Source organism: Vipera berus, assembly GCF_964194415.1.
Source record: "Vipera berus genome assembly, chromosome: 2".
NCBI lineage: Eukaryota > Metazoa > Chordata > Lepidosauria > Squamata > Viperidae > Vipera > Vipera berus.
In genome coordinates, this window is record NC_138203.1 from 215,986,412 (window position 1) to 216,129,085 (window position 142,674).

General features: G+C 42.2%; 7 protein-coding genes across 12 annotated transcripts; 5 read left to right on the plus strand and 2 right to left on the minus strand.

Annotated features, from left to right (window-relative positions):
- Positions 1-7,573: 7,573 nt before the first annotated feature.
- On the plus strand, positions 7,574-37,664 carry N4BP3 (NEDD4 binding protein 3). The gene is made up of 5 exons (XM_081321172.1): positions 7,574-7,730; positions 28,539-28,964; positions 31,269-31,805; positions 33,822-34,079; positions 35,199-37,664. Exons 2-5 carry the CDS (start codon positions 28,563-28,565, stop codon positions 35,769-35,771), a joined length of 1,770 nt encoding a protein of 589 aa, XP_081177298.1. The 5' UTR covers positions 7,574-7,730; positions 28,539-28,562; the 3' UTR covers positions 35,772-37,664.
- Positions 37,665-40,405: 2,741 nt separating this feature from the next.
- RMND5B (required for meiotic nuclear division 5 homolog B) lies at positions 40,406-52,492 on the plus strand. 2 transcript variants are annotated; one of them, XM_081318034.1, is made up of 10 exons: positions 40,406-42,364; positions 42,464-42,625; positions 46,433-46,578; positions 47,983-48,117; positions 49,212-49,312; positions 50,000-50,148; positions 50,946-51,111; positions 51,177-51,279; positions 51,393-51,547; positions 52,302-52,492. In XM_081318034.1, exons 2-10 carry the CDS (start codon positions 42,487-42,489, stop codon positions 52,363-52,365), a joined length of 1,158 nt encoding a protein of 385 aa, XP_081174160.1. In that variant the 5' UTR covers positions 40,406-42,364; positions 42,464-42,486; the 3' UTR covers positions 52,366-52,492. The 2 variants fall into 2 exon arrangements, with proteins under 2 accessions (XP_081174160.1, XP_081174159.1); XM_081318033.1 differs by having other exon boundaries at positions 40,409-42,364; positions 49,982-50,148.
- NHP2 (NHP2 ribonucleoprotein) lies at positions 52,400-56,627 on the minus strand. Its single transcript, XM_081318044.1, has 4 exons — positions 56,397-56,627; positions 56,215-56,284; positions 55,796-55,901; positions 52,400-54,616 (listed from the first exon to the last, which is right to left on the minus strand). Exons 1-4 carry the CDS (start codon positions 56,551-56,553, stop codon positions 54,491-54,493), a joined length of 459 nt encoding a protein of 152 aa, XP_081174170.1. The 5' UTR covers positions 56,554-56,627; the 3' UTR covers positions 52,400-54,490.
- A 124-nt stretch (positions 56,628-56,751) lies between these two features.
- BRD8 (bromodomain containing 8) lies at positions 56,752-82,858 on the plus strand. 5 transcript variants are annotated; one of them, XM_081315886.1, is made up of 22 exons: positions 56,752-56,856; positions 61,207-61,303; positions 64,602-64,671; positions 65,118-65,167; positions 66,372-66,494; positions 66,577-66,657; positions 67,394-67,458; positions 67,943-68,079; positions 68,347-68,562; positions 71,874-72,018; positions 72,932-73,141; positions 73,584-73,882; positions 74,330-74,794; positions 75,375-75,468; positions 75,606-75,652; positions 76,536-76,741; positions 77,086-77,178; positions 78,128-78,196; positions 78,438-78,615; positions 78,914-79,018; positions 79,288-79,332; positions 82,491-82,858. In XM_081315886.1, exons 1-22 carry the CDS (start codon positions 56,838-56,840, stop codon positions 82,548-82,550), a joined length of 2,874 nt encoding a protein of 957 aa, XP_081172012.1. In that variant the 5' UTR covers positions 56,752-56,837; the 3' UTR covers positions 82,551-82,858. The 5 variants fall into 5 exon arrangements, with proteins under 5 accessions (XP_081172012.1, XP_081172014.1, XP_081172015.1 ...); XM_081315887.1 differs by lacking the exon at positions 56,752-56,856 and adding an exon at positions 56,940-56,957; XM_081315888.1 differs by lacking the exon at positions 72,932-73,141 and having other exon boundaries at positions 71,857-72,018; positions 73,547-73,882.
- Positions 82,859-89,729: 6,871 nt separating this feature from the next.
- LOC308660893 (bromodomain-containing protein 8-like) lies at positions 89,730-97,285 on the plus strand. Its single transcript, XM_081315522.1, has 6 exons — positions 89,730-89,949; positions 91,967-92,109; positions 92,625-92,714; positions 93,344-93,412; positions 95,930-96,160; positions 97,051-97,285. The coding sequence occupies exons 1-6, from the start codon at positions 89,740-89,742 to the stop codon at positions 97,055-97,057; spliced, it is 750 nt and encodes a 249-aa protein (XP_081171648.1). The 5' UTR covers positions 89,730-89,739; the 3' UTR covers positions 97,058-97,285.
- A 3,187-nt stretch (positions 97,286-100,472) lies between these two features.
- Positions 100,473-114,703, plus strand: KIF20A (kinesin family member 20A). Its single transcript, XM_081319688.1, has 19 exons — positions 100,473-100,528; positions 101,059-101,223; positions 102,714-102,800; positions 104,241-104,360; positions 104,590-104,728; positions 104,821-105,008; positions 105,093-105,237; positions 106,170-106,370; positions 106,595-106,706; positions 106,887-106,958; positions 107,367-107,507; positions 107,712-107,877; positions 110,047-110,208; positions 110,432-110,571; positions 110,693-110,795; positions 111,683-111,878; positions 112,329-112,420; positions 113,416-113,553; positions 114,350-114,703. The coding sequence occupies exons 2-19, from the start codon at positions 101,077-101,079 to the stop codon at positions 114,692-114,694; spliced, it is 2,694 nt and encodes an 897-aa protein (XP_081175814.1). The 5' UTR covers positions 100,473-100,528; positions 101,059-101,076; the 3' UTR covers positions 114,695-114,703.
- A 4,567-nt stretch (positions 114,704-119,270) lies between these two features.
- Positions 119,271-135,393, minus strand: CDC23 (cell division cycle 23). The gene is made up of 16 exons (XM_081318630.1): positions 134,176-135,393; positions 132,907-132,979; positions 131,368-131,505; positions 131,211-131,253; positions 130,646-130,751; positions 130,316-130,448; positions 129,862-130,039; positions 128,816-128,913; positions 127,913-127,994; positions 127,666-127,819; positions 126,318-126,437; positions 125,741-125,816; positions 124,117-124,178; positions 123,720-123,798; positions 123,112-123,231; positions 119,271-122,230 (listed from the first exon to the last, which is right to left on the minus strand). Exons 1-16 carry the CDS (start codon positions 134,313-134,315, stop codon positions 122,060-122,062), a joined length of 1,773 nt encoding a protein of 590 aa, XP_081174756.1. The 5' UTR covers positions 134,316-135,393; the 3' UTR covers positions 119,271-122,059.
- Positions 135,394-142,674: the final 7,281 nt, after the last annotated feature.

Sequence of the window (142,674 nt, forward strand, 5' to 3'; positions counted from 1 at the left end):
TCTCCTGAGGCAATCTCTTCCATTGTTGAACAATTCTTACTGTGAGGATTTTTTTTTCCTAATGTTCATCCAGATCTATGCCCTTGTAATTTAAAGCTGCATTTTTGTGTCCTGTTTTCTAGTAAATTCTGCCCTTCAGACATCTGTTATATCCCCCAAAAGCCATTCTTCCCATTAATCATACCCAATGTCTTCCACCATTCCTCATAATTTCTTTCCTTCCGGGCTCCTTTGTATGGTGTCTGTTCTCCTCTGGACATATTCTACTTTATCAGTATCCATCCCAGAATGGCATGCAGTGTTCTAAGGGCAGTCTGATCAAAGCAGAATAGAAGTACAATGATGTGAACCTGGCAATTACAAAGACCTTATGTATCTTGGGTGCAAAAACAAGAGAAATTAAGGCTGGAAGCAGTTGCAAATTTCCTAGGAAAAGCTCACATCAAGCTTGGAAGCAGGATTTTCTTCTGAATGTGTAAGGTCATGTTGCAGGATAATAATCCTAAACATATTTATCTGAAATCACCAGAATTGCGATCTTTTACATTTCTGTGTAAAGGATAGAGCGGTACACTTTATTAGTACATTGTCACTTAGTTTATTTATTAAAGTTATATGCCACCAATCTCTCCCTGAAAAAAAAGAGCTTTATAATGTTTGTCTACTTATTTTTAACTCTTCCATTAATATTTAAAAGATCTAACTGATACGACATTGTTAAAATTAGAGGGTGCTCATTTTAGACAACTGCTCTAAACACTGTTCCTTTTGCCAGGGGATTAGTTAAATTAAGTTTTTGTGAAAAACCTTCAAACATCCTGTTTGCATCCTGAACCACACATTTTATTATTTAATAATTTCAGAGCATCGTGAGCCATCTCTGCAGCATAGCTCTCTGAGGGATTGAGTTTTGAAGAAACTCTTGACGCCATTCAGGAAATCCAGATTCTGATGCCATTATAGACCTGTTAGCAACTCGCCCACTGATAGCCAAGACTTCCATGAAGAACTAAGATGAGACTGGGGAGGGGTAAAGCAGTCAGCTTTGTCCTGAATGATAGTCTTTGGAAGTGAAGAAGACTCCTAAGAATGTCCCACCCCAACTGCTGCATTATTTGAAGCTGCTAAATTGCTCCCAATGCTTCAGCTCAAGCCACACTAGAGTGATTACATCAGAGAGTCAAAGCTGGAATCCTAGGCAGTCTTTCAGACTCTGACCTGCAAGTGGCTGGGAATTTGGGATGCTTCATCATGCAGTCAAATTGTTTCATCTGTAGCCAATTCTGTTTCCTGTTATTGGTTTTTGTAGGCTTCACAAGCTGACTCCCAGCGATTTATATCAAGGGTTTGTTCTGTCAGCTGTAGAGTCGAGTGCTTGACAAGTCACGGCAAATCCAAGCTTCTGCAGAACAACAATTCCTACAACGATTAATCATAGTGAAACAAACTGTTGCTCTCGCAGCGATTTGATCTGTCCTCTGACAAGGCCATTCATAACTGAGTATCACATTCCAGAGCCTGGGACAATTCCGGATGAGGATTTTGCTGCAGTCTAGATTGTCAGTGCATTGTTATATGACCACCCCAGTGAAATAAGTTTGATCTTCCAAATGAATGCTTAGAAGCAGCATCTGGATATAGTTGATAATTTGTATGGAAGCAGAAATTCTGGTGGGTTGCACATCAGAGCTGAATAAGACCAATTTGTTATTCAGAGATCTGTTTTGGAATTACAGTATCCTTGCAATGCAGTTGAGTATCAGCCAGATGAAATGCTCACAACAGCCTTTCCCAGTGACCAGATAAGTGGGGGGGGGGGGGAAGGAAGCAAGCACTGGCCCATTCCCAAGAATAATTATATCTCGGTTCCTTGGGAGGATCCTCTACATTTTCTTTGAGCAACAATAATAATAACAACATTTTTTTCAGCAAAAGTACAGTATTACAGACCAGGTTAGGAGATCAGGCCATGTAGTCTAATATAATAATGTTAATATTACTTAGCTAAAGCTAAGCTAAAGGCTGAGGAAGGGGTTTTTAAATCTCTCATTCATGCATTGATTATCATTTAAACATTTTTCATATCTTCCCCTCCAGTCAGAACTCCTGTTGCAAAGAATTAGCTCTTAGGGGGGAAGAATTAAGCACAGAGAACTTTCCCTATAAACAAAGGCTCTTTCACATGCAAATTCCATTATTTTGACAAATGTGGAGCTATATGAATACTGAAATCAGGTCTAACTTTTATCCTTTGAACAGCAGAGGTAAAAAAACCTGTCCTTATATTGTGCAATCCCTCAGCACTGACTCAGCCTGCTGACAGTCTGTTCCCTGTGGCTGTCAGCCAATTATGACAACCCACCCAATTTTCACAATGTCAGGAAAACCGATTCTAAGAATTTAATGTTAGGACCATCCAACTGAATTGCAGGCTTGCATACTTTTATCAACTACAAAATATGTCTGTATATATTTACAAATAATCTCTTAACTGGCATCTAAACTGTCTCATTTGAAAAATAAACAAATGCTGCTTATGTTTCATTGTGTATTGCACAGGTGTTTTCCATGCTATTCCTCTTATATTTTCATGTGACATTTGGATAATCATAACATATGCTGGGCTGTCTGTTATATGCACCAAAAATATTCTTGAGTGAATATCTAAGGACAATCACCCACTACCACAAATGTTTGTATATCAATCTGGATTATCTTCTGGGTGGATTTATTGTTGAGCAATTGCATGATGAGGACCATCAACAAACAAGGGCGAAAACAAAAATAGCTACATTCCTTAATAGCTGGAAATCTCTAAGCATCCTTGGGAATATAATAGATATCAAAATTTGGGGCTCAAGGACAGTTAGCTAGTGAGAGAGAAGAAATAATTGTGGAGCTGATTTGGAAGTTTAGATAAAAAAAATAGAATCATCTAAATAGTTAGGATTTCATGAAATAAAGGTAATTTTTCCAATAGGTATAAAGTTAGTGATATACAGTGATATAGTGATCCAATCACTGTTGAGCCAAAATAAAACAATTGAGGACAGGCTTTATATCAGTTCAATGATGGCTGGGTGAAATAATGAAAATGCTACAAATAATGACTATGGAAATGGCCATTTTGAATCTAAATGCACTTGGATGATCTGAAATAGTGGCGAATATCTGTAGCTCAGGTGTAGGATGAGGCTGAAGGTTCATTCTCCGAGCTTGTGGGTGGGTTTCAGAATGTTTCGTTACCACGCTTGGTCACATCTCCAGTGGCGTCCTTCCCTCCCCCCTCCCCGCAGCTCACCTTCCAATGATGCTGACCTGATGTAATCTCCCCATCACAAGACCCATCACAAGACTCACAATGATTCACACCTGACCCATCACAAGACCCTCGCTTGAAACACTCACACCTGAAGCCCTTATAAACAGGAGAGCACTGGCACAGACATCCCCTAACTAAACGCTGCTGAAGATGTTACCTAGTCTGGTAACAAAATGTTTGGAAACCAATCCACAAGCTCAGAGAATGAATGTTCACCTGCATTTGGATGAACTTCTGTCCTGGCAGTATTTCTCTTAACCATTCCTCAGAAATTAGCTGCTGTCAGGAAAGGCAAAGAAACAGGAGAAAGGAAGGGGCTAAGCATGGATCTTCCTAGAGAGGTGGTTAGTAGCTGCTGCTTCTGCTATGTTTCTTACAAAGTGGTCTTTTCCCAACCCTATAGAGCAAGGGGTCCCCAACCCCTGGTCCGTGGACCAGCACTGGTCCACAGCATGCCAGCAACTGGTCCACACATACAAGTGAAGCCCCATCTGCAGGATGCAGGCAGCACGTGAAACAACATCCCCTCTGGTCCATGGAAAAACCTTTCTCCACAGCACCGGTCCTTGGTGCTCAAAAGATCGGTGGCCTCTGCTATAGAGCTCACACCGAAGCCTCAGCAGCAGCATTGGTAATAAGGCTGGCAGTAGAAACTCATTTTCTTCTGCTTGCTAGTGCAATGACCGGTAGCCTTTTTCTCTGTGTAACCCTAATCTTAATCCTTGTCTTTGGTACTGGATAATTTAGGAACCATTCTAATACTGTTATTCTCCCCCCAGTGGAATTTACTAATGAGAATATTGACCTTTGGATCAAACCAAGAAAAGAAAAAGGTGATATAACAGCCTGACAACTGAAGCGGTCATGGCCATGGCCAGAGCTCTGTGGCCAAAAGGAAGAAGAAAGTCTCTCAGCAGGCTTATTGGAGCCCAAGAGGTCTCTGAACTTTCACAGGTGGCTCCTTCATATGATGTAGAACAGGCGTGTCAAACTGCCAGCCCATGGGCTGGATGCATCATACTGAAACCACACCCACCCCATTGCCGGCAATGGGGAAAAAGTCACGATACGTCGCGCAACATCATGTGATGTCACGAGTTTGACATGCCTGATGTAGAATGTCTGCATTTGTTTCCTTCCATTTTCCAATGGAAAACACCACTTTGGGCCTAGTCCTTTTCAACTGTCCTCAGGGGAGGGATTGCCCTCAGATGTGGAAGTGTACTAAGAAACAATAAGTAGACCATTTTGGAGCAAAGAGCTTATATGAGGGAACTCTTACATTGGCTTTCTGTATCCTTATTACCATGCCTCTCTTAACCTTCCATTTGGATTACAGAGTTGATTACAAGTTATATGGCTCAAATATGAAGATGTACTTCCTTTTATATATCTGGACAATAATCTGTTTTATTTAAAATAAGATGCTCACAAGTTCTGATACATATAATTCATTTCTTCCCATTTTGAATTTGCTTCCAGGGCATGGTTCTCTGGTTGCCAGGATCTAGTTCTTCTCCTCCAACTCATGATCACATGCCTTCCTTGTGGCAATTATTTTGCCATGTAAAACAACACTGTCACATCAGGGGAGTATTTAGTATATTTTTAGCTTTTTTAAATGTGATTTAGCAGCTGGAAATGAGAGAATTATAGTCAAAAGGTAACAACTGTGGAAACTCATAGCTAGGGAGGAGGGGCAGCTGGGTTTCAGCTGTGCAGATTGAAATGGCAACATGCTTTTTGGACAAAGTGAGGAGGCTGGAAAATGCAGATTAAAAAAGTGAAATAAGCTTGATTAGAAGAATTTAACTGAATTTGACTTTGGCCAAGATGAGGAATGGAGAAGCCTCTAGAGTCCCAGTTTGTGAATTGGAGGGCTATATATTGTACATTGACAAAAATTAAATAAACACATTTCTCTATTCTGGGACTCATCTGGAGATGAAGGTCCCACTTTGTGTGTAAAAAAGTTTAATTCAGGGGTCTTTGGTACTCTCTGAGCTTGAATGTTTTCTTGCAGACATTTCATTACCCTAACTAGGTAACATCATCAGTGCTAGTCTAAATCTGTTAGCACTATCACTGATGATGTTATATAGCTTGGGTACTGAAATGTTTGCAAGAAAATCACCAAGCTCAGAGAACACCAGGGACCCCTCATTTCAACCCGGAGCTACAAATATTCTCTTTTAAAGTTTAATTCCAGGAGGATATGTTTACTGCTTTGACATCTTGTCTCATGAGGCAAACAACGATTTTAAATAGTAATTTTAATTGGGAGCCACAAAGGATGCAGGGGGGTAAAAAAAAAAGGTCCTTCCCAGTTCATTGTGCATCCAGACTTGACAAGGTTGCTTTTTCAGCAGTGACTACCTGAACAATACTACTCTGTTAAATGAGAATACACAACTAACTTGGCACATGGTTTTGGCCCTTTGCTTCAAGGAGTCACGTCAGAGCAAACTATAGCTCCCATTTTCTCATAGTGTTAGATTTTGCTACTCTGAAGGGTACTATTGACAATTAAGACTTTGAGGTTCAGTTTTAGGATTGGGTTTTGCCTCAAGTGTGCAGTACACCTGCTTTGGATTACTAATATTAACTTGCCAACTGTTTTTGAAGCTAATAATTGAATGTTGTGTTTAGTTCCCAGTGGCCTTCGACACAACTGTGCTGATCCTCAAAGAGCTAGGCTAAATATGATAGTTTATAGAAGCATATTTAGGATTCAGTTACAGCAGCTTTTTTATATAGTTTATCAGATGATCTAGTAATGGCATACCTCAGTAGTATTATCAGATCTAAAGTGACTATTGTACATTTGTTTGAATATAAATACTCTTTGATAAGGAAGTATTCCCAGGGTTGATTTTGAAAAGAGCACAGTACAGATTTTAATATCTAAAGATAGCACGATTTCGGGTTGACGTGACAGTTTGATTGATATAACTTGAAGTGTTTAATTGCATATCTTGCCTTTTCTTAAAAATGGTTTTCTTTATACATTTAACACATTTTACCTTAGTTTTTATGTATGATAAAAATCAGTAATACTTGTCTGTTATATATAGGTTGGTAATACATTTGGACAATTATATTTTCTCATGTATATACCGTAATTTTAAAAGTGTTAACCCTACTAAAGTTTAGCCTTGAGTTCTTCAAGATTGGCCAGATTAGACATCACTAGACCTCTACCAACATAGGCAATAATAACAGAATATTGAACACTTGATAATGTTTCTTCTCCCATCCCTCTTATACCGGTACCAAGGATTGTCCAAATGGGACAATCTTTAGTTTCTTTCCCATACTTTCTCATTCTTCTGGACCAAGCTCATGTTTTACTAATGGTTATTACAAGTGCAAGTTCAGGTTCTAAACAAAATGAACTGCACTGAGTATTTCAGTGCAATATTTTTTATGACTTTTGGGTCAAACGTATAGTTTAATATACTCATGTTCCCATTCTAAAGATAGTGAAGGTATTGAATAGCAGCACAGAGCGCTTGATATGCAATGAACTACAGTTTGAAGTTTCCTGACAACCATCCTACTGACTCAAATCATCCTACTGACTCAACTCTGTTGATGCTATTTTCTTTTCCAAACACCATACAACTACTGTCTGGCTCTTGTCCTTAGGAAGTTCCATAACATATTAACACTGTAACCCCTGGAATAAAAAAAAGTTTCTCTTAAGTATCAATCTCCTCAATGAACCAGTCATGAACTAAACTTGCAAAGAAACCCTACAGCGAAGGTGATAGTTGCAATTACAGGAACAATGATTTCCAATGTTTAATTACATTTTTTTTCCTGTTCAGAAGAACTTTAGTGGAGATAATGGTTCACCTCCATTTATTCAGGACTATATGTTTCCAGTACATATTTTCAATAGTTTTTTTCATTCCTAAGAAACTGTAATTTTTCTTTTTCTCAGGGGGGTGGTTTAATTGACCTTATATTGCTGGTCAATTATACTGCTGCACTCTTTTACCTGAATCAGTGGGGCAACATCCAGAATAAATGATCACTGAATTACCGCAGCAAAGTTAAATCTGTGACTTCCCTCTTTTCCCCTTTGTTGGCCAGGCCAAGGTCAGGGGAAAAAGGCAAAATCCAGGCCGTACTTTACCGTTCCCCTTGCCGCAGTCTATTAGCGTTAGCTTTAGCCTTTTCACTTCTCAAATCTGAGTAGGCGTAGCCGTAGATGCTAAAGAACTCCAGCCCGGGTTTTGCTGCCTCCCCAGCGACGCAGCCAAAAACTCTCGGATTCCTTGCCTACTATACTGTGCGGCGTTCAAATCTCAGCGAGGGAAGGCGGATCTAAGTTTAAGGGGCTGCGGAGCAATGGAGGCGAATCCCACCTAGCAGAGGATCGGCTTTTCGAGCAGCAACGATGGTGAGTCGCTCTTGGCCAACTGTGCTTATGCGGGAAGCTTTCTCGAGAGCCCTTTTCTATTCGGGATGGGTTCAGTTGCCTTTGCCTTTGGCTTTCTTCGGACACCAGTACTTACTTGGTCTGCCCTTCTGAAACCCGCGTCGATTTATTCCATTGATTCCTTGACACGTGGTTTCTTGCCCTAAAACCAAAGAGAAGGGGAGTCGCTTCCCTTGGGAGTTTGCAACCGGCTGGACCCGATTCCTTGAGACGGGGTGCGGGTGGAGGGGTCGGCGGATAGCATATGGGGCCGGTTAATGGTTGTTTTAGGGGATATAAGGATGCTGGCGGGGACGGCTGTTAAGGTTGCCTCGGACATCAATTGGAGCGAAGGAGTTTGGTTTCTTTAGTGCCAGACTCAGCATCATGAAGCGATGGGGGGGAAAGGATGACCGGCCAGCAGAGCCAGTTGCTGATTTGCCCGAAGCCGAGTTGGGGAAAAAGTGACACCTTTTTATTTGTGAGGACGATCCTCCATGGCAGAGGCTCGGCGCAGTCAAATATTCCGTTTGGCTGGACAAAGGCTTGGATAATCGTGGTAGCGATATAATTAGTTTGTGTAGAGAACTTCTCTCAGTGAATGCCTCCTGGGTAACTAACTTCACACTGTGACATTAGTGCCGGGATAGTTTTCTACCGAGCGAGCCGTAGATCTGGCTAAACCGGAACGCATGATAGCTATAGGTCGGGTTCTGTGCGCGCCTTTTATCCAGTAGGGCAGAATAGCAACCAGAATATGGTCCGGCAGGAAAGCCGAGCAGCGCCTGTTTTTTTTGCCAGCAGGCAGCCTAATCATAGTTCATGCGAAGGTGAGTTGGAGCTGCTGCTTTCCAAAGGTTAAACTATTTCACCTGCACTAACAGCCCCCCCCCCCCAAAAAAATGAAATGAAATAAAATGCGGGGAGCTGCTTGTAATAAATAAGCGCCAGATCGGTGCCGAAGATGCGATCTCTTTACAGTTCTCCCAACGCTTTGCCTTCGCAACAGAAAAAAAAAGATAAAGACATGGGTTTAAATCATGTATACAGGCGGAATCCTTAAGAATGTTTGGTGGCTTGAGTTCAAAATGTAACAGACATCGTGCATAAATCAGCTGAGAAGTCAGTAGGAGATTCTCGAGTAGGTTGTGTGTCTATGTAGTTCTGATGTAAATGAACCTTTTTCTTTAGTCTTCTGTGCACCTTTTGGTGGTTATCTGCTTGAAACTATGAAAACCATAATCCTATTCCTTTGAGACTGTTAACCCAGGATGAATAGAGCAAAGTTGCCTCACGAGGCTGAGCCTCTTCTGCTACGGGCCTTATTCTTTTGTTGGAAGAGACCACCCTGAAGTTCCACCCTCTGTCTGTAAAGGAGGCAGATTCTTGAATATACAGTACAAATGTTTGAATATAAAACAAGGAAACTCTCCTATGTGAACAAAATTATGGAAGTGGCAAGATCTCAGACTTGAAAACTGTTTTGATGTTTTTAAATTAAATCAGTTAAATTACCTAGCATTCAAAAGAGCGATTGCAATAGCATTCCTTGTAGATAGTAGTACAAATCTATCTTTAAATCTCACTGTAAAAGTTTGGAAGAGGTGGAAATGAATTCTGACTCTCTGAGCCTTCTTTCGCTCCTGACTAGCCACATTAAATCCATGGATAAACAGCATCGGTTCAAGGACGACTAGTGGATTTTATATAACTTGTTATTTATTGATAGGAAACCTATTTATGAGAAGCTGCTTTTGCAGAAGAATTGTTCACAAGTTACAACTTGTTTTAAATGGGAATAAATGCATTATTTCTTCTCAGTTCACCAGACAATTCTTAATATCAAGAACAATAAGAAGGCTTGGAAAGCATATATTGGCCTAGGCAACACTTCAGGGGCCAGTGGTTGTGTAGGGGAACCTGCCAAAGGACAGCAGGAGGCCATCCGCTGATTTGGATGTGTATTTGTGTGTACGGATTTAAGAGTGAAAATGGGAGGTCTTGGGAGACAAACTGATTCCATTGCCATCATTAAATTTTCCCCAAAACATTTGAAAAATGCCCCCAAATTGCCTAACAATTAATTCCCAACGGATTCACCCTTGCAAATGGTGCTTGGATAAAAATAGTCAATAAGGATGTTTAAATCTAGTCTCTATGAATACCAGTGTTTATAGATACATCTAATGTACCGTATATGGTATCTTGTTTACAATGATATAATTTTTGTTTGGATCTGCGTGTGTATGTGCTTAAGTTTTGATTATATGATTTAATAACTTCACATTTTTGTGGCCCTTTCTGAGTTAGGAACGTATAAGCTAATATCAATAACAGATATCATGGTCTTGTTTTTTGGGCTAAGCAATATTATATAAATCCTAAAAGGGGTAAAAATAGCAAAAAAAATTAAAAATTAAAGACATGAGACCAGAAAAGGAAATTGTAACTATACCATTCACTCTATGTTTTCCTACTTACTATCTTTGCAAATCATTGATACTTTATCATATCCATACATTGCTTCATACACTAACTTTATTCTCTAAACTACTTCTTTCCATTTAGTCCTAACTCCATCCCATCACCATTTTCTCAGATTTCCCCTTCTTTTCAGTCCATTCCAAACCCTTTCAACATATTTCTTTTGCATTAGTATTTATTTTCTATATTGGTCTAAGACTCTTAATAAACTCACACTTTATTCCACATTATACGGGTACTCCTCAACTTACAACAGGTCATTTAGTGACCATTCAAAGTTACAATGATACTGAAAAAAATAACTTACGACCATTTTTCACACTTATGACCATTGCAGAGTCCCCTTGGTAATGTGATCAAAAATCAGACGCTTGGCAACTGATTCATATTCATGATGGTTACAGTGTCCAGGATCATGTGCAATCTCTTGACAAGCCAAGTCAATAGGGAAGCCAGATTCACTTAACAACCATGCTACTAAGTTAACAACTGCAACGATTCACTTAACTGTGCCAAGAAAGGTAACATGGGGCAAAACTCATTTAAAAACTATTTCACTTAGCAACAGAGATGTTGGGCTCAATTGTGATTGTAAATTGAGGACTACCTCTATTCAGCCTACATTCATTCATTACTCCTATCTCTTCATATTTTATCGCACACATTTTTCAAATGTTCTCTTCCTATAATATTCAACTTAATTTTATGTTTCTCCTGGCATATCCTATCCCACATAACAAAAGGGGCAGGTGCATGCTTTTAATCATAGCCATATAAGTATGTTCATGTTCAGATAAATGTTTCTCATCATGTAACCAGTCTAATATTGACTGTAAATAGTTCAGTCCTTGGCTAGCAAAATGGCATCATTTGCATAAAAGGTACACATAGGAGGGCAATTTGGAAATAAATCTCCATTTGATTATCAAAGACAGACACTTGCAGATACAGAACTTGTATTATGCACATTAGCAAACTAAAACATTACATTACTTTTTGACATAATCACCATTCAAATTGAGGCACTTGTCATAACATCTTACAAGGTTTGAAATTCCTTAGTAGTAGTCGCTCAGTGCCAAATCTGGGCTATGTGGGGGGGGTGATAAAAAACATCCCAACGGAACTTCTTCAAAAGTTCTTGGATGCATCTAGTGGTGTGCAGGTGAGCATTATCGTGAACCAACACCACTCTGGAAGTCAGCATGCCCCAAAGCTTGTTATGGATAGCTCATCTGAGTTTTCATAACGTTTCACAGTAGACTGCTAAATTGATGGTCGAACCATGCTCCATGAATCTCACTAGCCGTACTTTGGCATCTTCATATTTGGCAGGATTTTCTATGGTACCACTTCCGGTGTGGTGTTGGGTCACAATAATGCTTGCCTGCACACTGCTAGATGCACCCAAGAACTTTTGAAGCAGTTCCATTGGGATATTTTTGATTCCCCCCCCCCTGCATAGCCCAGATTTGATGCTGAGTGTCTACTACTAAGGAATTTCAGACCTTGTAAGACGTTATGACAAGTGCCTCAATTTGAATGGCGATTATGTCAAAAAATAATGTAATGTAGTTTTCTAATGTGTATAATAAAAATTTTGTATCTGAGTGTCTGTCATTGGTAACCAAAAAGTGGTTTATTTCCGAATTGCTCTCGTACATTCACATCCCCAACCAACATAGCTCTATTATCACTGTAAGTATTTAGAGATTTATCTGTTTTTAAATTAATCAAACATTTTTGCCTTAGTTCCTGCTCCCTACCGAAGCATTTTAAAACATTTTATTTATTCTGCCACATCCTTTCCTTCCATATCACCCTATTCACATATAGACAACTTCAAACTTGTTCAGCCACTCCATAAGCAAGCCTCATCAATATTGTAATAGCTTCAGTTGCATCACCTACACCTTTACCATTTTTCAATACAGTATTCTCATTGCATTTATGATAGCCTTTTTAAAAATTTTGCTTAACCATTATAGCATTGGTTTCCATTTCACTTTTGGATATATTACTATCATTCCCATAAAAGACTCTACAATTATTCCTTCCTATATTCCTTTCCTTCAGTTTCATCCCAAAGCATTTCATCACATTTATCTTTAGTTTTTTCCCCCTCTCTATTGGAAATGAAGCCTTAATGTTCTTAAACTAGATAAGGAGTGATAAAACTTTTTTTTATTTCCATCAAAATTGCTTGCATTTTCTCTCCTTCCTTTATTCTTAACCAGTTCCTTGTTCTGACTAAGTGCATTTTTTGCAACTATGTTTTTTCCTGTATATTGTTTTACTGATTATGTGCCATCACATCCGTATTGACTCTTAATGATCACATAGATTTTCTCAATGACATCCTGTCCCTAACCTGTTTTCCAATGGTGTAACCTGCCATGGGACAAGAGTTACACTAATATCAAAGAAACGGTGGCACAGAATCATTTAAGAAAGAAAGGATGCCAAAGGAGGGACAAAATGAAATATGAATGACAAAAATTAAAATAATGTTTTAATTATTTTAGATAATTAAATTAAATTGTTGAATTGTCCTTGTGGCAAGTTGTCCCGTGGTGAGTTGGCTGTGGCGAATTGACCATGGCAAGATGGCCGTGGCAAGGTGTCCCGTTCCATTTGAGTCTTAGTGAAATGGGATCTTCATTCTAACCCACTTGGAGAGGTTGTTATAAGGAATCTCCAAGACTGATTATAAAGTTTTATCTCCATACGTAAGACTTGTTTGTTGTGATAGTGACATTCATTAATTTATAGTTACAAATATAACATTTGATTATCCGTAGATTCAAGACTTTGGGCAGAAATCGGACATTAAGACAGGATCATTTATCTATCAATGGTAGCAATATCATTCTTTCCACCTACTGCAGATCGAGTTACACATTCTAACTACAGAACAGAGTTTACTAAATGGAAACAGTGGGTTGTGTTGCAAAAATAGCTTGTTGTCTCCTGCTGTAAGCCAAGTGATATACTGCAATTTAGGGAATATAAAAGCCTCCAGGCTCACTGATCGTTGAGGGAAATTCCCAACTCTAAAAAGGTAAATAAGCTAAACATTGTGCAAGTTCTCCTTATGATTTCTATGCATTCATAGTCAGGGTCACGAGCAAACTATAATCCAGATCAAAAACAAGATAGCACTAATGCCCTTTTGATTTCATAGGGAGAGTGTTCAGTCACAGTACTTTGTTTTCCAATTCTTAGACATAATGTGCAGAGATAGCTGCAGAAAATTCGCTAAAAGTTTGGAACAAATTCTTTTGTTAGATATGAAATCAAAGTGGGATTATATCAGGTAACAGCTTTAATACTTGGCTTTGCATTTTATTTTGGTCTCATCTTCTCACTTTTGATAATCAGAAGTATTCTCTCCTTAAAGAGAGGGTGATTTCATTATTCATATGCAAAGGAGTTAGAAACAAAAATCTTGTGCATTTCTTTGGAGTTCTTTGTAGGAGATTGATGATGATGTGCTATTGCCTGTATCTCTTGCCATATGATGATTTGAGTTGGGGTGTCTGCAAATGCTTTTCTGTGGCAAAGCAGTTCTGTAGACATATTTATTTTGTTCCTGAAAGAGCACTCTCAGTGCAGAGCCAAGACTGAAAATACTCATACTCAAAGGAATGTCTGGATATTGCTTTCCAGCTCTGAATGCTCCAAACACAGTTAGCTTTACCTGCCTGGGGGTTTCACAAGCTGCTTCCTGTGACATGGCTATTCTTAGAGTTTGGAGGATACAGGAAATACCGGCTATTTCCTTGTTCTCAATTGCTGCCTCACCTTGTTTAGAGAAGAAATTATAGTTTACATGGGCCACCCAGAGATTAAGGCTGTCTTTCTTCCTCTCAGGATACTGGTCTTGCCTGAAAGTATGTGGTTAGTAGAGTGAGGTGCTCCGCTATTCTGTACTGTCAGCAGTATGGATAGCCTACTAAGAATCTGCAATGGGTGTGGTCACTCAGAACAGCTATATCTATACTTCACACATTTTACTAAGTCACATTTTGTTTACCTATTATCTTTGAATAAACTATAGTCAGTTGGTTTATTCAACAGGGTAGGTTATGCTAAATCAAAACCAAACAAATTACTTTATGGCTTATTGCAATATGTGAACAGTACCTGTTATCTGTAGGTACTAAATACCATGGCATAGTGCAGGGCTTTTCAACTAGTGGTACGGGTACCACCTGTGGTACATTGGCACCTGGCAGGTGGTACGCGACCATCCTAGAAAAGTGGTAGTGGGGGAGGGGAATGAGCTGAACCGGTGGCATCACCACACAAGCCTGAGTGAGAGATGGCTGGAGCTGCAGGGCTGTCAGGGCTCAGCGGAAGCGCCAGGATCAGTGCCAGACTCCAGCTGGAAGAAGCACCGATCAGCTGGAATGTTGCAGCATCTCCAGGGTCTTGTGATTTACATTCAGATGCTTGGCAACTGATTCATATTTATGACGGTCAAAGTGTCCCAGGGTCATGTGAAGTGACCAAACCCTGCTGCAACCACTCAGCAGATGGGGGGAATAAAAACCAAACACCCCACCCCACCCCCACTGCCAATCCTCAACAGAAATGCTCACGACAATGAAAACCTTGGACAGGAGGAAGAGCACCGCTAGGCACGCAGGCAGGTGTCTTGCTTGGCTGTGGCTTGGGGGGGCACTTTTTTCAGTGCCTTTGTAACTTCGAACAGTCACTAAGCAAACTGTTGTAAGTCGAGGACTACCTGTACTTCATTACTTTTTTCCTTTTTTTTTGGTCATCAAGTTTTTGACACCTTGCTAGGTGACTCGTGGTACTTGGATGTTGCCATATCCTAAAAGTGGTACAATGGGTGAAAAGGTTGAAAAGCCTTGGTATAGTGTAATGAAATCTGGATTTCACTTCCCGTCTTGTCCATTGTATCCAAAGCCCATTATATTAGAGATTCACTGTACTTTTCCATGAGTTTTCCTTTCACCAGTGGAAAATATGTCTTGCAAAATAGCTCTTGCCACATGTTTACAACAGCAAATAGCCCACAGATTCCCTTGGGGTATTTTGAAGGATGTGATGTTCCGGAAATGAAACATAATGGATTCCTTGAAAAGGTATTACTGAATTAAATAGCTGGCTGATGAAGACTTAACTTGGGAGTGAAGTTTCCACTGGCTATTCTATTGACTGAAATGTATCATTATGATTCCCCGGTCTGAGAAAGGTCATTGCATAACTAGAAGAAATTATGGCATGGAAACATTTTCCTCCAAGGAAAATTTTAAGCATATGAACTGTTTGCAGGAAATCATAACCAAGGTTTAGAAAAATTATGCACTGTGCAGAAAGAGTAAAATTCTTACTGGAATTCATAGACATTTAGTAAATTTGTTTGGCAGCTGATTCAGAAGAAAACTAAGGAAATTACTTTAAATAAGAATTATTATTACTACTGTATCATTATTAATGAGTGGAATGCACTATCACAGTTTCAGATGAGTTTAAATGGAATTTGAGAATATACACCTAATAATATTAGCCACAATAGGTTGTTTTTTTTAAAAAAAACCTTCAGAAATAATGACAACCAAATAATTCCGCTCTGAGGAATGGTTCTTACACTTGAAAAATCAAGAGTAAGGGGAGATGCAACAAATGTCTGTTAAGTAATGCATGGCTCGTATAATATGAATAGAGAGGGGTTTTTTTTCCTCATTTTTCATGTGTTAGAATTTAAATCATCCAATTCAGGTCTGATAGAAAGAAATAATTTTAATGTAGTACACTTGGTAATATTGATTTGTATTTACTGTTTCTAATTACTGCTCGATTGAAAATGATCTGAAAGGAGACACTGATTCCAGTCCAGCTTTTCACATATGTCAAGTTGACTATAGTGTGGCACAGAATGATGGACTAGATAGGGCTCTAATCAGTGAAAAAAATATAGAAAACAAACATCCATAGAGAGTATGTCAAAAATATTATCCCCACCCCAACATTGAAATCTACCAGCATTTATAGAATGTGTCTACTCAGACCTCTCAGTTCTAATCTTCAGATATCAATAAATCATGGTATAAATTTTAATAGTCAATTAGAAATTATGTAAAAGAGGATCTGTGTATTCTGCAACAGGAGCATTTGGTCTCTAGTTTTGGAGGATCGTAAATATTTATAAAGAGAGGAGAAATACAGCAATGTCTTCGTTTGCTTCTAAGACTAAGGTTACTCTCCTGCTTTCACAGACATGCAGTGGAGTTCTTTAACCAGTATCTGCAAACAATGTGATATTGAATGGGACAAAGAAAAGAGAGTTGTTACAATATAGAATGGGTGTTCATGCAGAATAACTTGACAGTTTTAGGGTCCTTTTTCTGGCTTTGGTGGGGATCACATTCCTCACATAGGAGAAAGTCTGTGATTTAGAGGTTCAGTGGATTCACAATTCCAGTTGGATCATAATCTCCTCATCCTCTTTTTTTAGGTACATACTATAGATCAGACATGTCAAACACAACGCCTGGGGGCCAGATCTGGCCCGTGAAGTGGTTTCATGTGGCCCGTGAAGCCATCCTGGAAACAGTGAGGGAACAGCCCCCATTGCCTTGGCCCTGGCCCAGAGACCCTCCTTCTGCCAGAGACCCTCAGCTCTGTCCCACTCCTGCCCAGGCCCCCATAGGCACCCTTGATACGAACGATGTAGAGCTGGCCACGCCCACCCAGTAGGCCATATGCACTCTAGCCACGCCCACGCAGTAGGCCACGCCCACCCTGGCCATACCCACCTGGCCCCCTGAGGGCAACCGCAATGCTGATGCGGCCCTCAATGAAATTGAGTTTGACACCCCTGCTATAGATGCGCCTCTGGCAGTAAAGGGGGTGGGAGGGGGGTGTCCAGAAACAGGCTTTCTCAGACAAGCTTCTTTTCTAGATTCAGGTGGTCCTACACTGGTCACTTTCAAGCACTGAAGATGTAGTTCAGCTCCAGTTCCAGTCTTTTGGGTAAAGCTACCAATAAGACATTGGAGCTGGAAGACTACTCATTCAGTGGTATTACTGAACTGAGTTATCTTAACTTTAATTCTGTTGAATTTTGTTGATTTTAATTCTCTTTTAATGCCTTGATCTATTGATAGTGTTACTCTGTTTATTATTGTTGTGAAATAACTGGGCTTTGGCAACTAAGTGGTATATAAGTGTTGGGAAATAAATAAATTCACTGTAATCAGATTAAGCATATTGTACAAATAGTCATTATATATACTAGCTTTTTCCTGATGCTGTATGGAAACAAAAGGGCTCAACAGACAATGATTGGAGTGCCCCATCTTGCCATAAGGTAGAGTTTTTCTCCTAAATGGCAGGCACTGGTCCTCCCTATTGTGACCGGGCAAGAATCATAAAATACGGTTCAAATAAGATGCAATAATAATTGCAATTGTAATTGAGAAACAAACATGAGACTCTCATAATTGCATTTTACAACAAATGTTCTCTGCTTCCTTTGCTAATTACCGTCTTTTAATTGGGGTATAGTTTCATATTGAACAGATTCATAATACTCTCCAGTCTGTTGGTCTGATCTCTAAAGATTCCGTTTCCTATTACTAGGCTACTAATACTAGACTGCAAAGAACCAAACAACCATTAGGTGGCAGCAAAGAGTTAGAAAACTCTCTTGCCATCTAGTGTTTTTAAAAAGTTTTCAGCATATTTAATAATAATGATGATAATAAATGTATTTCTACTAATCTAAACATGCTGAGGGTAAAACATATTTGGTCACATTTCCAGCATATTGCTTCATGTATACCACAAGTAATCGAAGCCTGTCTTTACGGTCGGCAGGCAGTGCTATATGTAGCAAGACTGGGAACTTAGCTTATGCCTTTCCTACTTTACTAAAAAGCATTAGGTGAAAATGTCAGTTGACCAAAGCCATTATGGGTAGCAGAGGTCAATCTTATGGGCTCATCTAGTGACAGCCAGGCAATATGGAAGATTGTGACTTGGAATGCAAGAGGAATAAATAATAAAGAGCATGAAATATGTTGGGTGTTTGTGCAAATAAGAGAATGTAAGAAATGTGAATGAAAGTGGTTTGATCTTGTAGTTGATGAATACAGATAGGAAGCGGGGGAACAAGTTTCATTATAAATAAAAGAGTTTAAAATGTATGTTAGAGAGTAGAACTTGTCATGCTGTTTGTTGTGGCATTCCTGTTGTGGTAGGAATCCAAAGGTTGCTGATAGTTTAATGTTTGGCTACAGTGAGGTGTGATATTAAAGAACCAGATGGTATTTAAGATGATATTAAATGACATAAATAGATATGGGTGGGAAACAAACAAAGGTTAGGTTTTGATTTCTTGGTTATAACCATCTTGATTTTTTTTACATTGGATCTCCCTGCAGAAACCCCCAAGAGAGGCATCTCCAAAAGAAGTTCAGAGATTGCAGTTTATGAAAGGAGCATCATATTGATGTGATCCAAGCATTGTCCCTTTTGTGTGCATGTTGTAGCATCATACAGACCTTTTTATACATACAGACCTTTTTATATATAAAAAGGACAGAGATTGCATTGCTTTCAATGAAAGCATTGGTTTCTGTGGATGCCTCTGCTTCATGAAATGATGAGGTAGATGAGATAAAATGCATAAAAATTAAACTGCAAAATGAGAATGAGAAGAACGCTATTTATACAGACAGAGAACAAGGAACAATGCAGATTAAGAGGCAGAGAACTTGCAGAATATTTTAATGGAAATAAAAATTATTGAAAGTGGGTGAAGGGAGCTGTCAGTTCCATGAGGAATATCAGACCAAGAAATAAATTCCACAGAAGACTAAAACAACTTTTATTAAGATATACTATAATAACAAAATCTTGCAAGTCTGATTCTGCTACACCTCCTCCCCTTCTTATATGAATTAGGGTATTCTCAATCTGAGACATTTACACAAAACCTCTATATTATTTGGTCTTAGGCCGTGCTTCCGTCCTCATTGCTTTAATGGATCCCTCCTCTTTCCATCAAGGTCATCCTATTTTATTCTCTACAAGAATAAAGAAAGAGCTTTTAGCAGAATGATTTCACTTAAAAATGAAAGGGATGTTTTGTGATGAAACTAAAGTGAAGGAATCCGGCTAGTGTATCTTAGATATATGGGAATGATAGTGATATACTGAACAATGGAATTGAAACAAATTCTGTAATTGTTAATGTTCGAGAAAAAAATGATGGAAAGTGGGCCTACTTACAAATCCAATCGAGATTTAGGAAGGATAAAAATGAATGGGGGATATATACCTCTGAAACAGCATTGGACAAAATATTATTGGGACCGGACTCTAAACAAATAAGGAATTTTTATAAATTACTTTTGGGATATAAGCTGTTTGAAGAGCAAGTGAAAGACCCCATGCTGACCTGGGCTAACAATTTAGGACATAACATCGACCTAGATACTTGGCAAACAATTTGGGATAGAAATAAAAGGATAACACTGGCCTCATCGTATAAAGAAAATTTATTTAAAATGTTTTACCGATGGCATCTTCCCCCAGCTCGCTTAGCAAAAATGTACACAACAGCATCTCCCAAATGTTGGAAGTGTTCTGAAGAGATAGGAACATACTTCCACACGTGGTGGTCTTGCAGTAAAACACAAAAATTTTGGAGAATGATTTGGATTTGGCTGAAAGAAATATTGAATCAAGATCTGGAGTTTAGTCCAGAACTTTTCTTGTTGGGAATCACGAAAGAGAAATATCCTAAAGATGTGCTATACTTAACGATCCATATTATCACAGCAGCTAGATTATCATTTGCGCAAAAATGGAAAAAGAATGAGATCCCAGGACAAAAAGAGGTTATTAGGAAAATTTGGGATTGCGCTGAAATGGACAAATTAACTTTGGAATTAAAGAATAAAGATCAATCAGACTATTATAGAATTTGGAACAAATTGTATCTTTGGATAGATAAAAAGAAAGGTCTCTATTAGGGTTTACAGACTAGCTCACTGTTTTAAATATTGTGGTATTTTATCGATTTGTAATCTAAGTGTATTTAAGTGTATTTTTGATGTACATATATACATGTATATATATATATTTAAACATTGTAGACAAAAAGGTTTGTCAGCTCGCTGGTACTGTGTCCAATGTTTTTAAATAATAAAATTAATAAAAATAAAAATAAAAAATGATGGAAAGGAAGTAATAAATGCTTTGAATAGAAGAATAAGGCTGCAGGTATAGATGGCGTAACTCAGTGATGGCAAACCTTTTAGAGACCGAGTGCCCCAAACCCACCCTGTCACCCACCCTGCCTGCCCACCGGGCCACCCACAGGGAGGCGGGGCTGGAGCAACAGCGCATATGCCCACAGAGAGGGCTCTGAGAGCTGCCTCTGGCATGCGTGCCATAGGTTCACCACCACTGGTGTAACTTATGATGCTAATGCTATCTGTTCAATCATATCTGATTCTCAGCCATTCTATGGACCAGGTCTCTCCACATTTTCCAGTCTTGTATGGCTTCTTTCACTTGGCTTATGTTCAGTTTGGTGTTGGCTTTGATGATGTCCAGCCATCATGGGATGATGGGGTTTTTTGGCAGCCACATTTCCTTAATTGAAACTGTTAACTATAACTGAAGAAATGTTAAATTACAGAGTGGAGGTTTAGTGACATATTATAGCTATGGCTGAAGCATGAGAAAATCATGAGAGGAAACAACAGGTAGCTGGAATTTTGACCCTGGAAAAGGGACAGATAACAAAAACCAAACTTGTCTTTTCATGGTGTGAAGAGGAGGCAGTAAATGGCTACAATCAATTGTTTATGGTATATGTGTGTTAGTGTATGTAGTTAGAGGACTAACTACATTATCAGTTGCTACATTATAGTTGTAAAGGTTATGACATGATATTCAATATTTATTTTATCATTCCTGTCAACCAGATCAAAGATATACGACCCGTACCATAGTTTTGTTAAGGCTGTTCTGCATTCCTTTGGGAAAGAGCCCAGCGATGACTGTAGTTGTGCATGCCAATAAAAATATTTCTGTTTCAACAATCTCCAAATGCTGCGCTTCCTTATTAAAGTAGGCATTTTCTCCACAACAGCAGCTATGCTTGCTTATGGATGTCCATACAACTTGTTTAATGTGTTTGTGCATATTGCATTTGTGCTTGACAATTAGCTACATTGCCTTTTCTTTTTCTTATTCTTGCCTTCAGTTTCCTTGAGTTACCATTTCTTACTCTTTCTGCACTCTACATAATGTTGTTTATCCTAAGAAGAAATAGTGTAATGGAAATGTAAGTATGTATGTACTGTAGGTCCTAGTAAATATTGTATTTAACAAACTAAGGCACATTCTTTAAGATGCCCATAAAGAGAAATTCAAAGATCTCAGAACAAGTGGCAGATTCCGAAATGATTAGATACAGGAAACTAAAGAAGAGAAAAGGCTGCATCCTCTACACAATGTTCAATGCCCAATGATATGTAGAGTCTGAATTATAGCTGCTTATTCCATTTCATTGCCAGCTTCCTCCTCTTAGGGTTATGCACACAGTACTTGGCTGCTAGAAAATAATGCTTTGAAAGACTTGACAATTTGCTTGAACTGTTAGATAGGATGCACATGTATGTGCAAATGCTTATGTGTTAGGACGCTGAGCTTGTCGATCAGATGGTCGGCAGGTTGGCGGGTCGAATCCCGAGTGCCGCATAACAGAGTGAGCGCCTGTTACTCGTCCCAGCTTCTGCCAACCTAGCAGTTCGAAAGCACGTAAAAATGCAAGTAGAAAAATAGGGACCACCATGGTGGGAAGGTAACAGCGTTCCGTGCGCCTTTGGCGTCTAGTCATGCCGGCCACATGACCACGGAGACATCCTTGGACAAGCGCTGGCTCTTCGGCTTTGAAACGGAGATGAGCACCGGCCCCTAGAGTCGGAAACGACTAGCACGCATGTGCGGGGGAACCTTTACCTTTACCTTTTTATGAGCAATTAAGAATCATGATTATTATGATTTTTATTTACATTATACACAGGGTGTTGGAAGTCAACAGGTATGGCCTTCTGGAACAGAGAAGTTCCAAGAATCAATGGGTTTGCCATTCCATGGGGATCTGGGTCACAATTGCCTCTGGGACCTACCCTCCATCTCTCTTCCAGTGATGTTGAGAAAAGAACATTTTGATGCAAGACCTCTGCTTCCGCCCTCTTGTTTATTGAAGTTGAGGACCCAGTTGCATACTTTAAAATGGGTTGCTCTGCTGAAAGAACAGTGCCAATATCTGCTATAGCTGGTCTGGCTTTCTTGGAACAGATTATATTTTTAACACGTGGGAACTCACCACTTGAATTGACTGGAGTTGGCTTAGTGGAAAGGGAAAACTGGAAATCATAGGATCTGTTGCCCATTCAGCTGTGGATGTTTTTGTATCTGTTGGCAAACATTTTCTTTCCAGATGATTTTTAAAATTATTTCAGTTACCAGTATGCTGATTTAATTAATTGTCTAAGGAGATTCTCCAAAAGGCAACTGGACTTTCCTGGTTTTTCCTTGAAAACATTTTGCTTCTCATCCAAGACACTTCTTCAGTTCTGGCTTTAATTAATTAATTATATAATGATTACGAAGCTTATGTAGTGCTTAGGGACATTGTCACCTGAGGTCAGAGCATTGGTGTTTGTCAACAAGCTCACTTAAATTGCCACTGATGAGATGCCAGCCTTGCTACAATTCCAGAAATCAAGTTCTCAGTTGATAATGAGCGAGCTCTTCTGGGCCAGCCACTGGCTGGTTATCTTGTTACCTGACTGGGTTACTGCTTCAAATGTGTTCTAAATATGTCTCACTTTAGAAGGATTTAAGAGTAGTGTGGAGCTGGTTCCTGTGGAACTGTGGATCCTTTTGATCTGCTGCTTTGTGGGGATGGTGGACTGGAGTGCAGTATTTCAGATGGTTGGAAGCAAATACTATCAATTTTGGTGTATTCTGCCACATTAACAACAGTCATTCATATTTGGACAAGTAGAATGTGATATGCCATTTCACTGTGTTAGCTTGTACTTGCAGTGTATATTCTTTATTATTTTACTTGGTGGAACATTCGGAATAGTGGTCCTTCACCTGCACACATAACTGACATATCCATGAATCCTCAATTTTTGTTGGATACATAGGTTTAATGATTTACCACTGTGTGTGTAAAGCTTAAGTGTGTAGAAAAGAGAAGAGGATGGATTGTGTATGTATGCATGAATGCTGTATATGTGCAGGTAACCGTTCCAAGCTGCTAATGAAGATAAACATATGTGGCCCACCTGTGCCTGATAGTCCATGTTTAGCGACCACAATTGGGACCAGCAACCTGGTCATTAAACAAAGTGGTTGCTAAGTAAAACATGGTTTTTCCCCATTTTTTATCCCACCTTTATTACATTTATAAATAACTCAAGGCAGTGAATGTATCTAATAATCTAATAATTCCTCCTCCTATTTTTCCCCCAGCAACAGTCCTGTAAAGTGGGTCATCTAGCTGTTTTCATACCTAGGCAGGACTAGAATTCACAGTCTCCTAGTATATAGCCTGGTGTCTTAAACTGGCTCTTACTTAAGCTTTTCTTTGTTTTACAATCCCACAAAAGGTCACAAAGTTATTTTTGTGGTTACTGAATAAAGACTACTTATATTCTGTAATGTTTAAGGTGCAAACTGCTCCGTCCTGGTTAAACAAGGAAATATGGCTCTGTTTTACTTATTGTACTAAATTGAGTTCAAACTCTCTCCTAGAAAAGGGTAGAGTTTGACTCTGTTGCCTAATAGCCTTTCCGCATTTCTTTTGGTTTAGCTGTTTGCATTCTTTTTCTTTCTCTTTGTATCTAATTCCAGTGTGGATATTGTACTTAAAACTACTGAAAGAAAATTCTGCATCATTTGAGCACAAACTTTTTAAGACAATTACTTTAATCCTTGTTCAGAGAAACTAGAGACAAGTAGTCTTCATTTAGTGACCACAATTGGCACCAGCAACTTTGTTAAGCAAAGTGGTCACTGAATGAAATCACAACTCTTCTTACAGTCTTATTTTAGCTTTTTTTTTTTTTTGCTTTCAAACCTGTGAAAGTGATATATGCAAGGATGGATTGGAAAGTTACTTTTTCACCATCATTGTAACTGTGAACAGTTGTTGTCTGAGGCAGTTGCTAAATATGAACTATAAGTAATCCTCCTTTGAACTATGGTGCTGGAGAAGACTCCTGCGAGTCCCTTGGACTGCAAGGCGATCAAACCAGTCAGTCCTAGAGGAAATCAACCCTGATTGCTCTTTAGAAGGCCAGATCCTGAAGCTGAAACTCAAATACTTTGGCCACCTAATGAGAAGGAAGGACTCACTGGAAAAGAGCCTAATGCTGGGAAAGATTACTAGGACCTACAGTACATACAAAGAATTGAGGCCTTTGAACTATGGTGCTGGAGAAGACTCCTGCGAGTCCCTTGGACTGCAAGGCAATCAAACCGGTCAGTCCTAGAGGAGATCAATCCTGACTGCTCTTTAGAAGGCCAGATCCTGAAGCTAAAACTCAAATACTTTGGCCACCTAATGAGAAGGAAGGACTCACTGGAGAAGAGCCTAATGCTGGGAAAGGTTGAGGGCAAGAGAAGAAGGGGATGACAGAGAATGAGGTGGCTGGATGGAGTCACTGAAGCAGTAGGCGTGAGCTTAAATGGACTCCAGAAAGTGGTAGAGGACAGGAAGGCCTGGAGGAACGTTGTCCATGGGGTCGCGATGGGTCGGACACGACTTCGCAACTAACAACAACAAAGTAGTCCTCAACTTACGACCATATTTGAGCTCAAAATTTGCTACGTAAGACAGTTATTAAGCAACTTTTGACTCATTTTACGACCTTCTTGCCACAGTTGTGAAGTGAATCCCTGCAGTTGTTAAGTTAGTAACATGGTTAAGTGAATCTGGCTTCCCCCTTGCCTTTGCTTGTCAGAAGGTTGCAAAAAATGATCACATGACACTGGGACACTGCAACCATCATAAATATATGCCAGTTGCCAAGCAGCTGAATTTTGATCATGTGACCATTTGGGATGTTCAACCATTGTAAGGGTAAAAAATGTCATAAGTCACTTTTTTCAGTGCTGTTGTAATTTCGAAGGGTCGTTAAATAAATGGTTGTAAGTCAAGAACTACCTGTAGCTTAATGTCTTCAGTTAAAGACATGATCTGCTTTTAGCAAGGAATGCAGAAGACTTTTGTTCCTTATGGAAAAGTGTAGTGGCAATGGGCCTTAGCATTTAGTATCTAACCAGAACTAAAGATTGTTGGTGAACTTCTACATTGGAATCTAGTGATATTCAGTCTATCAGTGTCATAAGATTCTCCTTTTTCATTCATTTCCTTGGTATTTTGTTGTATCAACAAAGATAGACAAAGTATTCAATCACAAATTACAGGGAAAAGGGAAACTAATTACATAGGTACCCAGTGGTTATATCCTTGATGCTCTTGGCCAGAAACTCCTGGTAGTAATCATGGGTTTGTTTGTATTGCTGAGGCCTGGTTGGGCAAAGGAAGGGATATTACCATCTCAGAGATTTGCCGTCCTGGATTTTGAGTCCTTGAGAAGTCAAGGCTGGGGAGGGGGATAGTACTGATCTTTGAAGACATCTTGCCTATGACTAAGGAGTCTGCTGCTGAGATCACAGAGTGTCAATGCCAGCAAATTAAATTAACTTATAGGGAAAGCTGGGGATCAAATTGGTATACCAACTACCTCGCTGCCTGATGAGACTCTTACCTGAGTTACTTGTCTGGGCTAAAGAAACAGTAGACACCATCCATCAGCTACAGTTTATCCATCAATGTATCAATCCATCATCAACTGATGATATCCAGTTGTACATCATTGCCCCAGGCCATGATCAAGATGATGTCTGTGTCTTGATTTAGTATCTGGAAACTGTCAAAGTCCAAATAGGACAAAACTGTGTGAAGCTTAACCCTGAGAAAATGGAGTTATAGTTACAGCTCAAGTGTTGTGTCTTGATAAGTTGGTACTTCTCATTTGATTTGATCATTCATTTGTGGTTCCCCACTTTTGCAAGCCAAGGGGACTTGAATCATTCAATTGTCAGTTCTGAATGGAAATACTTGTAGCATGGGATGCTTTCTCAGCAGAAATTGAATGGGCACTCAACATTATTGGCTTCTTGTAAAGGTTAAAAATAGAATGGGAGAGCCTGTGAAGGATGAAATTACATCATTGGTTTATTATTGTGGTTATTATTTATTATTGTTATGGTTGTTTTATATTTTAAAATAGTTTTCAATTTTATATTTTTTTCTACTTTTATTGTACTGTAATTTTATTGTGGCTATTGTTAACTATTGAGTGTCAACTTTAAAAATGAGCATGGTTGTGGCCATCTTCCTTATTCATTTTCGGTTGACACATTGAAAGGAGGGAGGGGGGGTTGCCAGGTGCTTCGCTAGTCTAAATAAACTTTTGTCCTGTGGGAACCAAGGTCATTGGCTGCTCCCAAGACTGCAGGCTGGCATTTCGTGAAAAGCCCGCCAAGATGTATTGGGGAACGTAGTTGCTTGCATAGCCTTAGGGCTGGGATTTTTCAACTTTGTATTGGGGAACTGCTACATGTGTCTTCAGACTTGGTTTCACTTTCGACGTGCTGATATATTGTAACTAATAAACATGTTCTTTGAGGAATTTCCTAGCCTCGGGAATTCTGCTTTATTTCTCTCTGTCTATCGGAACCATGACACTGAGAATCTGTGAATAGCAATGGGTATTTATACCCATTTAATATTAAAATTAATAAATAATGTTGACTGCAGTTCCACTGTTATACAAAATGCCCATTTTCTTACATCTGTCTCCATGCCCTGAAGTCAAGCTAACGTGTTCTTGAAAGGATCCCTGGTGACAGTTCTGGAAACTCCAGGTGCAGCAAGGAGTTTAGTGGTTAGAACAGTGGAGAAGAAACCACTACAACCTTATATATCTCATCTTTTTTTCTACTACAAACTACTCAATATGTTAAACTGGACTGTGGAAAGAATTAAAACCACTTATGAAGGGGGAGATTCCAGTTGTACCACCGATACCACTTTGACAAGACCTTATAAAATCAATTCAGACTTCTGTGTAGCACAGTGTAAGGGGCAGCTTGTCTGATGTTCTGACTCTAAGTTACTTAGGTTACTTAGAGGTAGTTCTCTTATAACCATTACTGGAACCAGGATTTCTGTTGCTAAGCAGGGCGAATGTTAAGTTAGTCTTACCTTATTTTACAATCTTTTTTGCTACAGTTGTTAAGAGAATCACATGGTGAGTAATCAAATCAAACCATCATTAAATGAATCCGATTTCCCCCATTGACTTTGCTGGTTGGAAGTTGGTGGGAAGGTCAGTAATGGTGATCACATGATTCTGGGATGCCGCAACAGTTGTAAATATGTACCAAGCACCTAAATTTTGATCATGTGATAATATATATGATGCAACTGTCATAAGTGCAAGGACAAGTTGTAAGTCACTTTTTTCAGTGCCATTGTAACTTCAAATGGTCACTAAATTCCTGGTCAAGGATTACCTCTGCTTTGCTGCTGGCAGAGCTCAGTCTATGAAGCCAAGTAAGCAGGGAAGATGATCAGTGATTATCATTTGCTTTTGGTGTTCTTAGGAAAACCTTATATGCTGATCAGCCCAACATTGATCATTCTGATCAATAAAGAGTTGGTGGCTGTACAAGTAATGCCAATATTGCCTACAGTAAGGGGAGGAGCTTGATTTAGGAAACAGCATCATGGAAAGGGCGCAACAAACACTTAGGCCTGAACTGGGTGGAACTTAGTGGGGTTTTTTTAGAAATGTTTCTTCCTGGTAAGGCACCATTTCGACATAATTAACAGGAGGTGAGTAAAGCACAACAGAGATGCAGAAACCAGGAGTCAAAAGTTAGCAGTGGTGTTTGAAGAAGGTAATGGGAAATCATTTTGGAACTTTTGTTGAGAAAATCACATAGTTGTGTTCATGCGGTCTTTGACGATTGAGTTTTTTAAGTTTGAAAAACTTGGGATTCTGTTTGGCATTGAAGTTATTGAGCCTAAAAGACCACCACTTTTTTATCTTTGTGATTTGATTAATTTGACTGTCGGGAATAGATTGGGATCGATGTGCCCAGGGGTTGGTGGGATCCAAGTTATCACTAAATTTTTGTGTATATGATTTCATTTGGCAGTGCTGGAATCATCTCTAAATCTCCATGGCAACAGCACAGGCCTCTCATGTGACCTGTGACCTCAGCCATTGTCTGTTTGTTCCTCATTCTCTGGATTCTGAGCCTGACAACAACTGTGATATGGGCAGCGTGGGCAGTCTAGTAGAGAAACAAGAGTTCTCGCCCTCTGCATCGGGAGGTCTGCGACGGATGCGCCAGCCAGATGGGTTGCTCCGGAAAGGAATACCACAACGTGAAGTCTCTGGCTACCCATATGGGGGCAAACGGGATGCTCGGGCTGAGAAGAAGCATCAGTCATCTGGTGGTGGCTTTAAACGGGATTATGAGAGTGACCGGGAGAACCAGTCCCCTGAGCGGTACTTCCAGGACAATCGAGGAGCAGATTTTTCCAAGAGTTCTTTGCCTGAACGTGGACGCTTTGACAAGGTATGGAGTTCAAGAATGTGGTAACTGTTTTTAAAAAATACTTTTCTGGCATACACTTGCTCTTTGTTCAGTAGTCTAGAGCAGGGGTAGGCAACCTTGGCTCTTTTATGACTCGTGGACTTCAAATCCCAGAATTCCTGAGCAGGGGTAGGCAACCTTGGCTCTTTTATGACTCGTGGACTTCAAATCCCAGAATTCCTGAGCTGGCTCAGGAATTCTGGGATTTGAAGTCCACGAGTCATAAAAGAGCCAAGGTTGCCTACCCCTGGTCTAGAGTATTTCTGAGTTTTGTAATATTAAAATATACAGATTCATACTTTGTAGGTGCTTTGGAAAGTCTGTGTGATGATGTGTGAAACTAAGAAACTAATGGATCAGAGGAACTGAGCTAATTGTAATCTCCCCCGAACACAACTGAATCATCTACTGAATCTTTAGAGTGGGAATGGCCATGTGGTGGATATTCACCCCAAGCCAGTTCTTTACAAATTTCAAGACTTGTTAGTTCAGAGATGTTATTTAGCATGCTGCTCTGTTGGCTTGAAAAATAACTGTGGATCTATACACAGCTCTTATTCCTCCCCTTCCAGGTCAGTTTAGTGTCATGGTACCTAAAGAAGTGATGACTCAAAGGCCCTGTCATTAAGTGCAGAGGCCCTTGCAACGTGATCTGTTTATCTCTGAAAAGTGTGAAAGTGATTGCTGAGAACTGGTGCCAAACTATCAGATATGCTGAACTTAATTTAGTTTTTGTCATTTCTAAAACAGCAGAAAAGCCAAGCTAAGGAAAGCTATTCTTTCTGAGATAAGATAATCACAATTATCCATATTGGAATTGGAGCAGAGGAATCTTTTCCTTCAACTCTGAAGGATTAATCTAGCTCTGAAACAGGATCCTAAATGCTAGTGCCAATCTACACACTAAGGAACAGTGCTAATAGTGCTATAAGTAATGTCACAATACTGCTTAATTCTCAACGGTATCCTCATTTAATGTCAGCCAGATGGGTTGCTTCCAAGTTTTGTGGTTAAAAACAGCTTAATCTCTAGAAAGCTGCTACAAAGGACATATCTCCCCCCCTCCCCACATCCTGACCAGAAAAAAAATTATTGGTTACCACTTTAGATCTTACTGATACAGTGGCGTAGCATGGGTTGTCAGCACCCGGGGCAAGGCAAGTAATTTGCACCCCCCCCTCCACAGTGGGCGGCGACCCGGCGGCTCGGATCGGATTTGCACTGCCAGCACTGCAGTGAGAGAGAGTGAGTGAGCCAGGCAGGGGCAGAGAGCTGCGAGTGCGAGCGCGCCCGCCCAGATGTTGCGCCCGGTGCGGCCGGCCCCCCCTGCACCCCCCACGCTACGCCACTGTACTGATAGAATATTTGTAGCTCAGAACTGAACTTGTGGGGTCTTTGGTGCACTCCCTTCTGATTAGCACTGAAGATGTTACCTAGTTTGGTAATGAAACATCTACAAAAAAACTACCAAGCTCAAAGACCACCAAGGACTCCACACTTTAGATCTTATTTCTTTCAGCAGCTGAAAGAAACTGAAAGGCTGAACATGGGCAGGAGAAAAGTGAGTTGTTCTAAATGACTAATTCTACCAGAATGATAATAGTATGCTTTTATTGTATTCCTGCTATGCTTAGCTGTCTTGCTAAACTAATTCACCCAAAATGCAGCCGTGCGAGTTGTGATGGGGGTTTCCCATTACTCCCATGTAACACCTCTGCTCCGCGAGCTGCATTGGCTTCCGGTTGCCCTCCGGGTGAGATTCAAGGTGCTGGTGATGACCTATAAAGCCCTAAATAGCTTGGATCCAGGATATCTGAGGGAACACCTGCTGCCGGCATCAAGTTCCCTTCGTCCTGTGCGCTCCCACAGGGAGGGCCTTCTCAGGCTGCCGCCGGTAAAAGAATGCCGGCGGATAACACCCAGGGGGAGGGCCTTCTCTGTGGGGGCGCCTGCCCTTTGGAACCAGCTGCCCGTGGAGCTTAGGACTGCCCCCAACCTTCGATCATTTCGCCGAGACCTGAAGACCTGGCTCTTCGAGCTTTCCGGCCCAGGCTGAGTTTTAATTGGGGTTTTAACTGGGGTTTTATTTTATTTTTTTCAGGGATTTAGTTTAATCTTTTTTAATTGCTCTTAATTTTTGTATTGATGTTTTATATACCCTGTAAACCGCCCTGAGTCCTACGGGAAACGGCGGTATATAAATTCAATAAAATTCAAATTCAAATTCAAATTCACCCAGAGTGCAAAAGCCAATTTAACTGCTAATGGCCATTGTGTTGTTTTCAGTGTCGGATCAGGCCCTCAGCTTTCAAGGTGGTGCCCGGGAGAAGCTTATTGTCTATGCAGGGATTGTCATCCAGCAAAGGACAGAAGATGTCAAAGAGCAATGGGAGTCTGCATACGCTCTTAACCCAGAGCAGTACTGGCAGCTCCTCACAACGTGGACCTCTGCGTAGCCATCTGTTGCACACCATCAGTCTTGATGAGGGCACAAACTCCACTCAAAGCTTTCCCACATACAATCCCCGCTTCAAGCCTAGTCCAAATCAGCTGAGTGCTTCCATAGGACACATCAACCACATCGGTGGTTCCTTAGATAGGACTTCCCGGGGACCACGAGATCCTTTGGCAGTAGAGAAGGCACCACTGTCTTGCAAGAGCCTGAGCCGACTACAGAGCTCAGGGGAGCCACCCCCTCCATATGAGCCCACATATTCTTTGGAAGATGTAGTGAAGCAGCTTGAGGACCGACTGTGTGAGAAAGGCATGGAGCTCCGTCAGTTTAAGAGAAATCTGAGTGAGACTGATGACCCCTTCACACAGGTGGGTACATTTTCTTAGTAGGAATTTTTGGGCTCTATGGATATCACAAACTCAATTAGCCTGCTGGACTTGGCTCCATCCCCAGTTTGTAAAATTCTCCATGTGACTCTACAATTGTGTTGTCCATTCTTTAACCTTTCTATAAGCATTCTAAAAGCCACTTGCACGGATACCTCTGATGAATAAAAATTGCCTCAGAGCAATGAAGCTAGGAAGCTTTTATAGAGAAGCAGTTGGTTGCTTCCCTTCTTCATGCTTTCAGCATGCCACCAATGGATAACAGGTATATTTGGGCAAGTAAACAAGTAATTCCGATTTGTTTGCAAGAATCTTATTTTGAAGCTCTTCATGTCTGCTTTCCACACCCAAGCTGTGGCAAATCCTGTCGCTGATCTACTCCTCAACCTGCTTTTTTAATTTCACAGATACATCTCATTATGTTTGTAATTTATAATAGAGTCAGAAAAGAAAGTTTATGTAGGAAGAAGTTGTGTGACTCGCCTGAGTTGTTTGCAGTATGTATTGTGTCAGTGGGAGGTGATGTTTTTTTTTAATTAAGAAACGGACTCTCTTGAAAGATGTCCTGGTGACAAATTTCTTGTGCGAAGGAGCCTAGAGCAGGGGTCAGCAACCTGAAACAGTGAAAGAGCCACTCGGAACCGGTTCCCTCACAAAAGGAAAAACTGGGAGCCGCAAAAAATGTGTGCGCATGCACGTACATGCACGCATGTGCAGAACAGGGTTTGACTGAAGAGTGGAGCCAAGGCGAGATATGCACCTACCCTGCATATTTGAATTGATTGGTTGAACTTTTTTAGTCCCACTTTTTTTTTTTTGGACTGCACATGGCAGAGGACTAGGAGCCGCCGGAGCCGCGGGTTGCAGACCTGTGGCCTAGAGAGTTGGGAACTGATGCTTCATTTCTTGCTGCTGTTCAGAGTAACAGACTTGGAAGGGACCTTGGAGATCTTATATCTAGTTCAACCCCCTGCCCAAGCAGGGAATTCGATCACATTTGAAACAAATGGTTGTCCAGTCTCTTCTTAAAAACCTCCAGTGATGGTTCACCCAGTTTCTGGAGGCAGGTCATTCCACTGATTAATTGTTCCAACTGTCAGGAAATTTCTCCTTAGTTCTAGATTGGTTCTCACCTTGATTAGTTGCCATCCATTGCTTCTTGTCCAGTACTCAGGTGCTTTGGAGAATAGGTTGACACCCTCTTCTTTGTGGCAGCCCCTGAGATATTGGAACACTATCAAGTCACCCCTAGTCCTTCTTTTCATTAAACTAGGCATACCCTATCTTAATATTTAAGATTCAGATTAATGATTCTTATTGTTTTTGTTTTTACGTATTAATATTAATGATCTTAATATTTACTTGTATTATTTATTAAGGGAATTTATATGGCTGCCCAACTTACTCACACTGACTCCAGGAATGAAACCCCTAAATACAAAACCCATTACACCCCACCCTAGCAACAACATTCAAACAAGCCATCTGATGGGCTCCATATCAATCTGGGATCTCCGGGCCCACTGCCAAAAGGACATCTTCAGGGCCTTTTGGCAGAATATGAAGGTGGGAGCCAGCCTTATCTTGGCGGGGATGGTGTTTCACAGGGAGGGAACCACCATGGAAAAGGTGGACCTCTTTAATAGGAGGAACCTATTCTGCTGAGTTGAGTCGATCTAATTGGGAAAAGATGGTCCTTCAAATAAGGTGGGCCCAAACCATATAGGGCTTCTTTACAGGTAATAACCAGCAGCTTGAATTAGACCCACGAAGCAAATTGGCAACTAATGCAGCTCCCCCAAAGAGGAGACATTTGCAGTTTGGTTATGAGATACTGGCTAATTCCAATGGGGAGCAAAATCTTAGGCGGAGGACTTATTCAGCTACTGCAGTGTGTGCGTAGATGTGGTTTTTATGCCATCTCTTGAGAGAAATGGGTGTGGTGTTCCATAGGAATCATCTTTGTGAGCCCACCATAATCTTCTCTTACTCTGGTAGGTGTTTGAAGATAAACAGCGTCTTTGGATGGAAGAGCTAGATGAGCTAAAGCAGATGTATGTGGCCAAGCTGCAACAGGTAATGCACCAGGCCCAGCGCAGCCAGAGGGCACTTCAGCTGCAACTCTACAAAGTACAGCAGGAAAAGAAGAGGCTGCAAGAAGAACTGGACCTTCAACAGAGCCACTGTGAAGAGCTGAGGTTGCAGCAGCAGCAAGCAGAACGCCTCAGCCCGAAACTGGAGGAGACCAAATGGGAGGTGAGAAATATGCACAAAGGACTATCTTCATTTAGTCTAATGTCCACGCTGAGTGCAAACAGTCAATTATACTGACCTTTTGGACTTCTTTATGAAGCAGGTAGGCTCTTGTTAGATAATAATAATAATAATAATAATAATAATAATAATAATAATAATAATTAATAATAATAATAATAATAATAATAAGAAGAAGAAGAAGAAGAAGAAGAAGAAGAAGAAGAAGAAGAAGAAGAAGAAGAAGAAGAAGAAGAAGAAGAAGAAGAAGAAGAAGAAGTTGGAAGGGACCTTGGAGGTCATCTAGTCCAACCCCCTGCTCAGGCAGGAAACCCTATACCATTTCGGGCAAATGGCTGTCCAGTCTCTTCTTAAAAACTTCCAGTGTTGGAGCATTCACCACCTCTGGAGGCAGGTTGTTCCACTAGTTAATTGTTCTAAGTGTCAGGAAGTTTCTCCTTAGTTCTAGGTTGCTTCTCTCCTTGACTAGATTCCATCCGTTGCTTCTTGTCCTGCTTTCAGGTGCTTTGGAGAATAGCTTGACTCCCTCTTCTTTGTGGCAGCCCGAGATATTGGAACACTGCTATCATGTCACCCCTCACCCTTCTCTTCGTTAAACTACACATACCCAATTCCAGCAACCGTTCCTTATATGTTTTAGCCTCCAGTCCCCCAATCATCTTTGTTGCTCTTCTCTGTACCCTTTCTAGAGTCTCAACATCTTTTTTACATCGTGGTGACCAAAACTGGATGCAGTATTCCAGGTGTGGCCTTACCAAAGCATTGTAAAATGGTATTAGTACTTCACGTGATCTTGATTCTATCCCTCTGTTAATGCAGCCTAGCAATGTGTTGGCTTTTTTGGCAGCTGCAGCACACTGCTGGCTTATATTGAAGTGATTGTCTAACTGACAAGGTTACTGCCATACTAAAGATTTGTCCAACCATGAAACTAGATGGCACAACAAAATCTTCAGTGTGAGCTGTCCTATCATCTCCTTTAATATCTGGGCTTGTCATTGTTGCCTTTGCTGGAAATATCCCACCATCTCATAGACTCCCATATCTCACTAGGTTTTCTTTGTTAATTTCTTTTTTTCATCCTAGTATATTTTTTCATAGGTGTGTCAAAAAACTGCAGAGATTTCATTGCTGAAGCAGCAGCTCCGAGATGCCCAAGAAGAGATGGCCCAGAAAGTGGGTGAAATCTTCAGCTTGAAAACACAGCTGCGGGAGGCTCGAACAGAGTTGCAAGCTAAGGACTCACAACTGGCACAGTTGGGGGACTCCTTCCAACCCTTATCAGATCATGGTTCCCCTATTCCTTCTTCCAGGGATTCTCCCATGCAAGCATGCCAGGACTTTTTGGGTTGTGAAACAGATGATTCTAAATGCCGGGGAATGCAAGGTGAGAGTGCAGAAGGAACTGACTGGCTGTGGGCAGAATTGCTGCAGGAAAGGCGTCAGGCCCAACTGCAAGCTGTAAACTTTGAGCAGGAGCGAAAAACATGGCGAGAGGAAAAAGAAAAAGTCTTGCGTTACCAGCGTGAGATTCAGGCCAGCTACATGGAGATGTACCATCGAAATCAGGCTCTGGAAAGGCAGCTGAGTGAATTTCGGCAGTTCCCAGATGAATCCAGAAATAGCAATTCAGAATCGCCTTGGATTGAGAGAGCTGAATCTTCTAAAATCTGAGCTATGTTTGAGAAAGATCTGCTGGGACTGCAAATGGGCAGAAGCTCCATACTGCAACATGCGACTATGAGATTTGGTAGAAGAAATGTCTAAGCTAAACAGCCTGTTAACCCAGCCCAGAAATTTGTTCCTGTAGTAACATCCAGGATTTCACGGATTGCTGTTTGTAGAATGGAATCACAGCAATATATTTGGATTTTTTTTGCCAATCCAGGCAGGCTGTTGCCTCTGTACCATTTCTATGTTGGAGAGCAAAAGGCTTTCCTTTTGTATCCTGCATGGGGACAATGCTGGCACTGCCTGTCAATACAGAAGTTTCTTTTTAAATTACGAAATGTGAATTAGCTGTAATTGGGAACTATGGCCAACCTTCCTGATATGGCTCAGTGGGAAAAACAAATGGAGAATATAAAGGTCATTCCTTACTGAGGTTTAGCCTTCCCAATAATTGTTTGAAATTTGGCTTGCTGTGCTTGAAGGCATAAAATATCTACTCTTATCAGGAATCCCACTATATAGCATTCGTTTTCTATCTATCTGGCTAGGCCTCATGCTGTTAAGGTCAAAGCTCCAGGTATAATGTTACTGTGTGATCTTGTATTGTAAGAAAGATCCTTCTTTGGCTCTGGAAAACGAAGCAGCAACTCCAGTTCCATTGGCCTATGAAACAAAAGCACAAGCCAAGCCATTTGGGCTCAGCCATCAAAATAACCATAGGACAATGTTCTCTGGCTTATGGTCAGTTTCTCCATAATAATGAGAATGAAGCTCTGAACATATTTGTTCTGTTGCTGCTTGGTGTCAGTTCTAGGTTTGAAGGTTCTTGCTAACATAATGAATTCCGAAACGGAAGTACAACCTGGCAATGTATTGAATAAATCTTTGCCTAAATTTTCTGGCTCCTTGACTGCAATTTTCTTTTCTCACTGTAATGTTTTCTGTTTCTAGTATTTTTGCCATTTGTACTCTGATAGATGTTTTCAACAGATAATACGCATGTTGTTTTAGAAACTCTAAATGTTGATAAGCTAATAGAAGAAGAAATTAGGACATGCATTTTTAATTAGGAGACAATGTTTAATCTCTTGGGGTTTTTTCTCCTTTGGGGAGGAAGATTGGGCTAGGAAATAATAAATTATCTTAAGATACTTTGGGGAATCTATGGATATAAAATGAAAATAATCCTATACCTAGAATATCCTTTAAGCAAGCAAAAAAAAAAGAGGATGAACAATATTTTCAACCATTTTGCAGCTTCTCTTTCTTTTAAAACAGACCTTTACATATCCTTCTTGTAAGGAAAGCCTGCAGTGATGAGGGAAAACCTCCTTGCATGTAGATTTGGGCTTGCCCAAGCCAAATGGTATCAGGTTATATGCTGTATGGACTATATACAGATGTGAAGTTAAAGAAAAAAATGTGTTCTTAAGAATATAAGCTTTATATATGCTATAAGAGAAATATCACTATATAATGGATCAATGCAGAATACTGTCTTGCTATGTTCCAAATGCAAACATTTTATCAGTTTACTCAAATCTTACTACTTTTGGACTGCCATTATCCAATATGGTACATGAAATCCTGTATTAAAACATGTTTGATGCTGACTAGCTCGGGGACATCTTAATATGTCTCAGATTGCATTTTTGTTTTAATCCACGTTCACTGGAACTACACAACTTGTTGTCATTAGTGTGCTATCTGGAGACATCATTGCCTATCATATTTCATTTTAACTATAAGACATCACTGCCCACCATATTTCATTTTCCAGAGCAGAAAAGCTACTGGTTATTAAGTGATTTGATGGGACCTAGATGAAAATATATCATACTATTTATTTATTTTATTTTTATTACATTTATATCCCGCCCTTCTCCGAAGACTCAGGGCGGCTTACAAGCTTAGCAGTAGCCTTCATTCTATGTATATGCTTGCTTGTTAGGGCTTTCACACACACCCCCAAGCGGCATTATTACAAAGTCAGCTTATTGCCCCCAACAATCTGGGTCCTCATACTAGATATGAAACAATCCAGTTGTGTGCCAGAGTTCTTTGCTGCACCACCATCTTTGAATTAACCTGTGTAAACTGTAAGCACTTAATACTCTTACTATAGTCTCACTCTTACTATATAAGCTTAATCCCTTATCAGGGAGCCACTTATATGGATGTGGTTAATTTTCAACATACCAACCTGGGTTAGCAAATTATAAAAGAGGGCTGAAAAAAAAGAAATTGTAAATTAGACTAGTGAGCTGGACCAGGAACATACTTCCTACTATGCTCTCTACATGGGGCTGCCCTTGAGGTCCACCCGGAGACTCCAGCTGGTGCAGAATGCAGCCGCGCGAGTTGTCTTGGGAGTTTCCCGATACTCCCATGTTACACCTCTGCTCCGCGAGCTGCATTGGCTACCGGTTGCTCTCCGGGTGAGGTTCAAGGTGTTAGTTATGACGTACAAAGCCGTTCATGGCATGGGTCCGGATTACCTACGGCAACACCTGCGACCGGCGTCAACGTCCCTCCGTCCAGTGCGCTCCCACAGAGAGGGCCTCCTCAGGGTGCCGCCGATCAAAGAATGCCGATTGGCGACCCCCAGGGGGAGAGCGTTCTCTGTGGGCGCGCCAGACCTTTGGAACAGCTTACCGGTTGAGCTCCGGACGGCCCCCGACCTTCGCTCCTTCCGGCGCGATCTTAAAACATTTTTTTTCGAACAAGCTGGCCTGGTCTGACGGGGTGGGGTTGGGTTTTTTTAAAATTAGTTTTTAACTTAATATGTATTGATTTTATGGGCATGATGTTTAATTGGTTTTTAATGGTTTTTTAATTTTTGTATCTGATTTTTATTGTGTATTGCCCTGTTCACCGCCCTGAGTCCTTCGGGAGAAGGGCGGTATAGAAATCAAATTATTAAATTAAATTAAATTACTATATCAGATGGGTGTTTTTTTCTTTGCTGGTCCCCAAAAACCACAAATGCTTGTTTTTCTTGCAAGACAGCTGGTTGTTGAAATTTCTCGTTTGGTTCCCTGTGCCCACGCCAGTCCAAAACTCTGTTGGTTGGTGCCTCACTCCAAAATCCCCAGAGCAGGTTTCCACCCATCAATTAGAACTGCAGAGAGTTGAGAAGCAACCCAGGGAGGGCGGCACCAAAACTTGGCAGCTAAGCCAGAAACCAAGTTGCTTGCTCAGATGCCACAGGGAAGAGTCAAGGCGTCACAAAAAGTAACAAGGGTATTTGCCTCTTAGAACTGCTGGATAAACCAGTTTCCTGAATTCCATAGGACTGGTTCATTTCATCCAAGAAAGAAAGCCCAGGCATCTGCTGGAGAGATGAGGAGGGCCACAGTATTACAGTTCTAATCTAAAAACACTTGGTGAACTCATACCCTTCTAGCCATCTAGATCTGAACCACATTTCTCTCAGAGAACTGCAAGAGCAACTTGTCTGATACATCTCCTTAGAACATGCTTTTCAATTTTTTTTGTGCATTTCATTTATACCACTAAGGTAAAGGTAAAGGTTCCCCCGCACATGCGTGCTAGTCGTTTCCGACTCTAGGGGCCGGTGCTCATCTCCGTTTCAAAGCCGAAGAGCCAGCGCTTGTCCGAGGACATCTCCGTGGTCATGTGGCCGGCATGACTAGACGCCAAAGGCGCACGGAACGCTGTTACCTTCCCACCGTGGTGGTCCCTATTTTTCTACTTGCATTTTTACGTGCTTTCGAACTGCTAGGTTGGCAGAAGCTGGGACGAGTAACAGGCGCTCACTCTGTTACGCGGCACTCGGGATTCGACCCGCCAAACTGCCGACCATCTGATCGACAAGCTCAGCGTCCTATTCTTAAAAACTATCGGTGTTACCTTATTTTCCAGCTCTATAGCTGGGCTTCACATAGCAAGAGTCTTTTGTATTTTTGCTATTCATATCCACCAAAGATTTAGATTCTGTGTAATTGTAGATACTGCAGGTAGATAAATACAGATCAATACCAAATTAGCTTCAACTAGTAATAGTTGGAAATTACTATACTTTTTGCATTAATTGATCTAATGTGCTCTGTATTCATGACCGAAGGTAATAAATCAGCCACTATATTTGTTCTAAAACAGGGGTGTCAAACTGCCGGCCCACGGGCCGGACGCATCATCAGGAAACTGCACCCACCCCATTGCCAGCAATGGAGAAAAAGCTCCGATACGTCGTGTGACATCAAGTGACGTCGCAAGTTTGAAATGTCTGTTCTAAAATGACTTCATGGGCACACAATGTAAATATATTATAGCAGTCAAGCTGAATGTTTATTAAGATATGTAATTAAAATAGAAATATTTAAGATTCACACAATCTGGTAATTTTCTAAGAAAGAATTATCAGTTGTATTCCAGAAAAGATGCATTACAAAACAACAATCTAAAAATGTTTCCATTCTATATGTTGGTACAAAATGAAATAATAGAATAGAATAGAATAGAATAGAATAGAATAGAATAGAATAGAATAGAATAGAATAGAATAGAATAGAATAGAATAGAATAGAATCTGGAAGGGACCTTGGAGGTCTTCTAGTCCAGCCTCCTGCTCAAGCAGGAGAACCTATATCATCTCAGACAAGTGACTGTCTAGCCTCTTCTTAAAAATCTCCAGTGATAGAGCACTCATGATTTCTGGAGGCAAGCTGTTCCAATGGTTAATTGCCATCATAAAATTGCTCTTCTGTTGCAACTGCCTGCTAAACTGCATAGTCCAGATTTTTAACTATACCAATTGTTATATGTATGCCAATTTGTCTTTTCCTATAACTTTGCTATTATCCAGCTTCACATATTTATCAAGCAGGAAAACATCCCTCAACTGGAACAGTGTAGCATAAAAGAAATTATAATTCTACAATTTAGGGACAACTCCTTACATTGGTTTATCTTCCAACTTGGGCAAATTCCAAGAAGGCTCCCAATTGTCTCCAAAAATGCTTGAATTAATTGAGCAGTTCCAGCATATTTTAATTCAGATAAAAATAAACACTTTTAGGGGAGACATCAGATTAAAAATAGTTGCAAGTACGGAGAGAGAGACAATGATATAATTACATGGTTAATCAAGACCTAGAGAATTGTATAACTATATCCCGGGTACACAATTATTTCCAGAAAAGTAAGAAATTAGTACAGAGAAACTGGCAAATAATGCCCAGTTTGACAACCTTGATTTTCCAGATGCTGCACTGAGGAAAAATGTGAAACTGATTGTTTCCTGAAAACATTTTGGAATTATGCAAATATAGAATTGCATAAACATGGTGCACCTCTCTCAATAAAATAATGAACCTGTCTTTTTTGTATATCTGGTTAGAATACTGAAGAAATATTAATTCCAAAATAGGGTGCGGGAATATTATTGGGATGAAAGGAACACAGGATATTTAGTGGTAAGTGAGAAGGTAACTGCTGGGAGCGATTACTCCTATGAAGACTTGACCACAAAGGAGGAATCTCTGTATCTCCAGACACATACTCCAAACCATAGTTTGAGCACACCTGTAACAGGTCAATCGTTCCTCTAGATGGCAGTGTCACACCCAAAGCACATGGTTATTTGCACACAACAGGTAATCTGAATTTAGGTCCAGCATAATAGATGACTGTTAATTTTATAGAATATGATCTTTTGATGGGATATTATGAGACTGAGAGGAAAAAATAAACTTTCTTCCAGGACAGGAAGTGATGATACAAGACTATTTAAATAATGGGCTGGGGATAAGACCAGCATTGGATACCAAGGGAGAAGAGAAATTATTAGGAATGTTGTGGTGCTCCCAAACCTCATGTGGGAACCAGGCCTCTATCACCAGTGATGGGGGGGGGGGAGAACTGAAAGACTTGATCCATTTTAACTAATAATACCAAGTCTAAGACAGATTGAGGTCACAGTCCATCAAACTTTTGCCTGATGTTACTGATATCTCATCTTACCTGTATTAGACTCTTACCGTACGAGTAACTCCAACTGTCTACAAAATGGTTCACTCCAAACCTACACGTCACTAACAATTTACCTAAGCCAAAAATGGTTTGCCCCAATCAGCTGTTGCATCCTAGTATAGTTCATTCCAGGCACACCCTTCCCAATAAAAATGGTTTGCTCCATCATTAAGAGAACTTTAGCAATTAGGTACGCATAGGACGTCAGCATAATACAAGAAGGAGGCTAATTAACATTAATTCTATTTTCTCAGATTGAAGAAAACTGACGCCTCTTTCCACGGTTTTCAGGTCAGCATTATTTAAGTTTCCCTCCCCCCCCTTTTTTCCCCAAAGTGGCTCCACCCAACCTTCATACTGAATAGCAAAGGAACGTGCCATTCAGCGTACGGAGGGTGTCTTTCTAACCTATCGCTCGTCTGCGATAGGAACCACCATCGTGTCAATTTGTGGCGACCGCATCCACACGGTGAGCCGTGACACAGACAAGAATCCTGTCGGCGAACTATTCTCTCTACTCCTTAAAGCGGGGGTCGGGGTGGATGCCTGGCTGGTTGGCCTCGTCTCGAGTTCTTCTCGTCAGCGCTGCCGGCGTTCAACCGGTAAGGACCTTTCCGCCTCACCCCAGCCCCCGCGCCCGGGCTCGCGCCTGAAAGGTCATCGGCTGTACTGACTGGAAGCTTTTTCTCCTTCCGCTTCAGAGCGTGTCAGGCAGGCCGGGCTAATGGAGCGGTGCGCCTGCGTAGAGAGGGAGGTGGACAAAGTGCTGCAGAAGTTCCTGTGCTACGGCCAGCATTGTGAGCGAGGCCTGGAAGAGCTGCTGCGCTACGTCAGCCAGCTAAGGGAGGAGCTGGGCGCTGCAGGTACGGATGCCTCTGCCTGGAGGCAGGGCGGCAGGTTCGCATTGCCTGAAAGGCGCGGAAGGGGAAAGGGCTTTGGATTGCGGTCTCGGCTTTGAAAAATAAGCCCCTTTCCATCTGGTCATCAATTATAGCCAGGCAGATCCGGATCTGGCTAATCCTTGGATGGGAGACCACACGGAAATCCTACACTAGAAAGTCACGTTGTAAAAGCATCCTGGAAGAACACGATGGAAAAACCACGTTTGACAGAAAACATTGCACATAATTTATCAGGAAACTGTAGGAAGCTGAGCTTTACTCGGGAGATTTGATGTTACATGCTTAATTGAATTGAGTGGGCTTGCAAAGGACACTTAATACAATTAGTGAAAATTTTAAAAAAAACCTTCCGTAACTTTATCCTTGGTTAGATGTACAGGTTGTGAAGCTTGTTATGTGAAGCCTGCCCATTTAATTAGGTTATGAGTCAAGTGTATTTGGATGAACCCAGAAAATGGGTTAATTTAATAAAGTATATTCTTTGAGTTTAGCCAAAACTTCCTTTGTTTGAATGAATGAATGAATGAATCTAATTATTGGCTGTTGCTATGATATACTTACTAATGGTTAACTGGTTTTGGATTCATATAAGTGCATTCAGAAAGTCTTCAGACCCCCTTTTGTCAATTTTGTTATGCTGCAGCCTGATTCTACAGTTTTTGAAATTCATTGTCTCATTAATCTACACCCAGTATCCCATAATGACAAACTGAAAACAGAATTTTAGAAATGTCTGTAAATTTATTAAAAAGAAAAAGCTGAAATATCACTGGCACAAGTATTCAGGCCCTTTACTCAGTTCTTTGTTGAAGCACGGTTGGCAGGAATTACAGCCTCGATTTGCGTATGACATGACGAGCCTTGCACACCTGAATTAGGAGATTTTCTGCCATTCTTCATTGCAAATCCTCTCAAACTCAGGTTGGATGGCGACCTTTGGTAGACAGTCATTTTTAGGTCACTACAGAGATGTACATAGGGTTCAAGTCAGGGTTCTGGCTGGGCCACTCTAGCACGTTCACAGAGTTGTCCCTAAGCTACTCCTGTGTTATCTTGGCTGTGTGCTTAGGTTCGTTGTCATGATGGAAAGTGAACCTTGGGCCCAGTCTGAGGTCCTGGGTTCCGTAGGTTTTCATTGAGGATATCCCTGTACTTTGCTCCATTCAGCTTTCCCTCAACCCTGACTAGTCTCCCAGTCTCTGCTGCTGAAGAACACCTGCACAGCATGATGCTGGCACCCCCATGCCTCTGTTGGGATGGTATTGAGCAGGCGATGAGCGGTGCCTGGTTTCCTCCAGATATAATGTTTAGAATTGAGGCCAAACAGTTTAATCTTGGTTTCATCAGACAAGAGAATCTTGTTCATCACAATCTGAGGGTCCTTTAGGTGCATTTTTGCAAACTCCAAGCAGGTTTTGCACTGAGGCTTCTGTCTAGCCACTCTGCCGTAAAACCCAGATTGGTGGAGGGCTGCAGTGATGGTTGTCCCTCTGGAACTCTGTTCCATCTCCACACAGGATCTCTGAAGCTCAATCAGAGTGACCATCAGGTTCTTGGTCACTCTCTTACCAAGGCCCTTCTACCCCGATTGTTCAGTTTGATCGGGTGACCAGCTCTTGGAAGAGTCCTGGTTATGCAAAACATTTTTCATTTGAGAACTATGGAGGCCACTGTACTCTTAGAAACCTTCAGTGCAGTGGGAATTTTATTGTAGCCTTCCCCAGATCTGTGCCTTGCAAAAATTCTGTCTCTGAGTTCTGCAGGCAGTTCCTTTGACCTCAGGGCTTTTGCTTTGCTACAGTATACATTGTCAGCTGTGAGGCCTTCTATAGAGAGGTGTGTGCCTTTCCAAATTGTATCTAATCAATTCAATTTATCACAGGTGGACTCCAAGAAAGGTGTCGAAACATGTCAGCAATGATCAAGAGAATGGGAGGCATCACAGCTAAATTTCATGTGTTGTTGTAAAGGGTCTGAATGCTTATACCAAAATGTGATATTTTAGTTTTTTTTAAATAAATTTACAGACATTTCTAAAATTCTGTTTTCACATTATCATTATTGGGTACTGAATGTAGATTAATGAGAAAATGAATTTCAACAACTGTAGAATGCTATGCTGCAGCATAACATTGACAAAAGTGAAGGGGGTCTGAATACTTTCTGAATGCACTGTAACTGCACGTGTGGACTTTGCACAATTTGGTAAACTATATTATTATCTAACCATATACATGAAACCTCAGAGAAGGCTTATCTATTGGTACAAGTGCAATATGATATACAGATAATATTCAATAGTGCTTCTTTCCTCCTTCAAATTCAAGTGAAGCTATTGAGTCTCTGTTTCTGTGTCTGGGGGTTATAAGGGTTTAGATGGGGAGGAACTGAATTTAGCTTTACCCTATCAAAACTAGGTGACTGTAAGTTTTAGGTTCCATGGGTCCCAAAACTGGAAAGGATTGATCTTTGGCACTGAGCAAAATCAGTGCAAGTGTCACGACCCACCCCAATCCACGTCTTAGGAAAACAAAAACTCTTGGAGTCAGTTCTAGTCCAAAAGGAATTTTTACTAGGACATGCTTGGTTGTGGAAATACAAGACAGGACTTGGTATTGTTTTACAAACTGAAACTTTATAAAGAGTTCCCAGTTCAACCCCCCTTCCCTCAACCCCATTTGGTCAGTCCCCCATCATTTTACTTCATGTCATCCCTTTCGTGGGAAAAAAGGAACTTCGAATCTTTATGGTTATTGCCTTCTTCCTCTACAGATTCAAATGGAGACACAGGCCAGATGCCTTCTTCTCTAACCCTCCCTTTTGTTCCCCCAGTTCAAAAGGTTTCCCTTGGTCTTTGAAATAACCTAAGGCAGGCTGAATCCACATGCGCTCCTCCTTCCTCGGGAGATGGCAGAATCCATGGGGGGGGGATAATATTTTAAACATACATTTATGAATGTGATAAAAATGGATTCTGACAGCAAGATTGGAATCGGTGCAAGCTTTGGGGTCATCCAGGACTCACAGATTCAGCTTGAAGAACAGTTGGCAGTTGTGGCCAGGGGTGTCTTTGCATAACTTTATTTGGTGTGCTGTTTGCACCTATTTCTGGATTGTGGGGCTCTGCTCACGATCACTAACATCTTACTCACTTCCCATCTGAACTATTGCAGTGTGCTGCCTTTGAACACCCAAAAGATGCAATTGGTCCAGTATGCGGTGATGCAAGTAATTGTTTGTTATGCCCATGTGACATTTCCATACTGCAAGCTGCACTGGCTATCAGTAGCGTTCTGGGTGCAATTCAACATGCTGGTTGACACCTGTAAAGTCCTTCATGACATAGGACAGGATTATTTGAGAACTGTTTGCTCCCAAGGGTATCTCCTTGTCCACATAGCCTGATAGGCCACAGTCCCCAGCCCTTCTTTGAAATAGTGCCATCTATTGGGACCCAGGAGGTGTGCTTTCTCTGTGCCATTGTACAACAACTGGTTTACTTTCATTGCTGTCTTCCCTTAATTTCCACACTTGAATTCCAAGATATTTGTGAACAGATGCTGAAGAAATGTTGTGTATGAAAATATTAGTATTGTATGGAGCTAAATTGTACCTAGTGGTGCCTTTCCCCAAATGTGAAAGACCTGCAGGTGAGGATACCTTAACATATCTTCACCTATTTATGTCAAATGAAAGTTGCAAGTAAGCACAGAGTGAGCACTTGAGCTGATATGTAAAACTAAAATGACATTGCTTTTCCTATTATAGCCTTGCAGCAAGCACCTCTTTCTGCCACACTCTCCCTTGTTATGTCGCAGTGCTGTAAGAAGATCAAGGACACTGTTCAAAATTTAGCTTCAGATCACAAAGATATTCACAGCAGTATCTCCCGCGTGGGCAAAGCCATAGATAGAGTGAGTAACTTCCATTAACTTAGCCGGGGGTTTGGGACCAAGAAGGAAATTTCTTTGGATTTTAAATTGGGAGCTATGAGAGTAGATGTTATGCCAATGATTATATATTTTATGCTGTCAATTTTGGAACGCTTATGAACTAGTGAAATATGCATGTTCTAATATTTTGTGCTTTGCTAGCATAAACATTCATTTGGTGCAGTACAAGAAAGCCCTTGCTCTATTTTCTCAGCCTTCATAAGCATTGTATTTTCTTCATATTATGCTCAATCTAGAATATTGCATGAAAAATGGTCCAAGAAATATATGCAAACAAACGGTTCTCCAAAATGTGATTACAGATAGTCCTCATTTAGAGACTGCCTCATTTAGAGACTGCCTTGTTTAGTGACTATTTGCAATTATAAAGTGATGAAAAAGTAACTTTTTGACCAATCCTTGCATTTACGACCTTTGCAGGTCTGTAAAGCAAAGGAAAGCTGAAGTATGATCATCAACACTGTTGTGGTTTCACTTAGCAATGGCTTCACATGATGATCAAGTTGCCAGTTGCCAGCTAAGAATGCTAAATTATATTATATAAATATATTCATTTATATGCCAAATAATTGTGATGTGTGTGCTTCTCTTAACAGAAATTATTTAATAAAGAAGCAATTTAAGAATAAAAATATTAAGAGCATTAAGTAGAGGTATATAAGGTGGGGCCTGTGGATGAGAATCTCCTACATTTTTGTACGGTAGAGAAACATGTTTAGCTTTTCGTGTTGAACATCAACTTATACTGTTCATAAGAGAGAATAACTTTAATCTCATTTGAGGACTATCTAGTTTTTATTATTGATAGTATGGGATCCTTCTTTAAATTGCTAGAACGTTAATTTGATTTATCTTTATGCCACATTTACATGCTTAAAGATAAGGCAAATTATCATTCTAGCAAGTTACTTTGCTTCCTTTCTTAAATACAGATTGAAGAATCATCTGCTTCTCTTTCATTTTTTTTTAAACTGAATTTTTAAGGACATTTAACTGACAAAACTGTATTGCATTAGCAATATAGCCAACATTTATTCTACTGGACTGTATAATATACCTATCATGTGACTATTGTATAATTTATTTATTTTATTTATTTATTAGTTTTTATAAACCGCCCTTCTCCCGAGGGACTCGGGGCGGTGTACAGAGGAAGGAATGTATACAGACCGAACAATAAAATAATAAGAAACACTAATGAACACAAACTGGGACCCCAATTAATGTTATCATGCCAGGCCAGCCTACATAATGCATTTGGTGCTGAGAAGTAGGCCTTTTTTACATCCTTTTAGAATGTGCAACATAGGTCGATGGAAGTATTTCCCTTAGTATTTGTGAACGGTTCACAAATTTTTGTTCCAGAATTTTGATGCTGATTTGTGTGGCATTGTCCCTGCTCTGGTTTGGGAAACCCAAGAGAAACAGATCCTGGTATTGGCAATTATAGAACATCTCTATCAACAAGGAATGTTGGGAGTGGCTGAAGAACTGTGTCAGGTACTAATCTCTGACAGAAATCTTTGCAGGAAGTCCTAACTTAACAACTCCAATTGGGACTGTCAACTCTGTCCGTCTGTGGTTGTAAAGCAAATCACCACAGATCATTAAGCCGACATCATGTGAATGCAATTTGGGACTTCCTGCTGGCTTCCAAATTGACATTGCTTATCAGAAGCCAGCCATGAAGGTCACAAATGGTGATTATAGGATTATGGGAGCCTGCAACCATCATAAATGTGCGCTGGTTGCCAAGAACCCGAATAGTGATCATGTGACAATGACTGCAACCTTGAAAACCAGCTTAAATCTCCTTGTTCAACTGCACTGTAACTTTCAAGAATCATAACTTTGAACTAGTGGTCAGTAAGTGAGGACTATTCTGTATAGTACATAATGGTTGTAATCCTCCATTGTGTTACACTTTTTGGCTTATGCTTCAGTTAGGCTATACAATTCTGCTTGCCACAAACTTACTTTCTCGCCTACAGTACCAGAAGAAGCACCTGACCCAATTAGTCTCTTCTGTTGTATATCTTTTTTGTCCATTCTGAAATGGATATAGGTAGCCCTTGACATATGACTGTAGTTGGGCCCAAAATTATGGTCATAAGTTACTGCAGTCATAAGTTGAGGCATCATGTGACTGTACCTGGGGTGTTTTTACATATTTTGTAGCGCTTGTTAGGAAAATGCCATGCTCATTAAGCAAATTGATTTTCCCCAGATGCATTTTTTTTCCAGAAACCAGACGTAAACACTGGAAAACAGCAGAATTCATAGCAAATTGTAGTGAAGTGATCATGAGATGCTGCAAATGGCTGTAAGGGTGAGCCACTTGCCAAGCAATCATGTCACGGGGGGGGGGGAGGGTTGTGACCATTGTAACTTCAAAACTGGTTTGTAAGTAGATTTTGGGGAAGTCTATCATAACTTTGAATAGTCATTAAGCATCCTGTCATAAGTCGAAGATTAATCATAATTTTTTATTGAACCTCCATCTGCATACATTTCCATTTCTTGCCTGCTCCTTTATTTTCAGGAGAGGACAAGACAATTTGTTTTTCAATCAATTTCTGGTTTCTCCTTGGCAGGAATCAACTGTGAATGTAGATGTAGACTACAAAAAACCATTTCTGGAACTGAACAGCATTTTGGAAGCCCTGCATAAACAAGACCTGGGACCTGCTCTAAGGTAAGTCTTTAGAACAGTGCACTGTTTTCCTTTGGGGGAATCCTGTTTCTTTTCTTCCTGTAATTTCTAATCCGATTATTTTAGTTTAGGTTTTTAATTTATTTTGATTAGTTTTTAATTACTTTTTAAGAAGCTCTGTTTCTCATCTGTGAAATCTAGTACATTTCTGAGATTTCATTTACAACCAGCTGCCACCATTCATAATCTCCTATAGCCAATATGTAAGTGGGCTTGGAACGTTGCCATGTCTTTTGTTCATCATAATTACTCTGAGGACAGTTCCTTTATAGACTCAGGTGCTGAGGCAGGGGTGTCAAACTCAATTTCATTGAGGGCCGCATCAGCGTTGAGGTTGCCCTCAAGGAGCCGGGTGGGCGTGGCCTACTGGGTGGGCGTGGCTAGAGTGCGTATGGCCTGCTGGGTGGGCATGGCCAGCTCTACATCGTTCGCATCAAGGGTGCCTATGGGGGCCTGGGCAGGAGTGGGAGAGATCTGAGGGTCTCTGGCAGAAGGAGGGTCTCTGGGCCGGGGCCAAGGCAGAGGGGGCCGTTCCCTCACTGTTTCCAGGATGGCTTTGTGGGCCACATGAAAACGTTTTGCGGGCTGGATCCGGCCCCCGGGCCTTGTGTTTGACATGTCTGTGCTGAGGGAATAATGTACCTTGCCCAGCTGGGCAGTCTTCCACAGGCAGCAGCTGGCTGATCTGAACAGTACTCTGGAGTTTCAGCTGCATAGGCTCCATTTCATCAGGCTTCTTTCTGGCGGCCCCGGCAAGGAGTTGGAGGCTTTGAGCTATGCACGTCACTTTCAACCCTTTGCCCACCTACACAAGCAAGGTGGGGTACTTTTTCCTTGGATCTGCTTTCTTGCCATGAATCGATACTTCTTTCCTAACTCTGTTGGGCTAATGCTCTACTCAGCATCCTTAAAAAAAGATAAAATAGCAAATTTTATTTGTATTAAGATGCTTTTTTGTAATGTTTCTTTATAGTTGCCAGAACTGATAGGATTCCATTTCTGACCTTCTTGCTTCAAACAACTCTTAAAGCTAAAGAATGTTGAAGTCTCATTCTTCCCCTTTCCTTTCCAACCAAATGGGATACTGGAAAGAGTGTGTGTAAAGGAACGGAGCCTGTTCATCTCTCAGCAGGGTAGCTGTCTGAGAACTCTGGGGCGGGGGGAGAGAAACAGGACCAAATTTGGTGTGGTGGGAAAAGCTGACATAAGATCAAGTTTGAGAATGCCTGATCCAGCTTGGGCCTTTGAAGAAAGGCATTCCAGAAAATGTCCCCCTCATTCATTCATTCATATGGAAGAAGCAGCTGGACAGCCCTTGGAATGCTACCAGCTGCTTCATTCTTAAGCCTCGCTTTCCTCCCTTCTGGTCACGTGACTGATATGGTATGGTATGATGTGGTAGAAAAGAATTCCAGAAACCATGCTCTGTGTGCTTTATCTCCCCAATTTTAATACGAGAGATGGTGAATTCCTTGCTTTGAAACAAAGGAACGGTCTCCTCAGCCTGTTCATTTGCGTTGTCACCGGTTTCCTACAACTCGCTTTGAAATAGGCCTAGGTGGCCTTAGAGAAAGTTTGTTCACTGAAGTGGCACTTCCTGTATCTTGCTGAACAGAGATCCAAGTGATGATGGGCAGTCTGGTATACCTACGCTTAGGCCTTCAGAATTCTCCATATAGGCATCTACTGGATGAAAGTCACTGGACAGAGATTTGTGAGTCTTTCACTCGTGATGCATGTGCCTTGCTGGGTCTCTCAGTGGAGTCACCTCTCAGTGTCAGGTAAAGCTTCATACAGGTGGGACTGGGGGCTGTGCTGGGCAGCGCTGAGCGCTCTGTCTCTGCAGTTTTGCTGCAGGGTGTGTAGCATTGCCAGTCCTGATGAACATCAAGGCTGTGATTGAGCAGAGACAATGCACAGGTGTCTGGAGCCACAAGGATGAGCTGCCCGTGAGTTACTTACCCATTCTGGGGAAGGAACTATAGGATGGGTTAGGATTTTTGCTGAAGAAAATAAAAGAACTACCGGTACATGCTAAAGTTAACTTTTCTTTCCCCAACAGATTGAAGTTGAGCTAGGGATGAAATGCTGGTATCATTCAGTCTTTGCATGTCCCATCCTGCGCCAACAGACCACAGATTCCAATCCACCCATCAAGTTGATTTGTGGACATGTTATTTCTCGAGATGCTCTCAACAAGCTCATCAATGGAGGGAAGTGAGTGATTTTTATCCAATCTTGCTATCTCAATGAAAGTTATGGGATTAGTGGATGATAATTGCCTGAATTATTTCAATTTCCACACTGCAGTTAGATCATATACTTTATTCATCCCATACTTATACATGCAATACCATGTAGATTTAGTAAAACTTTTCTCCCAAATTATTTTTTAAAATTTCTATGTACCAGGTCTACATTGCATCTGCTGCCTTCAGTCCAATTGTTGAACAAGGCTTATTTTAAAAAGTCTAAATCAATGTTTTTCAAACTTGCCAACTTTAAGATGTATAGACTTCAACTCCCAGAATTCCCCAGCCACATAACTGGCTAGGGAATTCTGGCAGTTGAGGTCCACACATCTTAAAAGGAATGACTAACTGACTTTACTGGAACTAAATCCAGATTTCATTTAATTACTGTGAAGTCAAAAATAGAAACAAAAGTTGGTGAAAATTAAGATTTCTATTCTGCTTTTCCTTCAGAAATTCAAGACATGTAGGTGACATGTAGTGCTTCCATTTTTCATAACAAACATTGAAGCTGGGCTGAGAACTAGTCGCCCAGCAAGCTTCTGTAACAGATGATAGACTTGACCTGGATATCTGTGGTGCCAGTCCAATCAGTTTCATACAATAGAACTTGCTGCCAGCTTTCTAGGAGTGTGGAGCAGATCATCTTCATATTGTTACAAAAGTAGTTTCTGATAAGGATTCCAAAGTCCTGATTTGATTCTTGTCATGTTTTGCAGACTGAAGTGTCCATATTGCCCCATGGAACAAAACCCAGCGGATGGAAAACGCCTCATCTTTTGATAATGGCAAGATTTGTTATGAAATAGGCTCTTTAAATACAGTTGTGTGCAAGCAGAACTCTGTAATATCCTGCTTAATATAACAACTGCTATACTGGGGTAGCCAACCTTGGCTTTTATGACTCGTGGAATTCAACTCCCAGAATTCCTGAGCCAGCATGGCTTAGCTTGGAAACCTCTCCCTTTTCCCTCAGCGTGGCTGGCTCAGGAATTCTGGGAGTTGAAGTCCACGAGTCGTGAGCCAAGGTTGCCTACCCCTGTGCTATACAATGGAAGCCGATTAGTTTAGTGGACTAGACAAAAACTTCCCCGGATGAGGCAATGCAATATCTGTTCATATGCTCCATGTCTGCCTGTTTTAGGCTTCATCCTGGCAGCTTCAACAGGCACTGCTCCCGTTGTAGAGTTTATCTTGTCCCTATTCATAATTTTGTTTCTTGTTGGATTATATCACAAGCGCTCTATGTGGAGCTGCTATCCCCACTTTTAATGCTTACGGATTACCAAACTCTTGAAAACAGAAATGTTTCAATAAAATGCAGCATATCGGAGGTAAGAAAAGCAGGTGCAGAACCCAGCTTACTCCTGTTTTGAAGAAAACTTTCAAGTAAATTAGAATGGAAATGAGGACAAGTGTAGGCTTACTGGTGTTTCCTAACGTTTTATGTCATCCTCTGTATACAATATTGTTCTTCAAAGACTAAGAGATGAGTAATTGTACAATGGAATATTTCCTTGGAATATGAATACAAATCGACGATGACTTATTTTAGTAGAGAAATAAAAGCTCAAAGGACAGGATCAATTTTCTTCCTTATATAATGTATAGCATCAGAGCATGTACTATTTAAATATTTAAAAATCTAAAACCTGTAATGAATAACAGTTTGGTGCTTAACAGCTTGTAATAAAATGTTGCAGTTGTGTATGTAAAAGGGATTTAAAATCTGCCTTACAGAGATACTAATTTAGAGACATCTTTAGGCGTAGATTATTCCTAATATCCAGGCTTGGTGTTCTCATGGACTAATCTTAAAGATTTCCTCAAAGAAGCTACAGCTCTTTAGGAATAATTTTGGAGAGTGACATTATTTTAACTTGGAGGTTTCAAGTTAGTGCTTACAATTTACACTTTACAAAATTTGGTTGCCTTTTTCTGAAACAAAAACCTGTACTGACCTAGAGAAAGGATAATTGGGGGAAAAAACAGTTGCCACTATAGCCTTTAGGAGTAACCAGAGGTTTTATGCATGTGTTCTCAATTCCATCCAATCATGTCTATATCAAACATCTAAAGGGGGAAGCGGGTGACATAGAAACAAATTGAAATAAATTACTTTGCATGTTGCCATACAATGCAATATCTACAAAACCATATTTAAATCTTCACTGTAAGACTAATTTGTATAAAGCATCTTAGTCTAGCTGGCCTGGGGTTGGGTATTTTTTGAGAATGCTTCATATTTGCTTTTATAGTACAGTATAATCTAGTTAATAAGGATTGAAATAACACTGCCGTTAGGCTATAGATGACTTGTATTTTTTAATTTTCAATATCTGTATGCATAAGAGAGCATGCAGTGAGGCAAGAAATGTTCTCCAGTCCAAGCAGAGAGGAACAAAACTGGAAGGTACTTTGGAGTAAGCAAGTGAGATCATGTGATATTAAAGTCTATAGTATATCTTTCTATTACTTAATGGTTCCTCTATCCTAGGGGTAGGCAACCTTGACTCTTATGACTTGCAGACTTCAATACCCAGAATTCCTGAACCAGCCATGCTGACTCAGGAACTCTGGGAGTTGAAATCCACAAGTCATAAAAGCTTGCCTACCCCTGGTCTATCCTAATGGTCTAGAATTCTTTTAGAAACTAACATCTGGCAACATTTTAACACAAATTTCCATCAAGTCTTGCTACCAAAACTCTTCAAAAATAGACAATTACATCATAGCTGCCATGGTTCCTGGACTCTCAGCAGGTCATTTGATATATTCCTCAGCTCAACAATCAAGGCCAACTGTCACACCAAACTGGCATGAAACTGATATTTAACCACATAAAGTCTATAGAATCTAGTATACTATATCATATTCAAGTCTTAATGGCATCTGTTATTAATGTTCTTCATAAAGGAAGGGGAAGAGCCTCCACTTCTTCCAAGCACTCATTGTAAGCTTCTTGATATTCCTCATGAGCCTTTATCATGATAACGCAGGTTGGGCGTTTTGAGCCTGCTGCTGCTCCCAAATCCTGAATGCAAAAGAAGAAATAGGATTCAGTTCCTTGGATCACACACAGAGGTCTCCCTTTTTTCAGCACAGACTATTCATGCATATTTCAAGATGCAAACTAAACAAATCCAGTATTTTAGAAATTTGATTTTAGCCTCTTCGGGGTGAAGATCTACCTTCTATAAAGCTTCATTCGGCAACCGCACTGCAAACATCTTAACAAATGGAAACCAAATTTCAACAACTTGAGAATAAGGCTTACTTAATACTAAAGAATTCACACTTTTGATGTGAGACAAAATGATCTCGCTAAGGCATTAAAATTTACCATAAATATTTTAAAGGAAAGAAATCTTAGGGATTCCTACATTTTTATATGACCATATTTACAAGCCTTATATAAAAAAAACAGCTTAAAAATTTAACATGGCACCTGCAGGACAGAATAGATAGGAATCATTAGCATTAAATTCTTAAATTACCACTTCCCTGTAATTTCAACTTCTGAGCTCACATTAGCAAGGAATTCCCAGGGACTTCAGTATTAACTGGCCTCTCATAACCTCAAGGTATTAACAAAATATGGTACTCAAATCTTTAAACATGTGTACCACTTTTAGCTATTTTATTAAAATTCATGTATTAGTATCATATTCAACAGTTGGACATGATTATGCTGAAACTATATTTGACATTGTAAGGATCCATAGCCTGAAAATCCTAATGTTCATTTGTTGGCTAGATTCAAACACTGTACCAAGCAATAATTTATTTAATCTTGTGTATGACAGTCTACCATTTTATGAATGCAGATGTCATATATTATTCAGCAAGCCATCTATAAAATGAATGCAGTTTAGAGTTCCAGATTCTGAATGCTAATATATTATTGCATCCAGTTCTGTTACATATTTAAGTCACAACTGAAAAGATAAAAAATAACATATAAAAGTTTGTTCATAAACTGGGACATTATAATAATGACATCCGTGTCATGAAATTTAAAGAGTAGAGATTAGTAGCTTTTGAGAAAAACAAGTATCCGTATCTAGATATCTTGAGACTTTCTGTTTACATAGGAAAATAAAGTTACCATGCGAGACAATATTCTATTGGATTCTTTTGTCACATCTCATATATTTATTCCTTTCTCAAGGACCAGCAAGAAGAAAATATTTTTCCTTTAACCAAATATTACCGTTTTAGATGGAATATATACATAGGGAAGACTCCTGTCTTCACACATAATGGGGATGTGGCAATAAACATCAATAGGCAATGTGTCTCCTGCAAGAACTGTGATTCTATGAGAAATGAAACAAAGCAATTTTAGCACTTGGTTAGAAGTTAAGGACTAATAAAACAAATTGCAAAATAATAGCAAATTTTGAATAAGTTTATCACAATCACAGAAAAATATGTCTCTAATTTGCTTAGAACTACACTAGTTTCTGTGAACTTTGTATAGAAAAAGCTAATTTAAGCATGTATATTTTCATAGACTTAAAAGAGTTTGTTTAGTCCAAAACACGCTATTAGCAGTTACTTTAAGCGGAAATACGGAAATTACTTTCACAAAAAGTAGATTCCATCGCCCGGAGCATCACGGGTTCTTACCCTTTTTCGCCTTTGTTGATGAATTTCTGGACTTCTTTCACCCCTCGCCGGATTTGTTTAAACTTCGATGCTATAAAATAAACGCGAGAGCTTTCAGGAAGATTCCCCAAGAGACACTAAAGCTCGAAATAGAGTCCATCACAGTCACCTGGGAGAGGCTTCCCCCATCAACTAGCACGCACCTTTTTTGATGCACTTGTAGAGTTTGCGAGTGAGCTTCCGAGAAGCTAGCGGCCGCGCAATAGCATTTACGTTTGCGACCAGTTCGTGGTACGACCGTTCTGGGGTTGCCTCGATCTCCGGCGCTTCCTCTGATTCCTGATGCTTGACTCGACCCATAGCCGCAATTCGAAGAACCTAGGAGACCCACGCGCCACTTCTATTCCCCCCACACTAGCCTATTTCCGCTTCCGTTCTCAGAGCACTGACCCCTGGGAAACCAACCATAGAGTTGTTTTTTTAAAAAAACCGTTGTTTCCGGCCACCATTTTTTCTTCTCAATCAACCAATAGGAAGAGGTGTCCAATAGAACGGACCGCCTACCGTTCTGAACGGAGAGGCCCGACCTAACCTTTCGGACTCGATGTCTGGGGAGCTTCGAAATCTCTCGTCCTTTCGCGAAAATGGCGGCGGGAGCGGGCAGTGAGTAATGGTCTTTTTCCTTGCTAAGGGCAAATGTCTCAGGGCCTCCTTTTTTGGGGGCCTCAGGATGCCCGTGGCCTTGCATTTCTGAGAAGACCACAGTCATCTGGCGCAGCTGTGTACAGCCAAGCTTCATGCTGTATCTGCCTGTAGCACGCATTTTAGGGGCGCGAGGAGTTGGCTTTTATTTTATTTATTTTATTTATTTTAATTTTAATTCCATTTATATCCCGCCCTTCTCCGAAGACTCAGGGCGGTTTACAAGCTTAGCAGTAGCCTTCATTCTATGTATATGCCTGTTTATTAGGGCTTTCACACACGCCCCCAAGCGGCATTATTACAAAGTCAGCTTAATTGCCCCCAACAATCTGGGTCCTCATTTTACCTACTTCGGAAGGATGGAAGGCTGAGTCAACCTTGAGCCTGGTGGGATGCGAACCTGCACTAATTGCAGGCAGCTGGTGTTACTTAAGGAGGCATCAGCCCACTGCTCCACCAAGGCTCTTTTTGCCACCCACCCTCTTCTAAGAACCATTTGTTTGCAAAAAAGTTTTTTTTTAAAAAAAATTCGCCTTTACCATTTTTAGATGTTACCAGATTTTTCCAGATAATTGTATCTGTTTTTTCTTCAGGTAGATCAGAGTGGGTTCTGGACCACCCCCGGAAACAGAGTCACAACCCATCGTGAGAGGATGGGGAGTGGCCTGCTTCTGGGGTTCACCCAGCCAAGTGGCAGTGGCTGGGTGACGGTCCAGATACCCACCTACCCAACTCGACCCTCCTGCCAATTCTCCATCCAGGGGACTGCCTTCCCAAAAACCCTTGTGAATCTATGCTACTCCAATATTCCAGCACAGACCTACACGCCCTCAGGGGTTCCCCCCTCTCCTGGGTGTGACCCGCCTACGCTACATCCAATCTCGATGACGGGCCCGACCATTGGGCCTCTGAGAGATGGCCGGGCAGGGTCAGGGGCCTCCAGCATAAGTCCAACAAGAGGCCCCTGGTTAAGTTCCTAGTTAAGTTCTTTGTCGGGTTAGGGAGGGGGGCGGGAAAAGACTATGGTTGTTCGGCGAAGGGGGGCCTTCCAACTACCATAGCGCAGGCCAGGCCTACGACCGTTCACGAAGGTGAGGAACGAGGGCCAGTCGCCGACAAAGCCCAGTGGCGAGCTGACGGACAACCAATTCCCAGGATGGTGGGGAACGGCAGAAGGTGCACAAGCAGAGGGCCGTATCGACACCGGGAGGGTCATCTCCGCTCTCTACAAGCGGTGAGACGCTCCGACCCTCTGTACTTCCCCCGAGGACCCGGGAGCGAAGATGTGCAGCCTCCTAAGCTCAGGCTGGTCTACCTAAATGCCAGGTCTGTTGCTAACAAGGCTCCCCTTGTTCGAGACCTAGTGGAGAGTGAGCACGCGGACCTGGCTTGCATCACGGAAACCTGGCTGGGCCCAGAGGGTGGTGTCCCTCTGGTTGACCTCTGCCCGCCTGGTTTCCAGGTGCTGCACCAGCCTCGGGCCCATGGTAGGGGCGGAGGAGTGGCAGTAATCATCAGGGAAACCCTTAGCCCGCGGGAGACCACCGTCCCTCAGATAGTCGGGTGTGAGTCTCTCTTTCTGAGATACGGTCCGGGGGCGCAGTTGGGCCTGCTGCTGGCGTACCTTCCACCTAATCGTGCAGCGGCAGCCCTGCCTAAGCTACTCGATGTCCTCTCAGGGTTGGTGGTTGAATTCCCCAAACTCATGGTCTTGGGCGACTTCAACCTACCGTCCCTGGGAGGATCGTCCGAACTAGCTCGGGAGTTCATGGCTTCCATGACGGCCATGGACCTGTCGCAAATAATTTCTGGACCGACTCATGAGGGAGGCCACGCCCCCGACTTGGTGTTCTTATCTGGACGGTGGCGTGATGATATTGGTGGGGGCTCCACAACCGTTACGCCCCTGTCATGGACCGATCATCACCTACGGCTAGACTTCCCCTTTGCCACCCCCCGCCATGGGTGCACGGTGCCAACCAGATGGTACCGCCCCAGGCGCCTAATGGACCCTGATAGGTTCCAGGCAGCGCTTGGGAACCCACCTGCACTCCCTGCTCACAGCTCGGTGGACGCCTTAGTGGAAGCCTGGGAAAGGGCAGCCACGGAGGCTCTGGACCGAGTTGTACCCCTGCGGCCCCTGACCCGGCGCAGATCCCAGCGAGCCCCATGGTTCACTGCGGAGCTCCGGGAGATGAAGCGTCGGAGACGGGGCCTAGAGAGCCGTTGGAGATCCAGTCGATCCGAATCCGACCGATTGCGACTAAGAATCCTCACCAGGTCTTATCTCGCAGCGATAAGGGTGGCGAAATCCAATTACTTTTCCACCCTCATCGCGTCCGCAGATAATCGCCCGGCTGCCCTGTTCAGAGTGACTCGCTCCCTTCTGAACCAAGAGGTGAGGGAGGAACCCTTACAGGGTCGAGCCGAGGAGTTCGGTCAATATCTGTTGGATAAAATCGCTCGGATTCGAACCGGCCTGGACTCCAACTGGGCAGAGTCGGAGGAACAGGACATGGGCAGTCTTGTCGACGTCATCTGGGAGGAATTTGATCCTGTGACTCCAAAGGAAGTGGACAGGATTATGAGGAGGTTGAGCTCCTCCACATGCTTACTGGACCCGTGCCCTTCCTGGCTGGCTTATGCAGCTCGAGAGGGGACACGAGGCTGGTTTCAGGCGGTCATCTCTGCTTCTCTGAGTGAGGGTCACTTCCCCACCTCCTTGAAGGAGGCGGTGGTGAGACCTCTCCTCAAGAAGCCCACCTTGGACCCAACCTCATTGAATAACTTTCGTCCAGTCTCCAACCTTCGCTTCCTTGCGAAGGTTGTTGAGAGTGTGGTGGCGCATCAACTTCCTCAGGTCCTGGAGGAAGCGGTTTATCTAGACCCGTGCCAATCGGGCTTCAGGCTGGGCTACAGCACGGAGACGGCATTGGTCGCTCTGATGAATGATCTCTGGAGGGCCCGGGACAGGGGCCATTCCTCTGTCCTAGTCTTATTAGACCTTTCGGCGGCTTTCGATACCATCAACCATGGTATCTTGCTGCGGCGCCTCAGGGGACTGGGAGTGGGAGGCACGGTTCTGCGGTGGTTCTCCTCCTTTCTCCTGGGTCGCTCGCAGTCGGTGCTGGCAGGAGGACAGAGGTCGACTCCGAGGCCTCTCGTTTGCGGAGTCCCTCGGGTCGGTTCTCTCGCCTCTCCTGTTCAACATCTACATGAAACCGCTGGGTGAGATCATTCGTGGTTTTGGAGTAGGGTACCATCAGTATGCTGATGACACCCAGCTTTTCATCTCAACTCCAAACAGCATCAGTGATGCCCTCAACGTGATGTCCCGTTGCCTGAAAGCGGTCCGGGAATGGATGGGGAGGAACAGGCTTCAACTCAACCCGGACAAGACTGAATGGCTGTACATACCGGCAAGCCAGGATACTCAGAACATTCCATCCCTTAACATCGGGGATGAGTTATTACCCCCTGTTGATAGGGCCCGCAACCTGGGTGTCCTCCTAGACTCACAGCTATCCTTGGAAGATCACATAGGAGCTGTGACCAAGGGGGCCTTCTCCCGGGTTCGACTGGTGCGCCAACTACGACCTTATCTGGACCTGGATGCCTTACGTACAGTCACCCATGCACTTGTGACCTCTCGCCTTGACTACTGTAACGCTCTCTACATGGGGCTGCCCTTGAGAGCCACTCGGAAGCTTCAACTGGTGCAGAGTGCAGCTGCACGAACACTTTTGGGGGCCTCCCGATACTCCCATATCACACCTCTCCTCTGTGAGCTGCACTGGCTTCCGGTTGCCTTCCGAGTGAAATTCAAGGTGCTAACAATGACATACAAAGCCCTTCATGGCATGGGTCCGGACTACCTACGGGAGCACCTTCTGCCAATGTCAACACCCCTCCGTCCTGTGCGCTCCCACAGAGAGGGCCTCCTCAGGGTGCCACCGCTCAAAGAATGTCGGCTGGTGGCCCCCAGGGGGAGGGCATTCTCAGTGGGTGCGCCAACCCTCTGGAACTGCTTGCCTACCGAAATCTGGATGGCCCCCGACCTTCGCACCTTCCGGCGCGACTTAAAAACTTACGTGTTCCAGCAGTCCGGCCTGGCCTGATAGCTCTTGGGGTCTCAGTTGTTTTTTACTATTGTTTTTTACTATTGTTCAACTGTATACCTACCTTACTCTGTACACCGCCCCGAGTCCCTCGGGAGAAGGGTGGTATATAAAAACAAACAAATAAATAAATAAATAATTTGCCTCATATCTCATCCTACAGCAATATTATGATTTTTTTCCCCCCTGTTAGAACACAAGTTGATGAATGCTGGGCCCACGGAACCGTGGTCTATTCGAGAGAAGCTGTGCTTGGCTTCTTCTGTCATGCGAAGTGGGGACCAGAACTGGTGAGATAAATACCGTTAATGGACTTGAACATTTGCTGCCAAGTTGTATTCAACAAAATGGCTTAGAATATTAGAATCACGCCAGTTATTAAGTGAATCATGCAGTCGTTAGGTGAATCTAGGTTCCCCGTTGACTTTGCTTGTCGGAAACCGATTGAGAACGTTATCACATGACCCTGGAACAGTTGCCAAGTGCCTGAATTTTGGTGACGAGATCATGGGGATGCTGCAACAGTTGTGAAAAATGGTCATAGATCACTTTTTTCACTCCTGTTGTGACTTTGGTCACTGAACAGTTGTAAGTAGCATCACTGAATTAAAAATAATTTAATGTGAACCGCCACATACCAGTTTACAGTATCCCTAATATTAACCATGGACCATAAGAAAGGCTGAGCGCCAAAGAATTGAGGCCTTTGAACTCTGGTGCTGGAGAAGACTCCTGCGAGTCCCTTGGACTGCAAGGCGATCAAACTGGTCAGTCCTAGAGGAGATCAATCCTGACTGCTCTTTAGAAGGCCAGATCCTGAAGCTAAAACTCAAATACTTTGGCCACCTAATGAGGAGGAAGGACTCACTGGAGAAGAGCCTAATGCTGGGAAAGATTGAGGGCAATAGAAGAAGGGGACGACAGAGAATGAGGTGGCTGGATGGAGTCACTGAAGCAGTAGGCGTGAGCTTAAATGGACTCCAGAAGATGGCAGAGGACAAGAAAGCCTGGAGGAACATTGTCCATAGGGTCGCGATGGGTCGGACACGACTTCGCAACTAACAACAACAACAACAAATATTAACCAAAGAACCAAATATAGTTACTTTATACTAAGCCATGTTACAACACCCTTTTAAATATTCAATAAAATAATTTATTAAATTATTTTAAGATGTAACTCAATATTAGTGATAGGTATTTTGATGAAAACAAATTGAGAAATATCTTGTTATTCCCAGCTTTCATGTTCCAGAAGTTCCTAAAATGATTTGCAATAAATATTTCCCTTTTTTCTGCAAACTCCCAAGATGGGAATTATTGGCTTGTTTTGATGTGATGTACCTTTGGGTAAAACCTACAGTCCCCAGTCCCCCGCCCTGTACTGTTAACGACAATGAAAAGTGAGGTTATTTATTAGTGCAAATAGCCAAATCAATGGATTGTATACTACTTTCCATCCTTAAATTTTAGTTGAAAAGTGATTAAGCACTTGTTCTGATTAAATTCAGAAGCACAGATTGAAGTCATCAAAAAGAAAAGGAGCATAACTACAGTTTTTGAATTGATTGTTGAAACTCACTAGAGATTGTAGAACTCTATACTCTAACCTTATTCATACTGAATTTCTACTTCTGGAATGAGACAAAAGCTTGGAGAGGAATAAACTAAAATTCATGCAGTTAACATTTGAAAACAGTATGGTGTATTTTTATCCAATTTAGATTTGTGCAATAGAAAAAGGCAGTAGGAAATAATGATGATTTACATTTCCAGCCCCTTTTATTCCCAAAGAATCAAATTGCTTACAGTAGTTTTCTTCTCTAATTATCCAGGTGTCCAACACTGAGATAGGTTAGACCACAGGTCGGCAACCTGCGGCTCCGGAGCCGCATGCGGCTCTTTGAGCCGTCTCTTGCGGCTCCCAGCCGCCCGGTGCGCGCGCACCTCTTCCAACGGGCAGTGGTGCGCGCGCACCTCTCCAAATGGAGAGTGGCACCGCCCGTTTGGAGAGGTGCACGCGCACCTCTCCGAACGACCGGAGTTGCGCGCGCACCTCCCCAAACCTTTGGGGAGGTGCGCGCGTACCTCCGCGCGAAGGGGCAGCGGTGCCGCTCTTTGAGGAAGCTGCCGCGGCCCGTCTCTGAAGCTGCCGAAAGCGGCAGCTTAGCAGACGGGCCGCGGCAGCTTCCTCAAAGAGCGGCGCCCCTGCCCATTCCGAGAGGTGCGCGCGCACCTCTCCGAACGACCGGAGTTGCGCGCGCACCTCCCCAAACCTTTGGGGAGGTGCGCGCGTACCTCCGCGCGAAGGGGCAGCGGTGCCGCTCTTTGAGGAAGCTGCCGCGGCCCGTCTCTGAAGCTGCTGAAAGCGGCAGCTTAGCAGACGGGCCGCGGCAGCTTCCTCAAAGAGCGGCGCCCCTGCCCATTCCGAGAGGTGCGCGCGCACCTCTCCGAACGACCGGAGTTGCGCGCGCACCTCCCCAAACCTTTGGGGAGGTGCGCGCGTACCTCCGCGCGAAGGGGCAGCGGTGCCGCTCTTTGAGGAAGCTGCCGCGGCCCGTCTCTGAAGCTGCTGAAAGCGGCAGCTTAGCAGACGGGCCGCGGCAGCTTCCTCAAAGAGCGGCGCCCCTGCCCATTCCGAGAGGTGCGCGCGCACCTCTCCGAACGACCGGAGTTGCGCGCGCACCTCCCCAAACCTTTGGGGAGGTGCGCGCGTACCTCCGCGCGAAGGGGCAGCGGTGCCGCTCTTTGAGGAAGCTGCCGCGGCCCGTCTGCTAAGCTGCCGCTTTCAGCAGCTTCAGAGACGGGCCGCGGCAGCTTCCTCAAAGAGCGGCACCGCTGCCCCTTCGCGCGGAGGTACGCGCGCACCTCCCCAAAGGTTTGGGGAGGTGCGCGCGCAACTCCGGTCGTTCGGAGAGGTGCGCGCGCACCTCTCGGAATGGGCAGGGGCGCCTCTCTTTTTGAGGAAGCTGAGACGGGCCACGGCAGCTTCCTCAAAGAGCGGCACCGCTGCCCATTCGCGCGGAGGTACGCGCGCACCTCCGGTCGTTCGGAGAGGTGCACGCGCACCTCTCGGAATGGGCAGGGGCGCCGCTCTTTGAGGAAGCTGCCACGGCCCGTCTGCAAAGCTGCCGAAAGCGGCAGCTTTGCAGACGGGTCGTCGCCGTCGGGCAACCGGGAACCGGTTCCATCTCATTTTTTAAAAAATGGCAGCCGCGTGCGTCCGCGCATGCGCAAAAAACCTTTTTGCGCATGCGCGTGCATGGACACACGCACGCGGCTCCCTCTTTTTTTAATTTGTGATGGAACCGGTTCCCAGTGGCTCTTTTTCTTTTTTAGGTTGCCGACCCCTGGGTTAGACTGACGGAGTATAATTAACCAATGAATTTCAGATATGAATAGATATTTGACCCTAGATCTCTATGAATGGAATAGAAATCAAAATGAACTTCAAAGTGTATTTTATCAAGATACTGTATTTTTATACAGTATTTTTTTTCTCAGTCTAGTAAATGTTGTATCATCCCTGGTATACTCTATATTTCGTATAAAGAGAAAGAAAATCTTAAATCCTCCTTATTTGTATAGGGTATCTGTCAGCAGAGCTATTAAACCCTTTGCAGAACCCGGCCGTCCACCAGATTGGTTTTCTCAGAAGGTAAGAAGATTAAATAATATATTTAAGCATAATAATGTCCTTTTGTTTTTCTATTGGGAAGATGTACTTTGAACATCTAGGAAATAAAGATCATGGATTAAACTGTTTGGAGCTTTGCTTCACAGCACACATATTTTTTTAAAAAAAATGGGGGAAATTTGGCATTGCATTAGTTATCGTTAATAGAGCATTGTTTTAGAGGGTCTCTGGAGATAACTCTTAATGGTGCCAGTGTTGCGGTGAGCATCTCTTCCTGGTTGCTGCACACAAGGAAAGTTCCATATAGTTTTATCAGAAAATATATCGTCTCCTCCAGTTTTTAGGGAATATCTTTACAGTGTGGAAAATGTGTTATATGCCGCACACAAGTTTTTGTTGGAATACTATTTTTTGTGTTGTTTATGTTGACTGTTTTCTAAAAAATGTATGTATGTACTTTTTTCTAGCACTGTGCATCACAATATTCTGAGCTGCTGGAGACAACAGAGACTCCAAAGTGAGTTTAAAGATTGAACCATTTCTTACCAGAGGAAGATTAGAAGTTGAACACAGTATGTCCTTGTTAATTGTTAAAGCAGCCTGACTGCTGGCAGGCTTCCAAGGAAACCTGAGAAATGTTGGGTACAAAGCACTTCTAAATCATTTTTGAAGCATGTTCATCTCTACTAAACAAGTTGTTCAGCCTTTGAACTGAAGAGCATAACAGCAGAGTGAGCTTACCAGAGCAGTTGAAACTCTGCTCCCAGACAGTGATTATTCAGGATTACTAAAACTGTGATAGTTTGGGTACATTCAGATCGAAGATATTGCTGGTATGCAAATGATTTGAATTCGAGCTTCCCATTCACTTTGTAGATTTGGTGGCTAAAAGTAAGAACAGAGTAAATAATCCCAACTCAGGAATGCATTCTGCTTTTTATTTAATTATTGATCTTTTCGGAAGATTTTCTCTCATACTTTTTCCAGTAGTGTTCAATAAAAATACAACAAAATGTACTATATTGTTTGATGTTTGTTTAACCAGAATCTAATTAATATAGAAGAGACGTGGTGGCTGAGTAGGTTAGGACGCTGAGCTTGTCGATCAGAAGGTCGGCAGTTTGGTGGGTCGAATCCCGAGTGCCGCGTAACAGAATGAGCGCCTGTTACTCGTCCCAGCTTCTGCCAACCTAGCAGTTCGAAAGCACGTAAAAATGCAAGTAGAAAAATAGGGACCACTCCGGTGGGAAGGTAACAGCGCTCCGTGCGCCTTTGGCGTCTAGTCATGCCGGCCACATGACCATGGAGACGTCCTCGAACAAGCGCTGGCTCTTCGGCTTTGAAACAGAGATGAGCACCGGTCCCTAGAGTCGGAAACGACTAGCACGCATGTGCGGGGGAACCTTAACCATTTACTAATTAATATAGATTTGAAGTGAAGTTCTCATTAAATTGTATGCATAGTACTGCACGATTAGCTAATTCTGCAGGGATCCCAAACTTTCACCCCAATAGGTACTTGACTGAGACTACTTTAGTGTATTCTACAATAGTTTTTGTAGTGAATTACAAAAGACCAAAAGCAGTAAGTAATAAGTAATTGAGATGAGGAGGAGATACCGAAAGATTAGAAGTATGAACGCTGGGTGCTTCATCTGCAGGGGTGGGATTTCTACTACTAGTCCCTAGAATCTTCTTCCCTCCTGTCTTTGTGTGTGTAGAAGAAAGCGCGGTGAGAAAGGAGAAGTTGTAGAAACTGTGGAAGATGTTATTGTGAGAAAACTGACTGCAGAACGAGTGGAGGAGCTTAAGAAGTTTATTAAGGAGACGCAGGAAAAGTACAGGTAGGTCTCAGATTGGGTGAGATAGGAACAATTGCTAATAATTAAATTAAATTAAACTCTACACCCTGTATTTTCTTTATAGGCAGTTGAAGAGAGATGCGGAACTGATCCAGGCAGGACATATGGATCACAGGCTGGAAGAAATTTACAATGACATTGTGATGTGGGTTATCTTATTTCCCTGTTCTGTCACACTCTCCCCAACTCTTCCACTCACACATTCCATGTCTTGAATCCTTGGGATCAGGTGAATTTTTAAACGAACCTCAAAAATGGAAGTTTATTTAAGTATGCCTTAAAATTACTGAGATAAGCGATGTATTCATATGCTTCTATCTCAGTATTCATGTCATTCCTTGCCAGCCTATCTGCCCTTTGTAGTAAGAATTTTGACAAATCACCTATGGGTTCTGTTACCTGTACCTGACATTTTTTTTAGGTTTTGGTTAAAAATTGTTTTCAAGGATAAAAAAAAATGGGTTTCTCACTATTTTTTATCCCACACACCTTGTTTAATGACCGTTCGTTCAGCAGCTGTCAAAGTTACAGTGGTGCTGAGCGACTGATAACTGGTTCTTGTAGTTGCAACTGGCTCACAATTACGACGTTGCAGCATCCGATCACATTATTGCCATTTATGACCGTCACTGCCGGTTTCTGATAAGTAAAGTCAATGGGAAAGCTGCCACGAGGTCACAAATGGCATCCATGTGGGATTCACTTAATGACAGCAATCAGAAGTGCTAAACAGCACAGTCACTTGACATTGTGTTTTACAGCCAGGTTGCTTGGTGACAGAAATTCTGTTCCCAATTACTGTGGTTAAATGAGGACTAGCTATATGAGTGGGAAATATCCATTTTGTTTTGCTCCCATAACTGTGATCTGCATTTTTTCAGGAAAAAAAGAATAGAAGAAGAGGAGGCTGAAGTGAAGAGAAAAGCTACTGATGCTGCTTATCAAGGTTAGTTGGAATTTGGATTTTTAGTTGAACAAAGGTCCTCAGAATTAAACCTCTTCGACAGAAATTAAAAGTAGTAAAATGCAGTTTAAAAAAGTAAGATCTACAAAATTATTTGGCCATCCCAACTTCCTCTTCAAATTTCCTGTGGAAAGACTGAGCATAAAATACTGTCCTTAAGGCTGGACATAGGAGTCTAAGGCATAATGGATTGTCGTAATGATCTTGTACCCAAAAAGAAGCATAGAAGAAATGAAAAGTAAACGCGTCCAATATGGTCGTAAGCAAGAAGTTATTAACTAGTAATGAACATTTTTCCTGTTCTGTATTCATAAATATCACGTGGGATGGAATTAAAGTTATTTAGGGGATTACCCATTGGACTGATTTGGGAGTGGAAAAATTGAGGATCACCATATTTTGTGCTGAGAATTCTTAATCTGAATAGCCTGAACTAGAATGTAATTCTCTGCCTTTGTTTCTTTAGCTCGTCAAGCAATTAAAAATCCATCGCGAAGGATGCCAGGAATGATGGTCCGTTCTCCAGCAGGGTCAACATCACCAGGAGCAGAGTATGCTCTGGGAGACTTGTCTCAACCCAGTGTGGAAGAGACAAGTCCAGGGGTAAGATCTGGCAGGAACATGAAGCCATTGGGCTGTACAGAGCTTTCCACCGCTCTCACAGACTTCCTGCTCTACAGGCACATTTTGCTGACAGTGGCTAACGTAGGGAAAAACCGGTGGAGAGAGACATGAATTACAAGGGAAGCTAGTGTGATGGAGGAGCTGCTTGGGATAGGCTGTGTCATTGGCCCTGTTGGGAGGAGTCACAGGGACATGTCAAGATGGTGAGGATGTGGCTTTGAACAGTGTGGTTTTTCTCTTCCTCAGGTAACTCCAGGGACATTGCCCAGCACCCCAGTTGCCTCCTTCATTGGGATCCCTGACACCCCTATGGGCTCCACCTCCCTGGATGCCCCCTTGACCCCAGTCACAGACGATTCAACCCAGAAAAAGATGCTAGGACAGAAAGCAACTCCGCCTCCTTCTCCTCTGCTTTCAGAGCTGCTGAAGAAAGGCAGCCTCCTGCCCACAAGCCCCAGGCTGGTATGGAGTCCCCTCCTTACATGTTCAGAAATCTGGGGGAATCTCTGTGACTGACTTTCACCAGAAAAGGCACAAGGCTTTTCAAATGGGATAGTTCAGATAGATTTTAGCAGTGAAAGTGATGCATGGCATCCACAGTACTTTTTCCACAGTGCAACGAAGCATGCTTAAACAACCCTGGCAAAAAGGTCAGATAGTCCTTGAGTTATGACCACAGTGGAGCCCAAAATTTCAGCCGTAGGTTGAGGCACCAGGTGACGACTTGGATTTTATGACCATTTTTATAACGGTGGTGAAGTGAGTCACTATGGTTGTTACATGAATTGCGGCTGTTAAGCGAATCCATTCTTTAAAAAAACTGACAAAACCCACCAGAAACTGGCCCAAAGCGTCACAAATCGTGGTCACGTAGCCATGGGATGCTGCAACTAGTCATGGATGTAAGCCAGCTGCCAAGTGCCAGAAATGCGATCACGAGACCATGGTGTGCAGCAATCAACTTTGAGGATGGATCATAAATAGTTTTTTTTTTTTGAAGTCCAAGTGGTCATTAAGCAACCAGTCCTAAGTCGAGGACTACCTGTACAGATGGTTCTTGACTTAGGACAGCAATTAGGCCTGAAATTTCTGTCACTAAGCAATGAAATTATATACCATGACCATATCATTTAGTAATAGCAATCCCTGCTGTACCGATTGCCATTGTTAACCAAATCCCATAGTTGTTAGGCAAGGCAACTTCCTGCTGACTTCCCACAAGCAAGTTAGTGGGAAAGCCCGCAGGAGGTTAAGTCCCAGGCAGCTCATAAGCAGGCTGGCGGGCAGGTCGGGTGAGGGAGGGCACAGTGTGGTCCATGAGGATGTGGGGGGGGCACCACGATTCAGGGAGAGAGGTGGTGTGGGAGGTGTGTTGAGGCTCAGGGAAGATACATGGGGTGGATGAGTGGCCAAATACGGAGCGGCTAAGGGTGGGTGCATGGGTATGGCAGACTTATCCCAGTGACTTTCCCTGCTGGCTTCCGCATTCACTTTCTGAGGAAACCAGGAAGGAAGGTTGCAAATGGCAATTACACGATCATGGGGTACTGCAACCAGTCGTAAGTGCAAACCAGTGCCAAGCGCCTACCTAGCAATCACTGGACTGCATAGGTCCCGGGATGGCTGGAAATCTGAGCACTGGTCACAACCATTCATTCAGCACCGTCATAACTTCAAGTGGTTACTGAATGAATGCTCGTAGATCGAGGACTTTCCGCATGTTATAAATGTTTTCAATCTAGGTCAAACAAAAACAAATGAATTCTGCAAATATTAAAATTATGAAAGAGATGGAATGGCTAACCAAAATACGTAAGAGTGAAAGAAAATTTCCATACTACGTGTGACTTGAAAACCCATGATCCATTAGGCCATCTTTTCAGAGATATTTCCTTACCAGATTCCTCAATGCCTTGAACAATGGCAGAGCTTCTAATGTACTGCCTTCGCTGGAAAAATTCAGCGAGATACTCAGAGATGAAAATAGACCACGCTGAACTCTATAGTACGGTTAAGAATCAGGAGTTGACCATAGTTGATCATAAAATATTTCATAATATAATGCAAACTTTCATAACATTTTTATAGTTTATATTATGTCATCAAATATTTTATGAAATATGCCAGATTCAATTCCATGGGAGTCCTGAATTATGGATTTTAGACACGTTCTGTAAATTAGCCCATTTGAGATACCATGGTTCAAAGATTGTTGGCTTACGATGCAACATTTTGTACAGTTAAAGGTTACACACAGTTTTAATAGTTTATAGATTCCTTAAAATGGTGTCTCTTGAACCTATTATAGGGCAAATGTAAAGCGCAGTAATTACATGAAACCTTACTTCATTTTTACTCTTAAAAATTACATTAGATGGAATGATATTTAGATTGGATGATATTTAGAACATGTCCTTGAATGTGGAAACATATCCATGGACCTCAAAAGACCTGTGTTTTCTTGGGTTTTTTGATGAAACTATGAATCACAAATCCATGAGATGGGCAGTTATAAATACCTGTGTTTCCCTGGAAATAAGACTGGGTCTTATATTAATTTTTGCTCCAAAAGATGCATTAGGGCTAATTTTCTGGTTAGGTCTTATTTGGGGGGAAATATGGTACTAAATGCATCCATCTGGCTGACTATCTTAACTGGGGCTTATATTACGAGTGTCCTGGAAAATCATGCTAGGGCTTGTCTTCTGGTTGGGTCTTATTTTAGGGAAAACACGGTACATACATATATACATACACTCATATATATATATATATATATACGGGAAGTCATAGTATAGCTGCAACAGCAACTTCTAGTGTGAGAGATTATGCAAGAAAAAGATGTGTGTGTGTACATACATACACATACACACATATATTTACATATACATACACACATATATATGTGTGTGTGTGTTTTGATTTTGGTGGGGTTTTTTTGTTTTTTGAGGAAACTTGTTCCTTGTCTCTGAGTGTGTCTTCCTAAAAGTATTGGAAAGGTTCTGCCTCTGGTTTCCAAAAAGATGTTCTCAGCTTTTTCCCTTTTATACAAACAAAGAAAATTTATGTAGCCAAATTTTGTTGCCTGGAATTTTATCAAAAATTTGAATCCAACATAAGTCTGTTTAGAGCTGGTTTTCATGACATGTTTTTCTAGTTTATTGGTAAGCAAGGAATGCATCCTCCTGCATATTCTGGTTCCTATCCTCCCAGTTGATGCAGTTATGAAATAGCCGTTGCTGATTATTTTTCAGGTACAGGATTCTATCAGAAATGTAGTAACTAACAAATCGTGACTTCTTTTTTTTTTGCTGATGCCAGAAATAACTTTTGAAAGGCATAGTAAGCCTTAAACTGATAAGCTAGGTAGGGACAGGAGCCGTTGTAGTATACTACATTAAATGTTCAGTTTAGGTTAGAGCGCCAGGCAAATGGAGACTTAGTGCAATCTCCCCGAATTTAACATCATCAGAATTTAAGATTATGTTGTTCTGGTGTTCACTCTAAAGAACAAGTGTGTTTAACTCAAACCCAACATAGAAACATTGTTTAGATAGGGATAGATTTTGCATTTTTAAAAAAATTTCCCCTACCTTTCTCCTTGGTGAACTTTTTTTTGCAAAGAAATCATTTACCTTTCTTTATTCCTACAAAGGCCAGAAAGCTTCAGCCTTAAGAAAGTTTATTGCAGTGCAACATAGTGCAGCTGAGTGAGACTTTTGTTACTTGACGGAAAGTTATGTTGATCTTTAGAAGGTGGTATGTTTCGGCAGGTGGCAGAGGGTGACCTTTCTGTTGTTGCTGGTCATCCAAGCAGCTCTGGTCTCCTCCTGGAAGTGGGAGGTGTTCTTCCAGTATTACACGGTGGGGAAATGGCGTCGGCTTCTGCCACTATTCCTGCAACCCCCGCTGCTTCAGGTAGGACCCGTTGTTTTACAGTGTTTTACCTACTGTTTTAAACCTGTGAATGTAACACTGCAAAAGTTGGGTTCTTGGAAGGCATGATAATTTGTACAAAGTGCAGTATTTTTAATCTAGGCTTTATGGACGTTATGTAATATTTGATCTTTCTGCTACGCCTTGCTCTGTAGATTTGAATGCTTTCAGCATGATGCAGAATTTGCTTTGCTTTCGCAAGTATCAGAAAGTAATTAGTTTTACAGTCAAATGCTCTATGGATGCAAAGGGAGGATTTTATGCCTCTTGGGTACCAAGAGAAAATTTGGAGGATGGCCTTCTGAGGTGCATCCCAGGGTTATCTTGAACTCACAACTTCTACTCAAGGAGCAGGCGATAGTTGTGACCAACATGGCATTTGCCCAGTTGCATCTAATGGGCTAGATTAGGAAGTCCTCTGGATGGTCAGTCATGCCCCAGTCACCTCACTGGGATTATTGTATTATGTTGTACATTGGGCTGCCCTGGAAAGTTCCTCGGAAGTTACAGCTGGTCCCGGATGCATCACAGAGAGAGAGAGAGAGAGATCTTGTAAATTCTGCATATCTTCATAAATTAAATACTATTTTTTTTATCATTTGATATACGAAAATGAAGTAGAACCCTTTGGTGCAGAAGATGGATTGCATTTTTTCCAGTGATGTGTAAATTGTATTATCGTCCACTTGAAAGCATGCTACATCCTTGTTTGCATATGTTTTGAGATTCTAATAGGTGACTTCCAGCAGAGCTGCCCTTTTATAAAAGGTGTTGTTACATGTTAGTGCTGTGGCACGAGCTATTGTGGGATAAGTACAGGGACTGCTTGCTTTGTAGTCTTCTATAGCTGTTGCTTGTGGCTTAATGTGGCTTTCCTGTCTTCCTACTTTGTTAGGTGCTCCTACTCTTTCCCGCCTTTTAGAAGCTGGTCCAGCACAATTCACCTCATCGCTTGCTTCCTTTTCTGCTGTTGCCAGTGAGCCTCCAGCCAAACTCCTGCCTCCCCCTATAGAGTCCGTGTCTCAGGCCACCATAGTCATGGTGCCCACACTACAAGCGCCACCCGCTGTGCCACCGGCTGCAACTCCAGAAAGTGTAGCGACAGGTGCGTCCTTGCACTCATATGCTACTCAGTACCTAACAGAAGACTGTTTTCCCTTGATTTAGAGGAAGGGCTGTGTGAATGTGGGCTGTGGGCATCTACATTTGATAGCAGAGCGATAAGATTGCTGGACTTCAACAGCATCGTGCTAATTATAGAGCAGATGATTGGCTCAAGGCTGGCTAGAAAAAGTTCTTCAGTCAGGGCAGATTAAAGAAAGGGTTATGGTAAAAGTACTGGAGTGGGACTAGAACTAGGCTTTGATGCTAAGGAATAGCTCTTCTTTTGATTTCAGAACTTGGTGGGGGAGGGGACAGAAAGTGGTACCAGCCCGCATGTGCCTTTATGCCGGGCTGTGGAATGCTTTTTTTTATGCCTTGATCTGACCCACATTGCTGGTTGCTGCAGCTGCCAGGCTTTCACTTGACTTGTCACTCTTGTCCAGTGAATCAGCCCAACGCCTGTGTTTCCATGGAGGCAGTGCCTGATCCTCACACTGTGACAGTATCAATGGATAGCAGTGAAATTTCCATGATCATTGATTCCATCAAGAAAGACTGCCTAGGCTCTGGGGCACCTGGTGCTGTAGGGACTTCCAAAGACCACATGGATAGCAAAGAAGACCTGGATTTGGCTGAGAAGATGGATATTGCCGTTTCGTACGCAGGGGAAGAGCCTTCCTACACTGGGGAAGAACTTGATTTTGAAACTGTTGGGGACATCATAGCTATCATTGAGGACAAGGTAATTATCCAGAGGCCTGGCTTTTAGTCGTACTTTCTAACAAGAGTTGAAATTTCTTTCGTCAAAAAGGCATCGGCCTGGTTTACTTTTCCCTCGTTGTTTTAACGATCTCAACAGATAGTTTCAGCTCAAAATACATTAGTTTCTTTGACTGATGAAGAATGGAGGCCCACAGAATAGTTCCCTTTAGAAAGAAGCTTTGCATTTGCTATAATCTCTCACAATCCAAAGCCACTGTTTTATATAGTTTTCCATGTATTATCCCTCTGTAATAGTATGCCTGATTTATGCAAAAGTGGCCAAAAAAAATATGTTTCCGTCATACCTTCACTTCATTCTGGCGTGTAGAACACTTGGGAGGTCACCACCCCCCCCCCCTATCGCCCCGGTTGCCTCTCTTATTATATGAACAGTCTGTCTCTACTTCTTATGTTCTTGTCTGGAAAGGTGGACGATCATCCTGAAGTCTTGGATGTAGCAGCAGTCGAGGCGGCCTTGTCCTTCTGTGAAGAGATTGAGGATCCTCAGTCTCTAACAAGCCCTTGGGAGCACCCCCTCCAGCGAGAGCATCCAATCCAACAGGAGCACGACAAGCAGAGCCAGATGCCCCAAGTGACGGTAACAATAAAGCAAGAAAGGCCGGACTGTGAGGAATTGGAAGCCAAGGGGATCCGAGATCTGATGAGCCTGAGCGATTTGGGAGCCGATATCAAAACTGAGCCTGCCGAACAAGGGCAGGTGCGCTTGGGCTCTGAAGAAGCTGCTGCGCTAGCAGCTAGAACAAGCGAAGCTTCCGAATTGAGGGGCCGTATCTCTGAAGATGAAGAGACGACAGCGGTTGGTTTGACAGGCTCTGACATGGATGTGGAATCGACAAAAGATGACATGGATCATGGCACGGTGAAAGCAGAGGTAATTTAGAATTTGTATGTAAGAAATGGAAAGGGTAGCTCTCGTATTGCGTTTGGTTCCATTTAGTATTTTGGCTAAATTTGGCACTGTATTTATTGTCCTGGTGCCGAGACGTTGAAAATCAGTCTTGAATGTTAGTTAAATCCGATGTAAAACGTTTGCGATCATTTATTGTTTTACATAATTTACTACCGTTTGTTAACCAGAAGTATCTTAAGAATCACAATGTCCCAGCTTCGATATTTTTAAAATTGTACTCAGCCGTCTCCTCTCGCTGAAGACTGCTGCAAATGTGGCTTGTCCCTGTGCAGTCGCTAGTCTAGAATTGTCCCTCGCCGTTTCTTAAATGAAACTCAAGATTCTCAGCAACTGGAAGGCAATTCCCCATATCATATACTACCGGTTTTCCCCTTGTGAGATTACAGCCGACCCCGGAGCTCTGCTGGTCGTTGGTTAGGAGATCTTCAAGGAGCTCCCTGTCCGGATGTTCATACGTGCGGCTGTCCAGCTGGGGTTCTGTCACTTCAGCCTCCCAGCCTGCTTTCGTTGTCCTGCACAATAAAAATTATTTTCTTTCCAGCTCCCTCCTGATGAGGAGACTTCCTCTCCACATGCTCCAAGTGCAAGTGAAGATTCCTCCCAGGCAGATGCCCACCACAAATATGAGCTGTCAGGTAACTGCGTTGGATAGAATGGGAAGCAGGGAGGTTTCCGTAGGTTTCCAGGAAGGACAAACCTACGTGAATCTGATGGAGAAGGTCCTTTAAAATGACAAGCTTTGTGCAAGTAACTCTTGTCGTTTTCTTCTCAGAATCGATGAAAGATGAAGCTCAAGCCCTTTTTGAAAACCAGCTGAAGGTATTTTATTTACTCTTTGGATATGTACAGGATGTAAGCAGCTATTCTTTGTTTTGCAACTGATCTATAGTCAAAAGAAAGCCAGATCTACTGCAAAATCCCATCCCAACTCATCCTGATGCCCAGAAATCAGTTGTTAACTTTTCTGGAAGCAATGGGAAAGGGTGGGTGGGGGGGTTTTGGTGGTGGGTTAGGGTTTCAGTTAACAGCTGTGTTCATTTTAGGAGTTTATTTTTGTGCTTTTTTTTTAGCCAAGGTCGTCCTGAGTAATGATTTATATTAGATAGAGTAATTACAATCAGACAAGTTAAAAACAAAAATGCAGCAGTATCGTCTATAATGTAAAATAATGAAAAATAATGTAGCGAAAACCAAGGAGAAACAAAACCTCAGTAGCTGCGAATGACTTGTGGGAGAAGTGCTGTTTACTATTGATCGAAAGCAGGGGTCTTCAAACGTGGCCCTTTTATGACTTGTGGACTTCAACTCCCAGAATTCCTCAGCCAGGAGTTGATGTCCACAAGTCATTAAAAGGGCCACGTTTGAAGACCCCTGATCTAAAGGAACGGTTGAATTTTGCTCGACGGCGGTGGTGTCACCGGTGAGAAGGTCCTGGCTTTAAAAAGGCCCTCAGTCCATATTCAGATACGTGAGACAGAGCTCTGTCTGAACGTCTAATCAGGCAGTGCAGATTAGATGGGGAAGCTGTTGGCCTGGGCCTCTCCCTGAGCATGTTCTGCCATGCATGGGGGTGTTTCTGCATGTAGTTTTGCTTTTCCTGCAACCATCACATTTGGAGGCTGGTGCCAGTGCTGTTGTTGGCAGCTGCATCTTGGCTGGGCTGACTTGCTAGTCTTTTAATCCTGTATTTCGGGATGCTCAGGGTGAAGAGGATGAGGAGGATGGTGCCAGCGAGGCTGCCAGTTTGGAGGAGCCCAAAGAGGAAGATCAGGGTGAGGGATATCTCTCAGAAATGGACAATGAGCCCCCTGTGAGTGAGAGTGATGATGGCTTCAGTATCCATAATGCACCTTTGCAGTCTCACACGCTGGCTGATTCCATTCCCAGCAGCCCTGCTTCCTCACAGTTGTGAGTATCGGTCAACCTCCAGCTACTCAGTAGATACCCCAGAGCAAACTCCAGCTGGCTGAAGGCTAGATATAGCGTTGTCCCTTTATACCATATTCTCTAGTGTTGGGGCTGGCCTAATTTAGAACACTTGTCTAATGAGTCGTTGATTTCTGGTGGAGCCTCATGGTAAGACTCCAGCTTCGAGGAGAACAGCCATCCTTTTTTTTGCAGGGAAACGTAAAAGATGGGGATTCCCACCGAGAGTTAGAGTTCATTACTAGATCCTCCTTTATGTGCTTTACTTTGGGAAGTAAAGTACTTGTATGCTTTCCTGAAGAATGGCTTTTCCTGTCTTTCTCTAGCTCTGTTTGCAGTGAGGATCAGGAGGCTATTCAGGCACAAAAAATCTGGAAGAAGGCTATTATGCTGGTTTGGAGAGCAGCTGCTAATCACAGGTAAATCAACAACCTTAGGACTTGCCGTGTTTCTCCTGGAAAATAGAAATAGGAAATGTGTGTGTCGCAATAAGCATCGTCTTAAAAGAAAGCTTACCTTGTGCAGGATAATGGGGTGAAAAGAACCTCTTAATTGTGTGCTTGCCGTTTGCAACTCTTTGTTAAATATTTTATATAGAGAGAGAGAATTTATTTTTATTATTCAAAAATAATTTGCAATTGTTATCAAATATTTTATATATATAGAGAGAGAATTTATTTTTACTATTAAAAATATTTTTTTAAACAAACTTTGCAGTTTAGACTTACTCATAGGAGCTTTTAGCACGTAGTCTAGCAGCCTCTGAAGTCCTACATTTTTTACTTTAACAATTTCTTCACCAAAAAGTCCTTGCCAGACATGTAGCGCTGCATTAGAAAATGTGTGAAATGAATTAATTTTGGCAGAACTTTCTAAACCAGGGTGTATCTGGTGATCTGAGGTTAGCCTCTTTTTTTCTTGGTGCTGCATCTACTTGCCTTTTGCATGCTTGCTACTGTATATTACAGCTTTGCCGTACTCTTACACACTTTGTTGTTGTTTTTTCCTGGAATTCATGTCACAGAGGACAGGCTTTCAGACGGCAAGTTTTTTTCCCCTTGTACAGCATATTGAGCAAATAAATGGGTAGTAGATTAGAAGAGGTTTCCAAGCTTCTTCAAGTGACCATGAAAGCCAGCTGGGTGACCTTGGGGCAGTCACACACTCCACCCAGTTCACCTCACTGGGTTGCTTTTGTGGGGAAAATAGGAGGAGGAAGGTGTGTTGGATATGTTTGCCTCCTTGAGTTATTTGTAAAGATAATAAAGGTGAGATACAAATAAGTGGGAATTATGTTTATTGCCTTAGGACTAATACGTCTATTTTAGGACTAATATTTCTTAGGACTAATGTGTCTTCTTTGAACAGGTATGCCAATGTCTTCTTACAGCCCGTGACTGATGATATCGCTCCAGGTTACCATAGTATTGTACAGAGGTTAGTATTTGTTTTATATTGATACCGAGTCACCTATCAGCACTAGTCCTTACTCTGCTACTGCTGTCATATTCTGGCCTGGGGCCCATTCAGTCCAATACTAAATAAAATAGCAGAGAAAAACATGAGAGAACAATTAATTTTATAAGTGATACTCTGATGCTTGGAGCCTGCTCATAATGCACTTATCTTCAATGCATTTGATTTTAAGACAAAACCTATTTGCTCGACTCTTTTGCAGGCCAATGGATTTGTCAACGATTAAGAAAAATATTGAGAATGGGTTGATCAGAACCACAGCAGAGTTCCAACGAGACATTATGCTGATGTTTCAAAACGCTGTCATGTACAATAGTTCTGATCATGATGTTTATCACATGGCTGTGGAAATGCAGCGAGATGTCTTGGAGCAGATTCAGGTAAAGGCACAATCTTAATATCTTCATTGAGCAACAGTCCTATTCTGATTTGACACGGGAGAAGTTAATGTCCTTAGTGGAGTGGCCTGCTCCTTCTGGTATTGTTAATGTCTCCCTGGCTTAGAATAGAAAGAAATAGGTTAACTTGACAAGACTGTTACCTGAGTGTTTCAAACCAAGCAAGAAGTATATAGGGTTAAAAACAAGCTAATTGTTTCCAGGTTTATGATTGTAAGATGCTAAACTTTCTATTCATTCTGAATCCTAACCCATACTGTGCGATGATTTTTGTTTTTAGCAATTTCTAGCCACGCAGTTGATCATGCAGACAAATGAGTCTGGGATCAGTGCAAAAAGTCTCCGTGGACGAGATTCTACTCGGAAACAAGATGCTTCGGAGAAGGTAGGACCAATAAGAGCTAATGAATCTTGACTTTTAATACTATAACCTGCATGGGAGGATTTAAAGCAGCTTTTGAAACCACAAAACTCCTGGTGTTTTGATATTTAAATTGTTAAGACTTTTCTGCCTAACAGTATCCTATGAATCGGAGATTCCTGGCTCTGAATGTAATATATATGGAACAGTGACTGTCACTACAATTAGGTGCTTAGATATGTTGTATTCATTCTTGACAAATCCATTTACCTCTTCTGTTTATTTCTTAATAGGACAGTGGCCCTATGGGCTCCCCAGCATTTCTTCTTTCTCTCTTTGTAAGTACTTAACAATCACAATTGCCATAAAATTGGGAATATTGAATACATGACGTAGGCCTTCCTAAAATGATAGGAAGATTCTAGGTCTTTTATTACTGAATTGTAAGAAACACTCAGTTATGCTTTAAAGCGTTTTCATTGTATGATAGAGATAGAGGCTTTTGTCATTTTTGGGTGGAAGACTCTGCTATGCCTTACATTTATAGCTTTGTACTATGTAGTTCACAAGATTGTCTTCAGCATTTTGAAAAGGTTGGTTATTGGAAACAAATAAAATGAATGTAACTTAGTAATATCTTGACTTGCAGCACTTTACGTTGTTCTTCCTTACTGGTCTGCAGGATACTTGGTGTTTTTAGAGATATAATAGAACAATAAAACCGCAACAAAATATTTAGGTACTCAGCAAAGATCAATACAAATATTTAAATATAGAATCATGCCAGTCTTGTTCATCTTCCTTGAACATAAATAATTTGAATAAAATCTAATTAAAATAAATGTCATTAAAGTTTGGACGGAGTCGATTTTCTCCTGGACAGGGAATTCCAAAGATAGCCAATTGTATGTTTCAGAAAGGTCTGAAGTATTGAGGATAAGTGTTGTAGTGTTAGAACTGAATAAGTAGCAGGAGGATTCCTGTTCAAGCCCTATTTAATTATGTAATGCTATGGATAACTAAACCAATCGTTAAATTTTAACCTAAGTCCTCTGTAAGGCTGTTGTTAGAATGGCACAAAAAGGTACCCTGCTCTTTTTGAACGAACAGTTGACAAATTAAATATAAAACAGAGAACTAATTAATTCAATTCTTAGCAAGGATATTCTAGAATCATATGGCCAAATAATACTTTTTAAAGGCTCTCAAATGTGACTATAATGGTTTATTTGAAAATGAAGGTAATTTGTATAAATATTTTTTAAAAAAAACCCAGGGGAAGTAGAATCCTAATTGTGCTCCAAATATCAAAGTTTGTTAAAAGATCCAAGGTTTTATGTTGTAGTTCGTCGTCGTGTTCAGTTTTTCTGCCTAATAATTATTCATACAGAGTGATTGTAAGTGCTGTCTGTTTGAGCCTTACTTCTTATTAGAACATAAGTTTCTTGTGAAACCTCTGTATGCTTTTCTTGGATTCATTGTTCCAATATATGTTGCGTATGGTTGCAAAGTTTTGCTAGCCTTGCTTTATGGATTATACTTTGCTATATCCACTCTGGAAAAAAGTAATGTATATAAATGATATGCATGTACCTGTTTTGCTGAATGATCTTTACATTTGTGGTTTATCTAACCATATTTTGAACATAAATGTTGACATCTGCAGCTTCTTGTGCAGGAGTAGGAAAATGTGTGTTAATTGAATTGTTGTTCTATGCAACCACTGAGGACCCAGATTGTTGGGGGCAATAAGCTGACTTTGTAATAATGCCACTGGGGGGGGGGGGCAAAATCCCTAATAAGCAGACATATACATAGAATGAAGGCTATTGCTAAGCACATTGATTTGTGCTTAGATTGTAAGCTGCCCTGAGTCTTCGGAGAAGGACGGGATATAAATGGGATTAAAATAAATTAAAAAAAATAAATATTTGCCTAGCTGAATAGCTGATAACTAATTTTTACATATTGACTCATTTTTCCAATTATAATTAGGTGGGAAAATATTTTTTTTGTTTAAATGTTCCGCCACTTCAGAATATAGTGTTTTTGGAAAAACCTAATCTTTAAATAAGTTATGTAAAAATGCATCATGGCATAAACATAGCAAAGCCTAAAAGCAATAACAGAACCCAATAGATAAATTTTCATGGCCATAGTTGGGTGATATATCATTGATATTTGAAGCCGCTCTGTATCATTTTTATAGTCATTTATATTTAATTTTGTTATGTGTAAAAGAAAATACAACACACATTTATTGGTGGTATAGGAGAATGTATTGAATATATTTATTCCTCACATATTATTTTAAAGATGAAAAACCAGTAAATATTCTTTAATTTGCTTCCCTTTACAGAGAGGAATTTTATTCCTCTCCACCCATACCTGTTTCATTAAGGGGTTTTTTCTTTCAGAGTTGATATTCCATCATTGCAGTCCTTCAATCACACAGTGGCTAGGTTTAAATATTTTCCTAAACCTAAATTGTTTGAATTAACCATCACTGTTTGGATTTTCACAAATGTGCTACACTGAAACCAAATAAAATCCATTGTGCTTTTGTATTATTATATTCTAAATCCATTAAGTTTAATATAATGGGCTTAAAGACAGATTCTGATTGAATTAAGGGAAAAAAACCTTCCTTAACAGTGAAAGTAATTTGACCATAGTACAGTTAGCCAAATAGATGGTGGGCTATTCATTACTGGATATGTTCCAGCAAACCTTAGCTATCTATTATAGATGCTTTAATTTGAATTTTGCGCCAAATAAGATGCTGGTTTCAATGGCTCCTTTCAATTCTAGAAGTCTGAGACTCATGAGAACCAAATTTCTGAGAGGGTATAGCATGTAAAACTGCTACAAAACTAAAATGCAGTGGCTTGTTCGTTCTTTTCATGAGTAATCTGGGCAATCACCGTCTCTCAATACGCCAAAAATACGTTTCGACAGGTTCATCCTCCAGCCAAAAGAATAGGATTTCTAATCCTTATCTATTAAGACAGAGAAACATGAGGACAGGCAGCCAGATGGAGAGGGCAGCAAAAGGAAGTCAGCTATCTGACTGCCCTACATTCATGGAGAGCCGCTGTGAGGAGATGCTAGGGAAAATAGTGCCAGGGTATTGCAGCTGGAAGAGACCTTCTGTAAAGAGCAGCAGTTGGATCAGGTATGTTAGACAAACATCTCTCCTGTCCACTTGAAGAAATGAGCACCTGTTATTCAAATGAGAGGAAAAAATTAACAAGTATAATTTCCCAGCACCCGCAAATTAGCCACAGCACATATTTCCCCCATTTGCTCTGAGCTGACACAGAAACCCCCCCCCCCAATTCCTTTCCAGAAAGGAATCCTCTGTGTTATAGGAAGGAAAGCAGTACTGTCAGACTAAGTGCTGAGCCTTTCCTGGTAACACAGATAGCAGCCATGCCTCTCTGTCCTTTGCACAAGTCCTTCTAGTAACAGTGTTTTCCCTTTGCATTTTGAACAGGATGGAGGAACTAGAGGACGTCGTTGTGCCATTGAAGCAGATATGAAGATGAAGAAATGATGCAGAGGCAGGAGACAGCCCGGGCTGTGGCATCTGAATGAGAATTTTCCTGATTCTGAATGAGACACGGCTATGGAGGGCCATCTGTATTAGTGTGTTTATCCTGGAATGCGTAACTGGGGAAATCCCAGGGCCAGGAGAAACAGTCCTCTGCCTGTTCTAAGGCAGTTGTAATCAGGTCCTATGAGTGTTCTGATTAGCTAGCAACTGGTGGCTACTATGTATTGTAATGTGATGTGTACAGATTTTTTTTATGTATTTGTGGATTGTAAATGTGTATAATAAATTGTAGTAGAGAATCAAGTATAGCATAGTATGCTGGCTACTTTCATTTTTGTATTTTACTACTTTCAAGCCAGAAGATCTTAAAACATTCATTTTCCTATTATTTTTGACTTCTAAAATTCTTATTTTACTTGTAGCAGCAGTTCATAATGATGCCTCATGTTAGACAAGTAATAGCACAAATCAGTCAGACTTCATATTGAAGGCAACTTAGCTGCTGTTATAAAAACTTGGAAATGTTAAATTACTTAAAGTATGCCCAGAGCCAGTTTGGTCTAGTGGTTAAGGCACTAGGCTAAAAAGCAAGAAATCAAGTCCTTAGCCATGAAAGCCAACTGTGTGACCTTGGGCCAGCCACACACACTCAGCCCAATCCACTTCACAGGGATGTTGTTGGGAAAATAAAAGGAAGGTGTGTAGGATATGTTTGCTGCCTTGAGTTAATTGTGAAAATAATAAAGGCAAGATATAAATAAATGAATAAATGTTTCCTTTCAATAACTGGGTATGATAGTGGTACAGTCCAAGACACAATAGCATTAAAACTTTAGATGCTTAGTTGAAAATTTATTCAATTGTTAATACTGTTTAGCAACCTCAGCTATCTGGACAATCACAAAATGCAAGAATAAAAAAAACACCAATGTAATATTGTATACTGTAGAATAACTTTTTCCTGTCTCAGTGGAATTAAGGCTTCAGGTTATGATTGCATGTTTTAATGCTATTGCATATTTTAAAATCACACAACGCTATGCACCTTGAACATACTTCTGTTTCACCTGTGAATCATAAAACACAGAAGAAAACTTGGCAGATGTTATCTCCATAATATGCCAGGTTTCTCTCTGTTCTCTATATCCCACCAACTCCAGCCTCTGTAATTTTTTGCTTACAGTAGCATAGTGAAAATGTAAGCCAGCCCAGATAGGAAAGGGTCTACTGTACATAATCTTGCAGTCAGTTCTTCCAGTAGTCACAAACATTTCTGGGACCTTTAAGCAGGAGATAGACTCAAGCGGCAAACTTTTCTGAAAACATAAGAATGTCAACAGCATAGAGGCCAAAGGATCATTCTTTCGCTATATGCTTGCTATATAGCAAGGATATTTTCAATCTGTGGAACTATGATATTTTTTCTGAAAAGAATATACATGCTAAATTTTTATCTTAACTTCTGTATTTATTATATGTTACTGTTGTTAGCCGCCCTGAGTCCTTCGGGAGATAGGGCGGCATATAAGTCCCAAAAATAAATAAATAAATAAATAATAAATAAATAAATAAATAAATAAATAAATAAATAAGATTGAACCCTACTATTTGCCCCTACAGCATATTATGCCTTCTGACTGACAGTAAATTCAGTCTCATCTTTTGCATCGTTTCAAATTTTTCTTAATTAAATGGTTTTTTTAATCCACTTAAATGACACTCTAAATGGTGATGCCCAATTTTTACACATAATAATTCCACATTCTGGTGTTAAGCTCTTTTCCTTCAATTGAACAGCATAAGAAGTAAACAAGCAGTTCTTTTAACTTCTTATAGTAGATATGTTCCTTATGTGGAAATTTGGATAACTACCTTCAAGTACATTGTACATGTAATTGCTGCTGGTAAAAGTATGGACCATTATATGTTCACCAAGTGAATTGAGTTGCATTAATGACATTATTATTTAAAGTAATTGCATTGCTTTAAATAATGTAGTACTTGAGTCTATGTATTACATAAGACACATTTAGAATATCATCATTCTCATCACTTGCACACTACATCAAACTGGAAATACACACAGTTCAGCTTTGACTCACTGGACTTTTATGTGTCTTTGGATTCTGGGCAACTACCTAACAGCCAAGTTCCAGGACCAGTCGTTAAGTGGTAGAAATCTATTGAATGTTATATTCAGTATATATTAAACAATAACTTGTTGGATGCAAATTGATTATGTGCATCAAGTCGATGTTGATTCTTAGTGACTATAAATATATGATAATCTGTCTCTGTCCTGGTCCTTCACATATTAACACACCAATCCTTGCTATGGTCAAGTGTATCTGCCATGCTTCCGTTAATCATCTCTTTTCATCTTTCCCAGGATTATAGATTTTTCCAGATGTCTACCTCTTGATATATAATATATCCAAAATACAGTCATTTGAGCCTCATTGATTATGTTGCATTGAGAATTCTGGATTGATTTGTTCTATGATCCATTTGTTTTCTTGACTATTCTTCATATTCTCAGGATTTTCCTCCAATATTAAAATTCAAACATGCCCATGCTATTCCTATCTTCTTCAAAGTCCCAATTTTTGCTTCCGAAGAGTATCAGGGAAATCCGTTTGCTTGCGTAATTCTAATATTGTAGTTACAGGTATATCAGAGCATCTTTTCCAAAGCCTTCATTGTTGTCCTATCAAATAGTACTCTGCAGCATTTTTCTTGATTGCCAATTGTCTTTTGTTGATGGTTGATCATAAAATACTAGGCAAGAGTATCCATCTCTTCAGTATCTTTCTGGTCAATTTAATGGTGATTGTTGTATGTGTTATCATTAATTTAGCCATTTTTATGTAGAATTTTAGACCCCTTTTTCACTCTGCTCCTTGAACTTTATTACTAAAGTTTACAGATCATTTGCATTTTGAATAGTGTCAGCACTGTGCTGATTACTGATGCTTCTTCCAGTTTTAAAACCACGCTCATTATCTTCCTATCCAACCTCCCTCAATAAATATATTCAGTGTATAGGTTGAATAAAGAAAGAAAGGGTAAAATACTTTTTTTATTCCTTTGTTGACCTGAGACTAGTTTGCATTGCTAGGTCCCATGTAACGGTTAATGAATAAGAACGATGAGGTGTTTGGGAATTCCCAGTTTGACATGATCAGTAGAATAGAAAACACTTATGTAATTAATGAATACAAAGGCATGCTTGTATTTCATCTCTTTTATCTTTCTGAACAAGTGGCCTGCATTTGTACCACGGTTCCTGTTTTGTTTGGGCAATTGGGTATATTTGACATTTTGGGAGCAGACCATGTGTCTTCAAAGAAAATAGTACTGAAGATGTTACCTAGTCTAGTAATGAAATATCTGCAAAATACAGGCAGTCCTTGATTTGCAACAGTTCATTTAGTGAGTGTTCAGAGTCACAATGGCACTGGAAAAAGTGACTTATGACCATCGTTCACACAACCGTTGCAGCATCCCCATGGTTACATGATCAAAATTCAGATGATTTACAAATGGTTCATATATGGCTGCAGTGTCCTAGGGCAGAGGTCCCCAACCCCCGGTCCGTTGACTAATACCGGGCTGCAGCATGCCGGTAACCGGGCCGCACAAACAAGCAAAGCCCCATCTGTGGGATGTAGGCAGCAACACAAACATGCACTATCCGGTCCATGGAAAACCCCTTTCTCCATATAACCGGTCCCTGGTGCCCAAAAGGTTGGGGACCTCTGTTCTAGGGTCATGTGATCACCTTTTGCAACCTGACAAGCAAAGTCAATGAAGAATCTAGATTCGCTTAACATTCATGTTACTAACTCAACAAATGCAATGATTCACTTAACTGTGACAAGAAAAGTCGTAATATGGGGCAAACTCAGTAAATGTTTCACTTAGCAACATAACTTTTGGGCACAATTGTGGTCGTATGTCAGACTACCTGAAGTCAGAAAATGCCGGCCATGGTGGATATAGTTAATTACAAGATACCAATTTACCTGGAGGCAAACCTAGCAGTTTTCCCTTGCCATCCTTGTTAGGACCTAGGGTTTTGGCTATTATCCCAGCTTACTTTTGTCTTTTTTTTTTAATGGATGAGTAGCACATTTACAAATAAGGCATTGAACTGCAGCTATATTCTTCATTTTTATTATCCAAAAATACTGATGCAGCCTATGTAGAACATTATATCTGAGGGTAGTAAGACAAAGGCCACAGAGTTTTTTCATGGAAAGAGTAAACTCTCATTATTAAGGAAATAATGACATTTCTCATTCTTTCTTTGAAATACATTGGTCTCAGACCTGACTTATCAAATGGCTTTCTTCCAGGTTTCAGCCTTCCTACTGAAGTTCTTGCCTTGAAATAGCCGTCAGAGAATAGATATTGTTGCATCTGAGCAGTGCATGTGTATGAATATATGTATTTAAAGAATACACGAGGTCACCCATTTCAATAACTCTGGGCAATTAACAATAAAGAAAATACAAAATAAAATGGAGTATGGGTAGTCCTCGATTTACAACAGTTCATTTAGTGTCCATTCAAAGTTACAACAGCCTTGAAAAAAGTGACTTATGACCATTTTTCACATTTACAACTGTTGCAGCATCACCATGTCACGTGATCAAAATTTGGATACTTGGCAACTGGTACATATTTATGAGGGCTGCAGTGTCCTGGGGTCATTTGAACACCTTTTGCGACCTTCTGTCAAGCAAAGTCATTGGGGAAGCCAGATTCACTTAACAATCATGTTACTAAGTTAACAACTGCAGGGATTCACTTAACAACTGTGGCAAGAAGGTCATAAAATGGGGGGAAAAATCGCTTAACAAATGACTCGCTTAGTAATAGAAATTTGGGGCTCAGTTGTGGTTGTAAGTTGAGGACTGCCTATTAAACTACACAATACAATTGACGCTTTAAATATTTTTCCATTATGAGATATAACAGACAAAATTCTCTCATGGAGAAATATACATTCCAGGGTCAACTAATACGCTGACCCCAATGTCTAAGGAAAAAGCCTGTTCTTCAGTGTCCTCTGGAAAGCTAGTAGGGTTGGGGAAGGCTGTTTCAAAGAGCACACACTGTAATAGAGAAAGCATACCTCCTGGGTCCAACAAGATGACATTCCAGGAACCTGGACCAGATATGATGGGATGAGTGGAAACCATTGGAAACAAGTGGTTTCAACTGTGAATTATCGGTGCACCTTGAATTGCACCTTGGAGCTAATGCTGCTTCTAAATGGTCTTCATGAGGAGTACGTTGCAATAGTCCAAAAGGTGAATGGCTGAGAGAAAAGCCTCCCAATCCAAGAATGGGCACAATTGATGTACAATATGGATTTGTTCAAAGGTTCTTTTCTGCCGTGGCTGCTACTTCTCAAATAGGAGCCCTGCTCATTTTGTACGGGGGATAGCTATCCTATTTAGAGACGGAACCCTTTCAGATCTGGGAGACCCTAAAATGTCCCAAAGGAAAAGGAAGCAACTGCATAAGTCACAAACCTGTCCTTCTCTACCTTTTTAGACGGGTCATGTGTGGACCTGGCTGGAAGCCAAAGAAGAATACTTCACTGGATCCGAGAAGAGCAGCTGCTGCAAATCTCTCTGTAGTTCTCCAGACTCTAGCTTAGACTTTGACCTAAAGGAACTGAGCAGCAGCTGGAGGGCAACCGAAGATGATGTTCAGGAGGAGTTAGGAGAGAGCAGCAGCCAGGAGGCAGCGAGCCAGCTGGAAACCGGTGACTCCACCGCGTGGGAATACGCGAATGAAGGAGAGCAAGATGAGAGTGGGAAATGCAAGCAGGATGCCCTCTTGAGGTTTCTGTCTGAGGTATAGCAGTTAGTAGGTAGGACTTCAAGCGGTGGGATATGATAGTAGTTTACTCCGTGGCTGAGATTAGAGTTCTCAGTAATATGATTAGTCTTCCTACAGAGGCCAATTTCAATAAGGAGAGGAAGCCAGGATAAGTGGTAAAGATGAGCAAAGGGTAATATTTTCTACTATTTCAAAAATAAAGCTGAGTAATGACGTGTCTTAACTGCTTGTACGGTGTAGGGCCTGATTCTGATAGAGATCTAGTGCTGTTGAAACCTTATACTTACCCTCTATATCAGGGGTTAGCAAAGCGACTTCCAATGGATCCCCAAGACACTTACTTCTCCCCAAGTAAAAAAAATAAAAATTGCTGAAATCTCTGAGATTTCTTTCCAATCTTATGCAATCTGGCTATATTGCCCCTTTTTTGACACCTAAACACTAAATAATTTTCAGGAGACCTGAAAAGATTGCTAACCTCCGAGAGAACATACGTTATTCCACTTTAGCCACCCTCAGCTTAATGCCCTTTGGGCAAGACTGGCAACAACTCTTAGGGTCTAGCCATCGGGTAGGAGATATAGGAGTATAACCAGCCGTACTAACAGGCTGAAGAACAGCTTTTATCCATGGGCTGTTAAGCTTTTGAATGGGAAATAATTTAATATAATATAAACTTAATAATATAAACTTTATGCATAATTGACTTGCGAGGCCGGTGCGTTGTGCAATTAGCTCACAGGGTGTAATAAGATGGAGGGTTTGTGTCACTGTAAGTTGGGGGTGGGGGCACGAAGGGAGGCTCAGCCAATCTCAGTGTATACATGGTTGTACTTTGACAAGAAAGGTTCATTCAGATACCTGCTGTACAAATCCTGGAGGGCTGGAGGAAAGAAATTTCCAAGCTAGGGATGTGGTCTCAGTGTCACTGCAAAGCATGCTCATTAAAAAGAAAGAACATAATATCTGAAGGAAAAATAGCCTCAGGTGTGCTTTTTTTGAGAGTGGTTTTAATTACAAGCCTCAATTGTGAACCTCTTGCCTTCTGTTCCAGGTGACATATTTAATGGAGCCCGTCTGTGTTAGCAGCCCTTGCTTGGCACAGGGACCTCAGGTTTTCTCTGGTGCCGGAGAGCAGAACAGAAGGCTTGCCGCAGCTCACAAAGGTGACACCAAAGGATCCCTTGTAGACAAAGAGGAAGAGTTGGGGCAGGAAAGTCATTCAGAGATTTTTAAAAAGCAAGCTAAGGAGAGATCAGCTTCCCAGCAAATGGGAAATTGGGCACTGCAGGTCTTGGAAAGGCTGCCGGTCGTGAACTTGGAAGCGGAGGCCATGGAAGGACTTCCTAGTCTGTGTGAGGAGCCTGGATGCTCTAGTTTTCAGGATAGACAGTTTGATGAGGATTCAGGAAAGAGAGCCATGCGCTATCTGATGTCCGGTACGGCAGAGACTGATGCGGATGAGGCCTCAACTTTAGAACGCGTGAAGCAAATGCCTTGTGAATGGAAAATAGGGAAGGAAGAGATGCCACCAACTAGAATGGTAAGCTATGGCTTGCTCGGAACGCTTGTTTTGTAAATAGATGGATTACTTGGGTGGGATGATCAATGGAGAATCCTATCTTTTGCCTTTGCGGACTGCTAAATATCCTGCTCCAAAGGCATCAATCAAAAGGCATTGCTTGGCTGCTCCATCTTGCCCTCCTTAAGCATGTTTTGTGGAGAGTGAAAAGGCTTTTTGAACCCCTTGTAAGTTCCATGTTGAGAGAGTCCTGTTAAGAAACTTCCATTTCACTAGTTGAAGAAAGAGATTGTGTTCCCTTGAAAGGACAAATATAAACGCAGCCAGACAAGAGCCAAGGGAAAGTGAAAATGGTGTGTTAGTAGTGGGATAAAACAAAGTGAGAGCAAAATGCTTGGTAACGTAGCTAGATGTATTTATTATCTTTTATATGTAAAATTATTAAGTTGTGTTTTCATTATTAAAGGTAATTCCAATGGGCTTTAGAGTCTATTAAAGCATTAGTGATTTAACATAATATAGGAGAATTAGATTTTTTTAAAACAATCTTAACATAAAAAGCTCTAAAACACAGGACAGTAATACCCATAATACATAAATGAATACGAATGTCCTAAGTATAAGGGGCTCCAAAACTGTTATAGGGGAAAATCTAAAGGCACTGACATTACCAACATCTGAACAGGAAAAGAATTCCCCAACCAAGCTTTGGACTGCTTCACTTATGTGGTACTTTCCAAAGAACCTCATAAATATAATTTATTTATTTTATTTTATTTTATTTATTTATTTTATTTTAATTCCATTTATATCCCGCCCTTCTCCGAAGACTCAGGGCGGCTTACAAGCTTAGCAGTATTTAGATTGGTCAAGCCATTTGGGTAAATGTCTAGATCTAGACAATGTTTGTATGTCATAAATGACCTTAGTTGCAGACTCAGGGGCAATTTAAGAGTAATCCCACACACACCACACTCCAATAATCTTGAGGTAATCAATGAATGGATCACTGTGGCCAAATTATTCCTATCAAGGAATGATTGCCTTGAATGGCAAAGCAATAGGAGCTGGAAAACATTCCTTGTCACAGAGACCGCTGTGTTTCCACCAAAAATGATGGTTCTAGGAGCACCCCCAGATTACACAGTTGCTCTTTAGGGAGAATGCAACCTCCTGATTTCTAAGGAGGGGACCTGCCTATGAAGGAGAATATTTGTAGCTGAGGGTTGGTGCTCTCTGAGCTTGCTTATTTTCTTGGAGACGTTTCATTACCCTAACTAGGTAACATCATCAGTGCTTATTGCTAGGGTAATGAAACAGCTGCAAGAAAACAAGAAAACTCAGAGAGCACCAAGGACCCCTCCTCAGATTGTCTTATAAGGCTGACCAAGACTCATTCAACTCCATAACCTAAAATTGAACCCAGAGTGGATGAAATAGAGGAATAACCCATTTCTTTCAAGAGTGCCTGGACTTGTACAGTCTTTACCCTTTCAGATAGCTTCCCTAAAAAGGATATATCAGCTAAGGAATGGTAGTTGGAGCAGTGGGCTAATGCCTCCTTAAGTAACACCAGCTGCCTGCAATTAGTGCAGGTTTGCATCCTACCAGGCTCAAGGTTGACTCAGCTTTCCATCCTTCCGAGGTAGGTAAAATGAGGACCCAGATTGTTGGGGGCAATTAAGCTGACTTTGTAATAATGCCGCTTGGGGGTGTGTGTGTGAAAGCCCTAATAAGCAGGCATATACATAGAATGAAGGCTACTGCTAAGTTTGTAAGCCACCCTGAGTCTTCGGAGAAGGGCGGGATATAAATGGAATTAAAATAAAAAAAAATAGTTCTTAAGATCTAAGGAATTAATAAAGTTTTTAATTTTTTGGAGGGGCGAGTACTTTACCAACTCCTTTGAGGTATTTGGAACTACTTTTCCCCCACAAAAGTGCATTTTCCATACTGAACCTTCATGGCTGAATTTCACGGGTTTGGGATTTCTATTGTTATTTTGCCAAGAGATTAATTCCTGCTGTGTGATCATCAGGAGGGGGCTGTGGAAAACACTGAAGATCAAACTGAAGATTGGAAAGACAATGATTTCCATTTGACTTATAGCAATGATGACTCCAGTCCTTATGGAACACCCCTAATAAGCTCTCCTTCCACAAGTACAGCCTCCCTGCCTTTGTAAGTAATGATAACGTGGACTTTGAATAGAATTATTTCTCTACTGTATGGCTGCTGTGTTAAATGGCACAATATTATACATATAGCATCTGTTTAGAAAGAAGTCCATTGAATTCAATAGGATAATCCTCCTAGATAAATATGGCAGCTTAAAACTTCCTAGAAAGAGGGGGGCTCGGGCCATTTTATAAATGTTCTGACCAGAGGGAGAAAAGAGTATCAAGAATCTGAAGTGAACAGTGCTAGTCTATCTAAAATGACTGATTTTCCGGAGACTATAAGTGGCTTTCAATGAGGTATATGCAACTAGCAATAGCTTTGAATCGGAACAATTGTGTGGGTTGGTTGAGTTGTACAACTCTCTTCAGTAACGGAATAAACGTAATACTAGGTTTGATAGTTGAATTAACACATTTCATACGAATTTTTTGAAAAGTTTTTAAAGAAAATTTCTGGCCCTCTTCCTTTGCCATTCACAAATGCGAACGAATCCCTTTGATTTCTTTTCTATCCAGGATGCACTTGAGCCAAGACGATCCACTTCATCAGCATTTGCTCTTTAAGAAAACTCTGTTATCTATTTGGAAGATGGTCGCTGGCCATAGGTAAGCTACTAAGCTACCGAAACTACTGACCATTGAGGAGAAGATGACTACAAAGTCCTCTAGAGTAGAGGTCTACAAGAAAGTTTGCATTATGCCCATAACTGGTGACCAGTTAGCTACTGGACCAGTTTCAGAGTTTTTACTCATTACGTATAAGGCCCTATACAGGGTACCTGGTGAACCATTTTCACCTTACAGAGCTGATAGCTTTTACCATGAGAGGAAGTTCCGTTGCATGCTCTAAGATCGGGTAAATCTCGAGACTGAGAGAATCTGTCTCTCTCGAAATCTGTGAGATCCAAACGTACATCTTTTAAGCGGTCATTGAGCTCGTTCTTTTTTTTTTCCCCCATTCAGACCATCTATGAATGTTTCTAGGAATGCTTTGAGGAGGAATCTGCTTTTGGTTTTGTGTATTTTATATTCCATAAGCTACTTCCAGATGCTTTTGTATATGAAGTGATATAAACATACATTTAACATCATCAACATATAAAATATTACTCCGCTATTTTTAATATAACGATTCTGGGCTGATTGCAGGAGTTGACTTTCATCCTTCCAGCTTTTCATTGCACAGGAAGGGATGGGATATGCTTGCTAGCCCACCTTGTCGTCTTTCTCCCTAGATACAGCGGTCCCTTCCTGAAGCCGGTTTCAGAGAAGCAGGCTCCTGGTTACAAAGACGTGGTCAAAAGGTCAGTGAGGGCAGTGGCGTAGCGTGGGGGGTGCAGGGGGGGCCGGCCGCACCGGGCGCAACATCTGGGGGGGCGCGCTCGCACTCGCAGCTCTCTGCCCCTGCCTGGCTCACTCACTCTCTCTCACTGCAGTGCTGGCTGTGCGAATCCGATCCGAGCCGCCGGGTCGCCGCCCACTGTGGAGGGGGTGTGTGCCAAGCGTGCGGTGCGGTGCAGAGAGAGAGCGAGGGACTATCTGGGGGAGGGACAGTGCAGCGGCCGCCCAGCGGGTTAGGGGGCGCAAATTACTTGCCTTGCCCCGGGTGCTGACAACCCACGCTACGCCACTGAGTGAGGGAAAAGAGAGCTCTAGTAAGGGATGTGTTTTTCAGTTGCTTTTCCTCCTCTGTCTCTGTCCGCTGCTTATGAAAATGTTCCCCTTTAGAAGTCAGAAAATACTTTTCTCTCTGCAGTGTGTTTTGTAGTCCTGATAGCTGTTTTGCCATGGCAAGGAATTGTTCCTCCTGCACTGCTTGTTAGGATGAGCGTCCAGAAATTCTGGAGCTTTGCCACTCCCCCCATCCGTTCCATTTCCAAGTAATTCCTAATACAGTTTAAATTTAAGCCACTTTCCCCATTTTGGCCTCCTCATCTGTAACTCCCAAATGCATTTGGCATGGTAAGGCATAGGGAGAACCTTCAGCAATCATTGCTCCGTCTGAGTAAGCCAGTAGGTGAGTTCGGAGACTAATCAATGCCAACCACTGAGGTTTTTCCCCCTCCCCCTAACCCTTCTAGCCCCAAAATGCTTTGAACTCCCCACGCACTATTTAGGCAAACCTACGAAGTGCGTATTCCCACTAAATTCTCATAGTGCAGCTGCATTCAAGGTCTTCTCCCCTGAACCGTGCAACAGAAGTGGGAGCATGGCAAGTAGCCCGTCAAATGTAAAAGAAAAAAAATGCCTGCAACATAGGCGTATCTCACTGGGACAAAGGTTTTAGCTGTAGCAGAAATGCAGCTGGAGAAGAAAATCTGCTTTTAAGTAGGAGAGAAGAAATGGAATTATTGGGACACAGGAACACTTTACTATTAATTTGCTGTAATGTCATGCGATAAGTCAGGGACCAAATGCCATGGTTTATATTATGTCCTTTTGCTTTCTTCTATCGGCTCTTTGAAAGGTAGGATATGAATTGGTACTGCAAATTGCTTTCTCATTGCATCTGCAGTTAACCATAGAACGGTAGTAATGTTATATCTCTTCCCTCTCTATATACACACACACGTTGATAAATAGCAGTTTGGAAAGGGAAGGGACAGTGATTTTTTTAAAATCCAGGAAATAGTGGAACATGGCTAAATCTATCTCCTTGACAACAGAAGGTATGAACCATAGTTCTGGATCTCTGGAAGGAGAGTCATTTCAGTGAAAAGCGAAGTACAGCGACAGGCTGAACTCCGGTGTAAGATGCCATCCATCTATGTTTGTTAGGTTCTCAGAAAAAATAAAGGAACTTCTTCCCATGAAAAAGTGGATATTTCAGTCAAGAGATTGAAATATGTGGGTCACTAACTTACAGTTCTCCCAGCTTCCATTAGTCTACATGTGTTACTTAATATTGTAAGAGATTTCATAGCATAGCTATTGTTTCCTGAATTGCCCCTATTTGCAAATAACTTAATAACTTGCAAGTACCTTGTTTGCATGATTAGATATTAGATTTTCTTCTTCCCCTCCCATCTCTTTGCTTATATCCCTCCACACACATTCCTTTTTCGAAATGACACTTCATGAAGCTGTTGAAAGGATTGAAATCCACAAAAGCTTATGCTGTAATAGAGAGGTCCCCAACCTTTTGAGCACCAGGTACCGGTTCCACGGAGAAAGGTTTTTCGGTGGACTGGAAGGGGTGTGGTTTCATGTACTGTCTGCATCCCAAGGATGGGGCTTTTTTTCTTTGCGTGGACCGGTGCCGGTCCACGGACTGAGGATTGGGGACCCCTGCTATAATACATTTATTAGTCTTCAGTAATATTTGTTATTTTTTTCTTGTCAAGCTTTCCACTTCTTTGGCTTAGTATTTGCTTTTCTACACTTGGTACAATGTTGCTTACCCCCAAACTGTGATAGATGTAGCCTCGAAGGTGCTATAATACTTGTTTTTGCTCCAGCATTAACTATTTTCTCTGAGATACAGGATAACCATAAACTGATCCTATGCATACTTGAAAGTGCATACCATAAATATCAGTGCAGGACAATATTAAGGGAGTATATTTAGAATTACTGTTAGTTTGTAATCAAAGGTTGAGTACTATTGAAAACCTACTGTAGTTTTTCTGTTCCAAGTTTAGATATCTTGTAACACAAATGATAGTTTCATATCTAATTCCTTTTATTAGTCTAATTTTAATTTGATTTCTCACTAGTTCTGGTAGATTGATAATGGATCTCGGAAGCATCCTTTTTATTTTGCAAACTCTGTCAGGTATTACACAAAGCTGAACTCTGTGCTTTTCCCTGCTTTTCTGAAGACCAATGGACCTTTCCTCCATAAAGAGAAACCTGTCCAAAGGCCACATTCAGCACATGGTCCAGTTTCAACGCGATCTCATGCTGATGTTTCAGAATGCCATCATGTACAATAACTCTAACCACCACATCCATCACATTGCTGTGGAGATGCAGCAGGAAGTGCTGGAGCAACTCCAAATGTTGGGTGAGGCCCTCCTGTGCTCAGACGAATTGCAAGGATTTGTGAGAAGGTAAGATCTTCATCCCTGAACAGGAGAAATCACATTCCTTATTCCTCTGCTAGGTTCTCGTTCCTAGAAAGCAAAAGATGGTAATATGGCAATTATCTTCCCCTACCCAACTTCCAGCAATGGTATCTGTAATATATAGATAGTGCTTTACTTATAACCATTCATTTAGTGACCATTTGAAGTTACAATGGCACTGGAAAAAAGTGGTTTACGACCGCTTTCACACTTAACACCGTTGCAGCGTTCCCATGGTCAGGTGATCAAAATTTGGACGCTTGCCAACTGGCATTGTATTTACGATGGTTCCACTGTATTTATTTATTTATTTGATTTGTATACCGCCCTTCTCCCTAAGGACTCAGGGCGGTGAACAGTGACATAAATGTCAAAATGCACAAATACAGAAAATTGAAAATAAATTAAGCCCTACTGCCCAAATGTAGAAGATAAGTTAAAACCACAATTAAAATTAAACCCCTCAGACCAGACCGGATTGCTTAATAGTGACCTTCTGAGAAGCAAAGTCAATGGGGAAGCCAGATTCGCTTAGCAACCACGTTACTAACTTAACTGCAGTGATTCACTTAACAAGGGCAAGAAAGATCATAAAACAGGACAAAATTCACTTAACAACTGTCTTGCTTAGCAACATAAATTTTGAACTCAATTATGGTCATATGTCGAGGACTACCTATATATAAATGGCATTCATCCTAACCTGGAAGCCTTTTCCTTTCTTAACTGTATAACAAATATACCTGTTTTTAAGGTATTGCTTTTATTCTTGGTGAAACTCTTCACGTGGAACACAAATGTTTTCATAGCAGAGCTTGAAACTGTTCTGGGACACTATAAACATGGACAATTTTACTTTTCTTTCTCTTCTGCAGGTGCTGAATGAAGAAGTGAAAAAGGCAGGTGCATGTTTAGAAGTTAAGAGTTCAACCCTGTTTCCTGAAATCTTGTTCTAAGGAAAAAGTTGTTTGTTTACTAATTTAGCACTGCCTGACACCTCAGTTTCTTATGATTCTTCATGATAGAATGTGTGTCCTGTTTTGTTCATTGGGAGACTTGTTTAATATCTGGAAATTCATTGGGTTTTTTAGACAATAATAAAAGTACTATATTGTGTTTCTTTTACTGTTTTCTTTTCAATCACTATTGTCTCTTGTCTCAGAACTCCTAAATAAAATTTGAGAAATAAAAAAATGAAAACAAGCATTAGGCCATAGCATAACGGAAACTTGGCTGTTGGAACATATCAAACTTCTTAATAATGTGTACTCAGAAAAAGCTACAAAAACCTATTCCAATAAAATATTCATTTATTAAATTTATGTCAGCCACTTGTTCTGCAAAGCAACTCTGCACCTTATGACAGTCGCAGAACATTTTATTTTTCCAAAGCATATTTGTAGGTCAAAGGTCCCAGCATGTATAAAATAGTGTGTCTGGTTTGAAACTGCCTTTTGGATATGTTTGTGGCATACTGGCCAAAATGTGACCGGAACAGTCCTTATAGTAAACAAAAAGTGGCATGTGTGGTGCAGTTGAATAGCCTAGATCAGGGCTTTTCAACCTTTTCACCCATTGTACCACTTTTAGGATATGGCAACATCCGAGTACCACCAGTCGCCTAGCAAGGTGTCAAAAACTTGATGACCAAAAAAAAAAGGGAAAAAAAGTGATGAAGTACAAGTAGTCCTCGACTTACAACAGTTCGCTTAGTGACTGAAGTTACAATGGCACTGAAAAAAGTGCCCCCCAAGCCACAGCTGTGTAGGACACCTGCCTGCCCACCTGGCGGTGCTCTTCCTCCTGTCCGAGGTTTTCATTGTTGTGAGCATTTCTGTTGAGGATTGGCAGCAGGGGTGGGGTTGGGAGTTTGGTTTTTATTTCCCCCCCCATCTGCTGGGTGGTTGCAGCAGGTTTTGGTCACTTCACATGACCCTGGGACACTGTGACTGTCATAAATATGAATCAGTTGCCAAGCATCTGAATTTAAATCACAAGATGCTGGAGATGCTGCAACATTCCAGCTGATCGGCGCTTCTTCTGGGCTCAGCAGACATGCCGGGATCAGCGCTGAGCTCCAGCTGGAGCCTGGCGCTGATCCTGGCGTTTCCACTGAGCCCTGACAGCCCTGCAGCTCCAGCCGTCTCTCACTCAGGCTTGTGCGGTGCTGCCACCAGTTCAGCTCATTCTCGTCTCCCACTATCACTTTTCTAGGATGGTCGCGTACCACCTGCCGGGTGCCAATGTACCACAGGTGGTACCCGTACCACTGGTTGAAAAGCCCTGGCCTAGATTAGAAACTCTTGCCTTTTCTGTCCTAACAAAAGGTGAGATTCCGCAGGGAGCAGAGGGCAAAACCTATGGGCCCATCTGCTGATGATTATGGCTGATGGAAGATTATGTCTTGGAACATAAGAGGAATAAACGATAGTATAATTTAAAGACTGAAATGAAAGCATACTGTTCAAAATAGAAATAAAAAAGCTGAAAAGGAAACAAAAAGACCAAGGCACACCCTTACCAGGGATAAAACACCCACATTTATTTATTTATTTATTTTATTTAGTTATATTTATATACCGCCCTATTCCCTGAGGACTCAGGGCGGTTTACAGGGAATTAAAAATCCAGAATACAAAAATTAAGAACCAAATTAAAAATATTAAATTGACCCTGTAGTCAGTTAAAAAGAACCCCAAATTAAAAATTTCTCCTCAGTCTGGGCCCGAGAGCTCGAAGAGCCAGGTCTTGAGCAGATATTAACATTAGATCAGCAATCAAGAAGTAAACAATAACCCAATCAAGGAACCACCAAATTCACTCCCATAAACAGTGACAGGGCAAACGACTAGTATATAATAAGAGCAATTCCCACTTTACGAGCACTAGTAGTTTGGTAATGAAACGTCTGCAAGAAAACAACCTCAGAGAGCACCAAAGACCCCACAATTACTAGCCATTTCTTGTAATAACAGACTAATCAGCAAATCTCAAAGTCAAAATTTCATTTTTTTTCTGTCGAGCACAAAGCCTAGAAGTGGTTTCCATTAACAGAGTTAATTTTGCCATCTCTGCTACCTCCTTCACTTCGATTGTGGGGAGTTGATAGGTCTTTCCATTTTTGCGCATAAAGAATTCTCGATGCAGGCAACATACACAGTAACAAAAATTCCATTTTTCCCCCAAGTTCCTTGTCCAGTAGTCCTAAAAGGAAAACTCCTGGTTTCAATTTTATACTCATTTTAAGAATTCTTTTATTGAAATATAAACCTGGCCCCAGTATTTCTTTACTGAGAGCGAGACCAGGATTGTACTTCCAAATCCGGCCGGTCCAGGTGCAACATGGCTTCCAGAATGCAATTTGAAGAGCGTGAAGAATTATTAAAGCAGTGGTTTGCAAATTTGGCAATTTTTAAGATGTGTGGACTTCCAACTCCTAGAATCCCCCAGCCAGCATTTGCAAATTCAAAATCCGCAGGTCTTAAAAGCTGCCAAGTTTTGAAAATCACTGAGTTAGATGGGGGTGTAGAACACTACTTGCGTGCGTGAGGCAACCGCGTGTTTTGATCTCAAAAACGTGACTCGCGAAAGAGCTACGTGCCAATCTTCAGAAATCCATGCTTTTATCCCATGATTTCCCGGCGGACGCGTCAGCTAGACTAGACTCTAGAGCAGGGGTCTTCAAACTTGGCCCTTTTATGACTTGTGGACTTCAACTCCCAGAATTCCTCAGCCAGGCATGTTGGCTGAGGAATTCTGGGAGTTGAAGTCCACAAGTCATAAAAGGGCCAAGTTTGAAGACCCTTGCTCCAGAGCAGGGGTAGGCAACCTCGGCTCTTTTATGACTCGTGGACTTCAACTCCCAGAATTCCTGAGCCAGCATAGCTGGCTCAGGAATTCTGGGAGTTGAAGTCCACGAGTCATAAAAGAGCCGAAGTTGCCTACCCCTGGTCTAGAGGATAAGAAGAGTCCAGTCATGCCAGCTGCTATTTCGTCCGGACTAAACTGAGCACCGAAGCAGCAACTAGGAAACAAAAAGCGTTCCGGCCCGAGGACTAACCTCGTCTAAGCCCCCAAACGAAACAAAGCAAGCTCCGCCCCCGCCGCCTCCCAGCGAGTACAAAAGGCGCCCCCCCCCAGGGAATGGGAAAGCAATTTCTGACTCGATTGGCTCCTCGATAGATACGCCCCGGGCAGCGATTGGTTCTTGCGTGTCCCGTTCTCCGATTGGTTGAACGGATTGGCCGCGAGGTTTGAAAACAGGTCGGAAAGGAAAACAGAAGTGGCGCACTGAGCAGGCGGTGGTCGAGCGGGGCAGAGTAGCGGAGGTGTAAGTGGCGCTGGAAGCACCAGGTGAGACTCGATTCGAACTACATCTGGTCGCTTATGCTGGAGGAGGTCCCAGGGTGGGTCCTCCGAGCGCCTGACTTACGCGGGACCACGCGGCTTCTTGACTTCTGTAACGGCCTGCAAGTGGGCTATGCGAGTTTTATTAAGCTCCTTCGGAATTAAAGGAACGACATGGACGCCTTAATAATAACGTTCTTGTTCACATGTCGCAATCCAGGCAGTAACATCCCTAGGTTGAGCCTACCTCTGCTATCACAGGATCCTGGTCCTGAATCTGTCGCCTCGGAAAATATTTGTGGTGTGTTTGTGTGTGTTAAATCCCTAAATGCTTCAGTGGGGGAAAGGGGCAGCTGCTAATAGAGACCAACCCTCTGAGTGGTGAAGCCCTCTTGTGAGGCCTGCCTGGACCTGCTGCTGTTTGGTATGCAGTGCAGCCATTTTCTAACGGTAGTTCTAAGGAGCTGTATTTAGAAAAAGCCAAGAGCCGGGGAAGCCTGCAGGAGTACCTATGCTTCCTTTTGCTGCTCTTACAGGAAAAGTACTTGGCTGTCATGGCCCAGAGACTTGCCTCCCCAGTTGGACTGTTTTCTGATGAAGAAGCTGCCCTCTCTCCTGTCCTGGAATCCACCGCAGCAGAATGTGGACTGCGGCGAGCTCTTTTGCCAGATTTCTCTGCCATCTCTGCAGATCAAGAGCCGGTAAGGTTAGGGAGGCATGAAGAGGAGTTAGTATTTAGTATTTTATTAAATTTGTATACCGCCCTTCTCCCGAAGGACTCAGGGCGGTGAACAGGGCATATATAAATAGAAAATACAAAAATTAAAAGAGAATTAAACAATTGCCCAGATAAAAACAGTGACAGTATAAAAACCCATTAAAAACCCTAATGTCCCCCATCAGGCCAGGCCAGCTTGTTCAAATAAATGGGTCTTCAGACCGCGCCGGAAGGAGCGAAGGTCCGGTGCCGTCCGGAGCTCAACCGGCATACAGTTAGGGGTTAGACTAGGGTCTCGTTTCTACCAAAAGCTGAAACAACTTCGTTTTTATTGTTGGTGTCCTGGGATCAGGGCAAGAATTCCAAATTCAGCTCTGCTGGTCTGCTGCAAGGTTATCAGGAATTTAATATTGCTATAATAGTATAGTACTAGATTCATAGACCTCCAATCCTATTTGTGTGCTTTTACAAAGTTTCAGGTTGGTGGACTTGAATGGCACTGAGCCATTAGTAAAGCAGCCCAAGCTTTCCCATGGCCTTTCTTTCTAGAATTTCTGATAATGTAAGAATTAGAGGAGCCTAGTAGTCTAGTATAATTAGTTTGTGCAATATGATTTTAGTTAACTTTTTGAGAGTAATGTTTCCGTGAGACACGGTTAAAGAATTAGAGTTTGATCAATATGTGATATTTGGTTTTACGCATTTACCATTTAACACCCGTTGCTCATTATTTCTTAGAACTAGCAACTTACTATAGCTTTCTTCAGTCAGTCAGCTCATACATTCGTGTGATGTGGGAAGAAGAAATAAGGAAGTACACCCTCCCTTTTCATCTGCCTTCTCACCCAACATGATCTAAATAGAACTGTTGTTGCAACATGCCCCACAACTCTGCAAACTGTGAGGGGTTTTTCCTTCCGCTTAGTGGAGGAGAAGGCAATGGGGGTGGGCAGGCAGGCTTTTTGTACTAGAGACATACTCTATAAAGTACCCAGGATAATGATGAGAACTACATTGCATTTGATTTACATTTATTTAATTAAAATCAAACATGGTAAATATGGTTACATCCTCATGTAATTCTTGTAACAATTTGCGTCTTCAGTTACTTTAAGCACCAGTTTGGGAGCAAGTTTTGGAGTTGATTTGTGGCTATGCCCGAAGCCTTTTCAAGCCCCGAGCAGTTCAATTTCTTTTGCAATGCATCCCTGTTTTAAATCTAACAAACTTGATACTGCCTAATTTTTTTCTTGCTCCTGAATTATTTTCTGTCACTGCTGTGCAGCCTCTCCATGTTTATCTTCTTCCAATTTACAATACAGGACTACAGTTTCCTTGGGTTGCTGGGTGGGAAGGTAAGGCTGGGATTGTTGGCTTCTATTTTAATAGAATGTTAATGTGTCAATCGGGTTGATACTAGACCTGTTTTGCCAGAATGGTAAGGGAATAACAAATAACCTGTAACTTCTATAGGCCGTTTCCAGTGACAGAGAAAAGGTGAAGGTGTATGCAAGAGTGCGCCCACTGAAGCCCACAGAAATCGAGAGGCAAGAGGATCAGGTGAGTACCTGAAACAGAGCAGGAGCCATCAGTTAGTCTAGGACAGGGGTCGGCAACCTAAAAAAGGAAAAGAGCCACTGGGAACCGGTTCCATTACAAATTAAAAAAAGTGGGAGCCGCGTGCGTGTGTCCATGCACGCGCATGCGCAAAAAGGTTTTTTGCGCATGCGCGGACGCACGCGGCTGCCATTTTTAAAAAAATGAGATGGAACCGGTTCCCGGTTGCCCGACGGCGACGGCCCGTCTACAAAGCTGCCGCTTTCGGCAGCTTCGCAGACGGGCCGCGGCAGCCTCCTCAAAGAGCGGCACCGCTGCCCATTCGCGCGGAGGTACGCGCGCACCTCTCCAAAGGTTTGGGGAGGTGCGCGCGCACCTCCGCCCATTCGGGGAGGTGCGCGCGCACCTCTCCAAACGGGAGGTGCCACTCTCCATTTGGAGAGGTGCGCGCGCACCACTGCCCGTTGGAAGAGGTGTGTGCGCACCGGGCGGCTGGGAGCCGCAAGAGACGGCTCAAAGAGCCGCATGCGGCTCCGGAGCCGCAGGTTGCCGACCTGTGGTCTAGGAGAACTTTGACAAGCCAGTTCCTTTTCTTGGCTATCGGGCTCACTTGAAATTGGTCTGCAGAGCCTTACATGCCAAAGAGCAGAGGGGTGCTAAAATACAGGTAGTCCTCAACTTACAGCAGTTCATTTAGTTTGAAGAACAGCACTGAAAAAAGTGACTTATAACCATTTTTCACGCTTACAACTGTTGCGACATCACCATGGTCACGTGATCAAACTTCAGGCGCTGGGCAACTGACTCATACTTATGACGGTTGCAGGGTCTTGGGCTCATGTGATCACCTTCTCATAACAAAGTCAATGGGGAAACCAGATTCACTTCATGACCGTGTTGTTAATAACTCCATTGATTCACTTAACAACTGGCAAAGGCCGTAAAATGGGGCAAAGCTCTCTTAGCAACAGATAAGTTTGGGCTCAATCGTGCTCGTAAGTCAAGGACTACCTGTGTTGTATATAAGTCAGAGATTCAAAAGAGAAATTTGCAAGTGTTGGTAAAGTCTACATTCTTTCCATACAAGGGGTAGCTGCTGCTGATTTAATTTTTTCAAATGACAATACTTTTTGACCTTGCTGATCCTGAATGTTTGCTTAGTTATGGGTGGAGATGAGATGGAGATTCTCAGATCAAGGAGAGAGGCGTATTTCAAAAAAGCAAAACGCATCTTTTGTTACCAACTCAATTTGGCCACTGATGTAACAAAGAGGTCTCAAAGCCTGAATAGATAAATTTTGGTCTTTTATTGTTGTGCTCTAAGACACTCGAGATATTTTGATAGATTGGCTGGATATAAATAAAATTAAGAGTGCCCGCAGAAAAGTGATTTGCTGCTATGGCAGATTATTTTAGGTACTGAATACTAACTCTACTTCTCAGGACTGTGTCTGCATAGAAAATGCTGATACTCTTCTTCTCAAAGCACCCAAAGATTCCTTTACGATGAGAAACACTGAACGAGGAATTGGCCAGGCAGTGCACAAGTTCACCTTCACCCAGGTATGTTTTTTTTTCATTTGATGCGATAGTGCTCCTCCTCCTCGGACCTCTGCTGAAACCAGTAGAGATTGTGGTGTTTAAAACTTTTGGCAGGGCCCCTGCAAGGAGATTGGAGAACTCATGGAGAAACAGGGATTAATTCCTGATAATTTGATGTAATTAACCATACATCTAGACTAGAGAAAGCCTACTCTGTATGAGCACACTATAACCATTATTTGATATTCAGATCTTTGGGCCAGAGGTAGGCCAGAAAGCATTCTTTGATGCAACAATGAAGGAAGTGGTGAAGGATGTCCTCAGTGGGCAGAACTGGCTTGTTTATACCTATGGAGTCACTAATTCAGGAAAGACTTATACAATCCAAGGTAAGCAGCGCTTGGTGTACAATGTTCCAGATGGCCTCTGCTTAATAGGGGTCCCTCGTTTTGACTGTTGCTTCTTTGTCCTTGGCTTGCAGGAAATGGTACTGACAGAGGGATCCTACCCCGTTCCCTAGCCATCATATTCAACAGTATTGGGACACGGTTGTACCAAGCCACAGACCTGAAACCTTTCCTATCAAGCATAGTGAATTGGCTGGACAGCAAACAGGTTCATCAAGAGGAAACCAAGAAGCAGGCTCTAATCTTTGGTGGGATAAAGGAGGTAAGTGCCTCAAAGCCCATTAGGGCAAGGAAGAGGATGAGTTGGTCAAAATCCCTGCTGTAATTCTTCTTTTTGGATTGGCAGGAGGAACCCTTTACTACTTTGAACAAAAGTCACAGAACAGCATCCCAATCACAAGCACCCACAAGTGGTAGTATTGACAGTGGCATTGGTGGACTCTCCTCGGTTTGCCAGTCGACAAACCAGACAAACTGGAGCCAGCTGGAAGGTACGTGCTGTCATGAACCTTGTTTCTGGGGCAATTTTATTTTCCATAGAATTGAAAAGCTAAGCACTAGAGCACCTCAAAACTAAGAATAATAACGCCTTATGCTGTAAAAGTGTCTCAGTGGGTTAGGATGCTGAGCTTGTCGATCAGATGGTCGGCAGTTTGGTGGGTCGAATCCCGAGTGCCGCGTAGCAGAGTGAGCGCCTGTTACTCATCCCAGCTTCTGCCAAACTAGCGGTTCGAAAGCAAGTAAAAATGCAAGTAGAAAAATAGGGACCACTACGGTTGGGAAGGTAACAGCGTTCCGTGCGCCTTTGGCGTCTAGTCCTGCCGGCCACATGACCACGGAGATGTCCTTGGACAAGCGCTGGCTCTTCAGCTTTGAAACGGAGATGAGCACCGGCCCCTAGAGTCGAAAACGACTAGCACAAATGTGCGGGGGAACCTTTACCTTTTACCTTTATGCTGTAAAAAGACATTCAGAAACAATGGAATTCAAGAGAAGCATCTTCATCAGAACAATATTTATAATCCAGTGTATGTTTCAGTTACATTTCACAGAAAAGGACTGGGTTTATCCAGTCTGGTTTTTCTCTACTGTACCTTATAAAGTACCCCTTCAAATATCTTCTAGCTTAGCAGTTACTGGAGAATGAAGCATCTTTTATTGTTAACTGTGTAGGCTTTGTAAAGTAGAAGGGTATAATGTATAATGAAGCTAAAACTTTCACTTAGTGCTATGAGAAGCTTAGTTTGAAAAGAAAATATTGCTTTTGCTTTAAGAGAAAGGAAACAGTTAATTTATGGAAGCTGGGCTTATTAAGAGCAATCACTATGTGCTTTGGGTTTATTTTCAGAAAATCTGTGTTAATTGGGTCAACTATGAATTGTTACAGTCACTAATAACCTTTTTGTTTTGTTTCCATTGATAGAGACAGGACCTCACAAAACTGACCCAGACAGTGTTTCATTTGTGACTCAAGAGGATGTGCAATTTTCTATCTGGGTCTCCTTCTTTGAGATCTACAATGAGCTGATTTATGACTTGCTGGAGACCCCTCCATCTGCCCCAAACCTCAAGAGACCTACACTGCGGCTCTGTGAGGATCATACTGGAAATACATACGTTAAAGGTACAGCACAGCCTTCTCACCCAGAATATACATTGGATTACATTTGTAGAATAATTAATCCAGTTGATCAGGCGTCTAATAAACCATATTCTTGAGTGGCTTGAACCAGTGATAGCAGACACGTTCCCTTTATTGAAGTGTGATGTTTTCCCTGATAATTCCTAGGCAAATGCAGAGTCTAATTCCTGGTATTTCAGTTCCCTGACTCATCTTTGCTTTTGTAGATCTGAATTGGGTCAATGTGCAAAGTGTTGAAGAGGCCTGGAAACTGCTGAAATTAGGCCGGAGAAATCAAAGTTTTGCCAGCACCCACATGAATGAGAATTCTAGCCGCAGGTCTGCCATATTCTTCATTTTACTGACAAGGGAGTGTTGGGATTCTGGAGGATTAGTTAAGTATGTTCTCTGTACAAAAAAAATTAATTCACCCAGGATTGGGAAATATGAGAATAAATGAGCTTAATAATTTGAACCAGTTTATTTTCTAAAAAATGTTTCTTCTCTTGCTCTCTGTAGCCACAGCATCTTCTCCATCCGAATTCTACACCTTCAGGAAAGCAGCAGTAAAATGGTCCCAAAGATCAGCGAGTAAGGGAAAAATTTCTTTATTGAAGGCCTGAAAGGAGTGGGAAAGACAGCTTTGTTTTTCCAGTATAGACAGGGAAGCCGCCTTGAGTAGTTTTGACATGTGTTTGTCAGAATGACCACTTTGGCTTGGTGTAAAATGTTCAGTCTTATGTCTAACCTGAAATGAAAAAGAGTTTTCCCTCCGTGCCGATATGGAGCAAGGCAACCTAAAGTAGTAGAATTAAAAAGCAAAACTGTAACTGGACCTTGTCATGGATTCTCATGCTGATTGCCAGAGTTTCTAACCTGAAGTTAGAATCTGATCGCAGGGGGGAAGAGGGGGAGAGACTCCACTAAAAGCAGGGAGTGGTGGAGATGGGTGGGGGGAAACCAGGCCTTGCATCCAATACTCCTCTTTCTCTTCACCAGGCTGTCACTCTGTGACCTTGCTGGCTCAGAACGCTGCAAAGAGCAGAGAACTGGGGACCGTATGAAGGAAGCCAATAACATCAATACCTCCTTGCACACGCTGGGGCGATGTCTCACAATTTTGCGCCACAATCAGACCAAGTAAGTTAAAGAAACTTCTAGCATTCACCGACAGTCTGTAGCTTTGTCTGGCCCTTCTGGTATTAAGACCAGTCTGGTTGAAGATACCGATGAATGTGCATACGTATTCTAGGTTAAGACGAGGACGATGATGATGTGTGGGTAGGCTTCATGTTTTGTATTAGCATTTCCAGAGCACAAATCCTCTTCTCTCTCTCTAAATAGGTCAAAGCAGAATGTGGTGCCCTTCCGGGATAGCAAACTAACCCGTGTATTCCAAGGCTTTTTCACAGGACGTGGGCAGTCCTGTATGATTGTCAATATCAACCCATGTGCCTCCTCATATGATGAGACCCTCCATGTGGCTAAGTTCTCTGCCATTGCCAGCCAGGTAAGTGTTCTGAACCAGCCCTCTTCTCCCAACCCCTAATTAAGAGACGAGTCTGGAAAGCGTCCAAGGCTAAAAGGCTTCTGCCAAGGTTTAATTACGCAGATAACAAAACACAAGAGCTTGTCTTCTCAAACGAAAAAGTTGCTTTCAGCAACTAGCCCCTCCCCAAACACTTCTTTTATAGAGAGCTCAGGGCGTGGTCTCCCTGTGCCTCCTCCCGAGGAGTCCCATAGTCTTTCTTTGTTTGTCCCTGCTCGTCTGCCTCCTACGTCGGGCGTCCTTGAACAGGGCCAGCTGTGGGTCATCATCCTCCGCACTCTCGGGCTCACACAGCTGAGAAGAGGTCCCCGGCTGAGGACTCTGCAAAGCCTCCAAATCATCATCAGCCGGTTCGTTTCCCTCCTCCCCCACATCTGAGTCCTCCGATACATCGGACCCGGCTGTCGGACCCACCGGCTGGCCCTGAGTCACAACAGTAAGAGCTGAAATATTGGAGTTAATTTGGGTAGTGTTCGAGTTCTTTACTGGATACAAAACAAACAGGATAGAGTGTCCGCTGCAATGTTATAATTATTAAGATTGGCTACTTAGCCAATTACTAGTCTAATGTTCTTCCTCCAATGGAGGATGTCCTTCCTCCAGTGCTGTCGACACAAAAGGTTACAGAGCAATATTTTTTTTCCCCTGCAGTGATCATCTCCCTGTATTTTGCAGGACTAAAACGAATTTGGCTGTTGCTTCCATTTGCTCGGGAGAGCATGTGGTTCCACTGGCTTCACCCATTGCTCACAAGGGCTTTCTCAAGCAAATCAATTATGTTTGAGCAATTTATGCTGATCTTTGGGAGACTAGTAATAAATTCTTAGCTACACCCTTATCAGTTGCAAAGATAGAGCCTCTCATCCTTTGCTTTCCAACCAGGGAGCAGTGGCAACAAACGTCTTCAGTGTTGACTGGATGAAAGTCCTACTATAATCCTTCCCTCATGCCGTTAACCTCCTACTGTTCTATCAGACTCTGGACTTGATAGTGACAGGCCTAAATTGCCCACTCCAGGGAGCACCGAAAGATATTCTACTACATATACTACAACTTTTATGACTCAGCTTTGAGGCCTGCAATTGCTGGACTTTTTTTAAGGTTGCTATTTCTAGTCCTTTTTCTACCTGTGGTTTGGATATCCTGTTGTGATCTGGTGCTTCCTTTGGATAGACTATTCTCCCTTTTATTTTTTTTACCGTAGTGGGGCATCTGAATAAATGAGTCTGCTAATGGTGTGAGAGAGACTATATAAAAGAACAAAAAGTTACTTATTTGCAGCTGTTTTTTTCCAGAGGTTCTCTGTGCATTCTTACTGTCAACCTTCTCTTGTATTACTGCTGCATGTAAGATTGGAGTTCTAGGGCCGCTTCAGTGGTCTCCAGGAACTGAGAGAAAAGGAGGGCGCTGTCTTTCACGTACACATTATGGTGGAAGTTCCCAACAAAAATTCTCCTGCTTTAGAACATATTCAAATTATTTTCAGTGTGGAGGCACACATTGCATACAAAAGTTGATCACCCAAAGAGCCACAGTTTCATGCAAGCAGTCTATTCTTGATGTAGATCAGACATGTCAAACACAAGGCCCGGGGGCCGGATCCGGCCTGCGAAGTGGTTTCATGTGGCCCGCGAAGCCATCCTGGAAACAGTGAGGGAACGGTCCCCACTGCCTTGGCCCTGGCCCAGAGACCCTCCTCCTGCCAGAGACCCTCAGATCTCTCCCACTCCTGCCCAGGCCCCCCCCCATGGGCACCCTTGATGCGAACGATGTAGAGCTGGCCATGCCCACCCAGTAGGCCATACGCACTCCAGCTGCGCCCACCCAGTAGGCCACGCCCACCCTGGCCATACCCACCCGGCCCCCCCGAGGGCAACCGCAATGCTGATGTGGCCCTCAATGAAATTGAGTTTGACACCCCTGATGTAGATGCTCTAAGGTACTGCGCTTTATGGTTGTTGCTTTTTTCCCCCCACAAGTTGCATCCTCCTGAGGATAAACATCAGGGCCAGTTTGTCCTGGAAGCCTTTTTCAAAAACATAAACGATATATTCTGCTCAGAGTAACCCTGGCATAAGGTGCTGTTATTTTTTTTTAACTGTGTTGATAGTGTAATTTGGTCTCTTACAGCTTATCCAGGTTCCTACGAAGCTGGGGCTTTTGTCTATCCATTCACTCGTCAAGGAACACAGCGTTCAAACTAGCAAGGCCTCTGTCTCTGTTTTGGATAAAGATACAGAATCTGATGAGGACAGCGAAGATGAAACAGACGTCACTGCATATGATAAGGAAGTAGGTGGTTGGTCCTTCCTTATCTACCGAATGGAGGAGTTTTCAAAGCTACTCAGTTGGACCTCTCTGGGACTTTAGAAACTTCCATATTTTGAGCATATGATTTAAGTATTGATCAGTATTTTTAAACCAGCTGGCTGGGTCTGTGAAGCATTCTGACGTTGGCTGTCCCATTGAACCTAAATCGCCATGTCCTTTGTATTTTCCTCATCCCCGAATCCAGGACCTTGTGCATATAGTTAAAGCTGTGCAACAGCTACTGCTGAAGGAGCGTCAGGAGAAGCTTCGGCTGGAGGTGCGTCTCCGTGATGAGATCTGCAAAGAGATGATGACGCACCTACAACAGAGAGAGCAGTGGAACAGGTACTGTTGCTGTTGGAGCCACCTGTATTTTCCAGGAAGCCTCTGTGATTGGTCCTTGGCTTTCTATCCATCCATCCATCTTACTGTGTTATCTTTTTTTCCCCTTCAATGTCTTCTGTAGTGAACATCTGGATTCTCAAAAGGAGATGTTAGAGGAGCTGTATGAAGACAAACTGAATAATTTGAAGATGTCACTGACAGACTACTATCTGGAAGAAATAGAGGTAGGAATACGAGGTAGATGATATACTGGGGTTTTCTGGGGACAGGGATTATATTATCTGCCACAAAGAAGTGGCAGTCTAGAGAAGACATGTCCTTTACACTGTAGTATTTTTGTAGTGTGTAATGGAGAGACCTACCAAGACTCCTTCATGTAATTGATGCATGCCTCCTTCCATCCTGATCCCAAAGTTTACTGTGGGCATTAAAATTGTCTGCATTTTGTTCGGCTTGTGCCTTAGAAAAAGGCTATGCTGCAACGCTAACTGCTAAACTGACTCCAGATGTAACTTGGATATCATGTTTGTCCCAATCTCTTCTCCGGAACTTATGCTTTTTAAAGTGTGCAGCTATTTGGTTATTTACTGCTGGGTTAGGTTATGAACCTGCTGGTAAGGCCATTAGACAATTTGGCGGTCTTAGAATCCCAGTGGGTAAATAAAATGCTGACTACTGCTAACAACAAAGAAAGCAGACACATATGATTCTATGATTCTATAATGGAAATTCTTTGCTAGTGGAAGATTCTTATATGTGTGAGAACTTGCCTTCATCTTGGAGAGCAATCAGTTGGGAGGAGGGCTCAACTGGGAAATAAGTACCAGTTAAAACACAAAAGGGCAAGGTCTAATCACACACACTCCACACACCCCATGTTGTTGAGCTTTATCTAGTCTTTCCCAGCAAAAGCTACCAGTATGGGGAGATTCCCGCAGAATACACATAGAACAATAAGCTAGCTTGTTTGTGACTATGAGTGTGGCTCTAGTTGTTTGTGCCTGATACTTAAGAATCACACATTTTTATAGGAACCTTGGGGAGATACTTCCTTAGTTCCACAGCTCCTTTCCCCCCATTTCCTAGTTAGAGCATCTTATATTTTCTTCAGAATCGGGATGACAAGATAAAAGAGTTGGAAGCTGCCTTGCAGGAGGCAAAACAACAAGACTCCAAAGCAGGCAAGAGACAAGATACGGAAGAAACTTTACGTAGATCCAAACGAATGACATCGTCGCAGCAAGAATTGCAGGAGGTGAAAGATACACTAGAGAAGTGCCAGGCAGAGCTGAGTGTACGTACCAAAGGTGAGGCCCTCTTCTTGTAAACTCGCATGGAGATCAGACCATATATCTGGAGAAAGGCAGACTGCCTTAATTATTGGAGTGTTGTGAAGAGTGATGTACATCTGCCCAATGTTAAACTTACATTATCCCCTGTTCTTTGTGTTACTTAGTCCTCTTAATTGTGTCCTGTGACATTAGCGGCCTTTTTTTTGTTACAAGCCCATCCCTGCATAGGTATGTGATAGCTTTAAAAACAGAAATAATGGTTTTCATCATCACTTCTAATTTCCTCCTTACATCTAATTTCAGTGAGTCTGCTTTATTTTGTGGGAAAGAAGCAAGAGATTTGATATTTCTTGGAAAGCATCTCTATCTTTCAGGGCTTGGGCTTGATTTGGAAGCTGTCATGTACATTAGCAATTCACTTGCTAGGCTTAATTTGTTCTTGCACTTGGCCCTGTTTTCCTACAGAACTGCTTAAGTATCAAAAAATGCTGGAGCCTCCACCTTCGGCCAGGCCCATTGCTGCTGACTTAGACCGAAAACTAGAAGAAGGTCAAAAGGTAACTTAAGCTGAGGGAGCAAGAGGTTGCTAGAGAAAATTAGATTTTCTTTTCTTCTGGATGTTGCTGATCAAGGTAGGCCTTGAGTTACGACAGAAGTCGGGAGGGAGATTGCTGTCACTAAGTGCTGCAGTAATAAAATGAAATGTCGTGTGGCCATAATCAGACAGTACGGGTTGTCAAGTGGGCAGAGGCAGGAATCCCATGTAAGGAATGTGAAGGGCTGTGGGGATGTCATTGGGAAGGCCGATCAAGGCTGTGGGCAAGCAGTGCTGGCAGGCATGTGTTCTCTGGGATCTTGTTCTCTGTAGTGAAACTCCTAGGGAGAAAAAGCAGGTGGAGCGACTTGTGACCGTCCCTTCTGGCTTCCCCATTGACTACTCGTGAGAAGCCACAGGGAAGGTTGCAAATGACAATCATGTGACTGCAGCTCACTGTGACATTGCAATCGCAGCTGGATGCCTGAGTGACTTGAGAGGCTGTGATGGCATCCGCAATTTCGTGGGCCAGTGGTAAATCCCTTCCGTTCAGTGCTACTGTAACTTTAAATGATCACTGAGTGAGTGGTCCTAGCTCAGGGGTCAGCAACCTGAAACAGTGAAAGAGCCACTCGGAACCGGTTCCCTCACAAAAGGAAAAACTGGGAGCCGCAAAAAATGTGTGCACATGTACGTACATGCGCGCATGCACAGAACAGGGTTTGACTGAAGAGTGGAGACAAGGCGAGATATGCACCTACCCTGCATATTTGAATTGATTGGTTGAACTTTTTTAGTCCCACTTTTTTTTGGGGGGACTGCACATGGCAGAGGACTGGGAGCCGCAGGAGACGGCTGAAAGAGCCGCGTGTGGCTCTGGAGCCGCGGGTTGCAGACCTGTGTCCTAGCTCGAGGACTCCTGTGTATTCTTTCTGGCTCCTCTTCTCCACTATTGCCCTTTATAACCAAGGCTTTTTGCTCCTGTCTTGGTTACTTGACTCTTCTTTGCTCTCTTAGAATGTGAGGCTGCTGCGTTCGGAGCTGCTGAATCTTGGAGAGCTGTTCCAGTCAGCCGAAAGAGCGTGTTGTCACAGCACAAGTGCTGGGAAACTCCGCGAAGCCCTCAATAAGTGTGACAACATCCTGGCCAAGCAGGTATGGAAAAAGCCTGCTGAATCTAGCTGCTTTGTGAGGCTCTTTTTTTCTCTTACACCTTGCCCCCTAAACCTTGCCCTCTAAACAAATTGCAAAGTTAATCTCTCAGCATAAAGAAAACTCAAAATGGTGAAGCAGAGGCAGTAGCCCAATAAGTTAGATTTTCTTTTAATTAGAGGGAGGGCTGGGGAATGCTTTTACCAAGTACGGCACTAAAAAGAAAATCTTGAGAAGATGGGACTGCCGCAAGGCTTAATTAATTAATTGGTACTCCATGCATTTTGGCATGAAAATGTACTCGGCCTTTGTTTAGTACTCGACACGCTGCTATAAGAGGTGGGTGGCTGTGGGGAATGGACAGGAAGTCAGCCATGCTAGATGGCCACAGAGGGTGGACAGGAAGTTGGTTTTGCTGGGAAGATTGTTGGCATAGGAAAAGGAACAGACAGAAAGTTCTTCCTGGGCGAAACAAAGGTTTATGTGGTCATGTGATTTGTTTGGGACTTGCCCTTTTTAATACCCATCACACCACCCAGCACCAATTAACACCAAGTACCAAGATACCACTGGAACAATTTGCATTCCGAACCCAAAGTCTATTGACCGATCTTATGTAGATGAGACTGTTGTTCATACAATTTGATCTCTGGCTAATCAGAATGGTGCTAGTTAGCCTGGAAGAGGCACAAATTGTCACTTTCAGTTCATAGACCTAGGAGGCAGCCGTCAGATGGCAGAACCACTGGTCGGGATAAATCACCACCATGACCCTCTTTTGGCTGGATGTTCTTTCTAGGACCAGACCTTGGCTGAAATTCAGAATAACATGATACTGGTGAAGTTGGATATGCGGAAGAAAGCTTCCTGTATTGCAGAGCAGTATCAAACTGTGCAGAAGCTCCAGGCTGCAGCAAACGCAGTGACAGTGTCGGCGGCACCAGCTTCTGTGAAAAAGCGCTTCTGTGCAAATAATGAAAACGTGCAGCCCAAGAGTCAGCCTCCCATGAAGAAGCCATTCTTGCACAACTTCCTCACTCGCTCGACAACTCAGCCTGCAGCGACAGAGAGCCCTTATACTCGCATCTTGCGTGCCCGAGGAACTCCAGGGTTTAAACCGCTGCCCTTTGGCAAAAACCACTGAATGCCTTGAACCCAGGCCTTGTCAGGCAGCGCAGCCAATTGGTGCCTTTACCGTCAGTGAGTGGGCTCCAGGTACAGGAAGGCTTTAAAAGTGGATTGTGACCTAGTGGCTTAAACAGATCAGCCTCAAGTACCTTTACACCCAATCTAATGTATATGAGTTATTCTATATTTAGTGAGATAAGGCCTGAGCTTTCTGAACGCCTTTGGCTTACCAAAGATGATTACTATGCATGTCTTTTCTTTCAGGCCAGCTGCTATTCCAATGGTTATGAAATCTAGATTTATGTTACATCCCTTTTATTTGTGTTAAAAAAAATGCTACACAGCATGCAGAACCACATGCATTTTATCTATGTTAAACACGTAATAAATGCGTTATTTTCAATTCTGAAATGTTATTGAGTTGCGTAGACTGGATTCTATACAATTGAGGTATTGACAAACATTGGCCAATAGGAGTTCCTTCTAGGAATTCGGGGAGGGGGGGAGTCTTGCAAAATATATTGACAATTTATACCTTCTTTTTAGCATTCAAGGTGGTCGATAATGTCACACCAAGCTAAAATCCTAATTCAAGTGTCAGGGGGAAACTATCGAAAGAGAAACTTTGGCTTCTTTCCTAAAAGGTGGAAGAATGAAGCCTCAGCATATCTCCCAAAGATTTGTCTCCCTTAACTTGGGAGTAACGCAGGAGGCCTCCCATTGGCAAATGGTCCTAAGTCTGAATTCGGCTTATCCAATAGGTGTTTTTGCTAGAAAATGGCAAAATATGATTGCATAATCCTGAGACACAAACAGACATAAATGTGAGCCAGTTGCTAAGTGCCTGAAATGTAATTACATGGCCACAGGGGTGGTGCAGCAGGAAGACCTCTGGTTTTCCCAGCAGTGGGGTGGTGTTTCAAATCCCCACGGCGATTGGGAACGGCAGCAGGCGGTTACACGGAGGGCCATATCAATTTTGGGGATCACGCCCCCGCTGTCTTCAAGCGGTGGCGTGCTCCAACCCTCCAGTTGGTACCCATCTATCCGGGGGTGAGGGGGATCAGGTCCCTGAGCTCAGGCTGGTGTACTTTAATGCCAGATCTGTTGTGAACAAAGCTCCCCTCGTCTGATTTGATCGAGGAGGAACGCGCGGATCTGGCATGCATTACGGAAACTTGGTTGGGCTCGGAGGGAGGTCTCCCTCTGACTGAGCTTTGCCCTCCAGGTTTATGTGTGCTTCACCGGCCGCGGGTTCGGCAGGGACAGGGGTGTGGTGGTGGTTATTCGGGAGACCTTGTGTCCACAGGAGACTGCTGTTGTACAGGTGGGCGGGAGTGAGTCACTCCTCCTGAGGTACGGCCCTGGGGCTCAGTTGGGCTTGTTGCTTACATACCTGGCGCCCAGCTGTGTAGCAACGGCCCTGCCCGGGCTTCTCGACGTCCTTTCAGGGTTGGTGGTTGAGTTTCCCAGATTTATGGTTCTGGGCGACTTTAACTTCCCTTCCCTGGGGGGGTTTGCCAGAGTTGGCTCGGGAGTTCTTGGCTTCCATGACGGCCATGGACCTGACCCAAATAATCCAGGGCCCGACTCATGGGGGGGGTCACACTCGACCTAGTTTTTCTATCTGGACAGTGGCTTGATGATCTGGGAGGGGGGTCGCCAACGATTACTCCCGTCATGGTCCGATCATCATCTCCTACGGTTGGTCTTCCGGTTTGCCGCCCCTCACTGCTGGGCTGCGGAATTGACCAGGTGGTTCTGCCCCAGGCGCCTGATGGATCCGGAACGGTTCCAGACGGTGCTTGGGTCTATACCTATCTCCCCCACTCACAGCTCGGCTGACGCCTTGGTGGATGCCTGGGAAAGGGCTGCCACCGAGGCGGTCGACCGTGTTGTACCCTTACAACCCCTGATCCGGCGCACATCCCCTTGGGCCCCATGGTTTTCTGTGGAGCTCTGGGAGATGAAGCATCGGAGACAGGGTCTGGAGAGCAGTTGGAGATTGAGCCGGTCTGAATCTGACCGATTGCGGTTGAAAACCGCTACGAGGCTTTACCTCACGGCGATGAGGACAGCGAAGTCTAACTACTTCGCTGTCCTCATCACGTCCACTGATAATCGCCCAGCCGCCCTGTTTAGGGTGAGCCGCTCCCTCCTTAATCAGGAGGTGAGGGGGGAGCCCTTGCAGGGGTGGGCTGAGGAGTTTAGTCATCATCTTGCGGACAAGATCGCTCAGATTCAGGCCGCTTTGGACTCTGACTGGGCAGAGACGGGGAGGAATTGAGCGGTCTTGAGAATGCCATTTGGACCCAGATTGTTGGGGGCAATTAAGCTGACTTTGTAATAATGCTGCTTGGGGGGTGTATGAAAGCCCTAATAAGCAGGCATATACATAGAATGAAGGCTACTACTAAGCTTGTAAGCCGCCCTGAGTCTTCGGAGAAGGGCGGGATATAAATGGAATTAAAATAAATATAATAAAAAATTTGGACTGAATTCAATCCTGTGACCCCGGATGAAGTGGACAGGTTCATGAGGAGACTGAGTTCCACCACGTGTTTATTGGACCCGTGCCCCTCCTGGATGGTGTATGCAGCTCGGGAGGAGACACGAGGCTGGTTCCAGGCAGTAATAGCTGCTTCTTTGAGGGAGGGTATCGTCCCCGCCGCCTTGAAGGAGGCGGTGGTGAGGCCCCTCCTCAAGAAGCCTGCCCTGGACCCGGCTATTTTAAATAACTATCATCCGGTTTCCAACCTTCGCTTTTTAGCGAAGGTTGTTGAGAGTGTGGTGGTGTACCAGCTTCCCTTGTTCCTGGAGGAAACTGATTATCTAGACCCGTACCAATCGGGCTTTAGGCCCAGGTACAGCACGGAGACGGCATTGGTCGTGCTGGTGAATGATCTCTGGCGGGCTCGGGACATGGGTTGCTCCTCTCTCCTAGTCCTGTTAGATCTCTCAGCGGCTTTTGATACCATCAACCATGGTATCTTACTGCGGCGTCTCAGGGGGTTGGGAGTGGGGGGCACTGTTTTACAGTGGTTCTCCTACCTTCTGGGCCGCTCACAGTTGGTGTTGACGGGAGGGCAGAGGTCGGCCTCGAGGTCTCGTTTGTGGAGTTCCTCAGGGGTCGGTCCTCACCCCCCTCCTGTTCAACATCTAGATGAAGCCGCTGGGTGAGCTCATTCATGGTTTCGGGGTGGGGTATCATCAGTACGCTGATGATACCCAACTTTTTCTTTCCACTCCGAACCAACCCAGCAATGCCCTCGACGTGATGTCCCCTTGCCTAGAGGCGGTCCGGGTTTGATGGGAAGAAACAGGCTTCGACTCAATCCCGCCAAGACTGAGTGGCTGTGCATACCGGCATCTCGGATGAACCAGTTTTGTCCATCTTTAACTATGGGGGGTGAGGTGTTACCCCCCGTTGATAGGGCTCGCAACTTGGGCATCCTCCTGGATCACGGCTCACTTTGGAAGATCATATAGGAGCCGTGACCAGGGGGGCTTTTGCCCAGGTTCACCTGGTGCACCAGTTGCAGCCCTATCTGGATCGAGATGCTCTACATACAGTCACTCATGCGCTCATGACCTCCCGGTTAGACTACTGCAATGCTCTGTACATGGGGCTGCCCTTGAGGACCACTTGGAGGCTTCAGCTGGTGCAGAATGCGGCCGTGCGAGTTGTGATGAGAGTTTTCCGATACTCCCATGTAATACCTCTCCTCCGCGAGCTGCATTGGCTCCCGGTTGCCCTCCGGGTGAGATTCAAGGTGCTGGTGATGACCTATAAAGCCCTAAATGGCATGGGTCCGGGTTATCTTAGGGAGCACCTGCTGCCAGCATCAAGCTCCCATCGTCCTGTGCGCTCCCACAGGGAGGGCCTCCTTAGGGTGCCGCCAGTCAGTGAGTGCCGGCGGGTGATCCCCAGGGGGAGGGCGTTCTCTGTGGGCGCACCTGCCCTGTGGAACGACCTGCCTGTGGAACTCCGGACCGCCCCCGACCTTCGTTCGTTTCACCAGGACCTAAAAACCTGGTTGTTTGATTTATCTGGCCTGTACTGAGGGGTTTTAATTTTTAAATTTAAATTTTAAATTTGGGCTATTGTTATTTAATCCTATTTTAATTTTAATTTTATCTTAACCTTTGTACTGTTTTAACTGTTTTTAACTTTGCCCTGTAAACCGCCCTGAGTCCTTCGGGAATAGGGCGGTATAGAAATCTAATTAATAAAATAAATAAATAATAAATAATTCAGAGGAAAGATTGTAGTTTTTTCAATCTGTTTTGAACAGTCGTGTGTAAAGATAACCTGTAAAGGACATTTTTCAACTTGATCCTTCCTCATTAAATACTATGTACATTGGAGCCATTGTTTTTAAGGTACACAACTGGAGTTTTCAACTTTCAGGCCATGGAACCTTTAAACAAAACCCGGGCCTCTGATCCAGAGGCAAAGCTCTAGCGATAGATAATTGGCAGGGTTTGCATGAACATTTCCCCCCATAGTCTCATGGAACCCCATGAAGGAGTTCTATAGAACAGTCTGAAAATTCTACTGATGTTTCTGGTTAAGATTTTTTAAAAACCCACGCCACATGCTTAATGTATGTCAAACAATAGACATAGTTGAGTAGATGCAAAGGACTATGTATACTCTTTCCTGAGCATGTAAACCATAAGGTAATCAGAACTTCATAACTTGCAACTTGTTCAAAAGCAGAAAACAAGTTCCCCTGCATTTTATTTTTTTCTTCAACCAGCTGGCTTTTCATATGGCAAAATGTTCTGTTAAGAGCATAATACATACAAGGCTATTTCAAGAAATATCTTTTGAGAACATTGACTGCACAAATGTACTGTTTTTCAGAAAAATCCTGGGCCATGAAATCCGATTGGCTCCAATATTCCTCTTCAGTGCCTAAATCATCAACTACTCTATACTCAATACAAAGAACGTGCAAAATCCTGATTGAATGGTGTACTTGCAAGCATATTGCTAAGCACATTGATTTGTGCTTTAAATTGCAAGCCACCCTGAGTCTTCGGAGAAGGGCGGGATATAAATGGGATTTTTATATATATAAAACAATTAGAAAACCTGAGCAACTGGCATTAGTTTGTTTAAATTAGGGGTATACAGCAACTTTGATAAATGCGTAATTTTCATAGCAAGATTCCAGTACGGTATTTAGATACCTCGGGGACCACCTGCTGCCGGCGTCAACTCCCCTCCGCCCTGGGCGTGCCCACAGAGAGGGTCTCCTCAGGGTGCCTTCGGTCAGGGAATGTCGACTGGTGGCCCCCAGGGGGAGGGCCTTCTCTGTGGGTGCTCCGGCACTATGGAACCAACTGCCGGTTGAGCTCCGGATGGCACCAGACCTCCGCTCCTTCCGCCGCGGGCTGAAGACCCACTTCTTTGAACTAGCTGGTCTGGCCTGATGGGGAGGGTCTTTTTAACGGGTTTTTTATTATTTTATTGTTATTGTATTTTAATTGGGCATTGGTTTAATCTTTTTTAATTTTTGTACTGTTATTTATTTATATATGCCCTGTTAACCGCCCTGAGTCCCTCAGGAGAAGGGCGGTATAGAAATCGAATAAACCTAAACCTAAACCTAGATTTCGATAATCATGTGAGGCATTAGTTCATGAAATAATTTGCAGCAATCCAAGGCTAAAGGAGGGATACATCTAGAACACCAACCAACTCAAACACAATTCTGATTATTTTGCAAGAAGCGTCTTGTGCACAAACTTATTGATTCTGATCTGGAAATAAATAAGGTTGAAACTTTGGCAGCTAGGTGCCTCTGCGTTTCATCTTGCCTTTAGATTAAGGGGGTGGGGGAAGAGAATGTTCCTTTCAAGTCGTTTAAATGGAGAAATGAAGCCTCTTCAATTCAGCTGGAGACCATGAGAGGCTGAAGCCTTGTCAAGGACACCATAACAGGTGCAGATTTGAAACAGATGGTTCCCATAACAAAGTGAACTTGTTAATATGTATTACGTAAGATGTTGGGGGTTTGGCTAGGAGAATTATTGTTTAAATCTATGAATTGGTGTTGGAATCTCAGAGCTAGTTTTTCTTCAACATAATCAAGCTGTGTATTCAATAAACAGTAAGCTTTTCAGAAACGAAGTGAACCTGGACTTTTATTTGGATTCTTGAGCTGGATGTTGACAAGATCTGCTATTCAAAGGGTGGCAGCCTGGCTTCAGTTTCTACTAGTATAACAAGGCACCGAATTTAATGACTGCCATACAGTACAAGAGTCGGTTGAATTATTTTACAATTATAGAAATATGGGATATTTCAGATTACTTCTACTTTATTTATAAGAATTATTTTATGATTAGATGATCCAAGCAATTATGGATGGTGGCTGAACTAACTATATAGCTTATTTGTATGATAAATTTGGAAGGCTGTTTACCATGTTGAGTGTCCTTGAGGAGGAGGAAGATTAAAGTTCTAAATATGAATACTGAAGCCTCAACATCTTTGAAACAGGTCAGAAGTCATAAATCTGATTTCTTGAAAATATACTGATAAAAACATGGTAATGGTAGATAACCTGATTCTTCACCACACAAAAATTGTTTTATGCTTCCTGAATTCTAACAGATATGGCATTTAAAGACTGGTCGCAATCATTAGGTTACAATAACAGAGTCATTGTTTAAACCGAACATTTACAAGCTGCTAAATCAAAGAAATGAATAGATTTGCTCTCAAGTAATTTCCTCTGCTTCTTGATCAACAAAAGATTAACTAAAATAGTCTACAATTTCTAGAGCCCATGTGGGAAAGCAGTAACACTGCACCTGCTGGCATACAATATACCCACCACTTTATGTTACCAGTTTCAGCCTGGCATTATTACACTGAATTAGATGTGACCTATTCCCTTTTCCATCCACGTTCTCTGCCTTCTTGCTCCTGTAAGGTAAACTTTTATTAGTCACATAATCAAAAGACAAAGTCAGCTGCTCACAGACACTCCTTTTCAATTTCAAACAAATGTGATACTGTTTCACATATGCAAATCTGATAAACTTGCATCTTAACTACAACTTCCTCCGAAAGGAATGCGATGAAGAAAGGAACAGAAAACAACCCCACAGCCAGTGTAAAGAGGGGTTTTCTCTCTCACCCACATGGGTGCCAGACTTGTAAGAAGACTGAGATGTACGTGAACTCAGCTCGCTGCACGGTCTGAGCTATTACCATTTCATGGCTACAATACAATAGACAAGTCATCCTCAGCAACGTGAGGTCATCCATCTGAATTGAATACAACAGCCTTCCTCCAGAGAAAGGCCCAGTTTACAACAGGATCATCCTGTCAACTGAGCCAGCACAGAAAGGTAGTTCAGTTCAAGGGGTAATGTTAGACAAATTCAGTGGGGACACTCGGCGGGTTGGAGTGTTGTTGGCAGAGAGTGAAGAAGGAAGCAGGAAAGGTGTGGCTGCCTCTGTAGTTGATGTCTCCCCTTGATTTCGTAACTGTAAGATTTGTCGCAAAAGAGCCTTCCCTTCTTCTCTTGTCTAGAAAGAAAAGCCAGATGCATGAGGAAAGAAAAAGGGAGGATGCTGATATAAAACAGGTCATAGGCAAACCAAGCTAAATTACAACTAAACCAATAGGTAAATGCTTCATATAAAGAATGTATACACACACAAAAAAGGTGGAAAAAAGGATATATAGGAAAGGTAAATCTCATGTGCATATGGGAATATTACAATATCACTCTCCTTGGTCCATTAAATAGCTGAATGGCAGCTTAGTAGAGGTGAATTCTGCAGACAGCTAGCTACATGCTGCCTTTTGTATTGATCATATGTGATGGAGGAGGCAGCTAAATGAATATTTCAGGTAATGGCCTATATCCTCTCTGGGATCTGTCAGTATTAATTTAAAGAACTTCATTCTCTGATAAGAAAGAAAAGCAATAGGCCCAGTGTTATATTTGCCACCATTTTAATAGCCAAAAGTTTGCAAATTGCAAATATGTGAATGTCTGAATAAACCAAAGAATTATTTGGAAGAAGTACTTCAGACCCCGTAGAATAAATTTTTGTCAAGATCTCATTGGCTGCAGTTTTGTTATCTATTAGTTAAGCTGGAATGGAATTCCTGAAAATAATAAGGGCCATCTCTACTAAATAATTATTTATTCATTCACTAAATTTATTTGCCATCCACCTCGCCACAGGGCATTATTTTTTTACCATCTTAAGTTAAAGCAGTAGCTCTGCCAGATTAATTTTAGATATGAATTACACCAAGCCTGGAGGACACAGCTTCTGGCCTAGCCACAAATGAAGGGGGAGAAAAGAGACATACATTAATGATGTATACATACATATGGGGACAGGTATAAAGCCCCAGTGAAAAATTGTCCACTTAAACTGTAGCGGTTACTCACATCATTGAAGGCGCAGCATTTCTGAGCACAGACTGAGGCTTCATCCCAGAGCTTACACTTGAAGTAATACTGAGCCAAGTAGCGGAAGGCGGTGCTTACTTCCAAGTTTTCCCCTATTTCCTGGGATACAATATACAGTAGGTACACCCATTCGTTCAGCAACCATTCAAGGTCACAACTAAATGTATCAGCTATAGTTGAAAAAAAATGACTTAACACGAGTCTTCAAAATTCTGGCCAGCTCAGCACCCTCAAAGTGTGGGCCACCTGCAATTATAACCGTCCCCATGCCTACTTGTGGGCACCTTCCACACACCCATGGCACTCCCCTCCCTGCTCCCTAGCACCTGCCTGCGGTAACCCCCAGCTTGCTTGCTGGGAACTCCCATCTCTTCTCACCCAACAACCTGCACAATCCTGGGGTTATGATGGCAACTGCGACTACTGGGACTGCAACTGCAAAGTGATGCAGTCAGGTGACATCACAGTTTACAACAGAAAATCCAGTCCCAATTCCACCGTAAGCCAAGGACTACCTGTAAGGACTTTTAGGATTTCCCTATATTTCCCCTCTCATGCTCTCCCAAACGTATTTAGAGCTGACTTACCCCACAAGAATAGATATCTTGGATGTATTTGATATAGCACTGGGCAGCTTGTTCTGATTCATTCAACTGCTCATGAAGCCTAAGAAAAGACACAAGTGGTAAGAGGATGCTCGTGACTGAGGATAAAAGGATCAGCTGAGCAGGAGGTACCAACTCAGCATTATACTTTTGAGTACAAAGCTGTAGGACATGATTCACTCCGCAAGGGGCTTTTAGGTAGAAGCCTATAAAGTTAATCACACATGAACTGCATTTCTACAGAAAAATACCCATGGCACAATGATGTATCCACTGCCCATGTGCCTTTACAAGCCCCACTTTCCCTTTTCTTTTAAAACAGAAACATTCCAGCCTTAGTAGAGAAAGTAAGGCAAGGGAAATGCAATGCCATACTCACTTTGCTAGCTTCACCAGTGCCATTTTTTCCACATCCCCTACAGCATATGCTCTCCAGTAACACTGTCAAGAATAAAAGCAAAGATGAAGTAAAGAATATTATTTTATAATTTATTTATTTTATAATAATATTTCTATACCGCCCTTCTCCCGCAGGACTCAGGGCGGTGAACAGGGCAAGAATAAAAATACAAATTACAAAAGTTAAAACTAAATTAAATAAATGCCCACATACTAAAATAGATATTTAAAACCTAATAAATAGCAATAGCAAACCCACCCCCCATCCCCTCATCAGGCCAGGCCAGCTTGTTCAAAAAAGTATGTTTTTAGCTCGCGGCGAAAGGAGCGAAGGCCGGGCGCCGTCCGGAGCTCAACCGGGAGCTGATTCCATAGCTCCGGAGCGCCCACAGAGAATGCTCTCCCCCTGGGGGCCACCAGTCGACATTCTCTGACCGGAGGCACCCTGAGGAGGCCCTCTCTGTGGGAACGCACAGGGCGGAGGGAAGTCGATGCCGGCAGCAGGTGTTCCCTCAGGTACTCCGGACCCCTGCCATGTATGCCACCCAACTCTCTATTAAACTTGTATGCCACCCAACTCTCCACATCTTTGGGCTCCAGATTCAGGTGGCAAAATGCACACTCACTGTTTGTTACCGTCACCATGTGACATTCCCCCCCCCCAGTGAGTAAGCTAGTTAAAATGTATCAGGGATGTCACATAAATTATTTTATAGATGATCAAATCCATTTCCTTTTGTTGATGGCTCATACACTGATTGCTGCACAGCAAAAAATTACTTTTGAATTATTGGTCAGGGGTTGGTGTGAAAGATTATGGAATTTTGCATTTACTGGGACACTTAACATCATAGATCAGACTAGCAAATGGGGTTAATATAAAAATGATTCTTTTGCAATCGTATTGTTTGTTATATTTGCCAACCAGTCCTTGTTCAGCCTGGGCAAAAATATCCCAAACATCAGCACAAATTGAGCAACACTATTATAATAAAAAATCTTTTTGACAACTACAAATACTAATTATGTTTAGGATTTTCACTGATTCTGATGTAATATTTATATTAAGATATTCTGACTGCATTTTGTAACTTTATTATCGGGACTTGGTAATGAAAATATAACACTAAGTTTGAGTGACAATTCTTTTTCTTCATACTGGAATAGAATTTAGGATATGAAGCAATAAGAAAGGACTGGTCCCTATTATATTGGGCATGTGGAAGTGTGAAAATAAATGTACATCATAATCAAATTTTTCACTCCACTCTAGGAAGGACTTGATGCTTTTTGTCCCCTTTCTTAAGATAGATAGCCTAGCCCAGGGGTAGGCAACCTCGGCTCTTTTATGACTCATGGACTTCAACTCCCAGAATTCCTGGCTGACTCAGGAATTCTGGGAGTTGAAGTCCATGAGTCATAAAAGAGCCGAGGTTGCCTACCCCTGGCCTAGCCATATGACCTACTTCTCACAAACCATTCTCAAAGGATGATGCACAGACTAGGGCAACATAATACATGCAATAATTCCCCTATCTGCTTCCCCATGGATCCACAAATCCCCCCCTTCCCCCCCCCCCAAAAAAATTTGTGTTTTCTAGTACCTTTTTGGCTTCTACTAGCTGATTTAATTTTTCATAACATTCTCCAAGTGCAACAAGCATACGAGAATCATTGGGTCTGCGAAAAACACAAGATACCTAGCTGACAAAAAGATTAAAATCATTTAAAATCATCTATAGCTTGCTGAGCACTTGCCTTCACCACAAAGTTAAAAAATTAAAGACCTGTCAGATTTTGGCAGTGGTATTTTTCAGATTCAACTATTGGAAAAATTTCCTCCAATATCAACTAATTTCATAGCTTTATTTACCACACCGGGCCAAAAGAAAAAAACCTGTAGGTTAGCACTGAATAAGCACAGGACTTATTTTCCCACAATAATTAGTTTATGAAATTGATATCTTTAGTAATTCCTTGCAATTTATACTCCTTTGCCTTTAATAAAGCTAATAGTCAACACTGAAAACCAAGGTTTTATCATTTGCAGGGCATTATTCTTTATAAACAGATACTTCCAAATAAATAATTGATTTCATATATAATAATTTAACTTCACATACCAAGGATAGTTGATTTTAAAAAATACAGCAATAGGGATAACTATGCTCGCTGTTTTACCTGAGTTGATGGGCTCGCCGGTAATAATACAGGCAGTAAAATGGCATCTTGAGAATCTCATATGTTTGCCCCAGGCCATACCATGCCCTGTAGTCTCTTTTATTCACTTCAATGGCATGTCTAACAAGAGGGCATTTGAAGAAGAAAAAAGTAATATAGTTAAAATGATCATATACGTTTCTTTATTTTGGAAAGAAATGAATTACATGTGAGGGAGGGGAAAGCAAAATAAGTGGCAAGAATTCTCTATAGTAGCTTCCACTTTATGAAACTCTCTCCTGCCAAGGGGACAAACAGCTGCCCTTTGTTTTCCTAAGTAAGAGAAAACAATCCTATTTCCTGTCATTTTTTCCCCTACGCAGGCTGTGGGCACCATAATTATAAAAGGTAAAGGTAAAGGTTCCCCCGCACCAACAGGCTGAAAAATAGCTTTTATCCGTGGGCTGTTAGGCTTTTAAATGGGATATAATCTCTGTGAACTTATGCAGAATTGACTTGGGAGGCCGGTGTGTGGTGTAGTTGGTTCACATGGTGTGGTAGGATGGAGGGTTTGTTGTCACTGTGTGTTGGGGGGAGAGAGCACGGGGGGAGGCTCAGCTAATCTCAATGTACACATGTTGTACTTTGACAATAAAGGTTTATTATTATTCACATGCCTGCTAGTCGTTTCCGACTCTAGGGGCCGGTGCTCATCTCCGTTTCAAAGCCGAAGAGCCAGCGCTTGTCCAAGGACATCTCCGTAGTCACGTGGCCGGCATGACTAGATGCCAAAGGCGCACGGAACGCTGTTACCTTCCCACTGTAGTGGTTCCTATTTTTCTACTTGCATTTTTACGTGCTTTCGAACTGCTAGGTTGGCAGAAGCTGGGACGAGTAACAGGCGCTTACTCTGTTACACGGCACTCAGGATTTGACCCGCCAAACTGCCGACCTTCTGATCGACAAGCTAAATAGATTGCTTTCAGTAAATAAATTTTTTTCTATAAAAGAGCTGTGCTGGCAGTGTGGTTAGAAAGGCAGTATTGCAGGCTAATTCTGCTGACTCCCAGCAGTTCATTTCTGACTGGCTCAAGGTTGACTCAGCCTTTCAACCTTTTGAGGTTTGTAAAATGAGGATCCATATTGTTGGGGGGGCAATATTATGCTGACTCTGTAAACTGCTTAGAAAGGGCTCTAAAGCACGGTGAAGTGGTATATAAGTATAAGTGCTATTGCTATTGCTATAAATCTTTTCTCATTGGATGCCCAGGGCATTTAGTTTGGGACAGGGTAAAATTTCTGTAGAAGGTGACATCCAGTTAAAGCAATTCCAATCCGAGGCAATTGAGCTCGACTCTTCCACACATACCTGTATGCTTGAATAGCTGCTGATGTATTTTTCATCTCCATGTATTCATGCCCCATAAGGGTCCATGCTCCAAGATATCGAGGATTCAGCTTCAGTGCTCGCTGGAAATAGAGGGCTGCTTTCTCATGCTGGGAACGCAAACTGTAATAGTTCCCTAAGTTAAATAATAATAATAATAGCTTCACTGGCACTGTTTAAGAGGGGAAAAATCAGTTTCTTCAAGAAAAGAAAATGCAAAGTTTCTCACCAATCACACAGCAAGTTTCTACACGGTACTTGTCAATCTCACATAGGTTATGGGCCAAATAGCTCAATTCGGGCTTCATACCCTAGTAAAGGGGGGGGAAGGAGTGGGGGGAAAAATGAAAATTTACTCCGCTGCAAAAGGAAATTAGGAAAAACAGTAGTTCAGGTCTCAAATTCAGCCACTTGGTTAACTACCTAGTTCACCTTAAGAATTTGACTGTGCCACACTACAATTGTAGAAATAAATCCATCAAGCGAGCTCCACTAATATGTTACTGTTTTTTTCTAGATAACCAAGCAAAGAAAGGCATAAGATTACACCACAACCTGATTTGATTATTGTAGCAATATTGTAACCCAGGGGTCTTCAAACTTGGCCCCTTGATGACTTGTGGACTTCAACTCCCAGAATTCCTCAGCCAGGCATAAAAGGGCCAAGTCTGAAGACCCCTGTTGTAACCGAATAACACAAGCATTATATTATGTAGTTTTCAATAAAGCCACAGCAAATGACAGCATTAGATAACCGGACGATTTTGGAAAGAGATAAGCAAGATCAGACATTAGTACTTGGAGAAGATGGGAAGGCAAACAACCATCCTGAAATGACCCATGTTGCCAAGAAAACCTATATGGATGTATCAAAGTGAGCACCAGCTTGATTTAAAGGGATCTTGATTTTCAGCAAAAGTGTAAGATGTTTTAGTGATTTGGAATGTTTGAAAACTATCTGTAGTAAAGTCACATGCAACTGTCTGCGTATGTCCTCCCTTCACTGCTTTTTGTCCTCTTCTCCAGCACTTTGATGCAGGAAGATGGTCTGCATCTTTCTATATCCAAATATGGGTATGTTAGCTAATCGGGAGTATTTTGTTAAAATATGGCTGAGAAAAAAGGTACTTACTCTGACATAAAGCAAGTTGGAGAAGGTATCCATATTTTCTATCCTGAAAGGGTCTTGTTTTCTTAGTTCATTAAAGATGGATAATGCCTTGTCGATATCTGAAGAAAAAGCAACACGACGTGATCATAAATGATTTAGATGAGGAAATAGAAGGAGAACTCATCAGATTTGCAGACAACACCAAACTGGCAGGGCTAGCCAACACCCCAGAAGATAGGCTCAAGATCCAGATGGATCTCGACAGATCTGAACACTGCGGCCTAACTAACAAAATGAAAATCAATAGCAACAATGATGATTAAGGAGCTGGAGGCTAAAATATATGAAGAATGGTCGCAGGAATTTGGTATGTCTAGTCCAGTGAAAAGAAGGACTAGGGGTGACATGATAACAGTGTTCCAATATTTGAGGGGCTGCCACAAAGAAGAAGGGGTCAAGCTATTTTCCAAAGTACCAGAAGGCAGGACAAAAAGCAAGGGATGGAAACTAATCGAGATGAGAACCAAGCTAGAACTAAGGAGAAATTTCCTGACAGCGAAAACAATTAACCAGTGGAATGGCTTGCCTTCAGAATTAGGGGTTCTCCATCACTGGAGGTTTTAAAGAAGAGATTGGACAGTCATTTGTCCAGAATGGTATAGGGCAGGGGTAGGCAACCTTGGCTCTTTTATGACTCGTGGACTTCAACTCCCAGAATTCCTGAGCCAGCATAGCTGGCTCAGGAATTCTGGGAGTTGAAGTCCACGAGTCATAAAAGAGCCAAGGTTGCCTACCCCTGGTATAGGGTCTCCTGCTTGAGCAGGGGGGGTTGACTAGAAACAGGAGACTCCAACCTTGGCAACTTTAAGACTTGTGGACTTCAACTCCCAGAATTCCTCAGCCTCCCAATTCTGGGAGTTGAAGTCCGCAAGTCTTAAATTTGCCAAGGTTGGAGACCCCTGGACCAGAAGACCTCCAAGGTCCCTTCCAACTCTATTATTCTGATCAGCGCATAACGGAACTGAAAAGGAGACCTTCCCACACCAAGCCTAAAAAGATTCACTGACCTCGGATGTTATGATAGGCCACTGCAATCTGGGAGATTATGTAGGTGCTCTTGGAAAACCCAACATCTATGAGACTCTGGTACTTCTGCAAGGCCTCCTCTATCAGCTGTAGCTCTGTGTATATGTGTGCCAGGAAGAACTCCTTCATCCAGGTATCTGGCAAGGACAGGAACTTCAGCTGGCAGCAAGCACCAAATAGAAGAGGAAGACACTTAGAGAAGGAGTCTATAGTACCTCCCCTGAACTGTAGGAATCACTGTGCTTGCTCATCTTCAGAAAGGATTAAGGTTAAAAACCTCCAAAGCTATTTATTTATTTATGTTAGCTAGATTTATTTTATTTTTTCTTCATCAGAAAAGCACCGCGAACAATATCAAATCTAGGTCAGTCAATGCTTAATGACCAAGCCATGGGAGAAAACAAAGACTGGGCATGAAGTTATCCCACCATTTACCGTCTCTTTGTCTGTGATCAAGTTGCAAAGCTCCAGCCAGGCTCCCCAATGCAACGGCAGGATATGAGTTGCTTCAACAAACACATCAATAGCCTCTTTCACTAGATCCAGTTTTCGCAATACAACTCCATACCTAATGGGACATAAAGGCAAAGACTGAAAAAAAAACAAAACTCTGTAATCATGTGGCCCCAATTTATGACGCTGCACAATGAATGGCAAACAAGTAAATGGGAAAAAAAGCTTTGCTATTTTCACAATTTCTGCTTCACGTAGGAATGCAAATGCTTGTATGTAGCTTACGTTACTCGTTATCTCATACAAACTTACAGATAAAGTCCAAATCCATCCAATTCTCGGGCTTTATGCTTCTTGCTAAGTTCAACTCTTAATTCTCTCAGAACTTCATTCTTCACCTGTCCCTTCTCTAAGGGACCTGTAGAGGAAGAAAACTGCCTTTTACTACAATTGTCACCTTTTCCGCACTGTCATATAATCATAGTTTGCATGTTAACAATGGATGTGTAATTTACAACTTCACATCCTTCCAATTTGTAGCTAGTTCAGAAGTGCTTTATATTTCAGGTGATAAAATAATCTTTCTCAGGCTTTCAAAATCTCTTACACAGCAGTCAGGGATAAAACACATATACCGTATCTGCACCATTGCATTTAGATTATCTGGCCTGGAATTTATTAACTCTGAGCTACATCGTTTTCAGTGTTATACTGTGTTAGGCTATTGTGTTTTTCATAATAGTGCCCTATTGAGAATTGATTTTTCTGCCTAGCTATGCTAAGAACTGCAGCCTTCCTCTAAAGAATAATATGCCTAAGAAATTGCATATCAACAATCAAACAAAGTCATATGAAAGATTTACCTTGGATTCCTTACCTAGACTATCCACTGTCTCATCATCTTTCTTTTTCTCACCAGACTGAAAACAAAGAACAATTAATTTGAGATTAAGCAAGGGTAGATCATACTACATTCTCACATTTATCACACTGATCTGATCATCAGAAACAGAAAGGAAGTAGTTTTAGCTCACCAGGTATCTGGAGTACATATACAAAAAATAGGCTTTGGGGCTCTTGCAATTTCTTAAAAAGTAGGCTGCTCTGTCATATTCTTTTAGATCAAAGTAAGATTTGGCAAGAGTGTAAGCATCCAAATCGCAAGCATCTTCCTGTGGGAAAAAAGAAAGCGGCGTTAAACAGCTCCATAACAAATGATACATTGCTGGAAGGGGAAGCTTGTGGGAAAGAACATATTTTTCTTGAACATCAGGCTTTCCTTAAAAGTGGGAAAACCTATCCCTTTCCAAGAGTACTGAATTATAACTCACAGCAATTACAATCAACATAGCCTGGACATACTGAGGCTTGCTAGGAGTTTGTAGTTCAATAACATTTGGAAGACCACCTGTTCCCAACTTCTATTATAAACAGCAACATTAAACTGTAAATTAATTAAATCATGAATTTTCAAACTGTATTGGCTACAACAAAATAAGATTTGTGCTTCTCTGAGAATGATTAATGTAGATTTAATAATAAATGGTCCCCGGTGGCACAATGGTTAGAATACAGTATTGCAGACTAACTCTGCCCACAGCCAGAAGTTTGATCTTGACTGGCTCAAGGTTGACTTAGCCGTTCATCCGTCCGAGGTCAGTAAAATGAGGACCCAAATTGTTGGGGGCAATATGCTGACTGTGTAAACTTAGAGAGTGCTGTAAAGCTCTATGGAGCAGTATGTAAGTTTAAGTACTCTTAAATAGTTGTGTGCAAAATTTAGCAAATCAGGCCTACACTATGTTTGGAACATAAGAAATCACTTTCAGAAAATCTATTTTTATAAAACTACAAACAATTCTAGAATAGCTGGGCTATGAGAGAAAAATGAAACATTCAATAGAATACCAGGACATCTTAAAATTTGCCCAAAATATTATGCTTCAGGAATGAAAATCAAAAGTAATTATCATACACAACTAAAAATATGGTTGCACGTATTGTTACATAAAAATTATTTAAAGTCTGAAACCCTTTCCCACAAATCATTTACTAATGATCGAGCAATAAATATAAATGAAGTACAAACTAAAAGTTCACTTCACCCTCTTTTTCACAAAAAGAATTATCATCTCTTTTGAGATAATGAGGATTTACCAGTCTCAATACAGTCTAAAATCCATTCCATCAGGCTGAAGGCTAAGATCTTACATTATTAAACTGATTCCTGAGTATTTTTGTTTTCCCAACTCATTAATTTTCTTTTTCATATCTTTTTTTAAAAATTGTAATCCTAATGCCAACAACGATTTTTACTTGCTCAATAAGTAGTACTGGGAGCTGTTCAGGCTAGAGATTTTCAAACAAACAATAGGTCAGATACACACAATACGATCATAACTAAAAATTATGTTCAATGAAACATATTCACAAGTAAATTTAGGGCTGCAGGCTTAGCAACTAACTTGCATATATCACCAACTATTAATATACAATGTCCCTAGATGTTACAATGTCATTGGAGTAATCATTTTTAGTTTAATATTATAGACAATACAGACAATTATCCATACCTCTGTAAGTTCAGGAACAGGAGGCAGTTCATTCAAGGGTAGAGGGTCCAAGGCAAAGGCCAGTTCTGAGGCCCTGCAACAATAACATCTACTGTGTTAGAGCAAACACTGCTTATAAACTGCCTGGTTAATCGTAACACATTGTCTACGTTTATACAATATCATTTCCTCAGTTCTGGCTGGACAGTCTGTAAACCAGTTCTTGGCTTGCAACTCAGTTTACATCTTAGCATGTTTTCTAAAGTCAATCAATTACAGATTATTCAATAAATCCCAATCAAACAAATTACAGCTCATTGTGTATGAACCCAGCAATCATAGACTCATACAAAAACTCCCTTTGGTGTATAACTTCACACTCAAGGAAGCTGTTCCAGCTGCAACTCCTACCTTAAAAGCTGCAAATCTATAGGCTGCTTGCTAAAATTTATTATTTTATTTATTTATTAATTCGGTTTATATACCGCCCTACTCCCGAAGGACTCAGGGCGGTTTACAAGGCAAAATTTAAAAACAATACAATATAAAATTAAAATTAAATTAAATTAAGTCTAGCCCCAAAAAATTAAAATCACAATTTAAAAACATTAAAACCCCTCAGTCCAGACCAGATAGCTCAAAGAGCCAGGTTTTTAGGTCCCGGCGAAATGAACAAAGGTCGGGGGCAGTCCGGAGTTCCGTTGGCAGTTGATTCCATAGGGATCAAAATGCTATGATGAGCAGGACCTAGATTGTTGGGGGCAATATGCTGACTCTGCAAATCGCTTAGAGAGGGCTGTAAAACACTGTGAAGCGATATATAAATCTAAGTGCTATTGCTATTGTTTATAAACTGAATAGAATTTGTTTTGTACCCACCTACCCCACCTACCCCAAACGCCACAGGCCTGTTAAGGAATTCAATAGGGCGGTCCCATTATTTCTGAGACTTGACCAACTGCCTGCCTTGGTTCTGATTGCCTATGTGTCATCAAGTCGTTTTCGGCTCTTAGCAATCGCACAGCAAATGCCCGCACAAGTCAAACTGCATAAAGCAGGGATCTTCAAACTTGGCCCTTTTGTGACTTGTGGACTTCAACTCCCAGAATTCCTCAGCCAGGAGTTGAAGTCCAAAAGTCATAAAAGGGCCAGGTTTGAAGACCCCTGGCATAAAGCATCCTCACCACCTCCCGCTCGCCAACTCAAAGCCTCCCGCCTTATCACCACCTCCCGGCACATCGGAACAGCAGCCTACAAAACTCCTTCCTCCTAGGCGCCGCCGCCCCGTACCATTTCCCACTATGCTGAAGGCCGCGTTCCCGACTCCGTTCCGCCACATCTAGCAGCTGTTTCTTGATCTCCCGCAAGTCGGAGAAATCCGCACAAGCGAAGTCGGCTATCGGCACCGAAACCGACGCTCCCGCCGCCATCTTCCCAGCGTCCCCAGCTCCGGTCCGAAAGTCGGCCCTCGGAGCGCGCGCGCCACGCCAAACTCGGAAAGCTATTGGAGGATTCGTTCTTCTCTTCTTTGCCCTCGGTGACTAATAGCAACGGAGGGAACCGAAATTCTGAGTATTCATTGGCTGAGAGATGACAGGGGTCGAGGAAGAGAGGTTGGCGTAAGGGACGCTCTCTCCTTCACGTGCGAAGGGCTACGTGTGAAGGGCTACGTCGAGATCTGGCGCCCGTCCTGGTTTTCGTTGGGGTACCTGTGTGAAGGTGGGAGGGTCGTATCTGTTGGGAATGCTCATGACCCTCCTGTAAAACGCTAGCCGGATAGAAGGGTTGTTGGTGGGGCTGAAAAATAGCTTTTATCCGTGGGCTGTTAGGCTTTTAAATGGGACATAATCTTATGCAGAATTGACTTGGGAGGCCGGTGTGTGGTGTAGTTGGTTCACATGGTGTGGTAGGATGGATGGTTTGTTTTCACTGTGTGTTGGGGGGAGAGAGCACGGGGGGAGGCTCAGCTAATCTCAATGTACACATGTACTTTGACAATAAAGGTTTGTTTGTTTGTTTGTTTATTTATTTATTTATTTTATTTTATTTTATTTTATTTTCCGTGTCTGGCTGAAAGGTGCGTGGCGACGTGACTATTACTGTATCTGTAAAATCATCGTCCCCATCATCCCCAACTTTCTGAGCCCCACTAAGCTCCCGTGACTCTTATTTCCGTAGGCACAGAAAATTCTTATAAATAACCAAAAATTTAAATTTAAAATTTTGAAGAACTACTAAGTCAAGAAATGGGAGAATTAAAAGGAAAGGTACATTTGATTTAATTCAATCTTATGCCATCTTAACTTAATATCGCTTTCCACTGATTTGTTTACCATCTCATCCTTTCCTAGAGCCAGGCTTTTGGTCTCTGCCTAAATCCCATAGGAATTATCATTTCCAAACATTCGGTTAAGTTGAATTAAATACTTGAATTGATAAATTGAATAAATACGGCTAATATTATGGTTTCCAATAATTTCAGACGTTCTCCTTTTCCACAGAGTTATAATTCAGCAGCAACTTATGGAGGATCTCTACTTGCCCCAGATAGGCATCTTATTTCTGCCTGGCCACTAGACATTGGAGGAGAATCTTTTGTACCATCATCTACCTCATTTAATGCCAGCCCCAGTTTCCTGCTCATACTTATGTTTGCCAGTGCTGGGATGCGTCCATTTCATTGCCATTAGTCTCAGTTTTCTTTTTTCTTTTAAATGAGTGTGGTCAATGTAATTTGGTGATATTGTCTACATTTACCACTGATTTGTTTATCATCCCATCTTTTCCCAAGGGTCAAGCTTTTCGTTTCTGCCTGAACCCAACGGAAATTCCTTTTCCAAGCACACATTTTTCTCTCTTTAGCAAAGTGCATTGAGAGGAAAGGGGTGGGGGGGGCAGGGTAACAAGAATGCCAGCAACTGAACTAATTGCCAGTATCAACATACATTAGGGCAAGACTTTCCTCATTTTCTTTTTTACTACTTTTCTATGAACTATCAAACTAATGGGCATTAGGAGCTTGGAGAAGGCCATCTTTTGAACTGATATCAGTCTGAGAACTGAGCCATGTGTACTTGATGATATGGTTTGCAGCCAGTAAAAACATAACTAGAGGTACACTCCTGGGTCTCTGTTGCAAACCCTACATCAAATGCTTGGAGATCAAACAGCAAACATTGCTGATTTTCAGCAGCATGATTTGTTGCTTCTTTTGTATGCAAAACAAAGGGGCAAAATAAATATATTAGGTCTTATTACTCTTAGAACAATTGTTTTGCCTCCTTTATTTCTTCCACCCTCAAGCAAAAAAAAAAGTCCCCAAATTTCTGGCGTACCCATTCAGTAGGTTTCTGGATTTGTTCAAAGTCCTGGCACCATCTATTTCCCTTGGACTTACAAACTTGTTTTCACATACTAGAATCTGTTTTTTCTATGCAGTCCCCAAAGCAGGACACTTAATTGTTCACAATTCACAAGAAGGTAAGGGAATGGGGGCCTCAGAGGCAGACCTTTTCAGGGATGGTGCCTATATTGTGAAACAGATACTCCCTGAGATATGTTTGTCCACCATACTGTTGGTATGATGGTTAATACAGAAATCAAGTTTTGTTTCCCGAATGAAGGCAATTATACGTGTCCCAGGATAATGTTGCATGATCCAATCTGGGTCAGTCACTGGGACCAGCGTTTTTTTCTTCCAAGCTTTTGGACTCGTACTGGAGCCCACCTTCAGGTAATTTCTCTCTCGCAGAATGTGCACACACATGATGGGTTCCAGTGCGAGTGACCAACCCATATTGGATCCTGCATCAAGACTCATTCTCTATTATCCCAGAGTGAAAGGCATGGATTAATTATCTTATACAATAGCAATGTTGATTCTGGTTGAATATTAGAAAAAAAAATACAATTGCTTAAGGAACTTGTGTACTCGCCTTTGCTAGTTCAAGCAGAAACTGGACAGCCACACTGTGTCAAAAATGCCTTGGTTGAATTTCTGTAAATGGCCTTTCCATATCTGACTTATGACTGGAACATGAAGGAAATTTGAAGAAAAATGATCTATTTTTCACAGTTTTATATATATTGATATTTATTTTTAATTCAATTAGAAAACTACTGTAGTAGGAGGTAGTTACCTTTATCCCAACAATATCGTGCTATTTTCCCAAAGACAGGAAGTACCAACTGTGAAAGGGGATCTTGGCTGATGTTAGCCCATCAAAGGTTAGATTAGATTCCTGTTCTCAGGAATGCAGACATGCACACAGTTAATACTTCAGCCTTCAACTCTCACTCCCCTTGCTATATTCATCTGCAGGGGAAATAAAACAGAAGACTTTTCTGTGCTTAATCTCTGTGTCTATTACAAAGCAACATCCTTAGTCATATTTGTATTTGCTTTTCCTTCAAGAACTTCAGGTGATATATTGTTATACATAATTTTGAGTTAAGCAGAAGTTAAGCAAGTGAATACAGTGAAAAGATACATATATATTAGATTGATATCCCTGGAGGAAAGCTAGAGTACAAATGGAAAAAATGCTTCATGGATTATCCCATTTTAATTTCATAACATCCTTGTGTGAGGTAAAGGTAAAGGTTCCCCCGCACATGCGTGCTAGTCGTTTCCGACTGTAGGGGCCGGTGCTCATCTCCGTTTCAAAGCCGAAGAGCCAGCGCTTGTCCGAGGACGTCTCCGTGGTCATGTGGCTGGCATGACTAGACGCCAAAGGCACACGGAACACTGTTACCTTCCCACCGTAGTGGTCCCTATTTTTCTACTTGCATTTTTACGTTCTTTCGAACTGCTAGGTTGGCAGAAGTGGTAGTTTTGGTTAAAATTTCCCAGAATTGTCCATCCAAACCTATTTTTCTAATAATTATCTCTATATTTGAAAGAGAACTGATTTTTGAGAAGCAGAATGCCTATATGTTAATACACAAACACACACACACAATGGCAGCATGTTCCAAGTTCACCAAGATGAGTGTGAAAGTATGCATCCCAAGGGTGCTTTTTCACAAGGTAACTGGATTTTATTGTTTTTCTTTGAAGATGCTTCACTTCTCACCCAAGAAGCTTCTTCAGCTCTGACTGGATGGTGGGGAATGGAAGGATTTATACTCCTTGCAGACAGCTGACCATTGCATTCTTTTAGAGAGTCATTGAGGTCGCCCAGAGGCTTATCTGTCATCAGGGTCACTTGAGTTGTGCAAATGGGTGTGGAGCCTTCTTAGAACTGTTGAAAGGACTGTGTTGTAGACTGGAGATAGATGATGTTGTATCCCTCCTCTGTTGAGAGAGGGCTGTTCAGTTTTGACATAGATCAGGACTTTTCAACCAATGGTACGGGTACCACCTATGGTACATTGGCACCTGGCAGGTGGTACGTGACCATCCTAGAAAAGTGGTAGCGGGGGAGGGGAATGAGCTGAACCGGTGGCAGCACCGCACAAGCCTGAGCGAGAGATGGCTGGAGCTGCAGGGCTGTCAGGGCTCAGCGGAAGTGCCAGGATCAGTGCCACTTTCCAGCTGATCGGTGCTTTGGGGCTGTTAGGGCTTGGTGGAAGTGCCAGGATCAGCACCAGGCTCCAGCTGGAGCTCGGCGCGATCCGGGTGCTTCTGCTGAGCCCTGAAGAAGCACCAATCAGCTGGAAAGCAGCACTGATCTTGGCACGTCTGCTGAGCCCAGAAGAAGTGCCGATCAGATGGAATATTGCAGCATCTCCAGGGTCTTGTGATTTACATTCAGATGCTTGGCAACTGATTCATATTTATGACAGTTACAGTGTCCTAGCAGGTGGTATGCGACCATCCTAGAAAAGTGGTAGCGGGGGAGGGAATGAGCTGAACCGGTAGCAGCACCGCACAAGCCTGAGCGAGAGACGGCTGGAGCTGCAGGGCTGTCAGGGCTCAGCGGAAGCGCCAGGATCAGCGCCAGGCTCCAGCTGGAGCTCAGTGCTGATCCTGGCGCTTCTGCTGAGCCCAGAAGAAGCGCCGATCAGCTGGAATGTTGCAGCATCTCCAGGGTCTTGGGATTTACATTCAGATGGTTGGCAACTGATTCATATTTATGATGGTCACAGTGTCCCAGGGTCATGTGAAGTGACCAAAACCTTCTGCAACCACCTAGCAGACGGGGAATAAAAACCAAACACCACACCACACCACCCCCACTGCCAATCCTCAACAGAAATGCTCACAATAATGAAAACCTTGGACAGGAGGAAGAGCGCCACCAGGTGGGCAGGCTGCTGTCTTGCTCGGCTGTGGCTTATGGGGCACTTTTTTCAGTGCCATTGTAACTTCGAACAGTCACTAAGCGAACTGTTGTAATTCGAGGATTACCTATACCTCATCATTTTTTTTCCTTTTTTTGTCATCAAGTTTTTGACACCTTGCTAGATGACTGGTGGTACTTGGATATTGACATATCCTAAAACTGGTACAGTGAGTGAAAAGGTTGAAAAGCCCTGACATAGATGACCTCTTTGACCCTCTCTTTCAAACCGGTGGTCCTCTCTGTCCAAAATGTGGACTTTGCTGTCTTCGAAAGAGTGGCCTTTGTCTTTTAAATGCAGATGCACTGCTGAAACTTGTCCTGATGGGTTTGTTCTCCTATGTTGTGCCATGCGTTTATGAAGTGGTTGTTTTGTTTCCCGAATGTACAGATCTGCACACCCGCACACCGCTAGACGCACCCAAGAACTTTGAAGCAGTTCCGTTGGGATGTTTTTGATCACCCCTCCCCCCCATAGCCCAGATTTGGCGCCGAGCGACTACTACTAAGGAATTTCAAATCTTGTAAGATGTTATGACAAGTGCCTCAATTTGAATGGCGATTATGTCAAAAAATAATGTAATCTTGTAGTTTTCTAATGTGTATAATACAAGTTCTGTATCTGCGAGTCTCTGTCATTGATAACCAAATGGAGATTTATTTCCAAAATGCGCTTGTTCTATATATTTTATTTTATTTTTTATTTTAATTCCATTTATATCCCGCCCTTCTCCGAAGACTCAGGGCGGCTTACAAGCTTAGCAGTAGCCTTCATTCTATGTATATGCCTGCTTATTAGGGCTTTCACACACACCCCCAAGCGGCATTATTACAAAGTCAGCTTAATTGACCCCAACAATCTGGGTCCTCATTTTACCTACCTCGGAAGGATGGAAGGCTGAGTCAACCTTGAGCCTGGTGGGATGCGAACCTGCACTAATTGCAGGCAGCTGGTGTTACTTAAGGAGGCATTAGCCCACTGCTCCACCAAGGCTCTATATAGTATGTTCATACAAAGGTCAGTTTCAATTTCGTACCCCTCTGCAGGCCTTCTAACTCCTGGTGCAACCTGTATTTCCCAAAGTCAGTCTGCCATTTTTGTCATTCTCTTCAGACTGTGTGTTAGCTGTTAGGAAGCTTCAGCGTTTCTGTCAGGCACATGGCATGCCCACCGAAGCAGAATAGGCAAATGGTTTAACTGACGAGCAAAAGTCTAGTTCTCAATACCTAAAATCTCCCTCTTAGCAATTCCCTTTGGACAGAGCTGAGTGCTTACATTATATTTGGTTCCAGTTAGTGAGCAGAAGATGGCGCTTTGGGCTTTTCCTTGAAAGCTAGAGCAAAAAAGGGTGAAAGGGTATTTGATCACTAAGAGTTCAGTAATCCAATTTCTCCAGACTGGCTTCATAATGAGAGCTCGTAATTCATTCTGTCACTCCAGTATGTAATAAATGCATCTTTTAAGTGACACCCAGGGCTGGCTTTTAAAGCAAGAGGCTAATTAAATACGCTGTACATGAAGCTGATAGCATCTGAAAGAGCTGCAGATTAACTTAGCTGACATTAAGTGAGGAGCCACTGGAAGAGCAGAAGTTAGTTCATCACATCACTGCACCACAGCCCAATTTTAGACTAATAATCTCTACTTTTCCCTGGAACAATCTGCTAGCAACAGAATGACCGAGAATCAATAAAAAGTTGAAGGCTAATGTGCCCATTACATGAATAAATTGCTAAGATGCAACAATTACTGGGCTGCAGAGGTTTATTTGTAAGGTTAGAGACCTCAAGCCCACAGTGTATAGTAAAAGTGATTCAGCCAGAATAATTTTTGATCCTGGCAGAGTATTTTGCAAAAGTAGACCATCCTGTGTGACTATAATGCTAATCAAATTTGAAACACCAAAAGGAATGGAAAGGTCCTTTAGAGTTAGTAATGAACGTATTTAACTGTTTTGCATTACATCTTGATGGGTATCTCATGTTTCCAAATTCCTCTTCATCTAAGTGTAACTAAAAGGTAAAGGTAAAGGTTCCCCCGCACATGCATGCTAGTCGTTTCCGACTCTAGGGGCCGGTGCTCATCTCCGTTTCAAAGCCGAAGAGCCAGCGCTTGTCCGAGGACGTCTCCGTGGTCATGTGGCCGGCATGACTAGACGCCAAAGGCGCACAGAACGCTGTTACCTTCCCACCGTAGTGGTCCCTATTTTTCTACTTGCATTTTTACGTGCTTTCGAACTGCTAGGTTGGCAGAAGCTGGGACAAGTAACACACGCTCACTCTGTTACGCGGCACTCGGGATTCGACCTGCCAAACTGCCGACCTTCTGATCGACAAGCTCAGCGTCCTAACCCACTGAGCCACCGCGTCCCTTAAGTGTAACTAGATTATGTTTAATCTTAGATTATTACTTTGATTGGTTCATCAGCATGATTCTAGTGCTGGCTCTTACAGCATGCTGGAACCTCTGCAGGCTGTTCTCTTCCCTCCTCATTAATGTGGTTTCCCAGAAAGATAAGCCAGTAGATTGTGAAGAAAGCATGTGAATCACGTGGTGCCAGGTAGCCTTTTGGAAGGCTTTGCAAGTCGGTTTGGTTTCCTTGATGGGCGAGGACATAATTATATTTACTTTTAAGTCTTTTTGTTCTTTGGTTTCTTCCTTAATTCTCTTGCTGTATTTTACTTGGTACCTGTACCTTAGCACCTTGCCTTTATTCTTTTCTCTTTTCTTGCCACTGTCTATGTATTTAAACAGCATTTGAAAAATTATGTTTTATCCAAGACCCTTCTCTATGCTCTGTCCACCATCTTTTACTTTCTTTTCTATAGGGGTTTTGTTTATTTTTAAATAAACATAAGAGCCTTGGTGGAGCAGTGGGCTAACGCCTCCTTAAGTAACACCAGCTGCCTGCAATTAGTGCAGGTTCGCATCCCACCAGGCTCAAGGTTGACTCAGCCTTCCATCCTTCCGAGGTAGGTAAAATGAGGACCCAGATTGTTGGGGGCAATAAGCTGACTTTGTAATAATGCCGCTTGGGGTGTGTGTGAAAGCCCTAACAAGCAGGCATATACATAGAATGAAGGCTACTGCTAAGCTTGTAAGCCGCCCTGAGTCTTCGGAGAAGGGCGGGATATAAATGTAATAAAAAAAATGAAAGCTAAGGAACAGATTTGTTATTTTTATTTAAGAGGGTCTTCAGCCCTTAGTGTTTGTGAAAGTGGGATGATGCAAGACCCTCTCCCACTAGCTTGAATGAATCCGGAGATATTGCTAGGATCTAAGTAAATTCAAAGTAGCATGTGCATTAGACCCTTAATGATACACTGCAGTTAGCAAATCAACTATTAAAACCCCAAGAAGGGTCGTAACTCTTCCAAAGACTAGAAGCTTATACTTTCACAGAAGCATGTTAAATTTAGCCAGACTCCCACATTTACAATATGATATGGGAGAATTAACTTTGAAACAAAAGTGCAGAACCACACTTACACAAGTATTATTATT

Coding starts and splice junctions, on each gene's coding strand:
- N4BP3 (XM_081321172.1), top strand. CDS start 28,563: ATGGCAACAGCACAGGCCTCTCATGTGACCTGTGACCTCAGCCATTGT. Junction 28,965..31,268: donor AACGTGGACGCTTTGACAAG/GTATGGAGTTCA, acceptor TGTTGTTTTCAG/TGTCGGATCAGGCCCTCAGC. Junction 31,806..33,821: donor CTGATGACCCCTTCACACAG/GTGGGTACATTT, acceptor TTACTCTGGTAG/GTGTTTGAAGATAAACAGCG.
- RMND5B (XM_081318033.1), top strand. CDS start 42,487: ATGGAGCGGTGCGCCTGCGTAGAGAGGGAGGTGGACAAAGTGCTGCAG. Junction 42,626..46,432: donor GGAGGAGCTGGGCGCTGCAG/GTACGGATGCCT, acceptor TTCCTATTATAG/CCTTGCAGCAAGCACCTCTT. Junction 51,112..51,176: donor GAGTCACCTCTCAGTGTCAG/GTAAAGCTTCAT, acceptor CTGTCTCTGCAG/TTTTGCTGCAGGGTGTGTAG.
- NHP2 (XM_081318044.1), bottom strand. CDS start 56,553: ATGGGTCGAGTCAAGCATCAGGAATCAGAGGAAGCGCCGGAGATCGAG. Junction 56,285..56,396: donor CTACAAGTGCATCAAAAAAG/GTGCGTGCTAGT, acceptor TTTATTTTATAG/CATCGAAGTTTAAACAAATC. Junction 54,617..55,795: donor TATATATTCCATCTAAAACG/GTAATATTTGGT, acceptor TTTTGCATTCAG/GATTTGGGAGCAGCAGCAGG.
- BRD8 (XM_081315886.1), top strand. Junction 68,563..71,873: donor TGCCCACAAGCCCCAGGCTG/GTATGGAGTCCC, acceptor ATGTTTCGGCAG/GTGGCAGAGGGTGACCTTTC. Junction 78,197..78,437: donor TACCATAGTATTGTACAGAG/GTTAGTATTTGT, acceptor ACTCTTTTGCAG/GCCAATGGATTTGTCAACGA.
- LOC308660893 (XM_081315522.1), top strand. CDS start 89,740: ATGGAAGGACTTCCTAGTCTGTGTGAGGAGCCTGGATGCTCTAGTTTT. Junction 92,110..92,624: donor AGTACAGCCTCCCTGCCTTT/GTAAGTAATGAT, acceptor TTTTCTATCCAG/GATGCACTTGAGCCAAGACG. Junction 92,715..93,343: donor AAGATGGTCGCTGGCCATAG/GTAAGCTACTAA, acceptor CTTTCTCCCTAG/ATACAGCGGTCCCTTCCTGA.
- KIF20A (XM_081319688.1), top strand. CDS start 101,077: ATGGCCCAGAGACTTGCCTCCCCAGTTGGACTGTTTTCTGATGAAGAA. Junction 104,361..104,589: donor ACAAGTTCACCTTCACCCAG/GTATGTTTTTTT, acceptor TTTGATATTCAG/ATCTTTGGGCCAGAGGTAGG. Junction 110,796..111,682: donor ACTATCTGGAAGAAATAGAG/GTAGGAATACGA, acceptor TATTTTCTTCAG/AATCGGGATGACAAGATAAA.
- CDC23 (XM_081318630.1), bottom strand. CDS start 134,315: ATGGCGGCGGGAGCGTCGGTTTCGGTGCCGATAGCCGACTTCGCTTGT. Junction 132,980..134,175: donor CTTCAGCATAGTGGGAAATG/GTACGGGGCGGC, acceptor TTATTGTTGCAG/GGCCTCAGAACTGGCCTTTG. Junction 130,449..130,645: donor GATGGATTTGGACTTTATCT/GTAAGTTTGTAT, acceptor ATGTCCCATTAG/GTATGGAGTTGTATTGCGAA.